Source organism: Eretmochelys imbricata, chromosome 1 (assembly GCF_965152235.1).
Source record: "Eretmochelys imbricata isolate rEreImb1 chromosome 1, rEreImb1.hap1, whole genome shotgun sequence".
NCBI classification, from domain to species: domain Eukaryota; kingdom Metazoa; phylum Chordata; order Testudines; family Cheloniidae; genus Eretmochelys; species Eretmochelys imbricata.
In genome coordinates, this window is record NC_135572.1 from 3,313,000 (window position 1) to 3,457,178 (window position 144,179).

Consider the following 144,179-nt stretch of genomic DNA (forward strand, 5'->3'; position numbering starts at 1 on the left):
TCCTCTCCCTGGATTCATCCCCGCCTGTTCACCTGGTGGGGTTTCAGAGGGTTGGCGAGACCTAAAACCAAGGGGCTGGACACTTGTGGCTATCAAAGTTCCTTTGGCACTTTATGAAGGATTTAGGAGCATTAGATCTGGTGGTCTGGTCCAATTTCAACCTGAGGAATTGCTTTGCATCTCCTGAAAGATTTCCTTGTAGATTCACCTGGCTGTGCATTTCTTTTCCACTTCATGCCCTTAACTCTTGCTGTGCTGTGCTGGACAGACAGGCAGAGAGAGGGCTGTGTGGAAAGAGAGATGGATGGAGTAGATAGGTGGAAGCAACTTGCCTGTTTCACCCTACAGCTGTCTGCATTTATGCAATGGGTGAAGTGACACCATAAACATGCTGCAACTTCCTATATAACCTGTCCTAACACAGCTTGCTATAGAAACACTAGTTATGAACAATGCAGAGCAGTGAGTGGACAGCAAGGGGACATAGCACATCACACACTCAGACAGCATCGAGACCTATGGGGGCCCAATCTGGACATATTTTGGCAGCCTTCATGGGATACATAGAATATTAGGGTTGGAAGAGACCTCAGGAGGTCACCTAAGTCCAATGCCCTGCTCTTCAGAGCTCTTCAGGGGGAAGATGGTGTGTGGAGTGTTTGTTTTGATAGGGTTTGGGGGTTTCTGATGCCCACACAGCCAGTGCTTATACCAGAGACGGCTGGTTGAAGAAGTGCACTTTGCACTTGGAGCGGAAGGTGGGGAGGATTGGGAGTGGTCCTTAGTTCTCATGGGAGAGGTCCTTTTGTTCCACAGCCTGGGCTTGGCCCCTGGGAAAGGTCTAAATGAGCTTTTCACTCCTGATAGAAAGTTCCACTGAGACTGAGGAACATGGGGGTCAGATCTTCATCCTTGGGATTTAGGTCCTTTTAGATATGCTGGGGCCAGGCCACTCAAAGATAGGTCAGTGACCTTGAACGTGCCTTGATTAGAAGGTTAATTCAAAGGGTCCCAGCCTAGTGACATGACTAACATCTAGGGAGACAAAGTAATACCTTTTATTAGGAAATGTAACAAGCTTCCAAGCTTACACAGAGCTCTTCATGGGGAGAACAGTGTATGGAGTTTCAGAGTAGCAGCCGTGTTAATCTGTATTCGCAAAAAAGAAAAGGAGGACTTGTGGCACCTTAGAGACGAACAAATTTATTTGACCATAAGGATTCATGAGCTACAGCTCACTTCCTCGGATGCATACTGTGGAAAGTACAGAAGATCTTTTTAAACACACAAACCATGAAAAAATGGGTGTTTACCACTACGAAAGGTTTTCTCTTCCCCCACCCCACTCTCCTGCTGGTAATAGCTTATCTAAAGTGATCACTCTCCTTACACCTCTCTAAGGTGCCACAAGTACTCCTTTTCTTTTTGCGAATACAGACTAACACGGCTGGTACTCTGAAAACTGTAAGGAGAGTGATCACTTAAGATGAGCTAATACCAGCAGGAGAGCAGGGGGTGGGGGTGGGGGTGAGAAGAAAATCTTTTGTAGTGATAATCAAGCTGGGACATTTCCAGCAGTTGACAAGAATGTCTGAGCAACAGTGGGGGGTGGAGGGAGAAATAAACAAGGGGAAATAGTTTTACTTTGGGTAATGACCCATCCAGTCCCAGTCTCTATTCAAGCCTAAGTGAATTGTATCCAGAGCATGGAGTGTTTGTTTTCAAAGGGTTTGGGGATTTCCAGTGCCCAAACAGCCTATGCTCTTGCTAGAGACGGCTGGTTGAAGAAGTGCACTTTGCGCTTGGAGGGGAAGTTGGGGAGGTTTGGGAGTGGTCCTTAGTTCTCATGGGATTGTGCTCCACAGTCTAGGCCTGGCCCCTGGGAAAGATGTCTCTGATGTATAAATGAACTTTGCACCTGTCATGAATATAGGGGGAAGGGTAGCAACCTTTATGTATGCCAGCCCATTCAGTAGCATAAAGTCCCTCCTTGGCAGCTGTACTGGATTCCTTACCGGTAAAGGGTTAAGCAGTTCAAATCACCTAGCTGGCACCTGAACAGAAGGACCAATGAGGAAAGAAGATACTTTCAAATCTGCGGGGGAAGGTTTTGTTTTGTTGTTCTGTGTTCCCTCTCTGGACGAAGGAAGAAGCCAAGCAGGTACAACATCTCCTGAAAAATATACCTGGAATAATCCATCTAAAACCACAAAAACAGTGAGTAGGGCAAGAAAATGAGTTAAGTTATCTCTTGTTTTGTCTTGTGAATTTCCCTATGCTACAGAGGTAGTTTCATTCCTGTTTTTGTAACTATGAAGCTGAGCCCAGAGGAGAATCCTCTGTGTTTTAAATCTTTTCATTACCCTGTAAAGTTACCTTCCATCCTGATTTTGAAGGTGTGATGCTTTTACTTTTTTCTTTATAATAAAAGTTTTTCTTTTAAGAACCTGATTGATTTTGGTGTCCTTAAGACAAAGAGTCTGGTCTCTGCTTACATTGCTAAGGCAATGGTTGTTATTTTATCCCCAAGCCTCCCCAGGAAAGGTGTTGAAGGGGTTTGGTGGGATATTTTGGGGTGATAAGGATTCCAAGTGACCCTTCCCAGAATTTTTGTGTAAATCACTTGGTGGTGGCAGCATTATACCATCCAAAGACAAGGGAAGGAATTTGTACCTTAGAGAAGTTTTAACCTAAGTTGGTAGAATATAAGCTTAGAGGGTCTTTCATGTGGGTCCCCCCATCTGTACCCCAGAGTTCTGAGTGGGCGGAGTACCCTAACAGCACCCAATGAGCCTGAGAAGCGTGGGAGTCGGGTCTTCAACACAGGGATTTAGGTCCTTTTATAAATCCTAGGCCCAGGCCACTGGGTGCCTCAAAGATAGGCCAGAGACCTTGAACATGCCTTGACTGGAAGGTTGAGGTGAAGGAGCCCAACCTGGGATGCTCTCAGGGCAGTGGTTTGCAAATGGTGGCTTGTGCCATCAGCAGATGGGTCTGTGGTGATCCCTAGTGTGCGGAAAACACCATTTTGTTCCGCACAGCATCACCTTGCATATATGGTGCATGCAAGGTCATGATGCACGGAGTAGTCTATTTTGCTATACAAAGTGGCATCCTCTGCACAGTGTGATCTCACAGGCACCCTACGTACAAAGTCACGCTCTGTGGAACATGCCATTTTGCTGTCTGGGGTCCCAGGAGGAAACAGTTCATTAAAATGGGATTGTGCCAGCAAAAATTTTGGGAATCCCTGTCTCAGGGCTTGATTCAACTTTTAACTTACAATGACCATGGTTGTTCAATGAGGGGCAGATTTTCTGTCTTCTTCTGTGCATTCAGACAGTCCTATATCTGAATCCATTGGGACTTGTTGGGAGAACAATAGCTCAGTTTAAATGTCCCTGTCCCTTAGGCAGACCCTGCAGGTTTCCTAGCTCTCCTCTTTATGACAGAGGCACCTGCATGTTCTGTATGGGTCAGTGGAGGTGATAGAATACATGGACCTTTCAGTATCTGTTTACGAGGTTAAATTTGTGACATATTGGGCAAATTCTACCCTCTGATCCACACTGGGACCTTGGAAATGTGGACTTAGTTTGCTTTATTGCTTCTCATGATTGTAATTCAACCCTGGCCAGTAATGGCTATAGCCATGTTGCAGTCAGAACAGAATGGCTGGAATGGCTGAGATGTATAGTGGATTAGTTACGATTCAGTGCCCATGTGATGTTAGGGGTCTATTGGATGAGCTACTGCTGAGAAAATACCACCTTGTCATGTTCCCATGAGATGGTTACTGATTCTTTTAATGGTTAGTTACAGGGGCAGGAATCAGCCGTGCCATGGAACTGAACGCACCCAACTGGCCCGACCACGGCAGCTTCCAACTGGACCACACCCCATCCCTCCACCTTCATCCTCCTTGGCATCCCGGGGCTGGAGGCAGCGCACAACTTGATCTCCACCCACTTCTGCTCTGACTACATTCTGTCCCTCCTAGGGAACAGCCTCATCCTGCTTGTTATCAAGACTGAGTTGAGCCTTCACGAGCCCATGTATGTTTTCCTTTCCATCCTGGCACTTGCCAACCTGGTCATCTCCACCACCCCCCTGCCCAAAACACTCTGCATATTCTGGTTCAGGGACTGGGCCATTCACACCAGTGCCTCCCTCACACAGATGCACTGCCTTCATCCATGGTCAGTCATGGATTCTGGGTTCATGCCGGACATAGCCTTCGATTGCTACTTTGCTATTTGTAACCTGCTGTGACATTCGGCCGTCCTGGCCTATCGGGCCATAGCCAAGATAGGGCTGGGTGTTGTGATGAGGGGGGATGTGTTAGTGGGTCCACACCCATTCCTGCTGAAATGGCTCCCGTACTGCAAGACCAATGTCATTTCTCACACTCATTGTGAGTTAATGACACTGGTGAAACTGGCCTGTGCAGGCACAACAGTCATGAGAGCCTATGGTCTGGTTGTGGCATTTCTAACAGTGGGCTTAGATTTTATCCTTGTTGTCCTGTCCTACATCCAGATCCTCTGACCCATCTTCAAGCGTCCCTACAGCAGCCTGCTCCTTCCCAGCTCCCTCCTAGAGTCCCTACAGCAGCCTGCTCCTTCCCCAGCCTCTCCTGGCATCCCTACAGCAGCCTGATACTTCCCAGAATAGGTTCTGGAACTAGGGGTATGGGGGTGGGGGTGCCATTCCCCCTGGCTAGAAGTGGTTTCCATCATATGCACCGTTTACAGTTCGGTTCAATGGCTCTCAGCATCCCCACTATAAACACTGCTCCAGCACTTCTCCTTCCCAGACCCCTCCTAGCCTCCCTACAGGATCCTGCTCCATTCTAGGGCCTCTTGTAGTGTCCCTACCACAGCCTGCTCCTTCCCAGGGTCTCTCCTAACATCCGTACAGCAGCCTGCTTCTTTCCACGGCCTCTCATAGTATCCCTACTGCACCCTGCTCTTTCCCTGGATCTCTTCAGCACAGCTCTTGCTTCCTTCCTGGAATCTCCATCCTTGTGAAGACAAAAAGAAAAGGAGGACTTGTGGCACCTTAGAGATTAACCAATTTATCTGAGCATGAGCTTTCATGAAGTGAGCTGTAGCTCACAAAAGCTTATGCTCAAATAAATTGGTTAGTCTCTAAGGTGCCACAAGTACACATTTTCTTTTTGGGAATACAGACTAACATGGCTGCTACTCTGAAACTTGTGAAGACAGGGAGTTTATTTGGCTCCCAGCCTTTCCCAGTGTTTCTTGATGTAGTCTACAATTCCCATTGTCCCTCAGAGCATGATGCCACCCAGAATGCCTTGATTATGTAAGCAAGGTCTGAATGGAATTCTTCCCTGACAGCTAGCTGGGAGCAGGAGAGACTTCAGGAGCAAACTGTATTTACATGAAGATCCCTACTCTACTTAGATATCCAGCAGATACAACAGAGTTACTCAAACTAATCAGCTTTGGCTGTTGTTAGGTTACAAATCACTTTAGTACTGAATGCAGGGGTAGTGAAATTCGGTCATCAAGGTGGTTGTCATTACTGTATGAATAAAGGGGAGCAGAACTGTGCTTAACCTATCCCAAATGAAGGGGTCACCCTCAGCTGAAAGGACCTCATTAAGCCAGGGGCTCAAATAAGAGTGGTGGGAACAAGTGTCCCAACCAGGAGTTGTGGACCCTCCACAAAGGTCTCCCAGGTCTGGTTTAACCTATTTCTCCCCACTGTTCAAAGAAATATCTAAGTAGGCTTCATTAGAAGCCTTTTTGTTATTTCAACTGTTCAATCAGAACTAAAATCAGTTGTGGTGGGATTGTGTTTCTGCTCAACCTGCTAGGAGCTGAAAAATCACTCTAAGAGGCTGATCTGCCAAGATCACAGCAGAGAGGTAGGTTGTAGCAGATGGTCATTAATGGGTGCTCAGAGGTGGGACCAGAGAGAGCAGTGAGCCGTGGCTGGGGGGGTGGCCAGCCAGATCAAGTGCTCAGATGGCAGAGCAAGCAAGGTGCCTTCTTCCCGAGGTGGGAGGTGAACTCACACAGATGCATCTCTGAACCCTGGGTCCTCACTGACCAAGGACAATCACTGTGAGTGGGGTATGGTGAGGGAGCAGAAGGGGACACAGAAAAGGAACTCTTGGTTGTAGAACTCAAGAACATGAGGCAGAAGATCCTGCTTAAGCCGGTTCTATGTTATATTGTTGAAAAGGAACCCCTAGATACTGAAAACAGCCCTGGTTTCTGCTGCTCCACCTGGCAGAAGGTTTACACTTATGGCTGGAATTGGGCACAGGGGCATGCCAGCTCGCAGTCTGCATTTAAGGGCCAGCATAACAGGTTTTTCAAAAGCCTGCCCCTGAAAGGGGACACCTGGACTGCAGAAGTGACCGAGCGCTGAGGAAAGAAGTTTCTGCTCTGTATGACACGAGGGCTAGCACAGCAGAGAATGAGGGAATTGTGAACATGGCTAGAAAACTGACAGCTGGATCTGTGTCTAGACATACCCAAAAGCATGGGATGGGACGGGGTCAGGCCAGGACGACGGGAACCCTCTCCAGCTTCTTTAGTTACATGGGTAGCGGTGACGTTTTTACACTTTGCAGTGGATTTCAAAAATAGCAGCTGAACCCAGCACAGACAGGAGAGAAATGCTTCAGAAGTGGCCAGGGAAAGGGGGTGAGCTGCACCTCGCCTGGGAGTGACTGTATAGGAAGGCAGCCCCTTCTGGGCTCCCCCGTCCCCCATAATTTGGGCTCTATAACTGCTCTTAATGCTTAATACTATGCATACTTAAATGATTGGAATATATATTGCATGCGGTGTTAAAGCCGCGTCAGTCACAGGATATTAGATTACCTGGGTGAGATAATATCTTTTATTGGACCAGCTTCTGTTGGTGAGAGAGCTGTGGAAGCCCGAAAGCTTGTCTCTCTCACCAACCATCGCTCAGTGTCCTGAGGTTGGGACTGGATGTCTTTTGAAAAGTACATCCTCTTATTGAACCATAAGATATGGACTTATTGCTGGAACCGTTGTGGTGAAGGCCTCGGGCCTGTGCCAGGCAGGGGGTCAGATGAGATAGTCAGTGAAGCTCCTTCTGGCCTGGGAACCGAGGGAAGATTCTGAGAGGGGTGAGAGGCACCCGGCTGGGAGTGAAAGGGTGGGCTGCATGGGGAAGAGGGGCAGCCCACTGGGCACGAGAGGGAAGGTGACGGGGGGGAGGAGCAGTGGGCTGGGTGTGAGAGGGAGCATGGCAGGAGGAGAGAGGGGCAGTCAGCTGGGCAGCGGGTAAAGGGATGTTATACAAATAAATTAAAAAACAGCAGGATCTTATTAAAAGGACAAGGCAAAATACCACATTTATTGTGAATACAGAACAAATCATAGTAAGCAGTTAGTTATAGCTATAACATTCCATTCAATCTCATATTTATTCACACATTCATTCGTACAAACACACACACACACAGGTTCTGCAAGGTTGTTATCGTAGTTACCAGCCTTAGAGTTGCTCATGCCACGCCACTGGCCAGGTGGCCTGGACATGAGGCGGGAGCAGGGCCTTGTCAGATGCTCATCTGATGCTCCTGGAAGTTGGTTTGCAGAATCAGACCCCGAAGTTCTCACTTTCTAGAGTCTATTTTTATAGGAATTTCTTCCTGTGCCAGTCTATGGGAATTGCTTCATCCTGCTGTTGCTGAATCAACCAGCAGATGTCACATTCCTGACGGCTCCGTGCTGCTAGATGTTATCTCGTTCTTTGGTTCTCCCATTCTTGAGTCTGTTGGGTGGATTCCAGGCTGCTCTCCGGGGGTCCTCTGGTTATTTCCACTTGATGCCTTCTTCAGCCCATGGACACTGGATTCTTAGGCTGGCACCTCCCTGATCATTCAGTTATTATCCACACCAAGCATCCATCCACATACATCCTCTATCTCTGTTTTAATCACAATCGTTTATTACAACAAAAGGGCGGGGAGTCTCTGGGTGCTGTTTCTGTTGTTACAGAGTATTGCTTTGAGTCTCTCTCTGTGTGAATTGCTTTGAGAACAGACTCTGTCTTAGAATGTACTAACACAATTAGCAGCTTGCAAGTTTCACACATAGAGGGAGAGAAACAGTACCAAAAACCAAGAGCCCTCTTAATTAGTAATACCCTGGAATTTAAACTATGGGGAATCAAACTCATTTGTGATTTTAATACAGAACTTCTTTAATATGATCCAACAGGGACACCTGGCTGGGTGTGAGAGGGTGCGTGGCGGGTGGTAGAGGCAGCCAGCTGGACATGAGAGGGTGCATGGCAGGGAGACAGGTAGTCGGCTGGGCATGAGTTAGCCATGTGGTAGATTGGGAGTCTGGTCTTGTGGTTCAGGCTCTGGACCAGGGCTCAGATCTGTGTTAAGTGGCTTAGGCCGGAGTCCGGCATAATCCAATCTCCTCCGTTTGACAATGACCAGATCAGGTTCAAACCCCGTGCATGGGGCAGCTGGTGGTAACCTACCCCCAGGGGACTATTTCTCCTCACGCCCAATCGGGAGAGCTTGGCTGGCTTTCTCTTAGACTCCCTGTGTGATGTTGGGCAAGTCCTTGGGCTCTCTCGGCCTCATTCCCCACCTGTGATCTGGCGTGACCACAGCGCTGCCTTGCCCACGGTTGGTCCGTCTTGTCTGTTTGGATTGAAGCCCATGGGGCAGGGATGGTCTCTAGCATTATGTCACAGAGCACCTCGCACAAGGAGGCCCTGATCTTGACTGGGCCAACATAAATGTCAAGTGATAACAATGTTCTGGAGCAGTGAAAAGTCAAAGCTCTGTTGTGCTGCAGACCCAGACAAGCCTGTTTATTAGCCCTGCTGCTCAGTAAGGCTGAGAAGGGGTTCCACAGTAGGAGGTGACTGAACCGTCTGGATCCCCGACCCTGCTGGCCCTGGCACCGATGTTGCTCCCCAGCCGCTGACCCGTCCTGTGAGCCTTCAGGCTGATTTGATGCCCAAGATGTGGAGCGCCCTCTGCCTGATCCCAGGGGTCCTCACCCCATAGATGATGGGGTTCATCATGGGAGGGAAGAGCAGGTAAATGTTGGCGCTGAGGATGTGAATGTGGGGAGCCACGTGGCCGAAGCGGTGGGAGAGGAAGTTGAAGAGCGTGGGGATGTAAAACACCAGCATGACACAAACATGGGAACTGCAGGTGCCAAGGGACTTCTGCCGTGCCTTCTTGGAGGGGAATCTGAAGACGGCCCGGAGGATCAGGATGTAGGACAGGACAATGAGGATAAAATCTGATCCCGCGGCAAGAAACGCTATTGCCAGACTATAGGCACTTATGACTGTTGTGTCTGCACAGGCCAGTTTCACCATCGCCATGAACTCACAATAGGTGTGAGAAATGACTTTGGTCCCGCAGTATGGGAGTCGCTGAAGCAGGAATGGGTGTGGGCCTAATAACACGCATCCCCTCATCACAACTCCCAACCCTATCTTGGTTATGGCCCGATTGGTCAGGATGGCCGAGTGTCGCAGTGGGTTACAGATAGCGACGTAGCGATCAAAGGCCATGGCCAACATGAACCCAGACTCCATGCAAGTAACTGAGTGAATCAAAAAAATCTGGGCCAGGCAACTGTTGATGTGAATAGCCTTGTCTCTGAACCAGAAAATGCAGAGGGTTTTGGGCAGGGTGGTGGTGGATACGACCAGGTCGGCGAGCGCCAGCATGGAAAGGAAAAGGTACATGGGCTCGTGGAGGCTTGGCTCGGTCTTGATAACAGCCAGGAGGAGGCCATTCCCCAGGAGGGACAGAAGGTAGACGGAGCAGAAAGGGATGGCGATCCAGATGTGCGCCGCCTCCAGCCCCGGGATGCCGAGGAGGATGAAGGTGGCAGCGTCGGTTGGGTACGTTCAGTTCCACGGCACGGCTACTTCCTGCCCCTGTAACTAACCATTAAAAGAATCAGTAACCGTCTGATGGGAACCCAACAAGATGGCGTTTTTTCAGCATTAGTTCTTCACCCGTCCTGTGCTAATGCCACATGAAGAGTGAGTCACAAATAACCTATTCCTGGCTCCTGCACTGCAGCCATTCCACCCTCATTACAGAGACAATAAGCGGTAAGTGAGGGCTCTGTAGCAGTTCAAAGCTCTGTTTCTTTTTCTCTACACTCCTCTCATTAGATGCACTATGAAGTGTCCATGAAAAACCTGCCTTAAAATAGATTCATCAGGCCCAGTCCTGATCTGGCATAAATGGGCAGAGAGCCATTAGAGTTGTACCCATGTACAGCAGCTGGAGATCTGGCCCATTGTGGGAAGCTGAAAGAGAGACCTGATTCAAACCATTTTTACAAATTGTGCACTGCCTCCTGAATATCTGCAGCAGGGGAGGGGAGGGAAAGTGATGTGAGCATTACCATTCACATGAGTAAAGGATTTGGATGGCTCAGCCCTGATTCTTGTGGGACAGAGGCAGCCTCTGTCAGTCAAAGATGAGGTCTATTGGAATGGCATGGGGGATTGTAGATTGGCTCCCCCAAAGCTTTCTCCAGGGCTGTCAAGCCAGCATCAATTCCAGCAATAAATTCACATGAGAGGAGAAAACCCTTCACCTGGACTGATTCTGTTGTGCCTAAAGTCTCTTTTTTCAGGATTCACAGCTAGGGAAAAGCTGCCATGATGGGATAGGAAGAGGCAGAGAGGGGTTAGACTCTAAGACCCAGGAGTGCCCCAGATTTTCGGGTGTCCTACACATATGCCTAAGGACGGCCCTGGTGCCAGGAGACACAGGGCTGAGCTCCGCATATTCCCGGGAGAGATGTGGCCTTTTTCACAGCCCTGCCTTTTGGAGGGAGGACCCAGGAGGTTCATATCAGGCATTTGACCACGGAGCTCTCTGAGCCCAGGTGTCCTATGGACATTGGAGGGAGCTTTGCACACAAAGCGCCCAAAGGATTGGGAACAAATGATTTCATGACGGGAACGCAGGGCACGCCTTGCCTACTTTTCCCCCAGTGATGTTCTCACGCCTCCGCCTAGGGTGTGGGGGTTCGTCTACACAGCAGCTGGAAACGTCGCTCCCAGCCCTGAGAGAGCCAGCATGCCAAACACAGCAGGGTAGCCGTGGTGGTGCAGGGGGCAGAATTCAAAGCCATGGGTACCCCTAGCTGTGTATTTGGGAGGCTGGCCTGTCCCACTACTCACACCATGGCAGCTGTAGCTCACGAAAGCTTATGCTCAAATAAATTGGTTAGTCTCTAAGGTGCCACAAGGACTCCTTTTCTTTTTGCGAATACAGACTAACACGGCTGTTACTCTGAAACCTGCACTTCTATTTGTAGTGAGAGAGCTGGGTCAGAACTAGCGTGGGTGCGTCAGCCCAAGCTGGGAACTACACCTACACATGTTTCAGAGTAACAGCCGTGTTAGTCTGTATTCGCAAAAAGAAAAGGAGTACTTGTGGCACCTTAGAGACTAACCAATTTATTTGAGCATAAGCTTTCGTGAGCTACAGCTCACTTCATCGGATGCATACCGTGGAAACTGCAGCAGACTTTATATATACACAGAGAATATGAAACAATACCTCCTCCCACCCCACTGTCCTGCTGGTAATAGCTTATCTAAAGTGAGCAACAGGTTAGGCCATTTCCAGCACAAATCCAGGTTTTCTCACCCTCCACCCCCCCACACAAATTCACTCTCCTGCTGGTGATAGCCCATCCAAAGTGACAACTCTTTACACAATGTGCATGATAATGAAGTTAGGCCATTTCCTGCACAAATCCAGGTTCTCTCACTCCCTCACCCCCCTCCAAAAACCCACCCCCATACACACACAGACTCACTCTCCTGCTGGTAATAGCTCATCCAAACTGACCACTCTCCAAGTTTAAAACCAAGTTAAACCAGAACATCTGGGGGGGGGGGTAGGAAAAAACAAGAGGAAATAGGCTACCTTGCATAATGACTTAGCCACTCCCAGTCTCTATTTAAGCCTAAATTAATAGTATCCAATTTGCAAATGAATTCCAATTCAGCAGTTTCTCGCTGGAGTCTGGATTTGAAGTTTCTCTGTTTTAAGATAGCGACCTTCATGTCTGTGATTGCGTGACCAGAGAGATTGAAGTGTTCTCCGACTGGTTTATGAATGTTATAATTCTTGACATCTGATTTGTGTCCATTTATTCTTTCCTGAAAAAGCACAAGATCAAATCCGCACAGACACACCCCTGGAACCCCGACCTGGGATATTCTATCTACTACCCAAGATCCATAAACCTGGAAATCCTGGGCGCCCCATCATCTCAGGCATTGGCACCCTGACAGCAGGATTGTCTGGCTGTGTAGACTCCCTCCTCAGGCCCTATGCTACCAGCACTCCCAGCTACCTTCGAGACACCACTGACTTCCTGAGGAAACTTCAATCCATCGGTGATCTTCCTGATAACACCATCCTGGCCACTATGGATGTAGAAGCCCTCTACACCAACATTCCACACAAAGATGGACTACAAGCCGTCAGGAACACTATCCCCGATAATGTCACGGCTAACCTGGTGGCTGAACTTTGTGACTTTGTCCTTACCCATAACTATTTCACATTTGGGGACAATGTATACCTTCAGATCAGCGGCACTGCTATGGGTACCCGCATGGCCCCACAGTATGCCAACATTTTTATGGCTGATTTAGAACAACGCTTCCTCAGCTCTCGTCCCCTAAAGCCCCTACTCTACTTGCGCTATATTGATGACATCTTCATCATCTGGACCCATGGAAAAGAAGCCCTTGAAGAATTCCACCATGATTTCAACAATTTCCATCCCACCACCAACCTCAGCCTGGTCCAGTCCACACAAGAGATCCACTTCCTGGACACTACAGTGCTAATAAACAATGGTCACATAAACACCACCCTATACCGGAAACCTACTAACCGCTATTCCTACCTGCATGCCTCCAGCTTTCACCCTGACCACACCACATGATCCATCGTCTACAGCCAAGCTCTGCGATACAACCGCATTTGCTCCAACCCCTCAGACAGAGACAAATACCTACAAGATCTCTGTCAAGCTTTCTTACAACTACAATACCCACCTGCGGAAGTAAAGAAACAGATTGATGGAGCCAGAAGAGTTCCCAGAAGTTACCTACTACAGGACAGGCCTAACAAAGAAAATAACAGAACTCCACTAGCCGTCACCTTCAGCCCCCAACTAAAACCCCTCCAACGCATTATTAAGGATCTACAACCTATCCTAAAGGATGACCCAACACTCTCACAAATCTTGGGAGACAGGCCAGTCCTTGCCTACAGACAGCCCCGCAACCTGAAGCAAATACTCACCAACAACCACATACCACACAACAGAACCACTAACCCAGGAACTTATTCTTGCAACAAAGCCCGTTGCCAACTGTGCCCACATATCTATTCAGGGGACACCATCACAGGGCCTAATAACATCAGCCACACTATCAGAGGCTCGTTCACCTGCACATCCACCAATGTGATTTATGCCATCATGTGCCAGCAATGCCCCTCTGCCATGTACATTGGTCAAACTGGACAGTCTCTACGTAAAAGAATAAATGGACACAAATCAGATGTCAAGAATTATAACATTCATAAACCAGTCGGAGAACACTTCAATCTCTCTGGTCACGCAATCACAGACATGAAGGTCGCTATCTTAAAACAGAGAAACTTCAAATCCAGACTCCAGCGAGAAACTGCTGAATTGGAATTCATTTGCAAATTGGATACTATTAATTTAGGCTTAAATAGAGACTGGGAGTGGCTAAGTCATTATGCAAGGTAGCCTATTTCCTCTTGTTTTTTCCTACCCCCCCCCCCAGATGTTCTGGTTTAACTTGGTTTTAAACTTGGAGAGTGGTCAGTTTGGATGAGCTATTACCAGCAGGAGAGTGAGTCTGTGTGTGTATGGGGGTGGGTTTTTGGAGGGGGGTGAGGGAGTGAGAGAACCTGGATTTGTGCAGGAAATGGCCTAACTTCATTATCATGCACATTGTGTAAAGAGTTGTCACTTTGGATGGGCTATCACCAGCAGGAGAGTGAATTTGTGTGGGGGGGTGGAGGGTGAGAAAACCTGGATTTGTGCTGGAAATGGCCTAACCTGTTGCTCACTTTAGATAAGCTATTACCAGCAGGACAGTGGGGTGGGAGGAGGTATTGTTTCATATTCTCTGTGTATATATAAAGTCTGCTGCAGTTTCCACGGTATGCATCCGATGAAGTGAGCTGTAGCTCACGAAAGCTCATGCTCAAATAAATTGGTTAGTCTCTAAGGTGCCACAAGGACTCCTTTTCTTTTTACACCTACACATGTAGCCCGCCTTCCTCTAATGAACCCTTTTGGAGGAGAAGTGGGGGGTGAGGGGAACTTGGCTGCTGGTGGAGTCAGCACCTATGGCGGGCTGCAGGAAATAACTCCAAAGGCCGTGTGTTTTAGATCCGTGATCTAACTGCAGCATACTAGTGGCTTCGTGCAAGCTAGGAGAACTTCGACCAGCTCCTGGCCTGGGTTTTCCGGGGTCACTGGATGCAAAGTAGAGGTTGGGGCTCGTGTATACATGGGGTTGTTCTGGTTTAACATAGGGTACAATTTTATACTCATTCAGTTAAATTGGTGCAAAAGACTTTGTGGACATTTTGATTTCAGACTAAGAATGGCTTATTGCAATTAAGTTTAAGAAGATTAGGGAGAAATTTAAACCAAAATAAAAGTGCCCACACAAGGGTTTGCATCTGTTTAACTAAACTAGCTTCATTGAAACTATAATGCATTACCAGTTGTTCATTCCCACACTGATGTTTACTTTGTCTAAGTCCAAGCCTTTCAGCTTTATCATAGTGGGAGAGTGTCCATCCGGGGGGGTCTATAAGAGTAAGTTGTTTCCCCAGGATATTGAAGCCAGTAGTGATGTCAAGGGTATTGTTCACTCTTCATTTTGCAGTTATTTATGGGAAGTCTTCCCTTGCCTCAAATACAACAGCTTTTGGATTTATACATTTAAAGAAGCACCCCTGGAGTTGCAATTCCAGCAAACACACCACCCAGGAGTGCCTTATCTTTTTAAATTTTTGAACATTCACCACTTGATCTGAAACACAAAACAAATCTTTTATTTTATATAGAGGGAGGTTACATAATAATACAAACTAAACATATTAATTTGTACTTAGACCAGCTGGCTGAGCTTCCCCGCCTCCCCCCCCACCTTTCTCGGGAGTGGGTTCTTAATTATTTTTTATTGTGCTCCAAACGCCATTTTGGGGTCTAGCATGTGCAGTAATTTTAATTTGTTTGGGGCTGATTAGGATTTCTTTTTTTCACTGTTTTATCTGTGAGGAGTGGAATCATTTTAGTGTTGCTGGGGTTTTTGGTACAGATTTCTAACTGATAATCAATGGGACTTGCCTTATTGCAAATTTTTACAGGCCTGCCCAGACTGGACTTAGAGCATGGGGTTTTTTTTTAATTAGTCGCTACATAAACATATTCCCCATCTGCCACTCCTGGGGTTCTGGATTGGACCCATTTTTTATTTTTTCCCCCAATATTAACTCTAGGGCCCCAGCAACCTGCCTACGAGTACTCGTGACAACTTTTAACACCTGCTGCATCCATTGGTCTGTAAGGACTCGAGGTTGCAGGTTATCGGGTGGTGTCCCATCTACACATCTTTGTTCTGGAAAGAACACATCCTTTCCAGTCATTGCCTTGAATGCGGTAACTTCATGGGGACCACAGCTGATGTCCCAGTCTTCACCCAGCAGGTTCACTACTTTCTTTAGAGCTGTTTTAAGAGTGTGGTTATTTTTTTTTTTCTATTTGGCCTGACCTTTGAGAGTGCCCTGCTATGTGCAGTCCCTGCTTAATTTCTAATGTTTGACAAATTTCTTTGGTGATATTCCCAATGAAGGGAATTCCCCTTGATCTGAATTAATTTTGGGGGGGATTCCTCACCATGTTATTACCTACTTAATGAGCACCTGGGCTGTTATTTGGGCTGTATTATTTTCGGTTGTGATTACTTCAATCCATTTAATAAATGGATCAACAATCACTAAACAATACAGATTAACCCTGGCCGTTCTTGGCAAAGGGCCAATGTAATCAATCTCTAAATGGGCCCAAGGTCCTTCAATCCTCTGGTTTCTTAGAGGTCCTTTGATTACTTTGGAATCAGCATTATTGGCTGCACAGGGCAGACAGTTATTTACAAACTGTCCCACATTACTGCTTACATTTGGCCACCAGCTGGTGGCTTGCAATCTAGCCAAGGTTGATTTTATTTTTTTTTACTTTCAAATGCCCCCTATGGGCTAAATAAATCATTTTTGTTCTTAATACTGTGGGTATCACCCAAACTACTCCTTCTTTCTTGCCAATCTTAGTGGCTAGAATTAATTTGGACTCATGTTGCCACACTTTCCATTCTCTGTATTATTTTCTTGCTACGATCTGTGCTAGACGGGGATCTTTGACTTTGACTTTGAAGGGTGAGTAAATCTATTTGTTCAGCATTTCCTTTCTCTCCTTCCCTTGCCCCTTGTTTTGCTTCCTGATCAGACCAGTTATTCCATTTTTCTTCCTCAGATTTTTTTAAGGAGCATTCCCCTTTTTTCAGATGTGTTAGCACATTCCATGCCTTTGCTAAAGACCACACGTACATTAACTAATCAGCATGCTCTGTGGGCTTCCTATCTACAGATTTCATGACTTTTTTTTTTTTTTTACTTGGGAACCCAGTGCAGTGGGGCACGGGGGACCCAATCCGAATCAGTAAAACGGCCACCCTCTGAGTGGTGGGGGTATGTTCAAGGGCTCCTGCGGTGGCCACAATCACAGCTGCCTGGGCAGAGTGCGGCAGGCACTGTCCTCTAAATACCCCATTAGTAGGAAATTGTACAGCACCATATCCTGCGTATGGCTTCCCTTTTCGTGAAAACAGGAGCCATATGCAAACCGTATCACATTCACCTTGTCCTGTATTTCATTTAACACAGCTCCTGCCTCAAAGGGCGAGGAGTCTAGGGGTACTGGCTCTGGTAAGGGACACTCATTCTCCTCACCCTCTATCATGAAACCATAGGGTACTGGGGGACACCACTGGAAGGGGGGGGTTATATTTACATTTGTATTTAACAAGGCTAGGGTCCACTTTTCTAGTCTGTGGATGGACACGTGGACATTCTTAATTTTTTTTTACTGAGCACATACTTTACTCGGGAGTGGGCAGTTTTTAATAACACTGGGGACAATCCCACCGGATATTCTTAATGCTTCTAAGGCCAAACTAATGCTAAAAAGCTTTATTTTTTTTACATGGAGTAAACCCACTTTCTATTTTATTTAAAATTTTGAAGGCATAAGCCACAGGACAGAGTCCTGTTCCATGATTCTGACTTAGCAGATCTTCTAATCCCTTTTCTGTAGTTGCCAGCTGTAACACAAAAAGGTTGTTCCACCTGAGGATATGCCAAAGATGGGGCCTCAACTAAAGCCTGTTTTAACTGGATCGTGGCTTCCTGCGGTGGGTGATCCCAGTTCCATTCATAGAATCATAGAATACCAGGGTTGGAAGGGACCTCTGGAGGTCATCTAGTCCAACCCCCTGCTCAAAGCAGGACCAATCCCCAATTAAATCATCCCAGCCAGGGCTTTGTCAAGCCTGATCTTAAAAACTTCTAAGGAAGGAGATTCCACCACCTCCCTAGGTAACGCATTCCAAAGTGTTTCACCACCCTCCTAGTGAAAAAGTTTTTCCTAATATCCAACCTAAATCTTCCCCACTGCAACTTGAGACCATTATTCCTTGTCCTGTCATCTGCTATCACTGAGAATAGTCTAGATCCATCCTCCTTGGATCCATCTTTCAGGTAGTTGAAAGCAGCTATCAAATCCCCCCTCATTCTTCTCTTCTGCAGACTAAAGAATCCCAGTTCCCTCAGCCTCTCCTCATAAGTCAAATGTTCCAGACTCCTAATAATTTTTGTTGTCCTTTGCTGGACTCTCTCCAATTTTTCCACATCCTTCTTGTAGTGTGGGGCCCAAAACTGGACACAGTACTCCAGATAAGGCCTCACCAATGTTGAACAGAGGGGAACGATCACGTCCGTCAAACTGCTGTTTAACAAATTTATATCACCCCCTTGTTTAACAAATTATGCAGTGGGGCTGCCTTTTATGAAAATCCCTTTATAAAATTTCAGGAGAAATTTACCATTCCTGATCTGAAAGCTGTAACATCTGTGGGAGCTGGTAATTTAAGAATCAGCTCCACTCTCTGCTGATCAGAGGAACTTCCCTCCTGTCCCAAAGTCACTGCAAGGTAAGTCACTTGCTGGGAACACAACTGGGCTTTCTTTGAGCTTACTTTGAACCCAGTTTTCTGAATTTTTGGTAACACCCTATCCAGTACTTCCAATTTATTTTTTGGTCTGGGTGCAAATCAGGATGTCATCCAAATAAGAAATCACACTTTCTCTTTTAGGCATTCCATTCTACATCTTAACTGCATGGGCATGGGAAATAATAGGGCTGTTAGTCCATCCCAGGGGAGTTTTGGCAAAACATATCTGTTTTTTTTTAAGGTAAAAGCAAATTTGTAATAGCTGTTCCCATGTAAAGGGATAGCAAAGAAAGCATTGGCTAGATCTAAAACTGAAAACCACTGAGTGCCCCCCCACACACACACACACTATGGAGGCCATCATCTCCCAATACTTAGCCACTATGGGGGCCATCAGGGATGTAACCAAATTAAGGGGACAAAAATCAACTTCCAGCCTCCAAGTCTTTCCATTGCGTTTTAGGACCGTCCAGAGAGCAGCATTATTGGGGCTTGACTGTTCCACTAAAACCCCTTGGCTTAAAGCCCATTAATTGTACTTTTAGTCTGGATTGTGCCTCTCTTGGAAACCTGTTTTGCTTCAGGGGTGGAGGATCAGGGTCTGTAACTCGGATATTTGTTTTAATTTGACCACATTTTATTTTGTTTTTGGCCCACACCTCCCGGTATTACTCTGCAATTGCCAGAAGTTCTGGAGCCCATTTGGGCCCCTCCAATTATTTAAATCCCTTAAGGGCTTATATCCAGTAGCTTGCTGAAATCTTTACTGGTTCCCAGGATTTGCCAAGAGGTGTTTCCCACAGAACCCTGTTAGCAAAATCAACTAAGACGTTTAATTCTCTTATGACAACAATTCCTAAAATCCCTTCTTCTCCCAGATCCATTAAGTCAAATTACCCTTTGTTATTTTATTCAATATAAAATACTTTTGCAAAAGGGAACAACACTCTGCACCTCATTTAATCCCTGTAAGGTCTTAACTCCAGCAGGAGGGCCAGACAGGTTCTTATTCTGGTTACTAGTCAGGGAGTAAGTGGCACCAGTATCTAGCCGCAGATTTTGTCCGCACGCCCCACCTTCAAACTCCACATGAACCATGAAGCTTCCCGCCCATCGGTGTCCAAATCTGCCATGACTGGGGGAGCTGGGGGTGCCCGGCCTCCCTACAGGGAGGCAACTGGCAGTGGTGGTGGTAGCAGGGGTGCACTCGGGGATTTCCCTTCATGCTCAGCCAGCTTTAACAACAAGTCAGAAGTGGGCAGTCCATTTTTTGGCTTGTACCTTAGGAGCCGTCTTTACATTGTCAGTTGCCAGGGATTAGGAGACTTGGTTTGACCCTTTAAGAGGTTTTATTTATTTATTTACTTATTTTTGTTCCTTTTTGGCCTCCTTGGGGCCAGCATCTGGGACAGTAACTGCAGCCAACTTGTCAACTTTCTTTTTAGGAGGGTAAATTTCTTTCTGGACCTGATAGGCTTCCTTAGCCTTTGCTTCGATGTCTCTTAAAAGAACCTCCTCTGGGTAATTGCCAGCCAGGTCCATTTGAATCATGCGGATAAAGCATTGACTCAAAGCCTGTTTAAATTCATGTGACTCATATACAGGATGCTGAGGAATAGTTAACCCAGAGTTCTTAAATGCTAATTTCTTCTTAGCCACATAGCTTTCTGGTTTCCCCCCCTTTGTTGCTTCTCCTGATGGAATATTACCACAAGACTTTCCCCTGGGGAAAGTGCCTCTAACACTTCCCCTTGTAAGTAAATGTGGTTTGGGGCATCATTATTTTCAGGAGGTGTCCATACCTGGGTGCTGTAAGAAAGCCCTGCAAAATCCTCGGGGGTTATACATTCACTTACCAAAGCAGCCATATCTGTTGGGGTAAGTCCAGGGGTGCCAGCTACCCAGGCCAGGCACCCCAAGGCTGTGCTCTGATGTAACAGACCAGATCATTTCCCTGCAGCTCTAACCTGATCAGGGGGAAAGGGTCTAACTTCCCCCTGCTTTTCTGTTCCTCCCCCCTCTGACAACCCTGTTTCCATACTGAGGTGGTCAATATGGAAGCCATGGGCTGGGGCTTCTGCAGCTTTTCCAGTGTTCCAAGCAGGGGACCATAAGGGGATTGCTTAGAAGTGCCCAAGGGAAAAGGAAGATCATGGGGATCACTTTTCTCATTATCATAATGAGAAGGACACAAGTCGATATCCTCATCTGACCCGTGCCCCCTTCCCAGGCTGTGACTACCTCGAATCACAGCCACTCTTCCCTTCTGCTCTCCCAACATAGTGCTAAGAGCACAGATTTGCCTCTTACATTCCCATGGTCAGCCTGAGCTCTACTATGGGATTCCTGTATTAAGGCTCTGACAGCCGATTCACTCTCCGTTTTCTGCTGTCTTAACACAGACACTTCCTGCTCCAGCCTGGTGGGTTTTTTTTACTATTACACACTCGCTTCTGCATAGCTACCAGCTGTGCTGCCTGTGTGAGAGGGGGGTGGCTCGGAGGGTTTCAGAATTTGCCGAGAAATTAGTTATATATATATTTTTCTTTTTTCTTTTTCTTTTAACCCTTAAATATTCTAACTCCTGTTTGTTGCACCATCCATAGCCCCTGTAATGCAGCTTTTTTTCTTTTCTTTAACATTAGGATCCCCCCCTTTTCCTGTTCGAGCCCAGGCATCCCATGGTTTACAGAGCTGCAAGAACTCTCCAGGGCCACTAAATGCTGGAGCCTTCCAAGGGCTGTTCCCACGTTTTTTTTTCTGTATAAAATTTGCCAAGCTGTTATTCAAAGCTATTTCTAGTTTCTTTTTTTCAGGTGTTTCCTGTCCTTCTGACATCTCTTTTTTCCTTAATCAGACGTTTTGGCCTGAGCCTGTAAACCAACAATGGAGTGTGACCGCAAATCAACACACAAGCCATGGTGTGAAGAATTACAGGTTGCTACCCAGTTCCACTGCCCCCCTCACCTATTGCAAATAACACAAACACACCACGTGCATTAATCGTTCCTGTCCTTACACCACTCCTGGCTCGGCTCACCAGTATCTGTTGCTGGGGTTTGTCAGAACCCCCAAGAGGGGCAATTTAACTATTTCACTTCAGGCAGTGTAAGAAGTAAATCAAGAGGAACTTAGTGATTCTGTCTGATCAAGGAGTAACGCAAGTCAGCATGCTCTTGTCTATCACTGCAGTACACTAGATTTAAGCACACTCAGAAATAAGCAACAGGTTAAGAACACCCCAGATATTTACCTGTGTTCTGAGACTGTATTGAGTAATCAATGAAAGGTCAATGCTGGCCAAACACCTCCCTGCCGGGGAGTAAAGGTGTCAGGAAAACGTCTATTCAGGACAGCCACCGAGGACTGCTCCCAAGTATGCTTTATTATTTAATTTTTTATAACTAACTTCTATAAAACATATAAGTCACAATGAGCCCTATTAAGTTGTTATCTTTTTTAATGTTTAATAGACTTTTATTTTTAGAGGTGTCTAGACTTACGGCTGTTTATTTACATATTTTTTTTATTTGTAGTTATTCACTTTTCTTATACTAATTAGCAAAACTGCCAGTGCTTATGACCTTGCTCCTGAAAGCCCATCTCCAAATTAACCATTAACTATGTGGTGTTCTACTTTATCAATTCATTCTGGAGGAATGCACATAGTATGGTTGCAATTAGCTTGATCGTATTCTGGGATATATACACCGCTTATTTACTGTGTGGGAGAGGGAAATTCACGCTGAATTCACATTTCCCAGCCAAGCCCCACTGAATAACCCTGCCCCTGCTGGGCAGTTAAAGGGAGATAAAGCTAAGAGGGTCACCCAGGCTAAGCTCCTTTCCTGCAGAGTAATCTTCCAGACAAGTGGCTCTCAGAGCTCTCTCCCCAGACCCTCAGCCTGCCCCTATCTGAGCTTCCCTGGCCTGGCACAATCTGCAGGATGCACCCTCACCTGTCTCAGCTATGCTTTCTCTGGGCTATTATGTGGGGCAGGTGCTGCTAACCAGAGCCATTTCCGGGGTCCAGAGCTCTGCACTCACCCAGCTCCAGCTCAGCAGAGGGGCTGCCCCGAGCAGCGGGAGGTGTCCAGAGAGTCTCTGAGAAGTGCCGGAGGAGTACTGGGCAGGGAGGTTTATAGCCATCGCTGGGGGATCCCAGCAGGGTTCTGCCTCACCTCAACAGTCGCAGGTCAGCAGAGAGTCTGAGACTGAGGAAACAGTCCCCTGCTTCCCCCTGCTTGGGCATACGGCACTCCGGGTGGCTGGGCAGGTCGATGCACCAGGGACAAGTAGAAACATAGGGGAAAGCTCATTATTATCAAACAAATTAAAAGCCATGCAGGGTTTGCCAAGGCTCATGAACTCTAGGAGCCATTTCAAGTGCTATACGTTCCTGGAGTCATTCATAGATCCGGCTGCCAGAAAATCCCTGGCTGCCCATTGGTTGCAGGAATCACAAAGCTGCTGTGAATTTGAGTGTCATTGCAACCCCATAGGCCAGGTCACAAGGCCACTCGCTCACACTGGGTTTGGCCATCTCTGCCTGTGGATGTGGGCTGGCCCGCCCCCTCAGCCGCATGGCTCCTGCATGACCTTGAGGACTTCACAGGCCGTGGCTGCCTAGCCACATCAGAGGCTTGGCTCAGGAAGACTCCAGCGAGTGGGGCAAGGCAGGGCTTGTGCTGGGACTGGGGAGACACCCATAGGGACTCCATGGGTCTCTGAGCTGGGGCCAGTTCTAGAGTGCTGGGGTCAGGCCTGCCCCCCCCCCCCGCCCTGGGATTGGGGCAATGTGGGGAGCATGTAGCCCCTGTTGGAGGGTAAAGGACCCTGCTGCCAACTCAGTGTCTGGTCAGTTACAAAACAAGAGTTTAGCTCCCACGCCTGACCCAAGTTTTAAGACTCCATCAGAGGCAGTGTAGCCCTTCTGGCAAACCCTCCTCCTGTAGACGCGTCTTAAACCAGCAGTAAGTAAAATAAGCTACACCAGCAAAAGCGCTTTTATGCCGGCATAACTGTGTCTACACTAGAGCTTTTGCCTGGTTAGAAATGTTGCAAAAAATCACCTGGTTGCCAATGTTGCTATCCCAGCAAAAGTGACTCGTGTAGCCCTGGCCTAAAACAGCTTTAATTAAGAAGCTCATTAAAAAACTGTCTCCAGTGCTGCCTGAAAGCTACAGCATCCTGGCTCTCTCTCAGTCATGGCTCAGGCCAGGGCCTGGTGCTGAGTCAATATTTCTCCATTAGCTGGTTTAGGAATGGGAGGTCAGACACTGGATGGTAGTTGGTGAGATCACTTGTATTTCTACAGAGCTGGTTGGACTATTGCACATTTTTTGGGTGTGCTAGGTTATGATCTGAACCCTTTCCAAATTATCAACATGCTTTCTGAAGTGTGGCCAGCAGAACTGGGGACATTATTCCACTAATAGGCTCACAGTAATTGCCCTATACAGAGGTCGTGCCACGTCCCTATTCCTACTCGACTTTCCTCTTCTTGTGCATCTGAGGATTGTCTTTTTTTGCTATAGCATTGAACTTGGAACTGACATTCATTTGGCTAGCTACTGTGACTCCCAAGTCCTGTTCAGACTCACTCCTTCCCAGGACACAGTCTACCTTCTTATTAATGTAACATAAAGTTTTTTTTCCTAGATGAAGGATTTCACATTTGTGTTAAAACACATTTTGACGGTCACAGAGACCCCCTTGGGACTGTCACTTGACATGTTCGAATTACCTCTGAGCCCATTTTCCCTGCCAGCTTGGGATTCCAGAACCCTGTCTTGTTGAGCGAGACACGTTAACCTGCTGCAACTCAGCACCCAGGGTCTGGTCCATGCCCTCAAAGCTTCAGACTTTAACCAAAAACTGCTCAGCAAGTCACCTACTTCCAGCGCCCAGCTCCCAATGGGATCCAAACCCCAAATAAATCTGTTTTACTCTGTATAAAGCTTATACCATCCACCAGGGCTCAGTGAGAGGTTACGCCCCGACCAGGTCTGTGGGGGGGCACTCTTCCTCAATACAGAGTGGAAGATAATGAAGAGAACAGGTCACTGATACAGTGTGATTTCATTGCTCGGTAAACTGGGTGCAAGAAAACATATGTGTTGTAATATAGCTAAATGTAAATGCATAATCTAGGGACAGAGAATGCAGGCCATATTTACAGGATGGGGGATGCTGTCCTGGGAAGCAGTGACTCTGAAGAAAAATTGAGTGTCATGGTGAATAATCAGCTGAACATGAGCTCCCAGTGCAAGTGTAGTCCTTGAATGCATGAACAGGGGAATCTCAAGCAGGTGTAGAGAGGTTATTTTACCTCTGTATTTGGCACTGACGTGACTACTGCTGGAATCCTGTGTCCAGTTCTGGAGTCCACAATTCAGGAAGGTGGTTAATAAGTCGGAGAGGGTTCAGAGAAAAGCCACGAGAATGATTAAATGATTAGAAAACATATGTTTTAATGATAGATTCAAGGAGCTCAATCTATTTAGTTTATCAAAGAGATGAGCCATCAGCCTGGGCTCCCTCTCACACTATGCTGCTGTGACAAGTTGCTAAGCTCTCCACGCTTGCTCTTTCACCAGCATACACACAGGTAGGGACACCCAGCTGCAGCTTCTGAAATCAGCTCTGTATGGGAAGGCTCAGCTAAGGGACTGCCCAGTTACTCAAGTGCACACCCCTCTTTGAAGAGTAAACGCAAAATTGTACCGTCTTGTGCTGCACAGAGAACTGTACAGGGTAAGCTCATGAAATTCACTCCCTCTCTCAACATGGAGGAAGATATGCAACAGCTTCCCACCTAAGTATGATTTCCACACACTGGTTTTAGGCAAGATAAAAACAAGTTTATTAACTACAAAAGACAGATTTTAAGTGATTATAAGTGATAGCAAACAGATCAAAGAAGATTACCTAGTAAATAAACAGAAACCACAAACTAAACTTAATATATTAGACAGGTAGGATATGAATTATTAAATTCTCACCCTGAGTGAAAAGGCTGGCAGATTCTTAGGGCACAAGACGTCTTGGCTTTTCAAAGTTTTCATACACAGGCTAGCAATCCCTTAGCCTGGGACCATCGCTTCCCACAGTTCAGCCCTTGTTTCTCAGGTGTTTACAGATTTGTGGTTGTAGGGAGAGTGAGGTACCATCATGATGTAATTCTCCCCCTTTTATATCTTCTTCCCACTTGCTGGAAAGCTCTTTTGCTGTGACATGGGTCAAACAGTTCCTGTTATGTAGTGATATCTCTGAGAGGTTTCTATTGTACACAGCTCCTGGGGTAATTGTTGTGCTTGTGTGCATTTCCTCAATTAGCCATAAACATTCTTTGGCCTTTTTACTGTTGTATCTGAAAGGCTGCTTGTCGGTGGTTTCAGCCTCAGAACATGTTTCAGTAACACATACATAGTCAAACTTCATAACTTCACATACAAAGATAGCACATACAATCCAATGAGATATTAGTGTCTAGCAGATCAAGGCTTTCAGAATGATATCTCACAAGGCATACTTTGTACAAAACGTATCCTAATTACATGACAGTGGTAAATATAGGGATGCCAGGGTGTCACAAAGGTTAAGGGGGGACTTGATTAGTCTATAAATACCTGCATGAGGAACAAATATGTAATAATGGTCTCTTCCATCTAGCAGAAAAAGGTAATGGCTGAAAGTTTAAGCTAGACAAATTCAGGCTGAAAATAAAGTGTACATTTTTAACAGAGAGGGTAATTAACCACTGGAACAATTTGCTAAGGGTTGTGGTGGATTCTCCATCACTGACATTTTTTAATTCAAGGTTGGACGTTTTTCTAAAAGATCTGCCCCAAACAATATTTTGGGGAAGTTCTCTGGCCTGTGTTAGGGAGGTGAGACTAGGTGATTACAGTGGTCATTTCTGGTCTTGGAATCTATGAATCCAGGAAACACGTTTTCACAGACCTTATTGTCACAAGAGATCACTGAGTCCAAGAGCTTAGTAGGTGATTCACATGTTCCTGTGATACTGTCCTTTATAAGAAAAACCCACCACTTCTCACTGTCAATGAATACGACCAATTTTTTAAAAAAATCCTATTATTTATGTGGGACCTTTGTATTGCATTTGGCTACAGTTAACCGAGTGCAATACCATGCACCTTTGACAACACTATGAGTTTTACATTAAAGACAGATAGACAGGTTAGACAGAACCCATCCAAGAAATGCTCCTCCCCAGAGCTATGATCCCATTGTCAAAGATGCTAGTGCAAACTGGGCACTGGCGCAATCCAACAGAAAGGGAGAAAACTAAAATTCACTTCAATCTCCTTTTATTTGTTCTCTTGCATTTTACAGGAGTTGGTGTCTCATTAACAGACAGGGGAGGGTTATTTTTTTCCTGACACCATTCACCTCTGGGTGTATATTTAGGCTCACTCAGCTGTGACAGTGGTCCAAAGAGAGAGACTCCAGCTGCTGAGGAAGCCCCATAGGGACACCCACCAGCTGTATATAAAGCTATTCCCGCTCTCTTTCCTCTGCAGCTAGGAGTCTCGTGCCATTGAAGCCAGGTTCATCCTCCTCTGAGATGGTGATCTGAATTCGCATTTTCTTATTGCAAGAGGGATTGCTGGTGAGTCAGGGGTTTGGGGGAAACTGACTTCTTAATGGCTAAATGTCAAGGTTCCTTCCCCACTCTGAACTCTAGGGTACAGATGTGGGGACCTGCATGAAAACCTCCTAAGCTTACTTTCACCAGCTTAGGTTAAAACTTCCCCAAGGTACAAATTAATTTTATCCTTTGCCCCTGGATTTCCACTGCCACCACCAAACTTTAACTGGGTTTACTGGGAAACATAGTTTGGACATGTCTTTCCCCAAAAAATCCTCCCAGCCCTTGCACCCCACTTCCTGGGGAAGGTTTGGTAAAAATCCTCACCAATTTGCATAGGTGACCACAGACCCAAACCCTTGGATCTCAGAACAATGAAAAAGCATTCAGTTTTCTTACAAGAAGACTTTTAATAGAAGTAAAGGAATCCCCCCTGTAAAATCAGGATGGTAGATGACTTACACGGTAATTAGATTCAAAACATAGAGAATCCCTCTAGGCAAAACCTCAAGTTACAAAAAGGACACACAGACAGGGATAGTCATTCTATTCAGCACAGTTCTTTTCTCAGCCATTTAAAGAAATCATAATCTAACACGTACCTAGCTAGATTACTTACTAAAAGTTCTAAAACTCCATTCCTGTTCTGTCCCTGGCAAAAGCAGCATACAAACAGACCTAGACCCTTTGTTTTTCTCCCTCCTCCCAGCTTTTGAAAGTATCTTGTCTCCTCATTGGTCATTTTGGTCAGGGGCCAATGAGGTTACCTTTAGCTTCTTAACCCTTTACAGGTGAGAGGGTTTTTCCTCTGGCCAGAAGGGATTTTAAAGGGGTTTACCCTTCCCTTTATATTCATGACACTAAGTCTCTTTAGCCGTCCTGCAGGGGGGGCTCTGCTGGCTTACAGGAGCATATAAGGGAAAAGATCAGCCCGTGTAGTGGGGAGAGGGGTTCACTCCCGTGGCAAAATTCACAGATAGGCTGAGATTCGAGAAGTTAAAGTTTTATAATGGTTAAAACACAAATTGTCAACATCATATGTCAAAATATACGAAGTCTTAAATCAAACGCGCATATGGTTTCAAGCAGCCTGTCTGTGAATTTTGATTATCAGTTTTTGTCTGTGTGGGACTGTTCTCAGGACACCCAGGTATGTGATTCACCTTATTAGCCCCTGCCTCAGTGAGAGGGAATCTCTTTTGTGGTGGCTGGTAGTCAGCTCCCGGACACCACCTTCCCTTCAGCCACTCAAGTACTCTTCTCTGGGTAGGCCAACCCTGACTTTGCCTTGCAGGTTAACAATAGGGGCACCCCAGTCCCCAAGTCCCTTTGAATCAGTCCCCTCTGATATACATCCCCTGACACTGGCTACTCACAGACATCCCAGATTCCCTGCCCCCGAAGGAGCAGTGTGCCCCTGTTTACCTGTTTTATCTCAAACCACCGCTCCTGTATTACACGTGGCATGTGTGAGCTCTTGTAATAAAAGAAATGTCAGTTTATTTAAGAAAGAATAAGGAAGATTTAACAACAAACAGGAGAGAGTCGCAGAAACAAATGGTGACAATGCAAAAGAAAATCATGAAATGCAAAATTGGGTCTACACTTATCATTAATTATCTTTCCTATCTAATAAAGTGGATTCTTCCTCACACCCTCAAAGTTCAGTTGGTTGCAGAGCTGGCTGGTTTTACAAGAACCAGGTTCCAAATGTTAATGAAGACACTCTTACTCAGCAAGGCATTTCCTCAGTGGATGGATACAGAGTGCTTTTCCTTCTCTGTGCTAGACTGAAAACAGCCTTTTGTTTCTAGTCACAGACAGGGTGAATCCCTGTCTAGCTGTAAAGGTTTTGGTTTTTTTCACCTTTAAATGGTTTCTAATGTTTGTTATTGCCTCTGATGATTTTACATTCAAAGTCCTAGTTTTGTACAAGGTGAAATAATTGACCCTTGCTTTGCATCACTCATCAAACAGGATGGGGTAATAATTCTCCCTTGTCTGAGACACATTACTGTATCTCACGGTGACTTATTTCTACTCCAAGCCCATAAAACACATTGTCAATATAAATACATTATTCCTTAAATATTACCTGTACATACATCTCACAATGATGACAAATCTTGACAAGTTATGAGCTTCTGTAGATAATTTACATATTACTTTTATGGATAAATATCCTACAAGACTTGTGCTTGGTGTAGTTAGTTTGTCAGGGTTGTGGTGAGAATTGTTTTCAAAGAACAGGGGACCCCCCTTGCCGGGGGGGTCACAGTGTATATGGTGAAATTGACATTTATCAACATTTACTGATAAAAATCTAGATTCTCCAAGCCTATCTGTGTCCTAGTACAGGTACTTTCATGGACAACCAGTTTGGAATGTAGCATCAAAAACAGAGGTAAGGTAAGGTACAGAACAACAATTTAAGGAACTGGTTGGTTGGATCTTTGGTGACATATAAAATGCTTTCTAGAATATAAGCAGTTGTGCTATAAATAGAAATGATTTGGGGGGCACATTTTGAAGCACACCTACTGTATAAGATGGACATGCTGTAATAGTAGAATTGCTTTCCAATAGGAGGGGTATGTATGGCAACCTTTCATATTGTACTGCTTTGTCTTAGACAATACAATGCGCTATGTTTTGGTTATTTGGTCTCTTGACCATTTTTCAAAATGAACCAGAAGCATAGTCAATTAATTGGCGATCCTTATCACTCAGCGGGCTAGATATAATGTAGTCCCAAGAGCGAAGGCAGTGCTATGAAAATGGGCTGTGCAGAAACATTTCCAGCTGTAACTGCATTTCTTTTGTGGAAAATGCTCTGAGCTGGAACCCTAAAGATGTTTGTCACTTCAGATAAACCCCAGAGCTCTACCTACCCAGGGTCCCATCCTGAGTGTGGAACCCCTTTCTCATGCCCTTATCCCATACCCAGGGAAGCAATGCCATTAAAGACAATGGGGCTGTCTGTGTGTTGGACTTCAGGATTGGACCCCTAGCGCTGAACTGTCTGTCACTCTTGATGCCTCTCCTATAAATCTAGCTAGAACACGTACTGCATTCTCATTGTCATTGTTGATGGTGATCCTGACCCCTTTGTAAATTGCTTTGAGCTCTGCTGATGAAATGTGCCATCAAGGAGCGAGGTATTCATTATTATTATTTTATCACTATAGTTACTGATGTGTCCCAAAGGGCTCCATTCTCAGAAGATGGATGCTCAGCATTTTCTGAAAATTAGATCCCATCAAGGAGTCTAAAGTTGGTCACACGTAAACAAATCACTTTTGAAATGCTGGGTTGCAGATTTTAAGGCCAGAAGGGACCAGTCTGATCATCTAGCCCAGCATCTAGGCCCTAGAATTCCATCCAGTGATTCCTGCCTCCAGCCTTCCTGGGCTCTAGTTTAATCTTGATTTAAGACTCTGAAGTGATGGAGAATACACTGCATCCATTGATCATTTGTTTCAATGGTCAATTACCCTCACTGTTAAAAATGTGGGCTTATTTCCCGATTGTTTTGGTTCAGCTTCCAGTCTTTGGATCTTTTATGTCTTTGTCTGCTACATTAAAGAGCCACCTTGCATAAGGGATCTTCTCCCCATGGAGGGACTTCCAGACTGGGATCAAGTCAATTGACTCTACACAGATTAAGAGCATGATGACTCTGACAGTAAAGCATTCTTTTCAGACCTGGAATCATTCTTGCAGCTCTTCCCTGATCTTTCGGTGAAGGCCCTGGACCATGGGCAAACCACTTCATCTCTCTGTGCCTCAGTTCTCCATCTGTAAAATGGGGAAAACGACATTTCTCTCTCTCTCAGGGGTGCTGTGTTGATATATTAATTAACGACCAGGAGATGCAAAGACACTGCAGTGATGGGAGCTATATAAATAACTTCATAGATCACATGCCTATTGTTGTTCCATTAAGTGAAAAATAACATGGACATAAGAACATAAGAATGGCCATCCTGGGTCAGACCAAGGGTCCATCTAGCCCAGTATCTTGTCTGCCGACAGTGGCCAATGCCAGGTGATTCAGAGGGAATGAGCAGAACAGATAATAAGCAAGTGATCCATCCCCTGTCACCCATTCACAGCTTCTGGCAAACAGAGTCTAGGGACACCTGTTTTAAACCTGTTGCCTATTAATTTAATTTGGTGGCCCCTAGTTCTTGTGTTATGAGAAGGAGTAACTAACACTTCCTTTTTTACTTTCTCCACACCAGTCATGATTTTATACCCCTCTAACATATCCCCCCTTAGTTGTTTGTTTTCCAAGTCGAAAACTCCAATCTTATTAAGGTCTCCTCATATGGAAGCTGTTCCGTATCCCTAATCATTTTTGTTGCCCTTTTCTGAACCTTTTGCAAGTACAGTATATATTTTTTGAGATGGGGCGACCACATCTTCATGAAGTATTCCAGATGTGGGCGTACCATGGATTTATATAGAAGCAATATAATATTTTCTGTCTTATTATCTATCCCTTTCTTAATGATTCCCAACATTCTCTTTGCTTTTTTGACTGCTGCTGCATATTGAGTGGATGTTTTCAGAGAACTATCCACAGTGACTCCAAGATTCATAGATTCATAGATATTTAGGTCAGAAGGGACCATTATGATCATCTAGTCTGACCTCCTGCATAATGCAGGCCACAGAATTTCACCAACCACTCCTGTGAAAAACCTCTCACCTATGTCTGAGCTATTGAAGTCCTCAAATTGTGGTTTAAAGACTTCAAGGAGCAGAGAATCCTCCAGCAAGTGACCCGTGCCCCATGCTACAGAGGAAGGCGAAAAACCTCCAGGGCCTCTTCCAATCTGCCCTGGAGGAAAATTCCTTCCCGACCTCAAATATGGCGATCAGCTAAACCCTGAGCATATGGGCAAGATTCACCAGCCAGATACTACAGAAAATTCTTTCCTGGGTAACTCAGATCCCACCCCATCGAATACCCCATCACAGGCCATTGGGCCTATTTACCATGAATATTTAATTACCAAAACCATGTTATCCCATCATACAATCTCCTCCATAAACTTATCGAGTTTAATTTTAAAGCCAGATAGATCTTTTGCCGCCACTGCTTCCCTTGGAAGGCTATTCCAAAACTTCACTCCTCTGATGGTTAGAAACCTTCGTCTAATTTCAAGTCTAAACTTCCTGGTGGCCAGTTTATATCCATTTGTTCTTGTGTCCACATTGGTACTGAGCTTAAATAATTCCTTTAAATAATAGATCTCTTTCTTGAGTGGTGACAGCTAATTTAGACCCCCTTATTTTATATGTATAGTTGGGATTATGCTTTCTAATGTGCATTACTTTGAATTTATCAACATTGAATTTGATCTGTCATTTTGTTGCCCAGTGACCCAGTTTTGAGAGATCCTTTTGCAGCTCTTCACAGTCTGCCTGGGACTTAACTATCTTGAATAGTTTAGTATCATCTGCAAATTTTGTCACCTTACTGTTTATCCCTTTTTCCAGATCATTTATGAATATGTTAAATAGGGCTGGGCCCAGTACAGACTCCTGAGGGAGACAACTATTTACCTCCCTCCATTCTGAAAACTGACCGTTCCCACCCTTTGTTTCTTATCTTTTAACCAGTTATCAGAGAACCTTCCCTCTTATCCCATGACTGCTTACTTTGCTTAAGAGCCTTTGGTGAGAGACCTTTTCAAAGGCTTTCTGGAAATCTAAATACACTATATCCACTGGATCCCCATGGTCCACGTATTTGTTGACTCCCCCAAAGAATTCTGGTAGTTTGGTGAGGCATGATTTCCCTTTACTAAAACCATGTTGACTCTTCCTCAACAAGTTATGTTCATCCATATGTCTTTATTATAGTTTCAAGCAGTTTGCCCAGTACTGAAGTCAGGCTTTCAGGCCTGTAATTTCCGGGGTCACCTCTGGAGCCCTTTTTAAAAAATGGGACCACATTAGCTATCCTCCAGTCATTTGGTACAGAAGATGATTTAAATGATAGGTTATAGACAACAATTAGTAAACCTACAATTACACATTTGAATTCCTTCAGAATTCTTTGGCGACTACCATCTGGTGCTGTTGACTTATTACTGTTTAGTTTATCAATTTGTTCCAAAACCACCTCTAATGACACCTCAGTCTGGGACAGTTCCTCAGATCTGTCACCTAAAATGAATGGAATCTCCCTTACATCCTCAACCATGAAGATCAATGCAAAGAATTCATTTAGTTTCTCTGCAATAGCCTTATTGTCCTTGAGTGCTCCTTTAGTATCTTGATTGTCCAGTGGCCCCATTGGTTCTTTTGCAGGCTTCCTGCTTCTGTTGTATTTAAATTTTTTTTTTTGCTAATACGTTTTGAGTCTTTGGCTAGATGTACTTCAAATTCCTACTTATATTTTTACACTTCTTTTGCCAGAGTTTCTGTTCCTTTCTATTTTCCACAATAGGATCTAACTTCCACTTTTCAAACAATGACTTTTTGCCTCTCACTGCTTCTTTTATTTTGTTGTTTAGCCATGGTGGCTCTTTTTTGGCTCTCTTACCATGTTTTTTTTTTAAATTTGGGGTATACGTTTAAGCTGAGTCTCCATTATGGTGTCTTTTAAAAGTTTCCAAGCAGCTTCCAGGGATTTTTCTTCTGGTGCTGTACCTTTTAATTTCTGTTTAACTAACCTCCTCATTTTTGTGTAGTTCTCCTTTCTGAAACTAAATGATACATTGTTGGGCCACTGTGGTGTTTTCCCCACCACAGGGATGTTAAATTTTATTATATAATGGTCACTATTATCATGTGGTCCAGCTATATTCACCTCTTGGACCTGTTCCTGTGCTCCACTTAGGACTAAATCAAGAACTGCCTCTCCTCTTGTGGGTTCCAGGACTAGCTTCTCCAAGAATCAGTCACTGATGGTATCAAGAAACTTTCTCTCTGCATCCCATCCTGAGGTGACATGTACCCGGTCAATATTGGGATAGTTGAAATCCCCCATTATTATTGAGGTTTTTTTAATTATTATTTTAATAGCCTCACTAATCTCCTTGACCATTTCACAGTCACTATCACCATCCTGGTCAAGTGGACTGTAATATATCCCTACTGCTATATTCTTATTATTCTTATTATTCATTATTCAGGCCATTGATGGACCTACCCTCCTGAAACTTATCAAATTATTTCTTTGAACCCGGTTATAGTTTTGACCAGCATCCCCTGGCAATGAGAATAGAGTATTCTGGTTTTTTTTCCTTTTTTGGTCCATTCCCACAGAGGGAATGGAGATATATTTAAGTAACTAGAACTAGGAGCACTGAGATAGAATTAAGACAAGGAAAAGTTAAGATAAACAGCAGGAACAGTTTCCTGACAGTGAGATCTGTAGGTATTGAACTTGCCTTCCAGAAAAACAAACTGGTGGAAGATCCGTCAACTGAGTCATTGAAAACTAGACTAGACAAGTCTTATGAAAATATACCAGAGGGAACAAGCGTGCACTGGCCAAGGGATATGGACGGGTGGGGAATGCTATCTCTTCATAGATTGCAAGGACAGAAAGGACAACTGTGAACATGTAGTCTGATCTCCTGTATAAGTCAGGTCATAGAGCTAATTCCCTGAGTCAATTCCTATTGGACCCAAAGCAGATCTTTTAGAAAAAAGAGATTGCCTGGAGCACTGATCATAGCAGCATCTAGCCATAGTGTCTAAGATCCAGCACCTGAAAGCCTTTTCCATCTTTGTCATAGCGAATAAGCAGCTGGGTTGAGATGCAGCATGGTCTAGCGGCTAAGGTACGGGACTGGAGATGCGAGCTCTATTCCTGACTCTTCCACTGACTTGCTCTGTGACCTTCAGCAAGTCATCGCTCTGTGCCTCTGTTTCTCCTCCCACCTTGTCTCTGTCTTTGCTATTTCAACAGCAAGCTCTTCAGGTCAGGGACTGGACAGTGCCCTAGCACAATGGGGTCTCCGTCTCAGGTGGGGCTTCTAGCCATGACCGCAGTAGAAAAATACGTCCGATTGTAAAGAAAAGACACCCAGCCACTGCTACAAGAAACAACACTACAAAGACTACAGCCTACGCTGATGAGAGACTCACTAACCAGCTCTGAAGCAGAACTTCTCTGACTAGCCCCCTTCTCCTGAGGCTTCCGGGGTTTGAATCCTGTTTTCTCCAGCTGGGGCTGGTTTTGCTAAATGGCAGCGCCTGCGTCTCCAGCAAGGCTTGGCTAATGTGGCCCGTTCAGGCGTTAGTAGTCCAGCAGCCACACTGATTTTTTTCACCCAGGTTTATGCATTTGCCTATTTGTCTTTCCTTTCCCTAGTTTTCTGGGACGGATCGAAAGGGGGAGACGGAATGCTGCACTGATTAACAAAGAAGAGAGGACACAAGGAAGAGTGTACTCCTCCCCATCACACTTTGGTCTTCTCACCCTCACGCCCCACAGAAAGCCAGAACAGGAAAGGGAACTGAATCTCAAAGTCGGGAAACAAACAAACCAGAAACCTCTCAACCAGTCTCCTGAGGAGACAGACCACGCTGCCGCAACCCCTAACTCCAGTGATTCTGGGCAAGTTGCTGTCCTGGGACTGGAGCTGGTATTTGGAACAGAGGAACTGGATCCAATATTCAGTAACTCACTAGCACCCCTGTTTCCGAGGAATTGAACCAGCCCTCATGGGTTCTTTGCAGCTTCTTTACAGGGTGAAAGCTCTCCCAGCTCAGGTAGGAGAAGAGCAACATGCTATGTTATGTCTGAACACCAGCACCCACTCCCACCCTGCCACCTTCCTCCTGGTCGGCATCCCAGGACTGCAGGAGGCCCAGTACTGGATAGCCTTTTCTTTCTTCATCATGTATGTCATTGCTGTCCTGGGAAATGTCATTGTTCTCTTCATTATATACAATGATCTGAGCCTGCATGAGCCTATGTACCTCTTCCTGGCCATGCTGGCAGTCACTGACCTGGTCCTGTCCACATCCACCCTGCCCAAAATGCTGAGCATCTTCTGGCTGGGCTCCAGGGAGATTGGGTTCCACGCCTGCCTCACCCAGATGTTCTTTGTCCACACCTTCTTGTCAGTGGAGTCGGGCATAGTCATGGCCATGTCCTTGGATCGGTATGTGGCCATCTGCTGCCCCCTCCGGCACTCCAGCATCCTGTCCATCCCAGCCATAGTGACAATGGGGAGCCTGGTGCTGGCACGTGGGGTCCTTCTGGTGAGCCCCTTCTCCCTCCTTGTCCGCAGGCTGCCCTTCTGCCAGCGCTGCCTCATCTCCCACTCATACTGCGAGCACATGGCCGTGGTGAAGCTGGTGTGTGGGGATGCTACAGTCAGTGTCATTTACGGCCTGTTCGTGGCTTTTATGGTGGGGGGGGTTGACCTGTTTGTCATCACTGTGTCCTATGCTATGATCCTCCAGGCCATACTGAGACTCCCGTGCACAGATACCCGTCTCAAGGCCTTCAGCACCTGTGCGTCCCACTTGTGTGTCATTCTGTCATTATACATCCCTGGCCTCTTTACGTTCCTCACCCACCGCTTTGGCCACAATGTCCCCGACCATGTCCACATCCTGGCAGCCAATCTCTACCTGCTGATGCCCCCCATGCTAAACCCTGTTGTGTATGGGGTGAAAAACAAACAGATCCGGGAAAGGGTTCTCCATATCTTCAATCAGAAAGGAATCTGAGCAGTGTGTGCCTGTCTAATTTAATCGAGGAATATAAAACATTCATCATCATGGCCTCTGACCCATTCATGATCTGCCATCACTCACAGTGGTATGTGATCATAGAGATGTCACTATGGACTCTGGGTAGGCTCCACTTTCCGTTCCTGCCCAAAGAAAGCATCTGGTCAGATCACCTCAGTAGTACCTCTGTAGTACTGGAATGTTATGGTAATAATGTGGCAGTATTAAATGTATTAATGTATGATATAATTATATGATTTGACCATATTCTGCCAGCCACCCTTTCTAAAAGGAGAAAGGAATGGCCTAGTGTGTCATTGGCAAAGATGAATCAGCCAGAATCATGTGTCTGAAGTTGATTTCAAGGCAGTAATAGACATTTAGGGTCACCACTTTGTTGTAGGTTTAAAATTAGCATTTTGAAATAAGTAAAAAAATGCAATGATTGTTTTCTCCTGCGTTGCAATTTGATGCTCTTGTTCAAATGTTCTGTGGAAATCAATCCTGTTTTGTGTATGAATGAGAAATGTGTGTGTTAGAAGATAAGTGTTAAGACCATCACTGGACCAGATGTTCTAGGAAAAAAACAAAACCAGACGTAAAGGTACCAGGAGATTGCAACACACCCCTATTGATATGTCAAGAAGAGCAGATTGTCTATTCTAAAAATAAGGCAAGCACCTATCAATCGGGACAAAATGGCTGTGATCAAAACCACCATGGGGTAACTCCCCGAGATACTAATAAAAAGATAAAATAAAGAATAAAAAATACAATTTAAGAAAACAAGCACTCGTCAAACAGCAATTGATTACAGTATGACAGTGCAAAACTCATTGGTCCCAATGAAGGAAGATCACTATATAAACAGGGTGCTTTGTCACGAAACTTTGGGTTTGTACTGCCAAAACTTCCCTGGAGCATTGTGTTGCGACCGACAGAACCCGGGTCCTCCCTACCCGTGATCATAGAATCATAGAATCATAGAATCATAGAATATCAGGGTTGGAAGGGACCCCTGAAGGTCATCTAGTCCAACCCCCTACGTGGCCACTATGTTGCTCCGGACTCTGGACTGGTAACTATAACATCGACTGGTGGGACAGTGTGCTTGTGTGTGTGTGTGTGATTGAATGCATATGTTAATTGTTGTATCTCCAATAAACGCGGTGTATTGCCTTTTCCCCTGAAAAAGATCCCATGTACTTCTTATAAGCATAAAATTTTTGGTGGAGAATTGCGAAAGGGGGAAGGCATGCACTGTGATTGTTGAAAATACTGCTAAATATTGCTAAAAGGTATACCATACGTATAAACTGATCAATCATTCAGGTGTGCACACTCCCGCTTGTAGAGATACTGGGCAATAGTGGGAGGATTAGAGTCCTTGGTGCTCCTACCCATCTGTCAGGGAAAACTATAGAGATATATAGATACATATAGATATAAACTGTTCGTACAAACTGTCTAGGTATATACACTCGTGGTTGTAGAGATACTGGGCCATTAAGGGGAGGATTAGAATCCTCGCTGCTCCTACCTGTCTGTCGGGAACAAAAAAGTTGCATAGGTGAATATACCCTCAGTCATTACAGGATTGAGCCCCAAAGGTGGGGGCTTAGCGTTCCCTCCCTTCTGCTCTGTCAGTCAAGGTTTTTAGTCGGTATAGACTGTTTGTGTTGTGTAAGTCCCAGAAGAAGCATGGGTATGGAAAAGTTATAAGAGTAAAATAAATTCATAAAGTAAATATGTTCAGGCGAAAAGAGTCCCCTAAAAAGAAAGCTGAAAAAAATTACCATTCATACAGAAAAATACTCCTTTTAAGAAAATTTTGCAAAAGTTTGGGCACGGCCCATGGACTGAACAAGCATTACCTGACGTCCTTACTGTAGCTGATTTGGAAGATAGATTGGAAAAAAATATCTGTTGGTCTACAGGCCTCAACCCCAATAAAAAGGGACTCGGCTGCAATTTGGCTATTGTGGGAAGCATGCAATGAGGCATTCCTCTGCTTGGCTAGCTGCCGAGAGGCGAACATCACACTGCATGAGAAACTTGGTGTATCTGAGCGAGAAACTGACAGATAGAAAATACTGGCCACCAGAGTCCAAAGCCAGTTGGACATTCTCAAAAATACCCTAAAAGAAGTTAAAATTAAAGAAAATGAGTTATCTGAACAAATAAAAAAAAATACAAAAAGAAAACTAGGTTTTGCAGGGAATGGTAAGGAAACAAATGTTGGAACAAGGTAGAGCCCCTGCCAATCACAACTGCTGTGAATCTAGTATTAAAATATCTCAAAACAAGGTTGGGGTTTGCCACCTGCCAAGTAGAGGTTGTGACGGCAGGAGAATGGGGCCAAGCCCAATATGGTGAGATCGCCAAATGGGAGGGAGAATGGGATCCTGGTGAAACTTGGCATGGAGATATATGGAATGAGCCCCAGGGATTGGAATCTATTGAACAAAACCCTATCACAGCCATATGACAAACTACAGTAACACCACCCACAGAGGGTAATGGAAATACAACTGTCACCACTGTCCTTGTATCAGCCACTGAGCTAGAAGCAATGGCTGATAATTTGGGGCCTCCTAAAGAGAAACAATTTCTCCAGATGGTGTTCTAATGTGTTTGTGCTCTCAGTAAGGGAAGAGCTGAATGCAATTGAAGTCCGCCACTTGATGAGTGTCTGTGCGGCTTCAGAGATTCGAGGGTCCTAGATAGGATTAGAGTCAACGAGAACAGTCACAATTTTGTAGCACAAGCCGTAGCCACAACCCAAGATCCCAATGAGCACCCCGAGAATTATTTAACCTGATGGGGTTTGATACAGGTAATGGCCGGCTTACCACCAGTGGGCAGCGTCACCACGCTGGATACAGTGGCATTCAGAGTACAATCCTAAAGAGACTGTGCTGCTTCCCTAACCCCTACTACTCCGGGAGACTTGGAATTTGGCAAGAGGGTCACCCAGCAACCTATGGGGAACTAAGAGGTTTGGTCCAACAAATAACTACCCATTGTGGACCGCAGCCCACTATAAAAAAGGAAAGAGATTCCTATGTAGCTGCATTAGAACCAGCTGTTGCATACACCAATGAGAGTGGCACAAAGGGAATCCCGGGACCCTGGGGAGGATACTCAAGGGGCCGTTCCCATGGAGAGGGAAACTGGGGGCGATGAGGAGATCAGTTATACCCAGACTTCTGGCAATATCAAATTGCCTCCTCCCAGCAATCAAATGAAGGAGGTGGGTTTACGGAAAATGAGGCTTGCCGGTTAGCCTGGCGAACACTAATGCAGCACGGGGCAAACCGAGAACAGTGGAATGGGGCCCCCACACAAGAACTAGTCAGGGAAGCCATGAGGTTGCAAACCCCACCTAAAGAGGTGGCTAACTTAACTCCGAGTGCACCACCCTCTTCTTCCTCACTGCAATGCCTCCTGGACCCGATCCCTTTTCTGGGGCAGGAATAGAGGGGCCCACTGAACGGGGAACCCCCACCACCAGTAGGGGCTCAGAGATGGCGGTTCATAGGCAGAGTCTTCTGGGATCCTGGGGGATGGCCTTGTGTGTACGTTCAGCAGGGTAGATATACCACTCCACTAGCTTTAATAGATACAGGAGCCACTGTATCTTTAATCAAAACAGCCCCAAAAGCAGAAAAAAAAATAAACAAGTAGCTTTAAAATCCTTTCAAGGGAAACCTCGTCTCGGGTGGGAATGGACCCAAGTCCCCTTTTTGGTACAAGGGTTTAAGACATTAGGTGGTTTGATCCACACTCCCGATATGCTTGATGAAATTATTCTGGGATCCAACTGGTTATTCAAAAACAATGTGGTAATTGATATGCCTAGAGGTACCCTTTGGAAGTTAGAAATTCACCCTCCCCATTCAGGAAAAGTTGGGCAGGATGCTATGTTAACAAAAGGGAGAGAGAGACCAGTAGCTGCACTTACCGCCCAACAAGCTGAAAAGCAGCGCTTGAACTAAACAAAAACCAGAATTGTGGTAAAAATAATGCTTGTGTTAAGATGGCTGGGGAATTTGTGCCTCCCCCAGATACAATATTCTTACCCGAGAGAGGCAGAGGCCCAATTGGTGCAAAGCATCCAGGAATTAGAGCAACAAGGGGTCATTCGAAAACCAGGTTCACCCTTTCACCCCCGTGTGACCAGCGCTGAAGGCAGAAGGACAATCCTGGTGTCTAACAATTCATTATAAAAGAATCAACAAGGGCACAATCCCTATGGCCCCTGTGGTGGCCGATATGACACATACAAAAAGTGCAAGTCACATCTAAATATTTCTGTTATTGATTTGGACAGCTGTTTCTTTGCCATTCCCCTACACCCGGACTCACAAGATCTGTTTGCCTTTACAATAAAGGATCAACAATGGACCTTTTGTTGGTTACCCCAGGGATATCACAAGAGCCTGGCTATTGCTCATTCAGTATGTTGTGGATATGGCAGATCAGTTGAGTCCACAAGAAAGGCCTTTTGTGTTTTCATATGTGGATGACACTTTGATATTTGGGGAAACTGAGGCACAAACTCAAACAGCAACGGAAAAAGTTTGGGCACTAATTCAGGAAACAGGGTTCAAAGTAGACTTAGACAAGGCTCAGCTGGTGCTACCTCAGGTTACATACCAGGGCATAGTCGTTGGACCAGAAGGGAGACACGTAGATCAAAGGAAGGGAAGGGCACCAGTAGAAATGCCGGCCCCTACCGACGCCCACGCTTTAAGAGTCCTGCTAGGAAGATTCAGTTTTCTCAGACCACACATTTGTACATACGCTGAAATCACTCACCCATTGTGGAAACTGCGAAAGAAAAAGAGGGAATGGGAATGGGGAAAAGAGCAGGACTCCACTTGAACCCTATTCAAAGAGAAGGCTCTCACAGCCCCAGCCCTGCATTTCCCTGATGAACCACAGCTTTGTGTTATTCATTTGGCGGCCAATAACACGGCCTTGGCTGCCACACTATCACAAAGCAATGAAGAGGGAAAGCTAGTGCCAGCAGCACAAAATTACAAGGAGCAAAAATGAATGTTAATCCCTGTGAACGTGAGTGCCTAGCAGCCGCCTGGGAGTACAATTTTTGAGCCACTCACAGGAACAGCCCCTATTACTATTCAAAGCACCCACAGTCCCCTCAAGTACATATTGTCAGGGAAATTAATGGCAGGTAAAGTCTCAAACACCCGAATGGCTCAATGGATGCTAATCTTAGTCAACAGAGGGGTGACCACAGAAATGGTGTCCAAGCCGGATATGCTCACACATGCCCTGATTAAGAAAGGAAAGTGACATGAATGTTCAGATGTCACTCTGATGGGCAGGATCCCCTGGGAGGCTAATATGACGGGGAAAGGAGTCCAGGAGAGCTGGCTGTATTTTAAAGAAGCATTACTGAGGGTGCAGGAACAAACCATCCCCAGGTGCAGAAAGCATAGCAAATATGGCAGGTGACCAGCTTGGCTTAACAGTGAAATCTTTGGTGAGATTAACACAAAAAGGAAGCTTACAAGAAGTGGAAACTTGGACAGATGACTAGGGAGGAGTTTAAAAATACTGCTTGAGCATGCAGGGGTATAAACAGGAAGGTCAAAACTCAACTGGAGCTACAGCTAGTAAGGGAGGAGAAGGGTAACAAGAAGAGTTTCTACAGGTATGTTACCAACAAGAAAAAGGTCAGGGAAGTGTGGGACCCTGCATGAATGGGAGGCAACCTAGTGACAGATGATGTGGAAAAAGCTGAAGTACTCAAGGTTTTTTTTGGTTCGATCTTCACAGACAAGGTCAGCCCCCAGACTGCTGCACTGCGCAACACAGTATGGGGAGGAGGTGAGCAGCCCTCAGTGGTGAAAGAACAGGTTAAGGACTATTTACAAAAAAATCAACATGCACAAATCCATGGGTCCAGATCTAATGCATCTGAAGGTGCAGAAGAAATTGGCTGATGTGATTGCAGAGCCATTGGCCATTATTTCTGAAAAATTGTGGTGACTGGGGGAGGTCCCGGACTATTGTAAAAAGTCAAATATAGTGCCCCTCTTTGAAAAAGGGAAGAAGAAGAACCCCGGAAAATACAGATCATTCAACCTCACCTCAGTCAGGGTAACAAGAAGCGTTTCTTCCGGTATGTTATCAACATTACTGAATGAGGGAGGCAACCTAGTAACAGAGGATGTGGAAAAAGCTAATGTACTCAATGATTTTTTTGCCTCTGTCTTCACGGACAAGGTCAGCTCCCAGACTACTGCACTGGGCAACACAGCATGGGAAGGAGGTGACCAGCCCTCTGTGGAGAGAGAAGTGGTTCGGGACTATTTAGAAAAGCTGGTTGAGCACAAGTCCACGGGGCCGGATGCGCTGCATCCGAGAGTGCTGAAGGAATTGGCGGACGCGATTGCAGAATCATTGGCCATTATCTTTGAAAACTCATTGGGATCGTGAGAGATCCCGGATGACTAGAAAAAGGCTAATGTAGTGTCCATCTTTAAAAAAGGGAAAAAGGAGGATCTGGGAACTACAGGCCAGTCAGCCTGACCTCAGTCCCCGGAAAAATCATGGAGCAGGTCCTCAAGGAATCAATTCGGAAGCACTTGGAGGAGAGGAAAGTGATCAGGAACAGTCAGCATGGATTCACCAAGGGCAAGTCATGCCTGACTAATCTAATTGACTTCTATGATGAGATAACTTGTTCTGTGGATGAGGGGGAAGCAGTGGACGTGTTATTCCTTGACTTTAGCAAAGCTTTTGACACAGTCTCCCACAGTATTTTTGCCAGCAAGTTAAAGAAGTATGGGCTGGATGAGTGGACTGTAAGGTGGATAGAAAGCTGGCTAGATTGTCGGGCTCAACGGGTAGTGATCAATGGCTCCATGTCTAGTTGGCAGCTGGTATCTAGTGGAGTGCCCCAAGGGTCGGTCCTGGGGCCAGTTTTGTTCAATTTCTTTATTAATGATCTGGAGGATGGCATGGATTGCACCCTCAGCAAGTCTGCAGATGACACTAAACTGGGAGGAGTGGTAGATACGCTGGAGGGTAGGGATAGGAGACGGGGGGGACGTAGACAAATTAGAGGATTGGGCCAAAAGAAATCTGATGAGGTTCAACAAGGACAAATGAAGAGTCCTGCACTTAGGACAGAAGAATCCCATGTAACGCTACAGACTAGGGACCGAATGGCTAGGCAGCAGTTCTGCAGAAAAGGACCTGGGGGTGACAGTGGACGAGAAGCTGGATATGAGTCAGCAGTGTGCCCTTGTTGCCAAGAAGTCTAACAGCATTTTGGCCTGTATAAGTAGGGACATTGCCAGCAGATTGAGGGATGTGATCGTTCCCCTCTATTCGACATTGGTGAGGCCACATCTGGAGTACTGCATCCAGTTTTTAGCAGGGGTGCAGGCTCTGGGCTGGGTTAGGGGGTTGAGGTGTGTTCGGGGTCAGGATCATAGAATCATAGAATATCAGGGCTGGAAGGGACCTCAGGAGGTCATCTAGTCCAACCCCCTGCTCAAAGCAGGACAAATCCCCAACTAAATCATCCCAGCCAGGGCTTTGTCAAGCCTGACCTTAAAAATATCTAAGGGAGGAGATTCCACCACCTCCCTAGGAAATGCATTCCAGTGTCTCACCACCCTCCTAGTGAAAAAGTTTTTCCTAATATCCAACCTAAACCTCCTCCACTGCAACTTGAGACCATTACTCCTTGTCCTGTCATCCGCTACCACTGAGAATAGTCTAGATCCATCCTCCTTGGAACCCCCTTTCAGGTAGTTGAAAGCAGCTATCAAATCCCCCCTCATTCTTCTCTTCCGCAGACTAAACAATCCCAGTTCTCTCAGCCTCTCCTCATAAGTCATGTGTTCCAGTCCCCTAATCATTTCTGTTGCCCTCCGCTGGACTCTTTCCAATTTTTTCACATCCTTCTTGTAGTGTGGGGCCCAAAACTGGATAAGGCCTTACCAGTGTCGAATAGAGGGGAACGATCACGTCCCTCGATCTGCTGGCAATGCCCCTACTTATACATCCCAAAATGCCATTGGCCTTCTTGGGAAAAAGGGCCCACTGTTGACTCATATCCAGCTTCTCGTCCACTGTAACCCCTAGGTCCTTTTCCGCAGAACTGCTGCCGAGCCATTCGGCCCCTAGTCTGTAGCGGTGCATTGGATTCTTCCGTCCTAAGTGCAGGACTCTGCACTTGTCCTTGTTGAACCTCATCAGATTTCTTTTGGCCCAACCCTCTCATTTGTCTAGGGCCCTCTGTATCCTGTCCCTACCCTCCAGCGTATCTTCCTCTCCTCCCAGTTTAGGAATGGTGGTGCTTACTTCAGCTGGCTCCCAAAAGCGACTGGCACATCCCTCTGGCAACAGCCCCTAGGTGGAGGTGTAAGGGGGTTTCTGCGCCCTGCCCTTTCTGGCAGACACCACCCCCACAGCTCCCATTGGCCTCAATTCCCAGCCAATGGGAGCTGCACCATTGATGCTCGGGGTGGGGGCAGTGTGTGGAGACCCTCTGAGGCCCCCTGGAGGCTGCAGGGATGAATCCACTGCTTCTGGAAGTGGAACTGAGCCAGGGCAGGTAGGGAGCCTGCCTTAGCCCTGCTGTGCCGCCGGAATTTTAGTGCCTAGAATCTCCCAGTTTGGCTGCAGTAGCCTCCAGGAGACAGAGCCTTTTACTGGGAGACTCCCGGTGAAACCGGGGTGGTTGACAACCCGAGTTTGCATTGAGGTCCCTGGGGAAAGGACGGTCTGCAGCTGTATGTCTCACAGCACCTCACACAAGGAGGCCCTGATCTTGGCTGGGCCCGTGTAAATGACAAGTGACAACAATGTTCTGGAGCAGTGAAAAGTTGAAGCCGTGTTGTTCTGCAGACCCAGACAAGTGTGTTTATTAGCCCTGCTGCTCAGCAAGGCTGAGGTGGGTTTCCACAGTGGCAGGTGACTGACCTGTTTGGATCCTGGGCCCTGTGGCCCTGGCATTGCGTGCATGGCCCTTGCTCCCCAGACACTGACCTGGCCTGTGGGCCTTCATGCTGGTTCATGGAGGTGGTTCATGGAGGTTCATGGAGGTGGAGCACCCTCTGCCGGATCCCCTCGGTTCTCACCGCAGCCTGCAGTTCCCCGCACTGAACATGTAGGGGACCTCTGCTGTCCCCGGCCACACCCGCAGCTTTATTCAAGGTTGGCAGCACCTCCGCAAAGAACAGGTTCCCACAGGCCATGGCCACGGAGTCCCTTAAGGCCAGGTCTGCCCCTTCTGCCCCACCCAATGGGCCTGAGGCTTTAAAGATGAGCCGCAGGAGGGCAGAAGGGCAAGTCCTGCATGGGGCATGTGAGCGCAGACAGAGGGTTCACCTGGGCACCGGCTGCGTGAGGCGCAGCTAGCTGGGGGCTCTGCTTTGAAAGGGAACCAGCTGCTCACGGGAGGGGAAAGCTCTGCACAGCAGGAGAGCGGCTCTGTGTGTGGCTTCCTCTAGCGGAGAAGGCCTGGTCTGGGAAGCTGGTCTGGCTCTGAGGACAGAGGCAGATTCTCCGGGGGCTTGGATCTCTCCCTGCCTGTTTGACGTTTGCACTGGGCCTTGGGGTGTTGCCTTCTCCCCACTGGGGCTATTCCTGTTCTCGTTAAGCTCCTGCGAGCAAGACTCATCAGGGGAGCTCAGGCAGAGAAGTATAATCACACACACACCCCAAGGAGGAAGGCAGGCAGGGAATGGCTTGGGCAGCTGAGTCCCAGTCCCCTGCTGAGGTGCCTGTCTCTGATCTGTCCCAGCACCAATGAGGTGGGTGGCCTGACTAGTGAGGACACTAGCTAATGCAAAGGGCACCCCCCCTTGGCTCTCCCCTTGTCCTCCCTGCCTCTCCCCCTGCATCTCCCCTGGGTCCGTTCATCTCCATCTCTCGTGTCTGTCCCAGTCCTGGCTTGGGAGCTCTCTGGGCAGGGACTGTTTGGGCGTTGCTGTCTAGTACAGCACCCTGAGCAATGCATCCGGCTGCCCAGCACAGGAACAGCAGCAAGCAGAGCCCTGGTGCCCAAACTCCCAGCAGGAAATTCCCAGCTGCCCACGCACCAAATAGCAGCTCTCAACAAGAGCATGTCGGGTGGGGAAGCTACCAGAGGGAGCTATCCCCTGCACGGCTGCTCCTACCCTCACTGAACAAGCCACCTGCTTCAGCACGGTGAGCTCCTGCAACTACAGCTCTGTACCAAAACCATCCTGGAACTGGCCCCTCATCTCCCCTCACCACCACCACCAATCAAGGATTGGGGAGGGACATAAGAACCACATGCCGGCAGATCATTGCCCCGGCATAAGCTCCCAGTGCAAGGCTGTGGCAAAACAGGGCACATGCCACCCTTGGGTGTACAAATGGGGACTATCAATTAGAAGTCAGGAAATGGTCTCACCTTTGTGCACAGCCCTGGGAAGAAAGCTACTAGCATACTGCGTCCTCTTCTGGTGTCTGCGCTTCACTAAGGATGAGGAAACACTGGAGAGAGGTCCAAGGAGCGGGCCCCAAAAAGGATCCCAGGGCTGGAAGCCTGACGCTGAGAGGTTAGAAGAGCTGGTTACTCCGCTTGCTGAAAAGAAGCGTGAGAAGTGGTTTGATCCCTGGATATAGGTATGGACACGTGGACAAGAGATCTTAGCGTGGGGCGCTCCTCAGCCAGGCTGACAAAGGCAGAACAAGATCCTAGGGCTGGAAGTTAAAGTTAAATAAATTCAACCTTGAAAAAAAAAATGCAAGTACCTAGCAGTGAGGGGGGTTAGACATTGTCCAGCTCACCCGGGACAGGGGCCACTCACCATAGCTTGGAGTCTTTCAGCTGAGATTTGATAGTTTTCTATATAAAGTCTAAAACTCAGATGCTTTAATGCAGCATCTGGGAGTAATTCTATGGCCTGTGTGTGTGTGCGGGGGGTGCGGCTGGAAGGTCATGGGGGTCCCTTGGAATCTGTGAGCCCCCCGGTTCATCCCCTCCCTCCCTGGGCTGAGGGGAGAACAGGAAGCCCTTCATTGCCCTCGCCATGTTCCTAACGCAGCTCTGCATTAAGACAATGGCTATAATCAAATCTCAGGTTTCAAATCTTCAGACAAGTGCCTGCTTGGGGTCAGGACAGAATGTTTTCCCCCACAGACAATTGGACATATGTATTCTGGGGTAGTTGTTTTTATATCTTCCTCTAAAACATCAGGGATTGGCCACTGCTGGAGAAGGGACACTGGACGGGGCGACCCAGTGCTGTAGGGTGGAACAGAGAATCCATTTACTTAGATGCCTGGCTGGTGGGTCTGGTAACGTGCTCAGGGTCTAATTGGTTGCCAGATTTGTGCCGTTAAAGGGTCTGACAAGGTCAAGATGGTACAGCTCTGGAGTCCTAGGTGGGGGGATCTGGGGGGAACTGGCTGGAGCCTCTGTATTGTTAGTTCTGGATAGTGAAAGCTTTCACATAACTGCACCTGGGTGTGTCCCTCCTGTGTATGGCTGTGTAAGTGCAAGACCTGGAGAGGACTGCAGAGTGTCACAGCCTCACAATCTGAGAGGGGGCCGAGAATAGTATGCCAAAAGGGCTTGGCCGTACCTCAGTTTCAGTTTGCATCCCAGGGAAGTCCATCACACCCACCCAACGAAGAGGCCCTGTTAGAGCGTGAGTCCATTTCCCTCTTGTCATGTGGTCCATTATTAACAGAGAAAGCTTCCTTATGGTGGTTATGGCAGGAAAGTCAGGACTTCTTGGTTCTGTCTGTCTGGCTTTGCTCAAGTCTCCAATTCCCATGTCTCAGTTTACCTATCTGTATAATGGGGATATGTTCATAGAGACTTTCCCTTCCTAGGTGTTTTGAAAATCCTTCAATGAAGGTGATACTGAGTATGATGATAATTACTGTTAAGAATTACTTATCTCTGATTCCTTAGCGACAGTGCAGTATGCCTGCAGAAAGTGTTCTTATCTCCCGTAAGTCATCTGTCTATTGATCTGTCTGTCTACTATTAACTGATCCACCCTGGGCATTTTCAGGGTACCAAACCCGATGGAGACCTGGGCATTATCCCTAGTTTTCTTAATAATGAAATAAAATTTTTAAATATGCATAAATGCATGGAGCATCTAATTGCTCTTTGATTCAGCAGAGATCCCAAGAGTTCTCATCTCCCTTTGGGGAGGTCCCTTAATTACTCTTTACTATTAAAGATGGATAAATAGCAGAGAAGCACAGACATGGGAAGAGAGACATTGGCTAAAATGTCCCCAAACCCCAGCCTGTTTGCATCCAGATGACGCTTCTCCGCTAGAGGCTGAGCGAACCCCACTGGGATTTCACAGAGCTATATTATAAATTGTGCACACCCCTGTCAGCTCTCAGTGTAGGATGTTGCTGCAGATGCCAGGGTGAGAGAAGTGCGGCACACGGATACCTGAGGGGGATTCCCAGGGAAGAGGCTTCCATCTCAGAAATCACAGGTACGCATCTCTTTCTGTTCAACAAACCAAGTGCAACACAAACATGATGGGACAGACAATAGGTCTGTATTCATTTCTGCTCCGCACAGCCATGAAACATCCCAGGGCCCTTGCCACAGGTGCTGAATTTGCTCTAGTATCATGGCCAAAATGTCCCTCTTAACTGTGCCCCTCCCCCCCCCGGCTGATGGCCGCCAGCCCCAAACTGCCTGCATTGAAGTGGCACAGTGCATATTTCAGGATGAAAGGTGTGTGACTCAGGCCCAGTCTACACTAGGATTTTATATCAAGGAATCATGGAGCCACAGGGTGAGAAGGGATCACAGGGGTCATCTAGTCTAACCCCCTGCCAAGATGCACGATTTGTTGTGTCTAAACCATCCCATAGAGATGGCTATTTAGCATCTTTTTGAAAATCTCCAACAAAGGATCTTCCACAAGCTCCTGAGGCATCTGTTCCATTGTCCTCCTGTTCTCAGAGTTTGGCAGTTTATCTGAGATTTAACCTAAATCTGCTCTGCTGTAGTTTGAACCCATTGTCTCTTCTCCTGCCTCTGTAGTAAGACAGAACAACTTTCCTCCATCTTTTTATGGCAGGCTTTCAAGTATCTGAAGACTGCTGCCATGTCCCCCCTCGATCTCCTCCTTTCCAAGCTAAACATACCGAGTTCCTTCAGCCTTTGTTCATATGACTTGAATTATATCCCTTGGAACCTCTTTGTCTCTCACCTCTGGATCCTTTCCAGTTTCTCTACATCCTTCCAATACATTGAAGACCTAAACTGGGCACTGAACTCCAGCTGAGGCCTGACCAGCACTGAGTAGAGCGGTATTATCACCTCCCGTGACTCGCATGCTATGCCTCTGCTAATGCAAACAAAAATTCAGTTTGCTTCTTCTGCAATAGCAGAAAAATTGACACCCCTGAGAGATGTAGCTATATCAACCTAACCCCCGTGTAGACAGCATGAGGTTCTACTGAAGAATTCAGTTACCATCTCGGACAGGTGGATTACCTATGATGACAGGAGAACCCCTGCTGTCCGTATAAGAATTGTCTAGATTGAAGTGCTATGGCAGCACCGCGGATCTGCAGACAGGAGGAGCTGGAGATTCCACCATTTCCCGTCGCAGTTTGTTTCCATGGTTAATCACCCTCAGTGCTAATCATTGGGCCCTTATTTCCAGCTGGAATTTGCCTGGATTCAACTTCCCACCACTTGGCCTTGCTCTGCCTTTCTCCGCTAAATTACAGAGTCTGTTAGTATGCAGGGTTTTCTCCCCATGAAAGTAACCGCTTGATGGTATTTTTGGTAAGATAAATAGATGAAGTTCTTCATGTCTCTCTCTCTCTGCCAGGCATTTTCTGCAGCCTGAAATCATTTTTGTGGCTCGTTATGACACCGTCTCCAATTTTTCAACATCCTTTTGGAAATGTGAACCGCAGAACTGGACGCAGTCGGTTTCACCAATGCCATGTACAGAGGTAAAATCCTCCCCCTGCTCCAACTCACCACTCCTTCTTTTATGCATCCAAGGATCGCATCAGTCCTTTTGGCCACAGCATCGCACTGGGACCTCATTGACAACTGCTTTCTGAGATCTGTCAGTTACCCAGATTTTTGTGCATTTGACATGTGCACTACTGAAACTGTATAGTATTAATCCTTTTAATCAGAATATTTTCCCTACTTAAGCAAATGCCACAGAGAAATCAAAGTCTGTTGGATCTGTGCAGTTCCCTTGATCAACCAAACGTACTCTCATTAAAGGATGAAATGTAATTTATTTGAACAGACTTGTTTTCCACACACCCTGTTGTTGTGTGACATTAATTATATTCCTGGACTTTTAATTAATCCCATACCAGCTTTTCCATTGTTTCCTAACCTTGTCAAATTTTTTTTAAACTTTTCCTTTTTTTAATTGCTTACATTTAACACAGAACTGTCCTGTATTTGCCTTTTTTTGTTGTTGTTTTTTTGTTTGGCTTTCCTGCTGCCTGATTGTGTACTTCTGGTTTTGAATGAGGTGTGTGGTTGATGGGTCAATTAGTAACTCTGGTGTTTGTCACTCTAAGGTTCTACTGTAGATGCCTTTAACATCCTCCTTGACAGCTAATGGACTGGAAAGTATTTCATCACCTCTTGTGATATGAGTACCTCATACTGCTTCTTTCCAAATGCAGAACAAAAGCATTTCTTTAATACATTTTCCTTTTCTGCAACATTAAGAAGTTTCCTTGCTACCTCTAGGAATTGAAACCTAAACCGTTTCTAGGGTTTCTTTTGTTATTAATAGACTTAATAACCTCGTTTTTAGGATCCTTAGTTTTGCAAGCAGGAATTTTTCCCTCATGTCTTCAACATCCCCTCACAATTTTAATAACTTCTGATTTGTATTGCTTTTCCCTTTCTCCCATTTGTTATATATTGCTCCCCTCCACCCTCTGCCACAATAGTTCCTCTCTTCACTTTACCACTGATAAATGATCAAACTGCTTGTTTGTTTCCTGCTGCCATCTGCTATCATAACTTGCATGGAAAGGAATAAAGAGTACTTATTAAAAAAAAACCCATAACAACATGCACGCACACAGAGACACATGTACATTTCTGGGTGCGGGGGAGAGACACTTACAAGGGGAGGGCTGAATTTTACAGAGGAGTGTAAGTCCAGCTGTCATTTGAAGAGCTGTCTGCAGCGGTGGAATGTAGGGGAAAGCGTGAAGTCCCAGAAATCAGAAATGGATGTACGGGTAGTCTGGGGAGGGCATGGGAAAGAGCTCTGAATGTGCCGAAGGGGCAGGCAGACACACAATCTGCTCATTTTGGAGGGTTACAAGGAACTGCAGCATGTTCGTTTGCTGCTCCAAAACTTTTATCAGCCTCTCTGTTGTGTCCTGAGTTTATGCCATTTTTTTCTTTTCTTTTGCTGCTTGTCGCTTTCCCTCCATGCCCTGCGTTCCCTCTTGTCTGTATCAGAGAACTGTTGCACCTCCCAGAAGATATCTGCCAAGCTCCATCTTGGGTGCTTTTTTATCTGGCAGAAATGCTCAGCTGGAGTGGGGGGGGGTACCTCCATTCCAGGTCATATCTGGTGAATCACAAGTAACAACATACAGAAGCATTATTGTTAACTGTACGCACAGCACTGAAAACGCTACATTAAAATACACCGCTGGTAACACACCAATCACTTTCTGGTTGTCACTTGACAAGCACACATGCCAGCGAACACTGCAAGGAAGGTGAATGTTCCCAGGGCTGAAGGACATTGTGCATGGGAGAAAAGCATTGTGAAAGGGGACACAGAGCACTTCTCAGGGGACAACACTCGGCCGGAGTCATTGTGGCAGGTATCTCCCTCCTGAGGGGAAGCAAGGAAGCAACGGTGCATCTACTACATGCTTGCGGCTTTCGCCCTAATCCCTATGCTGCTCTTCTGTGTGCCGCTTTAGTCCTTCCCAATAAATTGTAGAATGGGGCTGGAAAGTGTCCCTCAATGGGGGAAGGAACAAAGCAGCTCTGCTAAGGACCCTCTGGCACAGTATTGTGGAGTAACCAGCAGGAAAGTTTGCTGGAGAACTCTTTGGAGGAATCCTGTGAAATCTCAGTGTGCATCAACACCCTGTTCCACCGTGCTCCTTCGCTGCACAGGGAAATGACCAGCACACAGAAACAAAGCCAGCCTTGTACATTTCTCTTCCCTCAACCCACCTCCACACTTCACAAAGCAAATCCACTTACCAGGGAATCTCTTCTCCTGCTTCTGGCTCACCTAATTGTAACTGCTGAGACTGTCTGGACACCTCCAGAATGGAGAAGAGCTCCTGACTGGACACAGAACTGGGCAAAGCCGGCATGGGCTCCACATCTTCTAATGCCTCACCTCCTTCCCCTTTGCTGTGCGCTGCAGTGTGTCCTGAATACAGCTCTTTTCCCACAAGCTGCATGAAATCTCCCATAGGTATCGACATCCTACAGCTGGAACACAGCTGGGACTGCACGGCCTCCTCTCCGCACATACTGAGCAGATCCAGCCGATCCACATAGCCCAAGGTGGTGAGAATTTGCTGTGTGGAGCCACCAAGGCCACCTAGGAAGATGTGATGTAAGCTCTCCATGTTGAGCAAACAGGACAGGGGAATTGCTAAATTCCCTGGCCTTTAAAGGGGGAGGGGTGGAAAGTTTTTACCTTGATACAGGACAGAGGAGTTATAACTGCTTACCAGAGTGGTCAGGAGGAGCATTGTGGGACAACTTCCAGAGCCCAATTACAGCAATAAAATCAAGCCCAAGGGTCTACACTGGAGCTTCAGTGACAAAAGTTTTGCATAAAAAGCCTTACAACTCGCATCAGGGTGGTTTTATTATCTCACTGAATCTGAGAAGTTCCATCATTAAAAGTGGCTTTGCAGTGTGTACAGGGCCACTGTTTCTTCTCCAAAAGATACTTTTTGGGAGGAAAAACTTGGCAGTGTAGACAAGGCCTAAGGAACAATGATGAATAACGAGTATCCACAATTGTGTTTCCTGCTGGTGTCTATTAAGGTTTCCCAGACCACGATGTGTTGAAGTTACTGACACACTGAGCACCAGAACACATGGAATTGGCATTTGTAGCATCATGTGTTCATAATTCATTTCTCTGAATCATAAAAATGTCGTTTTTCAGTGTGTGAAGGGCGACCGATCTGCTTCACCCATGAGAACAGTCTACAGTTGTGCATATTGTGTCTCATATTCACATTTTCTCTCCATCCAGGCATTTGTACTGCGACCATCAGCCTAGAGCCTGGGCACATAGAGGAAGTCAGTGGGACATACGGTACATGCAGGAGACACCGTTCTGCCTCAGAGTTGGACAACTTCTTCCCTACTCCATGTCAGATTCCAACACAACTGACTTCACCAACCCCTCCACCTTCATCCTGCTGGGCATTCCTGGCCTGGAGGCCGTCCATGTCTGGATCTCCATCCCCTTCTGCACCATGTACGTCATAGCCATCTTGGGGAACTTCACCGTCCTGTTCATCGTGAAGATGGAACCTAGCCTCCATAGGCCCATGTACTATTTCCTCTGCATGCTGGCCGTCACCGACCTGGGCCTGTCTACATCAATCCTACCCAAAATGTTGAGCATCTTCTGGTTCAATTCCAGAGAGATCGATTTCAGTGCCTGCCTCACCCAGATGTACTTTATTCACTGCTTCTCAGTGATGCAGTCTGGGATCTTTGCAGCCATGGCTCTGGATCGCTACGTGGCCATCTGCCATCCCCTGAGACATTCCACCATCCTGACAAACCCCACTGTGGCCACGATTGGCCTGGCCATGGTGCTACGCTGTGGCATTTTCTCACTGCCCTATCCCTTCCTGGCGAGGCAATGGCCATATTGCAGAACCAACATCATCCCACAGACATTATGTGTGCACATGGCCGTGGTGAATCTGGCCTGTGCCGACACCCACGTCAGTAGTTACTACGGACTCTTTCTGCAATTCAGTGTGATGGGTCTGGATGTGATTTTTATTGTTGTGTCCTATATCCAGATCCTCAGGGCCATCTTCAGCCTCCCCACAAAGGATGCCCGGATCAAGACTTTTGGGACCTGCAGCTCCCACCTCTTTGTCATTTTAGCCTTTTACATTCCACGTCTCTTCATCTCTCTCCTCTATCGGTTTGGCCAGAATGTGGCTCTGAATTTCCATGTTCTCATTTCCAACGTTTACCTCTTGATGCCCCCCATGCTAAACCCTATCATCTACGCGGTAAGGACCAAACAGATCTGGGACAGGCTGCTCCGTCTCTTTACTCATGAAGGGCCCTAATGGTTTCTCCTCAGGTTCTGACTCTCAGATTGAGCGATGTGCAGACCTGGCTGGTTATATGGTGCTGGACTCTCTTCCCTGAATCACTGACGGGACAGACAAAGTGACTTTAATCTTTTCATGGCCTTACTGTGCTGTGTCAGTGTGAGAAACTGAGGAAGCAGTCTGTGTACAATTTCTTAATTCATAGGTTTCCAACCTTACTAATTGCTGATAACTGGACCCCTGAGGCCCGGTGCCCTGCCCTACCTGTACCCCCAAGCCCCATCCTCCTGTCTCACCTCTTCCCCCAAGGCCCCACCTCTGTTCCTATCTCCTCTTATCCCCAGCCCTATCCACTCCTGGTTCATTTCCACCTCCCTCCCCATGCCCCCAGCTGGTTTCAATTTGTTCCAGGCTGGGACAGAAACTGCTTCAGCCTGACAAGGAGCCTTCAGTGAGCGCAGCAAGGACTCAGTGCTGGGGCCACGGGGACAATGAGAAGTGGAGGGGAAAGCCAGGAATCCTTATAAAAGCAGCTGAGGTTGGGAGCAGTGTTGCCGTGCAGGTGGGCTTAGACTGTGCATCTTACAGCTTGTGGGCACTAAAGCTCAGCCACAGACTCCTGAGGGAAGAGACCATTGTGTGGCTTATTTCTTTAGCTTTCAGCTTCCTGTTGTTTCTAATCCCCAGCGCCCTCCAATGTGGATGGGCTGGGAGTCCTTTGCCCTGAGCCAGGGCTTAGGGTCAGGGCAAGGGATCAGCCTTGAAGCTAGGTGGACAACATCTGTGAGTGGTGGAAGGAGAAGCCCCTGTGTTAGTTGGGAAGGTAGGATGCCCAGAAGAGACCAGGATGGCTTCGGTAGCTCAAGGGAGGCAGATAAACAGCAAACCTTCCATTAGCCAAGTATTTACACATTTACACGCTACCTTCTCTGGAACTACAGGGCACCCGTTGCCCAGGGGCTGAAATTGAGTCTAACATTAGCTCTGCAGGATGCTTTTAATCACTACATCTAGAAACTCTTTAACTAGGCAGCATTATCCCCATGTCATGGATAGATTGAGCCACACAGCGATAAACTGATTTATACAAGGCCACACAGTGAGACGGTGGCAGAGCGGGAATAGGAACTGAGAGTCCTGAGCCTCCCTCCCCAGCACCATTCCTCTGGCCATGAACTGGCATTGCTCTTCTGGGTTATATTAGACGCAGTGACACGATTTGTGTGGCGTGATCAGTGGAGTTGCCGTCCTTCTTAAACAGGAGGAATTTATTAAAGAAACAGCTAAAAACTACATCCACAAAAACAGGTTTCCACACAGCTCAGTTTTAAACCTCGGCTTGCTTGTTTACCAGGGGCCACACGCTTCCTGGAATGCTGCACGGTTCATTGAGTCCACTGATGTACTGCAAGGAACCAAATCAGTGCAGCGTGTGACTCGTAGGCCCTGATTAGGACATTTTGATAGCAACTGACTAGGAATAATAAATAATAATTTCCATTTAATGCGTGGAGAGGCTGTGTTGAAGGTCACCCAACGTATTCGTGACAGAGCTTTGACTCTTCGCTCCTAACTCACTGGTCTCTGTTGATGCTTTATCTCTAGTTAATTGTCTTGGGCCAAATCCTCAGCTAGTGTAAATGGGAGCAGCCCCACTGAAATCTGGGGAGATCCCCTCAGCAGAGAAACCAATGGAGAGAGAGCGCCAGGCCTCTGTGCTCCTGCAGAGACTTCACAGGCTGGGTCTGAGAGAGACTAAGCAAGGGATTGGCAGCTAGGGACTTATGGCCTATGCTCCTGTCTCAAGACACTTCCCTTCATGCTGCCTCAATTTCCCCATCTGTAAAAGGGGGATACCTCCTGGGACTAGTGAGCAATAGTCTGTGTATCAGCCATGAACAGTGATCTCTCTGTCCATGTCTTACCACGCTTCAGTGGGACACAGCTGTGGAAGCCAAATTCAGGAAAAATTGCCAAGAAATGGGGCAGACTCACCCCAGACTGATTATAGATTATATTATTAGATTATAACAAGACAGTAAGAAATGTAAATTTCTGTCTCACCAAACTGGTTAATAAAGAGCCAAAAATACAGTCTCCTGAGGCATCCCAGCCTTTGCCTCACCACTTGGACACGGGACTCCATGATGAGTGCTCAGTGAAACCCAATTTCACCACATATAGGGTCCTTCTAATCTCAAGAGACCAGCCACTTAGCCAGGTCAATATATAACTCAGAATTTACCCAGTGATCACGCTGCTGCCAGTCCTTCAGCAATTAAAAACTAAAGGTTTAATAATAAAAGAAAAAGAAGAGTTATTAATTGTTTGTCGATGAGCTATATACAAGTGATTTTTCAGTGTTCAGACTTTAGGATCACATCAGTGAAGAAAGAAACTGCTAACTTGCAAAAGTCTCTCTGGAAATTACCCAAGCAGCTGGGGGTTCATCAGTCTTTCTTCAGAGTTTCTGTGTTAGAAACCCAGCCCAGAGAACCGAAGACAAGACGGAGATGTTTCAGGGGTTCTTTTGTGTTCTCTGCCCTGTGCATGGAATTTTACTGTCCCAAAGAAAGCTCACAGTCCAGGGGCCTGTCACGGGTCTTTACATGTGTTGATGACTCACAAGGGCAGCCGTTGCCCATATTCTTGAAGAGCTGTGATTCTTCTATGGCCCATTGTCAGAGCTAGGAGTCCTTGGTGGGCTAATAACACACAGCTGTCTGGCCCTCATGCAAATTCCACCTGAGGGGTGCTACCCAGTAGGAAAACAGGTGTAAGATACCAGTACATCGCCAGTGTTCAGAGCTTCAGAGACAGGGATGATACAGGCACCTAAATAGGATAGTCGTACTGAGCAAATCATGACTTTCCCACTGACACCTGACAGGACACACTTCGTACAAGCTTTGTAGCAGTTGTATAACCGTGGTAGCAACAATGACAAAAATGGTCATTGTTCAATCATACAGCATCACACCCTGTTCTCGTCCCATGATGGGTGCTACAGCTGGTAGCCACGTAAGGAAGGGGCATTGCCGGGTTCGAGCAGGGCAAGCAGCTGGGACACAACAGCCACTGGAAGACGGGAAGAGCACATTAAAACCTGTTTTCCTGCACGGAGCCTTGTCCTCGTTCAAAGAAAGGAGGAAAGAGTTCTTGAAAAGTGAGAGGTGGACGTCCAGGAACTCGGCTTTTTCCTCCAAGCGTCGCCAGCCAGCCCCCTTGGCTTCGAAGAACCTGCTCAAAGAGGGGATCTTGTGAGAGTCCTTGTGTTTTCTGGGACTAGCCCAAGGACAGAACTCCTATGATGGGATCCCCGGGGTGCAACCTGGACTGTGGGACAGCTGAGCCCTCTGTCCCACCAACCTGGGGTATCCCTCTCACACTGTGTTACTGAGTGAAGCCACTAACCTCTGGCAGGTCCTGGGCTTACACACACATACACAGGCAGGGACACACCCAGCTGAGTTATATGAATAAACTCCCAGTCGCTCATAAGAAACGCTCGATAGGCTCAAGACAATTCCGCCCAGCTCCCCAGCCTTGCACCCCAGAACTGCACCATACTGCCCTGATCCGAAGCTTGGCCCTTAGTTTGATCCCTTAGCGACAGACCAGTGTGCCTGGAGAAAGTGTTCTATCTCTCATAAAGAAAAGGAGTACTTGTGGCACCTTAGAGACTAACCAATTTATTTGAGCATGAGCTTTCGTGAGCTACAGCTCACTTCATCAGATGCATACCGTGGAAACTGCAGCAGACTTTATATATACACAGAGAATATGAAACAATACCTCCTCCCACCCCACTGTCCTGCTGGTAATAGCTTATCTAAAGTAATCATCAGGTTAGGCCATTTCCAGCACAAATCCAGGTTTTCTCACCCTCCACCCCCCCACACAAATTCACTCTCCGCACCAGCAGGAGAGTGAATTTGTGTGGGGGGGTGGAGGGTGAGAAAACCTGGATTTGTGCTGGAAATGGCCTAACCTGATGATTACTTTAGATAAGCTATTACCAGCAGGACAGTGGGGTGGGAGGAGGTATTGTTTCATATTCTCTGTGTATATATAAAGTCTGCTGCAGTTTCCATGGTATGCATCTGATGAAGTGAGCTGTAGCTCACGAAAGCTCATGCTCAAATAAATTTGTTAGTCTCTAAGGTGCCATAAGTACTCCTTTTCTTTTTGCGAATACAGACTAACACGGCTGTTACTCTGAAACCTATCTCCCGTAAGTCATCTGTCTCCTGATCTGTCTGTCTACCATCTACCCATCCATCCCGGGCATTTACAGGGTATCAGACCCTAGAGAGACCTGGGCATTATCACTCATTTTCTTCCTAATCAACTACATTTTTTCAAATATGCATAAATGTGCAGAGCAGCTAATTCCTCTTTGACTCAGCGGAGAGCCCAGGAGTTCTCATCTCCCATTGGGAAGGTCCCTTAATTGCTGTTTACTCCCAAAGCTGGATAAATAGCAGAGAAGCGCAGATATGGAAAGAGAGAAATTGGCTAGAGTGTCTCTGGGCTCCAGCCTGTTTGCATCTAGATGCTGCTTCTCCCCTAGAGGCTGAGCGAACCCCCTGGGATTGCACAGAGCTATATTATAAGCAATGCACACCACTGTCAGCTCTCGGTGTGGGATGTTGCTGCAGATGCTGGGGTGAGAGAAGTGTGGGACACGGCTACCTGAGGGGGATTCCCAGGGAAGACGCTTCCATCTAAAAAATCACAGGTACCATCTCTCTCTTTTTGACAAACCCAGTGCAACCTGGATGTGATGGGATAGGGAATAGGGTTGTGGTCCTTTCCAATCTGTAAATCCATTAAAAATCCTAGGGCCCTTGGCACAAAGGACGAGTTTGATCCATTATCATGGGCCAAAATGTCCCTCTTTACTATGCCGTCCCACCCACCCCGGATGACGGCCTCCAGCCCCAAACTGGTTACATTTCACTGGCACGGTGGATCCTTTAGGATGAAAAGTGTTACTAGGTGTCCAATACAAGGCCAAATTCGGAGGCTGTGGCTGGAAGTTCACTTAGGCCTCAATGCAGCAAAATTCCCCTTGGAGAAAGAACTGAGTAAAGACTTTGGGATCCAGCTGTGTGTTAATGCACAGGCACGGTTACATCCTCCTCCTGCAATGTGGGGCTCTGGCTATTATAGGGGGCAGTGAGGACTGTTACCTGACTTTAATGTGCTGGAAAGCACGGAGGTGGTAAGGCTCCTCACTAGAATAAGTACAAGAATTTTTCAACATGGGCAAGACATAATGTCTCCTAGCATCATTTGAGAATTTGGCTGAATCGTTATGCCTGAAGCTTTCAAAATGCAATTCATCCAGAAGCAGACACCCAGCATGGGAAATTTCAGTCCAAGTGGTTAATGTTTGGCAAACTTATAAGCAACTGAAAAATAGGTCTTCTAATTGAAGGAATGAGACACCCTTAACTAACGGTGGTGCCACAAAACCATCTACAATGACCAATCCATGTGTGAATGCCATTCAGCGAAGCTCTTTGCTCCAACAGTGTCTGTGGCAAGGAGTTCCACAGGCCAAATATGTATTATGTAAACAGCTTTCTTTTAGCAGTTCAAACTTTCAATGTACTTGAATGTTTCCAGGTTCATGTGTTATGAAACACAGTGAATAGAAATGACAGATCAAATTTGTTTTCAATAGGTTCATAGGGTTTAAGGCTATTTGATCATCCAGCCTGACCTCCTGTATAACACAGGCCATTCAATTTCACCCATTTACCTGTGAACTGAGATCCATGTCTTCTATGTGACTAAGGCCTGGTCTAGACTTGGATTTTATTTCAAGGAATCCTGGAGGCACAGGTTGAGAAGGTATCGCAGGGGTCATCTCCTCTAACCCCCTGCCAACATGCAGGGTTGGTTGTGTCTAAACCAACCCATAGAGATGGCTATTTAGCCTCCTTTTCAAAACCTCCCCCAAAGGAGCTTACACAATCTCCTGAGGCATCTGTTCCAATGTCCTCCTGTTCTTAGAATTTGGCACTTTATCTGAGATTTAACTAAATCTGCTATGCTCTACTTTGAACCCACTGTCTCTTCTCCTGCCCTCTGCGGTAAGACAGAACAACCTTTCTCCATCTTTTTTATGAAGGCCTTTCAAGGATCTGAAGACCACTGCCATGTCCCCCTTCAATCTCCTCTTCCGCAAGCTAAATGTACCCAGTTCCTTCAGCCTTTGCTCAAAAGACTTGAATTCCATCCCTTGGATCCTCTTTGTCTCTCACCTGTGGATCCTTTCCAGTATCTCTACATCCTTCCTATACATTGGAGACCCAAACTGGACACCGTACTCCAGCTGAGGCCTGGCCAGCGTGGAGTAGAGAGGTTCTATCACCTCCCGTGACTCGCCTGCTATGCCTCTGCTAATGCAACCTAACATTGCATTTGCTTCTTTTGCAAAAGCAAAGAAATTGACACCCCTGAGAGATGTAGCTATATCAACCTAACCCCGGTGTAGATAGCAGGAGCTCTACTGAAGAATTCTTCATTGACTTAGTTACCGAGAGGTGGATTACCTACGATGACAGGAGATTCTCTGGTGTTGGTGTGAGAATTGTCTAGATTGAAGTGCTATGGCAGCACCGCTGTTCTGCAGACACGAGGAGCTGGAGATTCCACCACTTCCCTCTGCAGTTTGTTTTTATGGTTAATCACCCTCAGTGATAAACACTGGTTCCTTATTTCCAACTGGAATTTGTTTGGATTCAGCTTCCAACCACCGGGCCTTGCTGTGCCTTCTCCGCTAGATTACAGAGCCCATTGGTGTGCAGGGTTTTCTCCCCATGAAAGTATCCACTTGATGGTCTTTTTGGTAAGATAAATATCTGAAGTTTTTTTACGTCCCTCTCTCTCTGTCAGGCATTTTCTGCAGCCTGAAATAATTTTTGTGACTCCTTTAGCATAGTCTCCAATTATTCAACATCCTTTTTGAAATGTGAACCCAAGAACTGGACACAGTTGTTTTCACCAAAATCATGTGCAGAGGTAGAATCCTTCCAATGATCCAACTTACCACTCCTTCATTTATGCATCCAAGGATCACATCAGCCCTTTTGGCCAATGCATCGCACTGGGAGCTCACAATGATCTGGTTGTCCACAGTGACCCCTAAAACCTTGTCAGGTTTCCTTCATTTGATAATACGGTGCCCTAGTCTGTGGGTCTAGCCTACATTCCCCGTTCTGAGAGGATCACTTTGCATTTGATTGTATTAAAATATTTTGTTTGTTTGTTTGTTCGGTCCCAGCTCACCAAACGCAGTGATTTTCTAATTGCTTCCAGATCCTTGATGAAAATATTGAATAGTACTTGGCTTAAAACTGCTCCCTGAAGAACCACACTAGAAATCGCCCGATTCACTGACAATGACAAATTGAAAACTGCTTTCTGAGATCTGTCAGTTACCCAGATTTTTGTGCATTTGACATGTGCTCTACTGATATTGTATTGTATCTATATTTTTAATCAGAATATTTTCCCTACTGAAGCAAATACCTCAGAGAAATCAGAGTCTATTGGATCTGTACAGTTCCCTTGATCAACCAAACGTACTCTCATTAAAGGATGAAATGTAATTTATTTGAACAGACTTGTTTTGCACACACCCTGTTGTTGTGTGGCATTAGTTATATTCCTGGACTTGAACTAATCCCACACCAGCTTTTCCATTGTTTCCCAGCTTTGTCAAATCTTTTTTTTTAAACTTTCCCTTTTTTTAATAGTTTACATTTAACACAGAACTGTCCTGTATATGCCTTTTTTTTTTGTTTGTTTGGTTTTGCTGCTGTCTGATTGCGTACTTCTGGTTTTGAATGAGGTGTGTGGTTGATCGGTCAATTAGTAACTCTGGTGTTTGTCACTCTAAGGTTCTACTCTAGATGTGTTTAACAACGTCCTTGACAGCTAATGGACTGGAAAGTATTTTGTCAACTCTTTTGATTTAAGTACTTCATACTGCTTCTTTCCAAATTCAGAACAAAAATATTTCTTCAACACATTTTCCTTTTCGGCAACATTAAATAGATGCCTTGCTACCTCTAGGAATTGGCCTATAGCTTTCCTAGGATTTATTTTTTCCTTAATATTCTTAAAAAGCTCCTTTTTGTGATCCTTAGCCCTTTTTTTTCCTTTTCTCACTTTTGCTATATATTGCTACCTCCACCCTCACCACCGCAATTGCTCCCTTCGCTTTGCCACTGGACTGGATTTTTAGCCAAAATTGTCAACTTTCTTGATTGTAAAATGGTGGTTTTCTGTCTCTCTAATAAACTCTTCTTAAAGAAATCTCAATTTTCCTTCCCATTTCTCTGTCTAAATTTTTCCTCCCTTTGGGGAATCAGCACCTTTGAAGCCCTAAGTGTCTATAGATATTACTGGCTGGGAACTGGTCTATGTTTGTCCATTTGATTGTAATCAGTTACATTCATAGCATCATAGCATCATAGAATCATAGAATATCAGAGTTGGAAAGGACCTCTGGAGGTCATCTAGTCCAACCTCCAACCCAGAGCAGGACCAATCCCAACTAAATCATCCCAGCCAGGGCTTGGTCAAGCCTGACCTTAAAAACTTCTAAGGAAGGGGATTCCACCACCTCCCTAGGTAACGCATTCCAGTGTTTCACCACCCTCCTAGTTAAAAAGTTTTTCCTAATATCCAACCTAAATCTCCCACACTGCAACTTGAGACCATTACTCCTTGTCCTGTCCTCTTCCACCACTGAGAATAGTCTAGATCCAACCTCTTTGGATCCACCTTTCATGTAGTTAAAAGCAGCTATCAAGTCCCCCCTCATTCTTCTCTTCCGTAGACTAAACAAGCCCAGTTCCCTCAGCCTCTCCTCATAAGTCATGTGTTCCAGACCCCTAATCATTTTTGTTGCCCTTCGCTGGACTCTCTCCAATTTCTCCACATCCTTCTTGTAGTGTGGAGCCCAAAACTGGACACAGTACTCCAGATGAGGCCTCACCAATGTCAAATGGAGGGGAATGATCACATCCCTCGATCTGCTGGCAATGCCCTTATATATATATCCCAAAATGCCATTGGCCTTCTTGGCAACAAGGGCACACTGTTGACTCATATCCAGCTTCTCATCCATTGTCACCCCTAGGTCCTTTTCTGCACAACTGCTGCCGAGCCATTCGGTCCCTAGTCTGTAACGGTGCATGGGATTCTTCCATCCTAAGGTCAGGACTCTGCACTTGTCCTTGTTGAACCTCATCAGATTTCTTTTGGCCCAATTCTCCAATTTTTCTAGGTCCCTCTGTATCCTATCCCTACCATCCAGTGTATCTACCACTCCTCCCAGTTTAGTGTCATCCGCAAATTTCCTGAGGGTGCATTCCTTTATTTTGTTCTCCTCTATCATATACCCTCTTTTTTGTCTCTTCTCTAAACTGACCAGGCCCGGATTTTTTTATCTGCCTGCATAGGGTAGTCTCCCCCATTCTTATAGCCTGTCTCAGAAATCCCCTTTCTATCTGCTATATCCTTTATACGGACTGGGTGTCCAAAAATGAGCGCTTGGCCAGATCAGGTTATACTGCATCCCATTCTCTAGGCATCCGAACATTCTCTTGTTTTGACTACTGCTGTGAATAAGCAGGTTTTTCCGTGGAGCTGTAATCAGTGACACCCAGGTCTTTCCTCTGAGGTGTGTTCTAGTTACGATGTGTTCGCCTGGCACATGTCTTTGCATATCTTTGGGGTTTTTTTCCACTCTCAGATTTTGAGCAAGCAGGGGAACTCCCTACAGCATGGACTCTCTAGCCTGGCTTTCATTGAATTAAGGTTACATTTACACTGGCAGAGTTTTTTTGCAAAAAGTTTGATTTTTCCATCTCCATTTCTGCTCAGCTCGCCATCTCTGTCGTCAGGAATGGATCCCGCACTGCTCTCCACTGCTCTGCTAGCTCTCAGGAGCACACCACGAATGGCAGTGGAATCAATCTTGAAGTTGCGAAGGCAATAGGAGTCACAATTGCCTGACATGCTCCCCGAAATGGATAGCAGCAGTGTTAGATTGCTTTTGCCATTCACAGAAGAGCTGAATATTATGGAATGTTTCTTTTTGGCTTGGGAAATTAGCACTCAGTGGTGGGATCTCATCGTTATGCAGGTCAGGGATGATGAGCAGTGGCTTCAGAAATTTAGGATGCAGAAAGCCACTTTCCTGGAACTGTGTACTGAGCTGACACCAGCCTTGTTGTGTTAGGATACCAAAATGAGAGCTGCCCTCTGGGTGGAGAATCACGTAGCGATTGCAGTGTGGAACCTAGTGACTCCAGGCTGCTACCACTGGGTCATATATCAGTTTGGAGATGGAAATTCAACGATAGGGGCTGTGTTACAGCAAGTGTGTGGGGCCATTTATCACATCCTACTACGAAGGACTGCTACTTTTGGCAATGTGCATAAAATTGTGGATTGCTTTTCAGAAATGGGTTTCCCTAATGGTGGATGGGAGAGAGATGGTATGTACATTCCAATTTTGGAACCAGACCACCTTGTGATGGAGTACATCAGTCGGAAAGGGTGATTCTCCATGTTCTTCCAAGTGCTCGTTGATCACCACAGGTGTTCACTGACTTCAATGCGGGGTGGTCGGGAAAAGTGTGTGACACACAAATGTTCAGGCAGACTGGGCCTTAGAGAAATCTGGAAGTGGGGACTTTCTTCCCTGACCAGAAGATCCCTGTAGGGCTTTTAAAAATCCCATAGTTATCTTGGAGGCCTGACGTACCGCTTCATGCCATGGCTCATGAAGCCATACATGGAAAACCTGGATCACAGCAATAAGCATTTCAACAATTGGCTGAGTAGGGATAGGATGACCATGGAATGTGCATTTGGCAGATTAAAGGCATGCTGGTGATGCCTTTACGGCAGCTTAGACCTCCATGTGGATAATATTTCCATGGTCATAGCCACGTGTTGCACATCACATAATATTTGTGAAGTAAACGGTAAAAAGTTTGCATGGGAGTGGACTACTGAGGCAGAACATTTTGCTGCTGATTTTGAGCATTCAGATACAAAGGCTGTTAGAGGGAAACACTGGGGGGGGGAGCAATTTGGGAGGCTTTGAGGCAGCATTTTGAAGGTTAGTACCAGTAATGTTTGTTGCTGTGATTGGGATTGTAATGCATTATGTAGTCCAGTTTTGGTAGGGTAAGAAGCAGTTGTGGTTCTTCAGACTCAAGATTCAATGTAAGGAAATGATAAAACTGCTTGTTTGTTTCCTGATGCCATCTGCTATCATAACTTGCATGGAAACAGATAAAGAGTGCTTATATTCCAAAGAACTTTGTTTTATTGCCAAAAAACCCACAAGAATACGTACACACAGAGAGACACCTGTACATTTCTGGGTGCAGGGGAGAGACACGTACCCGGAGAGAGTTGACTCTTGGAGGTGAGCATAATTCCAGCTGTCATTTGAAGAGCTCTCTGCAGGGGTGAAGTGTGGGGCAAAGCCTGAAGTCCCAGAAATCAGAAAGGGATGTGTGGGTAAAGTCTGGGGAAGGTATGGGAAAGAGCTCTGAATGTGCCGAAGGGGCGGGCAGACACACAATCTGCTCATTTTGGAGGGTTACAAGGGACTGCAGCATGTTGGTTTGGTGCTCCAAAACTTTTATCAGCCTCTCTGTTGCGTCCTGACTGTATGCCTCATTTTCTTTTCTTTCCTGCTTGTCGCTTTCCCTCCACGCCCTGCTTTTCCCTCTTGTCTGTATCAAAGAACTACTGCATCTCCCAGAAGATTTCCCCCTTGTGCCGTCTTGGGTGCTTTCTTATCTGGCAGAAATGCTCAGCTGGAGTGGAGGGGGTGCCTCCTTTCCAGGTCATATCTGGTGAGTCACAAGTAACAACAAACTGAAGCATTATTGTTAACTCTACGTACAGCACTGAAACACTCCATTAAAATACACCATTGGTAACACACCAATCACTTTCTGATTGTCCCTTGACAAGCACACATGCCAGGAAACACTGAAAGGATGGTGAGTGTACCCAGGACTGGAAGGCATTGTGCGTGGGAGAAAAGCATTGTGAAAGGGGACAGAGGGCACTTCTCATGGGATAACACTCAAAAGTTTCCCAAGCATTTCCACAGGCAAGAGTCATTGTGGCAGATATCTCTTTCCTGAGGGGAAGTAGGGAAGCAAGGATGCATCTACTCCATGCTTGCGGCTTCCACCCCGATCTCTGTGCTGCTCATCTGTGTGCTGCTTTAGTCCTTGCCCAAGTAATTGCAGAACGGGGTGGGAAAGTGTCCCTCCAAGGGGACAGGAATAAAGGAGCTCTGCTAGGGACCCTCTGGCACAGTATTCTGGAGTACCTGCAGAAAGTTTGCTGGAGAACTCTTTGGAGGAATCCTGTGAAATCTCAGTGTGCATCAACACCCTGTTCCACCGTGCTCCTTCGCTGCACAGGGAAATGCCCAGCACACAGAAACACAGCCAGCCTTGTACATTTCTCCTGTACACACTTCCACACTTCACAAAGCAAATCCATTTACCAGGGAGTCTGTTCTCCTGCTTCTGGCTCACCTAACTATAACAGCTGATACTGTCTGGACACCTCCAGAGTGGAGAAGAGCTCCTGACTGTGTACGGGGAGACTCTGGCAAACCAGTAAAGTGCCTGAAACCACTATGGCTTATTGCTAAAAGCAGCCAAGTCAGCAAGCTGTAAATTAGCCAAGTCAGCAGGCTTAGCTTAACCAAGGCAGGAGTGGAGGGGGAGGGGGGTTTGGGTGCCAGAGAGAGGGCAGCTTGACCCCGCATCCTTCCTGACAAGAATTGTTTTGAAGTGGCTGATACATGCATTTTAGAAGAGCAGGATGTGCCCCAGGAATGTCTATTACAGCCTCAAGGCTGAAAACTCTGGAAAAAGCCACACCTGGTTCATGGATAATCAGAAGGAACCTTTCGCTTGACCATTGACACTGCTTACTTAACAAGTATGTAGTTGGGATGATTTGATTGGGGATTGGTCCTGCTTTGAGCAGGGGGTTGGTCTAGATGATCTCCTGAGGTCCCTTCCAACCCTGATATTCTATGATTCTATGGTTCTAAGTTTGCTTTAAGGGACCTGTCATTCTATTACTAATGTATAAAGAAGGGGAAAATGTTTGAGGTGCGGGGATTCTTCAGGACTGGACTCTCTCTCTGGATGCATCTTGTGCTTCCCACTGGCAGAAGGGCTGCCGCTGTGCCACACGAGAGCCACCCTCATTGTCACGGAGTCCCTGGGCGATGCTCTGGAGCTGCTCCCCATGAAGCCAGTCAGGATTCTGGGGCAGTCACCTTTCTGGGAGCAGCCTGTCTGCAGGACACACAGCTCACACAGCTTCCACCTTCCTGGGTCTGACCTGGGAGCATTCAGCATCCTCTGCCCCTCCGTGTGCTTCCCCCAGCGAGTCCGCTCAGGCGGGGCTCCTGGGGAAGCCAGAGGGTCCTGCAGCCCAACTTCGCAGTCAGACGTGACTCTCAGCCAGCCAGTAAAACAGAAGGTTTATTAGACGACAGGAACATGGTCTAAAACAGAGCTTGTAGGTGCAGAGAACCAGACCCCTCAGCTGGGTCCATTTTGGGGGGCAGTGAGCCAGACAACCACGTCTGCCCTTCACTCCATGTCCCAGCCAGCCCCAAACTGAAACTCCCTCCAGCCCCTCCTCCTCTGGGCTTTGTTCCTTTCCTGGGCCAGGTGGTCACCTGATTCCTTTGTTCTCCAACCCTTTAGCTCTCACCTTGCAGGGGGGAAGGGCCCAGGCCATCAGTTGCCAGGAAACAGGGTGTTGGCCATTCTCTGTGTCCAGACCCCTGCACACACCTGCCCTCTAGGGTTCTGCAATGATCATACACCCTTACCCCACCACCTAGATACTTAAGAACTGCCTGGGGGAAACTGAGGCACCCCCACACTATTCGGAGGAAACATTAAGAACAGTCCCACTTTGTCACATCTCTCCCCCCTTCGAGATCGAACTGAGCGGTGTCACTTTAGCTGGTGACCTGGGGAAGTTCGAAGCCACCAACGTTCCCATGGATGCCCCAGCATCTCTCCCATTCCTTGGTAGGAGTTAACCAGGCCCTTCCAGTTTCACGCCCTCCCTTAGGTCGGGGGTGGTCGATAGCACTCGCAGGCCGCATGTGGGAAGGTTTATGCGGCCCATGCCCTTTGGCCACCCCAAAACCCCAGGGGATCAAACTGGGATTGGGTCTTCTCTCCAACAAGCTGGCCAAACACAGCCACTTGGTTATAGGACTGTTTAACTTTCTTAACAGCTTTCACTTCATCTGAGACCTTCTCAAAGCTCTCCACACTGGGTCTTTCAACAGGACAGTCAGTGGATCCATTCACAACAGAAAATTTCTGGCTGTTAGGAACTGAAACTTTCTTGATTAAATCACTTTCACACCCTTCAGTTGCAGTAAACTGCTTGCAAAGACTCCATGAGGATTCCTTTCCCAAGGGCTTTTCTATGCAACAATTCACCCCTCCCAGAAATTCTGCTCTTACCCCCTTTACCTAGGGCTTGCTCTAGAGGAACACTTTCCTGAGCAACAAGAGACTCTTTCTGGGTCTCCCTTACATCCAGAATCAACTCTGGCCCATCAGGCGGATTCCTACACAATCCCCTTTCAGGCAAACTTACAGACTTCCTAGATAAAAGGTTAGAAGCCTTCTCCTTCCCTTTGCCACACACAAGTTCAGGAATCTTTTCCTTCTTGCTACAGGTTTCCACACCCTCAGTAGGTAACACAATCACACACCCTTCCGAGGTCCCTTCCAACCCTGATATTCTATGATTCTATGATTCAGGTTTGGTAATTATCAAGGGTTGGGGGTGTTTTAGTAACCTGTTGTGGACGTGTGTATAGGTGCTTGACACGAAGTAAAGTTTAGCTTTAAGTGAAAGCGCTCTCGTGTTGTCCTGTTTGTGCCAGCCATCTATCGGTCGGACGGCCGTGTCTCCCCTGATTTATTTCCTGACACCACCTCGCACAGAGTAAAAGTTACCAAGAGCTTTGGGTTCCAAGAACCCCTGGTAACAACTGGACAAAGAACTGGGCAATGCTGGCACGGGCTCCACATCTTCTAATGCCTCCAGATCTTCATCGATGACTTTCTCTTCTGGGTTAAGTCCAGTTTGAATCGGATCCAGCCCCGCTGAAGTATCCACGGGGGTCTTGGTTGTGGAGGTGGGGTCGCTGCCAAGAATAACGTCCAACTCCTTATAAAATGGCAGGTTTGGGGCACAGCACTGGACTGACCATTTGCCTCCCTGGCGTTCTGCCTCAGCTCCTTCCCCTTTGCTGTGCACTGCAGTGTGTCCTGAACACAGATCTTTCCCCACAAGCTGCATGAAATCTGCCCATCGGTATGAACGTCCCTACAGCTGGAGCACAGCTGGGAGTGCACGGCCTCCTCTCCCCAAGTACTGAGCAGATCCAGCAGATCCACAGTGCCCCAAACTGGAGAGGATTTGCTGTGTGGAGCCACCATGGCCACCTAGGAAGCTGTGATGTAAGCTCTCCATGTTGAGTAAACAGGACATGGGATTTCTAAATTCCCCGGCCTCTAAAGGGGGAAGGGTAGAAGGTGTTCACCTCGATGCAGGACAGGGCAGTTGAAAGTGCTTACCAGAGTGGTCAGGATGGGCATTGTGGGACACCTTCCAGAGGCCAATTACAGCAATAAAATCAAGCCCAAGGGTCTACACTGGAGCCTCAGTGACAAAAGTTTTGCATAAAAAGCCTTAAAGCTCGCATCAAGGTGGTTTTATTATCTCACTGAAACTGAGGATTTCCATCATTAAAAGTGGCTTTGCAGTGTGTACAGGGCCACTGTTTCTTCTCCAAAAGATACTTTTTGGGAGGAAAAACTTGGCAGTGTAGACAAGGCCTAAGGAACAATGATGAATAACGTGTATCCACAGTTGTGTTAACTGCTGGTGTCTATTAAGGTTTCCCAGACCATGATGTGTTGGAGTTACTGACACACTGAGCACCAGAACACATGGAATTGGCATTTGTAGCATCATGTGTTCATAATTCATTTCTCTGAATCATAAAAATGTCATTTTTCAGTGTGTGAAGGGCGACCAATCTGCTTCACCCATGAGAACAGCCTCCAGTTGTGCATATAGTGTCTCATATTCACATTGTCTCTCCATCCAGGCATTTGTACTGCGACCATCCCCCTAGAGCCTGGGCACATACAGGAAGTCAGTGGGACACGTGGTTCATGCAGGAGACACCGTTCTGCCTCAGAGTTGGACAACTTCTCCCCTACTCCATGTCAGATTCCAACACAAACAACTTCACCAATCCCTCCACCTTCATTCTGCTGGGCATTCCTGGCCTAGAGGCAGCCCATGTCTGGATCTCCATCCCCTTCTGCACCATGTATGCTATAGCCATCTTGGGGAACGTCACCATCCTGTTCATTGTGAAGACAGAGCCAAGCCTCCATGGGCCCATGTACTATTTCCTCTGCATGCTGGCTGTCACTGACCTGGTCCTCTCTACGACCATCTTCCCCAAAATGTTGAGCATCTTCTGGTTCAATTCCAGAGAGATCGATTTCAGTGCCTGCCTCACCCAGATGTACTTCATTCACAGCTTCTCAGCGATGGAGTCTGGGATCTTTGCGGCCATGGCTCTGGATCGCTACGTGGCCATCTGCCATCCCCTGAGACATTCTACCATCCTGACAAACCCCATGGTGGCCAAGATTGGCCTGGCCATGGTGCTACGCTGTGGCATTTTCTCACTGCCCTATCCCTTCCTGGCGAGGCAATGGCCATATTGCAGAACCAACATCATCCCACAGACATTATGTGTGCACATGGCCGTGGTGAATCTGGCCTGCGCCGACATCCGCATCAGTAGTTACTACGGACTCTTTGTGCAATTCAGTGTGATGGGTCTGGATGTGATTTTTATTGTTGTGTCCTATATCCAGATCCTTAGGGCCATCTTCAGCCTCCCCACAAAGGAAGCTCGGCTCAAGACTTTTCGGACCTGCGGCTCCCACCTCTTTGTCATTTTAACCTTTTACGTCCCACGTCTCTTCATTTCCCTCCTGTACCGGTTTGGCCAGAATGTGGCTCTGAATTTCCATGTTCTCGTTTCCAGAGTTTACTTCTTGATGCCCCCCATGCTAAACCCCATCATCTATGGGGTAAGGACCAAACAGATCTGGGACAGGCTGCTCCAGCTCTTTACTCATGAAGGAGCCTAATGGTTTCTCCTCAGGCTCTGACTCTCAGATTGAGATTTGTTCTGACCTGGTTGGTTTTATGGTGCTGGACCCTCTTCCCTGAATCACTGACTGGACAGTGAAAACAATATTTATTCCTTTCATGGCCTTATAGTGCTGTGTGAGCGTGAAAAATGGAGGAATCGGTCTGTGTACAATTTATTAATTCATAGGGTTCCCACCTTACTAATTGCTGATAACTGGACCCCTGAGGCCCCGTGTAAGAAACTAGTACATTGGCAATATTCATAGCTTCAGACACAACGATGATACATGGACATAAATAGTTAGTCATACTGAACAAATCGTAACTTTTCCACTGACACCTGACAGGACACACTTGGTACAAGCTTTGTAGCAGTTGTATAACCGCGGTAGCAACAATGAAAAAATGGTCATTGTTCAATCATACAGCATCACACCCTGTTCTCGTCCCATGATGGGTGCTACAGCTGGTAGCCATGTAAGGAAGGGGCATTGCCAGGTTCTAGCAGGGCAAGCAGCTGGGACACAACAGCCACTGGAAGATGGGAAGAGCACATAAAAACCTGTTTTTCTGCAGGGAGCCTTGTCCTCGTTCTAAGAAAGAAGGAAAGAGTTCTTGAAAAGTGAGAGGTGGATGTCTGGGAAATCGGCTCTTTCCTCCAAGCGTCGCCAGCCAGCCCCCTTGGCTTCGAAGAACCTGCTCAAAGAGGGGATCTTGTGAGAGTCCTTGTGTTTTCTGGGACTAGCCCAAGGACAGAACTCCTATGATGGGATCCCCGGGGTGCAACCTGGACTGTGGGACAGCTGAGCCCACTGTCCCACCAACTGGGCTTACACACACAGACACAGGCAGGGACACACCCAGCTGAGTTACATGAATAAACTCCCAGTAGCTCATAAGTAATGCTCGATAGGCTCAAGCCAATTTCCCCCAGCTCCCCAAACTTGCACCCCAGAATTGCACCATCCTACACTGATCCAAAGCCTGGCCCTTAGCTTGATCCCTTAGCCACAGCCCAGTGTGCCTGGAGAAAGTGTTCTTATCTCCTGTCATAAATATATAGGGAAGGGTAAACCCCTTTAAAATCCCTCCTGGCCAGAGGGAAAATCCTCTCACCTGTAAAGGGTTAAGAAGCTAAAGGTAACCTCACTGGCTCCTGACCAAAATGACCAATGAGGAGACAAGATACTTTCAAAAGCTGGGAGGAGGGGAAAAAAAAAAGGTCTGTGTCTGTCTGTATGCTGCTTTTGCTGGGGACAGAACAGGAATGGAGTCTTAGAACTTTTAGTAAGTAATCTAGCTAGGTATGTGTTAGATTATGATTTCTTTAAATGGCTGAGAAAAGAACTGTGCTGAACAGAATGACTATTCCTGTCTGTGTGTCTTTTTTGTAACTTAAGGTTTTACCTAGAGGGATTCTCTATGTTTTGAATCTAATTACCCTGTAAGGTATTCACCATCCTGATTATACAGAGGGGATTCTTTTCTTTTTACTTCTATTAAAAGTCTTCTTGTAAGAAAACTGAATGCTTTTTCATTGTTCTAAGATCCAAGGGATTGGGTCTGTGGTCACCTATGCAAATTGCTGAGGATTTTTACCAAACCTTCCCCAGGAAGTGGTATGCAAGGGTTGGGAGGATTTTGGGGGGAAAGATGTGTCCAAACTATGTTTCCCAGTAAACCCAGATAAAGTTTGGTGGTGGCAATGGAAATCCAAGGGCAAACGGTAAAATTAATTTGTACCTTGGGGAATTTTTAACCTAAGCTGGTAAAAGTAATCTTAGGAGGTTTTCATGCAGGTCCCCACATCTGTACCCTCGAGTTCAGAGTGGGGAAGGAACCTTGACATGGTGGCAGAGTGGTGGGATTAACCTGAAATCCTTCTGAGATCAGTTTGAGATTTTTTGAACCAGAAAAACAGATTTTAAAAAGGATTTTTTTTTCCTTTGGGGCTGCTGGAAAGGAGGTCCAACTGATAGCAGCTTTTTTTTCTCGGCTTTGGGGTCAGAGCAGAGACAAAAGGGGATTATCTTTGTGAATTACACATTTTCTTTGCCTGGAGGCAGAGTAGTTAATCTCCTGCAGGGAAATTCACAGTCTTCAGAAAGCAGAGGGTTTTGTTTTCCCCTAAAAGTAAATAGGGCGGTGTTCTACCCAGTTGCCTGGAGACAAAACTGGCAGGTTTTTTTTTTTTTTTTTTTTTAGGATTTTGATTATTTTTACAGGAGCACAGGTTTGAAAAGGATTTTTTTTTCCTTTGGGCTGCTAGTAAGTAGGTTTCCAAGTAGTTGGAGGTTTTTTGCTTTGATTTGGGGCCAGAGCAGAGACAAAGGGAATTGTCTTTTTCTGTAGGCTGACAATCACTATCAGAGAATAGGTATCCTATTCCAGCACAGCAAAATTTTACAGTCAAGTTTTGTTTGTTTATTTCTAAACCTCGGGTGTAAAGTTAGTTAAAAACAGAGAGGTTAGCATGACAGAATCCAAGGCTCAAGAAAAGCTGGAATTAGCCAGATTTCAGGCTGAGGAAAAACAAAAGGAACGTGAAAGACAGATAGAACTCATGCGGCTGGAGGAGGTGGTACAGGAGGCTGGTCACAGGAGGGAAATGGAGGCAAGGAAGCATGTGGAGGAGGAGAAGGAAAAAGAGAGGAAGCATGGACTGGAGATGGAGAAGGTAAAGGCTCAGCAGAATATACCAACAAACCCCAGCAATCCTTCTCCAGGTACCACTTCCCATCCCAGAAAGTTCCCCACCTACAAGGCAGGCGATGATATGGAGGCCTTCTTAGAAAACTTTGAAACAGTCTGCCTTGGGTACAGCATCTCTACTGACCAATACATGGTAGAGCTGAGGCTGCAGCTCAGTGGACCCTTAGCTGAGGTGGCAGCTGAAATGCCTAAAGAACACATGAACAAGTATGAACTGTTTAAATCCAAGGCGAGAGTCAGAATGGGGATAACACCCGAGCATTCCCGTCGGCAATTCAGAGCCCTAAGGTGGAAACCAGACGTGTCATTTACCCGACATGCCGACCACATTATGAAACATTGGGATGCCTGGATATCAGGAGCAAGTGTTGAATCTCCAGTAAATTTGCCCTTCCTAATGCAAATGGAACAATTCTTAGAGGGGGTTCCTGAGGAAATAGAAAGATAGAAAGAAGCCCAAAACTGTAATTGAGGCGGGAGAGATTGGAGCCAGATGGGTGGAGGTGGCCAAGAAGAAGAAAACTGGTCGCAGTTGGAGCGGAGACCAGAAGGGACAACCCCAAACCACACCCTATTACCGGGGTTGCCCAAGGCCCAACCTACCTCCCAAAGAACCCTCCAGACCCCTTATCGTCCCACCACCCCATTCTCCAGCAACCCACCTCACCCCAGTGACCCGTCAGCTGGACGGTGTTTTAAATGTAACGAGCTGGGGCATGTAAAGGCCAACTGCCCCAAGAACCCCAACAGATTACAGTTCATTGCACTGGAATCACACCAAAGATCCGCAGGCCCAGATACCTCCCAGATACCCTTGGAGCGGAGGAAAACTGTGAGTGAGGGCAGGAAGAAGGTCACCACGTGGAGGGACACCGGAGCACAAGTATCAGCTATCCATGCTTCCTTAGTGGACCCCAGTTTAATCAATCCAAAGATCCAAGTGATGATTCAACCCTTCAAGTCCAACTCTTTCAATTTGCCTACAGCCAAGTTGCCTGTCCAGTACCAGGGCTGGTCAGGAACATGGACTTTTGCAGTCTATGATGATTATCCCATCCCCATGCTGTTGGGGGAAGACTTGACCAATCATGTGAAGCGGGCCAAGAGGGTGGGAACCCACATCCAGGCTAAACAAGCCGTGAGGCCTAGCTCTGTTCCGGAAACTTCTATCAGGACCCGGTCAGAGGTGGTGGACCAGGACCCCAGGCCAATGTCTGCAACAGCAGTAGTGGATCCAGTCCCAGAGACCCAGATGGAACCAGTCCTGGAAGCGGCGGAACAACCAGCACCAGACCCATTGCCAGCACTGAATCCAGTACTTGCAACCTCAACACCAGAGGGCCCCACCAAACCTGAACTGGCAGCAGCCCATAACCCTACACAAGAGGCTCAGCCAGAGCCTGAACCCCAACATAGTGTCCCAGCGGAGAGCGGTTCACAGTCAATGGAAACAGCCCAACCCCCTACATCGTTTCCAGAGGGACCAAGCATAGGTACACAATCCAATGAGGAACTGATGTCTCCAGCATCAAGGGAACAGTTCCAGACCGAACACGAAGCAGATGAAAGCCTCCAGAGAGCTTGGACGGTGGCACGGAGCAACCCACCACCTCTCAGCTCTTCTATTCGATCCAGGTTTGTTGTCGAAAGAGGACTTTTATACAAGGAAACTCTTTCTGGGGGACACCAGGAAGACTGGCATCCTCAGAGACAGTTGGTAGTTCCAACTAAATACCGGGCCAAGCTCTTGAGCTTAGCCCACGATCACCCTAATGGCCATGCTGGGGTGAACAGGACCAAAGACCGTTTGGGGGGGTCATTCCACTGGGAGGGAATGGGCAAGGATGTTTCTACCTCTATCCGGTCTTGTGAAGGATGCCAAAGAGTGGGAAAACAGCAAGACCAGGTCAAAGCCCCTCTCCAGCCACTCCACATCATCAAAGTTCCATTTCAGCGAGTAGCTGTTGATATTCTGGGTCCTTTTCTGAAAAAGACACCCAGAGGTAAGCAGTACATACTGACTTTCATGGATTTTGCCACCCGATGGCCGGAAGCAGTAGCTTTAAGTAACACCAGGGCTAAATGTGTGTGCCAGGCACTAGTAGACATTTTTGCCAGGGTAGGTTGGCCCTCCAACATCCTCACAGATGCAGGGACTAATTTCCTGGCAGAAACTATGGAAAACCTCTGGGAAGCTCATGGGGTAAATCATTTGGTTGCCACTCCTTACCACCATCAAACAAATGGCCTGGTGGAGAAGTTTAATGGAACTTTGGGGGCCATGATACGTAAATTCGTAAATGAGCACTCCAATGATTGGGACCTAGTGTTGCAGCAGTTGCTCTTTGCCTACAGAGCTGTACCACACCCCATTTTAGGGATTTCCCCATTTGAACTTGTATATGGCCATGAGTTTAAGGGCCCATTACAGTTGGTGAAGTGGGAGTGGTTTACACCTTCTCCAGGAACTAACATTCTGGACTTTGTAACTAACCTACAAAACATCTTCCGAACCTCTTTAGCCCTTGCTAAAGAAAACTTACAGGATGCTCAAAAAGAGCAAAAAGCCTGGTATGATAAACATGCCAGGGAGCGTTCCTTCAAAGTAGGAGACCAGGTCATGGTCTTAAAGGCACTCCAGGCCCATAAAATGGAAGCATCGTGGGAAGGGCCATTCACGGTCCAGGAGTGCCTGGGAGCTGTTAATTATCTCATAGCATTCCACACCTCCAACCGAAAGCCTAAGGTGTACCATATTAAGTCTCTAAAGCCCATTTATTCCAGAGAATGAAAGGTTTGTCAGTTTACAGCCCAGGGACGATATGACACTGAGTGGCCTGAAGGTGTCTACTACGAAGGGAAAAGTGCTGGTGGTGTGGAAGAGGTGAACCTCTCCATGACCCTTGGGCGTATGCAGCGACAGCAGATCAAGGAGCTGTGCACTAGCTACATGCCAACGTTCTCAGCCACCCCAGGACTGACTGAACGGGCATGCCACTCCATTGACATGGGTAATGCTCACCCAATTAGGGTCCAACCTTACCGGGTGTCTCCTCAAGCTAAAACTGCTATAGACCGGGAGATCCAGGATATGTTACAGATGGATGTAATCCACCCCTCTGGAAGTGCATGGGCATCTCCAGTGGTTCTAGTTCCCAAACCAGATGGGGAGATACGTTTTTGCATGGACTACCGTAAGCTAAATGCTGTAATTCAGACAACTATCCAATGCCATGACAACTATCCAATGCCACGCTCAGATGAACTATTAGAGAAACTGGGGCGGGACCAGTTCATCTCTACCTTAGACTTAACCAAGGGGTACTGGCAGGTACCGCTAGATGAATCCACCAAGGAAAGGTCAGCCTTCACCACACATCTCGGGCTGTATGAATTTAATGTCCTCCCTTTCGGGCTGCGAAATGCCCCCGCCACCTTCCAAAGACTTGTAGATGGTCTCCTAGCGGGATTAGGAGAATATGCAGTCGCCTACCTTGATGATGTGGCCATATTTTTGGATTCTTGGGCAGAACACCTGGAATATATACAAAAAGTCCTTGAGCACATAAGGGAGGCAGGACTAACTGTTAAGGCTAAGAAGTGTCAAATAGGCCTAAAAAGAGTGACTTACCTTGGACACCAGGTGGGTCAAGGAACTATCAGCTCCCTACAGGCCAAAGTGGATGCTATCCAAAAGTGGCCTGTCCCAAAGTCAAAGAAACAGGTTCAATCCTTCTTAGGCTTGGCCGGTTATTACAGACGATTTGTACCGCAATACAGCCAAATCGCTGCCCCACTGACAGACCTAACCAAAAAGAAACTGCCAAATGCCGTTCAGTGGACCGAAGAGTGACAGAAGGCCTTTAACCAGCTTAAAGCGACACTCATGTCTGACCCTGTACTAAGGGCCCCATACTTTGACAAACCGCTCCTAGTAACCACAGATGTGTCCAAGTGGGGTGTGGGAGCAGTTTTAATGCAGAAAGGACCGGATCAAGAATTCCACCCTGTAGTGTTTCTCAGCAAAACAATGTCTGAAAGGGAAAGCCACTGGTCCGTCAGTGAAAAAGAATGTTACGCCATTGTCTACGCCCTGGAAAAGCTACGCCCATATGTTTGGGGATGGCGTTTCCACCTGCAAACCGACCATGCTGCACTGTAGTGGCTTCACACCGTCAAAGAAACTAACAAAAAACTTCTTCGGTGGAGTTTAGCTCTCCAAGATTTTGATTTCGACATCCAACACATCTCAGGAGCTTCTAACAATGTGGCTGAAGCACTCTCCCGTGAAAGCTTCCCAGAATCAACTGGTTAAAATTGTCCTTGAGATGCGGAAAATATTGTTAGTCTTTATGTACATGGTAGTATATTTAGAGGTGCATGTGTCTGATTAACTCTGTTTGTCCTAGAGCTCCAGGAAGAAATCCCAGCCAGCGTTTCACCCTAGCTGAGATTTGGGGTGTGTGTAATAAATATAAAGGGAAGGGTAAACCCCTTTAAAATCCCTCCTGGCCAGAGGAAAAATCCTCTCACCTGTAAAGGGTTAAGAAGCTAAAGGTAACCTCGCTGGCACCTGACCAAAATGACCAATGAGGAGACAAGATACTTTCAAAAGCTGGGAGGAGGGAAAAAAAAACAAAGGGTCTGTGTCTGTCTGTATGCTGCTTTTGCAGGGGACAGAACAGGAATGGAGTCTTAGAACTTTTAGTAAGTAATCTAGCTAGGTATGTGTTAGATTATGATTTCTTTAAATGGCTGAGAAAAGAACTGTGCTGAATAGAATGACTATTCCTATCTGTGTGTCTTCTTTGTAACTTAAGGTTTTGCCGAGAGGGATTCTCTTTGTTTTGAATCTAATTACCCTGTAAGGTATTCACCATCCTGATTTTACAGAGGTGATTCTTTTCTTTTTACTTCTATTAAAAGTCTTCTTGTAAGAAAACTGAATGATTTTTCATTGTTCTGAGATCTAAGGGTTTGGGTCTGTGGTCACCTATGCAAATTGGTGAGGATTTTTACCAAACCTTCCCCAGGAAGTGGTGTGCAAGGGTTGGGAGGATTTTGGGGGGAAAGATGTGTCCAAACTGTTTCCCAGTAAACCCAGATAAAGTTTGGTGGTGGCAGTGGAAATCCCCAAGGTACAAATTAATTTTACCCTTTGCCCTTGAAGTTTTAACCTAAGCTGGTAAAAGTAAGCTTAGGAGGTTTTCACGCAGGTCCCCACATCTGTACCCTAGAGTTCAGAGTGGGGAAGGAACCTTGACATCTCCCATAAGTCATCTGTCTCCTGATCAGTCTGTCTACCATCTACCCGTCCATCCTGGGCATTTACAGGGTATCAGACACTACAGAAACCGGGGCATTATCCCTAGTTTTCTTCCTAATCAACTATATTTCTTCAAATATGCATAAATGCACAGAGCAGCTAATTCCTCTTTGACTCAGCGGAGAGCCCAAGAGTTCTCATCTCCCTTTGGGAAGGTCCCTTAATTACTGTTTACTTCCAAAGCTGGATAAATAGCAGAGAAGCGCAGACATGGAAAGAGAGAAATTGGCTAGAGTGTCTCCGGTCTCCAGCCTGTTTGCATCCAGATGCTGGTTCTCCCCTAGAACCTGAGCGACCCCCCTGGGATTGCACAGATCTCTATTATAAACAATGCACACCACTGTCAGTTCTTGCTGTGGGATGTTGCCACAGATGCGGGGGTGAGAGAAGTGTGGGACACGGTACCTGAGGGGGACTCCCAGGTAAGAGACTTCGATCTAAAAATTCAGAGGTACCCATCTGTTATTGACAACCCAGTGCAGCCTGGACGTGACAGGATCGAGAATAGGTGTGTGGTCCTTTCCGATCTGCACATCCATTAAATATCCCAGGGGCCTTGCCATGAAGGATGAGTTTGATCCATTATCATGGGCCAAAATGTCCCTCTTTGCTATGCCCCCCCACCCCAGCTGATGGACGCCAGCACCTAACTGGCTGCATTTCACTGGCACAGATCATACTTCAGGATGAAAGCTGTTAGTAGGTGTCCAATACAAGGCCAAATTTGGAGGTTCTGTCTGGAAGTTTACTAAGGCCTCAATGAAGCAAAATTCCCCTTGGAGAAAAAACTGAGTAAAGACGTTGGGATCCAGCTGTGGGTTAATGCACAGGCACGGTTACATCCTCCTCCTGCAATGTGGGGCTCTGACTATAAACGGGGGCAGTGAGGACTGTTACCTGACTTTAATGTGCTGGAAAGCATGAAGGTGGTAGGGCACCTCACTAGGATGAGAATATTTCAACATGGGCAAGACATCGTCTCTCCTAGCATTATTTGAGAATTTGGCTGAATCGTTATGCCTGAAGCTTTCAAAATGCAATTCATCCAGAAGCAGACACCCAGCATGGGAAATTTCAGTCCAAATGGTTTGTTTGGCAAACTTATAAGCAACTGAAAATCAGGTCTTCTAATTGAAGGAATGAGACACCCTTAACTAACCGTGGTGCCACCAGCACCACCTACAATGGCCAATCCGTGTGTGAATGCCATTCAGCGAAGCTCTTCGCTCCAACAGTGTCTGTGGCAAGGAGTTCCACAGGCCAAATATGTATTATGTAAAGAGTTTTCTTTTTTCAGTGTTATATGTTCAGACTTTCAATGTAATTTAATGTTTCCAGGTTCATGTGTTATGAAACACAGTGAGTATAAATTCCAGATCTTCTTTTTTTAATCGGTAGATTCATCGGGTATAAGACCATTTGATTATCCAGCCTGACCTCCTTTATAACACAGGCCATTCAATTTCACCAAGTTACCTGTGAACTGAGATTTGTATGTTCTGTGTGACTAAGGTCTTGTCTACACTTGGATTTTACATGAAGGAATCATGAAGCCACAAGTTGAAAGGGATCGCAGGGGTCATCTAGTCTAACCCCCTGTCTCCAGACCATCCCAAAGAGATGGCTATTTAGCCTCCTTTTCAAAACCTCCCCCAAAGGAGCTTACACAACCTCCCGAGACGTCTGTTCCAATGTCCTCCTGTTCTTAGTGTCTGGCAGTTTATCTGAGATTTAACTTAAATCTCCTCTGCTGCAGTGTGAACCCATTGTCTCTTCTCCTGCCTCTGCAGTAATACAGAACAACTTTTCTCCATCTCTTTTATGGAGGCCTTTCCTGGATCTGAAGACCGCTGCCATGTCCTCCTTCAATCTCCTCTTCCGCAAGCTAAATGTACCCAGTTCCTTCAGCCTTTGCTCAAAAGACTTGAATTCCATCCGTTGGATCCTCTTTGTCTCTCACCTGTGGATCCTTTCCAGTACCTCTACATCCTTCCTATACATTGGAGACCCAAACTGGACACCGTACTCCAGCTGAGGCCTGGCCAGCGTGGAGTAGAGCGGTTCTATCACCTCCCGTGACTCGCCTGCTATGCCTCTGCTAATGCAACCTAACATTGCATTTGCTTCTTTTGCAAAAGCAAAGAAATTGACACCCCTGAGAGATGTAGCTATATCAACCTTACCCTAGATAGCAGGAGCTCTACTGAAGAATTCTTCATTGACCTAGTTACCGAGAGGTGGATTACCTACGATGACAGGAGATTCTCTGGTGTTGGTGTGAGAATTGTCTAGATTGAAGTGCTATGGCAGCACCGCTGTTCTGCAGACACGAGGAGCTGGAGATTCCACCACTTCCCTCTGCAGTTTGTTTTTATGGTTAATCACCCTCAGTGATAAACACTGGTTCCTTATTTCCAACTGGAATTTGTTTGGATTCAGCTTCCAGCCACTGGGCCTTGCTGTGCCTTTCTCCGCTAGATTACAGAGCCCATTGGTGTGCAGGGTTTTCTCCCCATGAAAGTATCCACTTGATGGTCTTTTTGGTAAGATAAATATCTGAAGTTTTTTTACGTCCCTCTCTCTCTGTCAGGCATTTTCTGCAGCCTGAAATAATTTTTGTGACTCCTTTAGCATAGTCTCCAATTATTCAACATCCTTTTTGAAATGTGAACCCAAGAACTGGACACAGTTGTTTTCACCAAAATCATGTGCAGAGGTAAAATCCTTCCAATGATCCAACTTACCACTCCTTCATTTATTAATCCAAGGATCACATCAGCCCATTTGGCCAATGCATCGCACTGGGAGCTCACAATGATCTGGTTGTCCACAGTGACCCCTAAAACCTTGTCAGGTTTCCTTCATTCGATAATACAGTGCCCTAGTCTGTGGGTCTAGCCTACATTCCCCGTTCTGAGAGGATCACTTTGCATTTGACTGTATTAAAATATTTTGTTTGTTTTTTGTTCGGTCCCAACTCACCAAACGCAGTGATTTTCTAATTGCTTCCAGATCCTTGATGAAAATATTGAATAGTACTTGGCTTAGAACTGCTCCCTGAAGAACCACACTAGAAATCGCCCGATTCACTGACAATGACAAATTGAAAACTGCTTTCTGAGATCTGTCAGTTACCCAGATTTTTGTGCATTTGACATGTGCTCTACTGATATTGTATTGTATCTATATTTTTAATCAGAATATTTTCCCTACTGAAGCAAATACCTCAGAGAAATCAGAGTCTATTGGATCTGTACAGTTCCCTTGATCAACCAAACATGTATTCTCATTAAAGGATGAAATTCAATTTATTTGAACAGACTTGTTTTGCACACACCCTGTTGTTGTGTGGCATTAGTTATATTCCTGGACTTGAACTAATCCCACACCAGCTTTTCCATTGTTTCCCAGCTTTGTCAAATTTTTTTTTAAACTTTCCCTTTTTTTTCATAGTTTACATTTAACACAGAACTGTCCTGTATTTGCCTTTTTTGTTTTTTTGTTTGGCTTTGCTGCTGTCTAATTGCATACTTCTGGTTTTGAATGAGGTGTGTGGTTGATCGGTCAATTAGTAACTCTGGTGTTTGTCACTCTAAGGTTCTACTCTAGATGCGTTTAACAACCTCCTTGACAGCTAATGGACTGGAAAGTATTTTGTCAACTCTTGTGATTTAAGTACTTCATACTGCTTCTTTCCAAATTCAGAACAAAAATATTTCTTCAACACATTTTCCTTTTCGACAACATTAAATAGATTCCTTGCTACCTCTAGGAATCGGCCTATAGCTTTCCTAGGATTTATTTTTTCCTTAATATTCTTAATAAGTTCCTTTTTGTGATCCTTAGCCCTTTTTTTTCCTTTTCTCACTTTTGCTATATATTGCTACCTCCACCCTCGCCACCGCAGGCTCCCTTCGCTTTGCCACTGGACTGGATTTTTAGCCAAAATTGTCAACTTTCTTGATTGTAAAATCATGGTTTTCTGTCTCTCTAATAAACTCTTCTTAAAGAAATCTCAATTTTCCTTCCCATTTCGATGTCTAAATTTTTCCTCCCAATCAGTTTTGCTGGTTATTTTCCTTAGCTTTGGAGAATTAGCACCTTTGAAGCCCTAAGTGTCTATAGATATTACTGGCTGGGAACTGGTCTATGTTTGTCCATTTGATTGTAATCAGTTCCATTCATAGCATCATAGAATCATAGAATATCATAGTTGGAAGGGACATCTGGAGCTCATCTAGTACACCCCCCTGCCCAGAGCAGGACCAATCCCAACTAAATCATTCCAGCCAGGGCTTGGTCAAGCCTGACCTTAAAAACTTCCCTAGGTAACGCATTCCAGTGTTTCACCACCCTCCTAGTGAAAAAGTTTTTCCTAATATCCAACCTAAATCTCCCACACTGCAACTTGAGACCATTACTCCTTGTCCTGTCATCTGCTCGCTGATAATAGTCTAGATCCATCCTCTTTGAATCCACCTTTCATGTAGTTAAAAGCAGCTATCAAATTCCCCCCATTCTTCTCTTCCATAGACAAAACAAGCCCAGTTCCCTCAGCCTCTCCTCATAACTCATGTGTTCCAGACCCCTAATCATTTTTGTTGCCCTTCGCTGGACTCTCTCCAATTTATCCATATCCTTCTTGTAGTGTGGGGCCCAAAACTGGACACAGTACTCCAGATGAGGCCTCACCAATGTCGAATAGAGGGGAATGATCACGTCCCTCGATCTGCTGGCAATGTCCCTACTTATACATCCCAAAATGTCATTGGACTTCTTGGCATGAAGGGCACACTGTTGACTCATATCCAGCTTCTTGTCCACTGTCACCCCTAGGTCCTTTTCTGCACAACTGCTGCCTAGCCATTCGGTCCCTAGTCTGTAGCGGTGCATTGGATTCTTCCATCCTAAGTGCAGGACTCTGCACTTGTCCTTGTTGAACCTCATCAGATTTCTTTTGGCCCAATCCTCAAATTTCTCTAGGTCCCTCTGTATCCTATCCCTACCCTCCAGTGTATCTACCACTCCTCCCAGTTTAGTGTCATCCGCAAACTTGCTGAGGGTGCATTCCTTTATTTTGTTCTCCTCTATCATATGCCCTCTTTTTTGTCTCTTCTCTAAACTGACCAGGCCTGGATTTTTTTATCTGCCCGCATAAGGTAGTCTCCCCCATTCTTATAGCCTATCTCAGAAATCCCCTTTCTATCTGCTGCATCTTTTATACGGACTGGGTGTCCAAAAATGAGCGCATGGCCAGATCAGGTTATATTGCATCCCATTCCCTAGGCATCCAAACATTCTCTTGCTTTGACTATTGCTGTGAATAAGCAGATTTTTCCGTGGAGCTGTAATCAGTGACACCCAGGTCTTTCCTCTGAGGTGTGTTCTAGTTACGATGTGTTCCCCTGGCACATGTCTTTGCATATCTTTGGGTTTTTTTTCCACTCTCAGATTTTGAGCAAGCAGGGGAACTCCCTACAGCATGGACTCTCTAGCCTGGCTTTCATTGAATTAAGGCTACATTTACACTGGCAGAGTTTTTTTTGCCAAAAGTTTGATTTTTCCATCTCCATTTCTGCTCAGCTCGCCATCTCTGTCGTCAGGAATGGATCCCGCGCTGCTCTCCACTGCTCTGCTAGCTCTCAGGAGCACACCATGAATGGTAATAGAATCAATCTTGAAGTTGCGAAGGCAATCGGAGTCACAATTGCCTGACGTTGCCTGACATGCTCCCCGAAATGGATAGCAGCAGTGTTAGATTGCTTTTGCCACTCACGGAAGAGCTGAACATTGTTGAATGTTTCTTTTTGGCTTGGGAAATTAGCCCTCATTGGTGGGATTTCATTGTTATGCAGGTCAGGGATGATGAGCAGTGGCTTCAGAAATTTAGGATGCAGAAAGGCACTTTCCTGGAACTGTGTACTGAGCTGACACCAGCCTTGTTGTGTTAGGATACCGAAATGAGAGCTGCCTTCTGGGTGGAGAATCACGTAGCGATTGCAGTGCGGTTAGTCTCTAAGGTGCCACAAGTACTCCATTTCTTTTTGCGAATACAGACTAACACGGCTGTTACTCTGAAACCAGTGCGGAACCTAGTGACTCCAGGCTGCTACCACTGGGTCACATATCAGTTTGAAGATGGAAATTCAACCATAGGGGCTGTGTTACTGCAAGTGTGTGGGGCCATTTATCACATCCTACTACGAAGGACTGCGACTTTTGGCAATGTGCATAAAATTGTGGATTGCTTTTCAGAAATGGGTTTCCCTAATGGTGGATGGGAGAGAGATGGCATGTGCATTCCAATTTTGGAACCAGACCACCTTGTGACGGAGTACATCAATCGGAAGGGGTGCTTCTCTAGGGTCTTCCAAGTGCTCGTTGATCACCACAAGTGGTCACTGACTTCAATGCGGGGTGGTCGGGAAAAGGGTGTGACGCACAAATGTTCAGGCAGACCGGGCCTTAGAGAAATCTGGAAGTGGGGACTTTCTTCCCTGACCAGAAGATCCCTGTAGGGCTTTTAAAAATCCCATAGTTATCTTGGAGGCCTGATGTACCGCTTCATGCCATGGCTCATGAAGCCATACATGGAAAACCTGGATCACAGCAATAAGCATTTCAACAATTGGCTGAGTAGGGATAGGATGACCATGGAATGTGCATTTGGCAGATTAAAGGCATGCTGGTGATGCTTTAGGGCAGGTTAGACCTCCATGTGGATAATATTTCCATGGTCATAGCCACGTGTTGCACATCACATAATATTTGTGAAGTAAACGGTAAAAAGTTTGACCAGGCGTGGACTATTAAGGCAGAACATTTTGCTGCTGATTTTGAGCATCCAGATACCAAGGCTATTAGAGGGAAACACTGGGGAGCAATTTGGGAGGCTTTGAGGCAGCATTTGGAAGATGAGTACCAGTAATATTTGTTGCTGTGATTGGGATTGTAATGCATTATGTAGTCCAGTTTTGGTAGGGTAAGAAGCAGTTGTGATTCTTCAGACTCAAGATTCAATGTAAGGAAATGATAAAACTGCTTGTTTGTTTCCTGATGCCATCTGCTATCATAACTTGCATGGAAACAAACAAAGAGTGCTTATTTTCCAAAGAACTTTGTTTTATTGCCAAAAAACCCACGAGAACACGTACACACAGAGAGACACCTGTACATTTCTGGGTGGAGGGGAGAGACACATACCCAGGGAGAGCTGACGCTTACAGGTGAGCATAATTCCAGCTGTCATTTGAAGAGCTCTCTGCAGGGGTGAAGTGTGGGGGAAAGCCTGAAATCCCAGAAATCAGAAAGGGATGTGTGGGTAAAGTCTGGGGAAGGTATGGGAAAGAGCTCTGAATGTGCCGAAGGGGCGGGCAGACACACAATCTGCTCGTTTTGGAGGGTTACAAGGGACTGCAGCATGTTGGTTTGGTGCTCCAAAACTTTTATCAGCCTCTCTGTTGCATCCCGACTGTATGCCTCATTTTCTTTTCTTTCCTGCTTGTCGCTTCCCCTCCACGCCCTGCTTTTCCCTCTTGTCTATATCAAAGAACTACTGCATCTCCCAGAAGATATCTCCCTTGTGCCGTCTTGGGTGCTTTCTTATCTGGCAGAAATGCTCAGCTGGAGTGGAGGGGGTGCCTCCTTTCCAGGTCATATCTGGTGAGTCACAAGTAACAACAAACTGAAGCATTATTGTTAACTCTACGTACAGCACTGGAACACTCCATTAAAATACACCATTGGTAACACACCAATCACTTTCTGATTGTCCCTTGACAAGCACACATGCCAGAAAACACTGAAAGGATGGTGAGTGTCCCCAGTACTGGAGGGCATTGTGCGTGGGAGAAAAGCATTGTGCAAGTAATTGCAGAATGGGGTGGGAAAGTGTCCCTCCAAGGGGACAGGAATAAAGGAGCTCTGCTAGGGACCCTCTGGCACAGGATTCTGGAGTACCTGCAGAAAGTTTGCTGGAGAACTCTTTGGAGGAATCCTGTGAAATCTCAGTGTGCATCAACACCCTGTTCCACCGTGCTCCTTCGCTGCACAGGGAAATGCCCAGCACACAGAAACACAGCCAGCCTTGTACATTTCTCTTGTACACACTTCCACACTTCACAAAGCAAATCCATTTACCAGGGAGTCTGTTCTCCTGCTTCTGGCTCACCTAACTGTAACTGCTGATACTGTCTGGACACCTCCAGAGTGGAGAAGAGCTCCTGACTGTTTACGGGGAGACTTTGGCAAACCAGTAAAGTGCCTGAAACCACTTTGACTTATTGCTAAAAGCAACCAAGTCAGCAGGCTTAGCTTAACCAAGGCAGGAGTGGAGGGGGAGGGGGGTTTGGGTGCCAGAGAGAGGGCAGCTTGACCCCGTATCCTTCCTGACAAGAACTGTGCTGAAGTGGCTGATACATGCATTTTAGAAGAGCAGGATGTGCCCCAGGAATGTCTATTACGGCCTCAAGGCTGCAAACTCTGGAAAAAGCCACACCTGGTTCATGGATAATCAGAAGGAACCTCTCGCTTGACCATTGACACTGCTTACTTAACAAGTAAGCAGTTGGGATGATTTGATTGGGGATTGGTCCTGCTTTGAGCAGGGGGTTGGACTAGATGACCTCCTGAGGTCCCTTCCAACCCTGATATTCTATGATTCTGTGGTTCTAAGTTTTCTTTAAGGGACCTGTCATTCTATTAATAATGTATAAAGAAGGGGAAAATGTTTGAGGTGCGGGGACTCTTCAGGACTGGACTCTCTCTCTGGATGCATCTTGTGCTTCCCACCAGCAGAAGGGCTGCCGCTGTGCCACACGAGAGCCACACTCAGGTTTGGCAATTATCAAGGGTTGTGGGTGTTTTAGTAACCTGTTGTGGACGTGTGTATAGGTGCTTGACACGAAGTAAAGTTTAGCTTTAAGTGAAAGCGCTCTTGTGTTGTCCTGTTTGTGCCAGCCATCTATCGGTCGGACAGCCGTGTCTCCCCTGATTTAATTCCTAACACCACCTCGCACAGAGTAAAAGTTACCAAGAGCTTTGGGTTCCAAGAACCCCTGGTAACAACTGTACAAAGAACTGAGAAATGCTGGCACGGGCTGCACATCTTCTAATGCCTCCAGATCTTCATCGATGACTTTCTCTTCTGGGTTAACTCCAGTTTGAATCGGATCCAGCCCCGCTGAAGTATCCACGGGGGTCTTGGTTGTGGAGGTGGGGTCGCTGCCAAGAATAGCATCTAACTCCTTATAAAATGGCAGGTTTGGGGCACAGCACTGGACTGACCATTTGCCTCCCTGGCATTCTGGTACGCGTGCCTCAGCTCCTGCCCCTTTGCTGTGCACTGCAGTGTGTCCTGAACACAGATCTTTCCCCACAAGCTGCATGAAATCTGCCCATCGGTATGAACGTCCCTACAGCTGGAGCACAGCTGGGAGTGCACGGCCTCCTCTCCCCAAGTACTGAGCAGATCCAGCCGATCCACAGTGGCCCAAACTGGAGAGGATTTGCTGTGTGGAGCCACCATGGCCACCTAGGAAGCTGTGATGTAAGCTCTCCACGTTGAGTAAACAGGACAGGGGATTTCTAAATTCCCCGGCCTCTAAAGGGGGAAGGGTGGAAGGTGTTCACCTCGATGCAGGACAGGGCATTTGAAAGTGCTTACCAGAGTGGTCAGGAGGAGCATTGTGGGACACCTTCCAGAGGCCAATTACAGCAATAAAATCAAGCCCAAGGGTCTACACTGGAGCCTCAGTGACAAAAGTTTTGCATAAAAAGCCTTAAAGCTCGCATCAAGGTGGTTTTATTATCTCACTGAAACTGAGGATTTCCATCATTAAAAGTGGCTTTGCAGTGTGTACAGGGCCACTGTTTCTTCTCCAAAAGATACTTTTTGGGAGGAAAAACTTGGCAGTGTAGACAAGGCCTAAGGAACAATGATGAATAACGAGTATCCACAGTTGTGTTAACTGCTGGTGTCTATTAAGGTTTCCCAGACCATGATGTGTTGGAGTTACTGACACACTGAGCACCAGAACACATGGAATTGGCATTTGTAGCATCATGTGTTCATAATTCATTTCTCTGAATCATAAAAATGTCATTTTTCAGTGTGTGAAGGGCGACCAATCTGCTTCACCCATGAGAACAGCCTCCAGTTGTGCATATAGTGTCTCATATTCACATTGTCTCTCCATCCAGGCATTTGTACTGCGACCATCCCCCTAGAGCCTGGGCACATACAGGAAGTCAGTGGGACACGTGGTTCATGCAGGAGACACCGTTCTGCCTCAGAGTTGGACAACTTCTCCCCTACTCCATGTCAGATTCCAACACAAACAACTTCACCAATCCCTCCACCTTCATTCTGCTGGGCATTCCTGGCCTAGAGGCAGCCCATGTCTGGATCTCCATCCCCTTCTGCACCATGTATGCTATAGCCATCTTGGGGAACTTCACCATCCTGTTCATTGTGAAGACAGAGCCAAGCCTCCATGGGCCCATGTACTATTTCCTCTGCATGCTGGCTGTCACTGACCTTGTCCTCTCTACGACCATCTTCCCCAAAATGTTGAGCATCTTCTGGTTCAATTCCAGAGAGATCGATTTCAGTGCCTGCCTCACCCAGATGTACTTCATTCACAGCTTCTCAGCGATGGAGTCTGGGATCTTTGCAGCCATGGCTCTGGATCGCTACGTGGCCATCTGCCATCCCCTGAGACATTCTACCATCCTGACAAACCCCATGGTGGCCAAGATTGGCCTGGCCATGGTGCTACGCTGTGGGATGCTCGCACTGCCCTATCCCTTCCTGGCGAGGCAATGGCCATATTGCAGAACCAACATCATCCCACAGACGTTATGCTTGCACATGGCCGTGGTGAATCTGGCCTGCGCCGACATCCGCATCAGTAGTTACTACGGACTCTTTGTGCAATTCAGTGTGATGGGTCTGGATGTGATTTTTATTGTTGTGTCCTATATCCAGATCCTTAGGGCCATCTTCAGCCTCCCCACAAAGGAAGCTCGGCTCAAGACTTTTCGGACCTGCAGCTCCCACCTCTTTGTCATTTTAACCTTTTACGTCCCACGTCTCTTCATTTCCCTCCTGTACCGGTTTGGCCAGAATGTGGCTCTGAATTTCCACGTTCTCGTTTCCAGAGTTTACCTCTTGATGCCCCCCATGCTAAACCCCATCATCTATGGGGTAAGGACCAAACAGATCTGGGACAGGCTGATCCAGCTCTTTACTCATGAAGGGGCCTAATGGTTTCTCCTCAGGCACTGACTCTCAGATTGAGCTACGTTCAGACCTGGTTGGTTTTATGGTGCTGGACCCTCTTCCCTGAATCACTGACTGGACAGTGAAAACAATATTTATTCCTTTCATGGCCTTATAGTGCTGTGTGAGCGTGAAAAATGGAGGAATCGGTCTGTGTACAATTTATTAATTCATAGGGTTCCCACCTTACTAATTGCTGATAACTGGACCCCTGAGGCCCCGTGTAAGAAACTAGTACATTGGCAATATTCATAGCTTCAGACACAACGATGATGCATGCACATAAATAGGTTAGTCATACCGAACAAATCGTAACTTTTCCACTGACACCTGACAGGACACACTTCGTACAAGCTTTGTAGCAGTTGTATAACCGTGGTAGCAACAATGAAAAAATGGTCATTGTTCAATCATACAGCATCACACCCTGTTCTCGTCCCATGATGGGTGCTACAGCTGGTAGCCACGTAAGGAAGGGGCATTGCCAGGTTCTAGCAGGGCAAGCAGCTGGGACACAACAGCCACTGGAAGATGGGAAGAGCACATAAAAACCTGTTTTTCTGCAGGAAGCCTTGTCCTCGTTCTAAGAAAGAAGGAAAGAGTTCTTGAAAAGTGAGAGGTGGATGTCTGGGAAATCGGCTCTTTCCTCCAAGCGTCGCCAGCCAGCCCCCTTGGCTTCGAAGAACCTGCTCAAAGAGGGGATCTTGTGAGAGTCCTTGTGTTTTCTGGGACTAGCCCAAGGACAGAACTCCTATGATGGGATCCCCGGGGTGCAACCTGGACTGTGGGACAGCTGAGCCCTCTGTCCCACCAAGTGGGCTTACACACACAGACACAGGCAGGGACACACCCAGCTGAGTTACATGAATAAACTCCCAGTCGCTCATAAGTAATGCTCAATAGGCTCAAGCCAATTTCCCCCAGCTCCCCAAACTTGCACCCCAGAATTGCACCATCCTACACTGATCCAAAGCCTGGCCCTTAGCTTGATCCCTTAGCCAGAGCCCAGTGTGCCTGGAGAAAGTGTTCTTATCTCCTGTCATAAATATATAGGGAAGGGTAAACCCCTTTAAAATCCCTCCTGGCCAGAGGGAAAATCCTCTCACCTGTAAAGGGTTAAGAAGCTAAAGGTAACCTCACTGGCTCCTGACCAAAATGACCAATGAGGAGACAAGATACTTTCAAAAGCTGGGAGGAGGGAAAAAGAAAAAAGGTCTGTGTCTGTCTGTATGCTGCTTTTGCTGGGGACAGAACAGGAATGGAGTCTTAGAACTTTTAGTAAGTAATCTAGCTAGGTATGTGTTAGATTATGATTTCTTTAAATGGCTGCGAAAAGAACTGTGCTGAACAGAATGACTATTCCTGTCTGTGTGTCTTTTTTGTAACTTAAGGTTTTACCTAGAGGGATTCTCTATGTTTTGAATCTAATTACCCTGTAAGGTATTCACCATCCTGATTATACAGAGGGGATTCTTTTCTTTTTACTTCTATTAAAAGCCTTCTTGTAAGAAAACTGAATGCTTTTTCATTGTTCTAAGATCCAAGGGATTGGGTCTGTGGTCACCTATGCAAATTGGTGAGGATTTTTACCAAACCTTCCCCAGGAAGTGGTATGCAAGGGTTGGGAGGATTTTGGGGGGAAAGATGTGTCCAAACTATGTTTCCCAGTAAACCCAGATAAAGTTTGGTGGTGGCAATGGAAATCCAAGGGCAAACGGTAAAATTAATTTGTACCTTGGGGAAGTTTTAACCTAAGCTGGTAAAAGTAAGCTTAGAAGGTTTTCATGCAGGTCCCCACATCTGTACCCTCGAGTTCAGAGTGGGGAAGGAACCTTGACATGGTGGCAGAGTGGTGGGATTAACCTGAAATCCTTCTGAGATCAGTTTGAGATTTTTTGAACCAGAAAAACAGATTTTAAAAAGGATTTTTTTTTCCTTTGGGGCTGCTGGAAAGGAGGTCCAACTGATAGCAGCTTTTTTTTCTCGTCTTTGGGGTCAGAGCAGAGACAAAAGGGGATTATCTTTGTGAATTACAGGTTTTCTTTGCCTGGAGGCAGAGTAGTTAATCTCCTGCAGGGAAATTCACAGTCTTCAGAAAGCAGAGGGTTTTGTTTTCCCCTAAAAGTAAATAGGGCGGTGTTCTACCCAGTTGCCTGGAGACAAAAGTGGCAGGGTTTTTTTTTTTTTTTTTTTTTAGGATTTTGATTATTTTTACAGGAGCACAGGTTTGAAAAGGATTTTTTTTTCCTTTGGGCTGCTAGTAAGTAGGTTTCCAAGTAGTTGGAGGTTTTTTGCTTTGATTTGGGGCCAGAGCAGAGACAAAGGGAATTGTCTTTTTCTATAGGCTGACAATCACTATCAGAGAATAGGTATCCTATTCCAGCACAGCAAAATTTTACAGTCAAGTTTTGCTTGTTTATTTCTAAACCTCGGGTGTAAAGTTAGTTAAAAACAGAGAGGTTAGCATGACAGAATCCAAGGCTCAAGAAAAGCTGGAATTAGCCAGATTTCAGGCTGAGGAAAAACAAAAGGAACGTGAAAGACAGATAGAACTCATGCGGCTGGAGGAGGTGGTACAGGAGGCTGGTCACAGGAGGGAAATGGAGGAAAGGAAGCATGTGGAGGAGGAGAAGGAAAAAGAGAGGAAGCATGAACTGGAGATGGAGAAGGTAAAGGCTCAGCAGAATATACCAACAAACCCCAGCAATCCTTCTCCAGGTACCACTTCCCATCCCAGAAAGTTCCCCACCTACAAGGCAGGCGATGATATGGAGGCCTTCTTAGAAAACTTTGAAACAGTCTGCCTTGGGTACAGCATCTCTACTGACCAATACATGGTAGAGCTGAGGCTGCAGCTCAGTGGACCCTTAGCTGAGGTGGCAGCTGAAATGCCTAAAGAACACATGAACAAGTATGAACTGTTTAAATCCAAGGCGAGAGTCAGAATGGGGATAACACCCGAGCATTCCCGTCGGCAATTCAGAGCCCTAAGGTGGAAACCAGACATGTCATTTACCCGACATGCCGACCACATTGTGAAACATTGGGATGCCTGGATATCAGGAGCAAGTGTTGAATCTCCAGTAAATTTGCCCTTCCTAATGCAAATGGAACAATTCTTAGAGGGGGTTCCTGAGGAAATAGAAAGATAGAAAGAAGCCCAAAACTGTAATTGAGGCGGGAGAGATTGGAGCCAGATGGGTGGAGGTGGCCAAGAAGAAGAAAACTGGTTGCAGTTGGAGCGGAGACCAGAAGGGACAACCCCAAACCACACCCTATTACCGGGGTCGCCCAAGGTCCAACCTACCTCCCAAAGAACCCTCCAGACCCCTTATCGTCCCACCACCCCATTCTCCAGCAACCCACCTCACCCCAGTGACCCGTCAGCTGGACGGTGTTTTAAACGTAACGAGCTGGGGCATGTAAAGGCCAACTGCCCCAAGAACCCCAACAGATTACAGTTCATTGCACTGGAATCACACCAAAGATCCGCAGGCCCAGATACCTCCCAGATACCCTTGGAGCGGAGGGAAACTGTGAGTGAGGGCAGGAAGAAGGTCACCACGTGGAGGGACACCGGAGCACAAGTATCAGCTATCCATGCTTCCTTAGTGGACCCCAGTTTAATCAATCCAAAGATCCAAGTGATGATTCAACCCTTCAAGTCCAACTCTTTCGATTTGCCTACAGCCAAGTTGCCTGTCCAGTACCAGGGCTGGTCAGGAACATGGACTTTTGCAGTCTATGATGATTATCCCATCCCCATGCTGTTGGGGGAAGACTTGACCAATCATGTGAAGCGGGCCAAGAGGGTGGGAACCCACATCCAGGCTAAACAAGCCATGAGGCCTTGCTCTGTTCCGGAAACTTCTATCAGGTCCCGGTCAGAGGTGGTGGACCAGGACCCCAGGCCAATGTCTGCAACAGCAGTAGTGGATCCAGTCCCAGAGACCCAGATGGAACCAGTTCTGGAACCGGCGGAACAACCAGCACCAGACCCATTGCCAGCACTGAATCCAGTACTTGCAACCTCAACACCAGAGGGCCCCACCAAACCTGAACTGGCAGCAGCCCATAACCCTACACAAGAGGCTCAGCCAGAGCCTGAACCCCAACATAGTGTCCCAGCGGAGAGCGGTTCACAGTCAATGGAAACAGCCCAACCCCCTACATCGTTTCCAGAGGGACCAAGCATAGGTACACAATCCAATGAGGAACTGATGTCTCCAGCATCAAGGGAACAGTTCCAGACCGAACACGAAGCAGATGAAAGCCTCCAGAGAGCTTGGACGGCGGCACGGAGCAACCCACCACCTCTCAGCTCTTCTATTCCATCCAGGTTTGTTGTCGAAAGAGGACTTTTATACAAGGAAACTCTTCCTGGGGGACACCAGGAAGACTGGCATCCTCAGAGACAGTTGGTAGTTCCAACTAAATACCGGGCCAAGCTCTTGAGCTTAGCCCACGATTACCCTAATGGCCATGCTGGGGAGAACAGGACCAAAGACCGTTTGGCGGGGTCATTCCACTGGGAGGGAATGGGCAAGGATGTTTCTACCTCTATCCGGTCTGTGAAGGATGCCAAAGAGTGGGAAAACAGCAAGACCAGGTCAAAGCCCCTCTCCAGCCACTCCACATCATCAAAGTTCCATTTCAGCGAGTAGCTGTTGATATTCTGGGTCCTTTTCTGAAAAAGACACCCAGAGGTAAGCAGTACATACTGACTTTCATGGATTTTGCCACCCGATGGCCGGAAGCAGTAGCTTTAAGTAACACCAGGGCTAAAAGTGTGTGCCAGGCACTAGTAGACATTTTTGCCAGGGTAGGTTGGCCCTCCAACATCCTCACAGATGCAGGGACTAATTTCCTGGCAGAAACTATGGAAAACCTCTGGGAAGCTCATGGGGTAAATCATTTGGTTGCCACTCCTTACCACCATCAAACAAATGGCCTGGTGGAGAAGTTTAATGGAACTTTGGGGGCCATGATACGTAAATTCGTAAATGAGCACTCCAATGATTGGGACCTAGTGTTGCAGCAGTTGCTCTTTGCCTACAGAGCTGTACCACATCCCAGTTTAGGGTTTTCCCCATTTGAACTTGTATATGGCCGTGAGGTTAAGGGCCCATTACAGTTGGTGAAGTGGGAGTGGTTTACACCTTCTCCAGGAACTAAAATTCTGGACTTTGTAACTAACCTACAAAACACCTTCCGAACCTCTTTAGCCCTTGCTAAAGAAAACTTACAGGATGCTCAAAAAGAGCAAAAAGCCTGGTATGATAAACATGCCAGGGAGCGTTCCTTCAAAGTAGGAGACCAGGTCATGGTCTTAAAGGCGCTCCAGGCCCATAAAATGGAAGCATCGTGGGAAGGGCCATTCACGGTCCAGGAGTGCCTGGGAGCTGTTAATTATCTCATAGCATTCCACACCTCCAACCGAAAGCCTAAGGTGTACCATATTAAGTCTCTAAAGCCCGTTTATTCCAGAGAATGAAAGGTTTGTCAGTTTACAGCCCAGGGACGATATGACACTGAGTGGCCTGAAGGTGTCTACTACGAAGGGAAAAGTGCTGGTGGTGTGGAAGAGGTGAACCTCTCCATGACCCTTGGGCGTATGCAGCGACAGCAGATCAAGGAGCTGTGCACTAGCTACATGCCAACGTTCTCAGCCACCCCAGGACTGACTGAACGGGCATACCACTCCATTGACATGGGTAATGCTCACCCAATTAGGGTCCAAGCTTACCGGGTGTCTCCTCAAGCTAAAAGTGCTATAGACCGGGAGATTCAGGATATGTTACAGATGGATGAAATCCACCCCTCTGGAAGTGCATGGGCATCTCCAGTGGTTCTAGTTCCCAAACCAGATGGGGAGATACGTTTTTGCATGGACTACCGTAAGCTAAATGCTGTAATTCAGACAACTATCCAATGCCATGACAACTATCCAATGCCACGCTCAGATGAACTATTAGAGAAACTGGGGCGGGACCAGTTCATCTCTACCTTAGACTTAACCAAGGGGTACTGGCAGGTACCGCTAGATGAATCCACCAAGGAAAGGTCAGCCTTCACCACACATCTCAGGCTGTATGAATTTAATGTCCTCCCTTTCGGGCTGCGAAATGCCCCCGCCACCTTCCAAAGACTTGTAGATGGTCTCCTAGCGGGATTAGGAGAATATGCAGTCGCCTACCTTGATGATGTGGCCATATTTTTGGATTCTTGGGCAGAACACCTGGAATATATACAAAAAGTCCTTGAGCACATAAGGGAGGCAGGACTAACTGTTAAGGCTAAGAAGTGTCAAATAGGCCTAAAAAGAGTGACTTACCTTGGACACCAGGTGGGTCAAGGAACTATCAGCTCCCTACAGGCCAAAGTGGATGCTATCCAAAAGTGGCCTGTCCCAAAGTCAAAGAAACAGGTTCAATCCTTCTTAGGCTTGGCCGGTTATTACAGACGATTTGTACCGCATGTTACGAATTACACCTTGTAGGACACGCACACAAGTGCTACGAATTACACCTGGTAGGACACGCACACAATTGCTGCGAATTATACCTGATAGGACACGCACACCAGTGCTGCAAATTATACCTGATAGGTCACGCACAGTTCGAATCTAGGCTGAGGCACAGAAACAAAGTCCACAACTGCAGAGTTCCCAAAAGACACTAAGTTTATTACGCTCGAGCGTGGTGCCCCCCTGCTAGCCAGGAGGGGACCCTGAATGCAGATTATACAAAGGTTATATACCTTTTAGCAAAGCATGTTGCCCTCGTGCATCGGAAACCTTAGCCAATAAACAAACCCTTGTCTTATCTACCACCTATCCCTGCTTGGTGCATTCCTCGTGCTATACCAGTATGTTAATTACACAGCATGGTCCTAAAGCCATGCATCAGTAACTTTTATTATCAGGATGAGAGGCCTCACATCAAGGCCAAGAGACAGGGAGTTAGAGACTGACAAAAACCAGATACTGGGAGTCAAGGCAGGCTGGAGACAAGGAGGAGGATTTTCACAGGGATTCAATATCTAAGGATTACTCCTCCTGGTGTATGATGTGCTGGCATTTAAACAATGGTGGGCCCCAAACCAAAATGGAGTCACATGTGCTAACTTTTCCTTAAGAGTCCTCCCTTTTTTTTTTTTTGTACGTCAGTAAGCTATATTGGGGCTGAGTAACCGTGCTGCAGGGTTAGCAACTGCCGACAGCACATACTGCAGCATTATAGGCATACAAAAAATAACGCAAATACAATAACAGTAAAAAAAAGTAAATACAAAATACGCCGTCCCCAAGTCTCCACATCCGGTAGCCATGAGGTGAGCCAGTCCCAGACCTTCTGGAATCTGGCGTTGGTAGTGTCGAGGCTGATGTGGTGGAATAGGGCTGCCTGTTGCTTGAGGATGTGGATGTCAGTTTCCATCCTATGGTGCTGATTTACAAATACACAACAGCTTGAATTGACCAGAGCACAAACCCCGCCCTGATTTGCAAGGAGATAATCCAGGGCTAGGCGGTTTTGCAATGTAGTTTGGGATAGCTGGGTGACTTCAATTTGAAGGGCAGAGAGAGCATCTGCAGTAGCATTTGCCATTAGTTCCAAAGCAGCTGAAATGTTAACTATAGCTTTTTCCAGCTCGCTTACTCCCAACCATGGCAGAAACCAACGCACAAAGGAGTGAAAGCCTTTGGGCCATTGAGAAAGGGGGTTTAAAGGAATACTTCGTCGGTCCCTCCATACTAGATTGCGGATCTCTTCCCGGGTCAGGTTCTGGTGTACTATCATGGCGGGTACTATAGCCCCTCAGGTACATGTACCACACCATCCTTCTGGGAGAACCTTATAGGCTGTGGGATTACATAACCAATACCAGCCAGACTCCTCGGGGACCGTCCACGGGGTCCTGGAGTAGGTAGAGGGGCCTCCCGCACCAGAGCTGATTTGGATGGTGTCCTTGCACCCTACAAAATTCCCTACAAAAACTGTATTTTCTATGCCCTTACGTCGTGACACACATAAAGCATAATTACTCTGGGCCACCATATCAATAGACCATATTTGGATTGTAACATTCCAGTTAAATGTAGTGTTTGCCCATAGCTTAGCTTGCAGTGTTCGATTAAGGGGGATAGGTACCCCTACCAACGGGATGCCCTGACCTAAATATGTGGGGGTACGAATACAAATCCAACACTGCGTTCGATTTACACCCTGTTTGATAGCACGGGTTAAATTCAAGAAGCTATTGCCCTCCCATCCTTGTACTGGACTTGGGAATAGGGAGAGAACCCCTCCCAGGCAAACCATACCAATGTTGACATCCTCCCCTGTACTATACAAAAAACACTACCCCCAATGTAAGTCCAATAAACAGGAACACAAAAAGTCCTGGTGGGCTGTGAAGGTCCCAGTAGCTGGAAAGCTCAGTCCATGGGTTGGTCGTGGTGTTCATTCGTGAAGTGGCTTATCTAATGGCTTGTCAGGGTCAGGTGGGGGTCCCAGCGCCAACTTAACATAGCTATGATGGATCCAGGAACCTTTACCTGCAAAGGAGTGGTGGCAGATGGTGGGAGTAATGTTCATGGCTGTAAGGCGTTTTTGGTATTTATACTTGCCTACAAGCACAGTTCCAGCCTCTGGAATAAACCCACCCCACCACTTTACTTCACATTCCCAAGAATACATTCCGCAACTTTCTCCCTGCCAATGTACAATGCTCTGTCTTTGCCGTCAAGGCCAATTCTCAGTGTCTTTTGCAGTCAGGAATTTTTGGATTTTGGTGGTTTTAGCAGAGCAGGCGTTCCTTCTCTCTTGGAACAGTCATGGTTTTGCATTATACAGGGGAGAGGTTACTAGCACGTCACCCTGTAGTGCTTTGGTTTCTTTAGCAAATACTGAATGCAGGTTAGCTTTGTCAGTGGACAAGGGAGAGGTTACTAGCACTTCACCTTGTTGTTTTTTTTGTTTGTTTGTTTGTTTGTTTTTGCTGTTTAAAAGGAGGAAAGAAAAAAAAAAAACCCAGAAGGAGGGACAGGCTGATCAGTAGTCGAAGTGAAGTCACCTCGAGGTGGAGGGGTCTTTTTGCAGTAAGAAGCATGGGTCTAGGCAGTCAGTCCTTGGCACTTCACAGCGGTGTTGGTAGTTAGCAGGACTTAATAAGGGCCTTTTTAACATGGGGCCAGAGTAGTATTTTGTCGAGGGACCTTTATGTAGACCCAGTCACCTGGTTTTAACAAATGGCAGGTTTGCTCAGGATTCTTGAAGCAGGACTTCTTTTACCTGTAAATACAGAGACCTAACACATTTCATTAATGTCTGGCAGTGTGTTGCAGATTTCACAGCTGTTTGGGCACATTTAAGCCCCCCTCTTTCTTGGCTGTTAGCCAAATCCTAGCTGTGAGTAGTGTCCTTGGGCAGGCCAGTGTCTTATCTTTGGACCGAGCCTGCCAAGCCTGCCAGCTACAGCGCTGAATTAGCTCGTCCTCCGTTTTATTTTATTTTTTTTCCCCTTCTTGGCTTTTATTAACCTGCAAAGGAAACTTTCACTTTTTACTTATACATTTTTGTTTAAAAAGGAACACATGTACATTGCCCATTATACAGCACTTTAGTCTTATTGTATAATGTATGCCACATATACCATTCTAGGAAAATGACTTTATTACAGAGCTTTGGAGCAACAAGCCAGGACAAGCACACCCACTTTTGAGGAGTCCACTTGGTATAATTTCTGGTGCCCAATAGCCTTTTTTCCCTCCCCAGCCCTCTGGCTAGAAATGTGAGGTAGCCAGAAGGATCTCATGTATAATATGGGGAGTGGGTTAACCTTTGATGTCCTTGCTTCCAAAGACTGTTGGTGTGCAAATTTTAACAACAATTTTTTAATTAAAAGATCTGGCCAATGAATTTTTTTTTATTATTTTTTTTTTTACTTAAGCAAATGTATTAAACTTTAGTATATCACATTTTTTTTATATTATCCAAACACTTTGTATTGCAAGTTGAATAAAACAAGTATCTGCATTTTGATTTAACCCTTCTATTTAGTTTTAAACTAAACTGTCCTATGAAAAATTAAACACAGCAATTCTGGCCACAAGACAAACACCACAAGACAGGACATAGAACACAGAACAGAATTCCTATTGTGCCAGTAAATTCATGAGATGTTGAATTGCTTTTCAGCTGGCATCAGTTTTCTCTGATTTTCTGAAAGACAAAAATAAAACACAGATCTACCCCTTTTGGGCAGTCAGTCATTGCTTAAAATATTTCCTTTTTATACAAATACCCTTGTTAATTGCAGGCAAAACAGAGGAATTACCCATATTTTCTTGTATTTGTTTTATAGGCAGCCCAGGTTTCAGTGGCCTCTCCCTTATCAGTTAGGTAACTTACATTAAAACAAATGCTTTCCGGCTTGCTTTTGGATCCGCAGGTTAAAGATTCTTACTTTAAAAAAGGCACAATAAACTTTACCAGACTTTTGATTGCCTTTTACTTTTAACTCCTGCTGTCAAACACACAGCGACCTGAAAAGGAAGACACCACCTATTGTAGCCTCTTGGAACCTAATACGATATTAATTAAGTAGCACTGTATAATTGCATTTCTTTGGAAAAGGGCCCATTTTTTTTCCAAAATGGCTGCAAAGAAACCAAGCATTTTTTTTTTCTTTTCAGTATTTTACAAAGTTTAACTGTTTAATTCTTTCCAGCAACTAAAGAGTTAACTTTTTACTTTTTTTTTTAAAATTACTTGCTTATTTTTCAAAACGACACCCAATTACTTAGATTTTACCATTTTAAGTATTATTCCGGGATTTACGTTTTCCATTCCTGTAATTATTTACTTTTCTTTTTCACTATGACCTTTAAGTTTTCAACCTGTTTTCCAATCTCTCTATCTGTTGCCTGCCCGCTTGGGCCCGATCCTTTTTTTTTCCTCTGAACTGTCCCTTCCATGAGCACCAGCTTTGTTTCACTACCAAATTAACAAGGAGGGTGGGCTTCTTAACTAGCCCCCAGCCCTCCTGGTCTCTTTTTTAAAATATTTTTACTTACAAGGGCTACCCGAGTCCTCCCCACATGAGGCTTGTCACCTGGACAGAAAGCACAGCTAATTGGCAAGCAAGGAGGTGATGGGCATAAGTCAGAAAGCCGAGGGTAAGCCGGAGGAGGGGCAGAAGCAGGCATAGCACAGAGCGGGGCTGGAGACCCCTGAGATGAATAAGAAAAGGAGGAGAAAAGAGGATGTCCTTTTGCATGCGCATAAGCCCAGTTGTCCCATACATACCAATAATCCATCTGGGCTGGAGCTTTGTCCTCCAGCCTCCTTTTAAGCACTGTTAATGTATCCCCAGCAAAGGACCCATCCGGTGGCCATTCAACAGATGTTTGAGTTGTTAGTGCTGGCCACTCAACCTTACATAAAATAACAGCTTTTTTTCTGCCTAACCCATGGGTGCCAGAAATATTCCCCCAGTTCTTGAGAATTTCAGCCAAAGGGGTCCCCTTACTTACACTCTGCCCAGAACCTATAACGGGCTACCAAAAGAACACAAAATGTGCCACCTTATCGCCTAAGCGACGGCTCACCCCCCCCCCCCCCCTCGGAGTTCTCAAAGGTGAACTCACCCTGTGCCGGCTGGAGCTGTCCGAGAGGAGAAGTGTAGTCTCACTTGTTGGGGCGAGCCTAGAGTCCCTTCGTGGTCACCAAAACTGTTACGAATTACACCTTGTAGGACACGCACACAAGTGCTACGAATTACACCTTGTAGGACACGCACACAAGTGCTACGAATTACACCTGGTAGGACACGCACACAAGTGCTACGAATTACACCTTGTAGGACACGCACACAAGTGCTACGAATTACACCTGATAGGACACGCACACCAGTGCTGCAAATTATACCTGATAGGTCACGCACAGTTCGAATCTAGGCTGAGGCACAGAAACAAAGTCCACAACTGCAGAGTTCCCAAAAGACACTAAGTTTATTACGCTCGAGCGTGGTGCCCCCCTGCTAGCCAGGAGGGGACCCTGAATGCAGATTATACAAAGGTTATATACCTTTTAGCAAAGCATGTTGCCCTCGTGCATCGGAAACCTTAGCCAATAAACAAACCCTTGTCTTATCTACCACCTATCCCTGCTTGGTGCATTCCTCGTGCTATACCAGTATGTTAATTACACAGCATGGTCCTAAAGCCATGCATCAGTAACTTTTATTATCAGGATGGGAGGCCTCACATCAAGGCCAAGAGACAGGGAGTTAGAGACTGACAAAAACCAGATACTGGGAGTCAAGGCAGGCTGGAGACAAGGAGGAGGATTTTCACAGGGATTCAATATCTAAGGATTACTCCTCCTGGTGTATGATGTGCTGGCATTTAAACAATGGTGGGCCCCAAACCAAAATGGAGTCACATGTGCTAACTTTTCCTTAACACGCAATACAGCCAAATCGCCGCCCCACTGACAGACCTAACCAAAAAGAAACTGCCAAATGCCGTTCAGTGGACCGAAGAGTGACAGAAGGCCTTTAACCAGCTTAAAGCGACACTCATGTCTGACCCTGTACTAAGGGCCCCATACTTTGACAAACCGTTCCTAGTAACCACAGATGCGTCCAAGTGGGGTGTGGGAGCAGTTTTAATGCAGAAAGGACCGGATCAAGAATTCCACCCTGTAGTGTTTCTCAGCAAAACAATGTCTGAAAGGGAAAGCCACTGGTCAGTCAGTGAAAAAGAATGTTATGCCATTGTCTACGCTCTGGAAAAGCTACAACCATATGTTTGGGGACGGCGTTTCCACCTGCAAACCGACCATGCTGCGCTACAGTGGCTTCATACCGCTATGGGAAATAACAAAAAACTTCTTCGGTGGAGTTTAGCTCTCCAAGATTTTGATTTCGACATCCAACACATCTCAGGAGCTTCTAACAATGTGGCTGAAGCACTCTCCCGTGAAAGCTTCCCAGAATCAACTGGTTAAAATTGTCCTTGAGATGCGGAAAATATTGTTAGTCTTTATGTACATGGTAGTATATTTAGAGGTGCATGTGTCTGATTAACTCTGTTTGTCCTAGAGCTCCAGGAAGAAATCCCAGCCAGCGTTTCACCCTAGCTGAGATTTGGGGTGTGTGTCATAAATATAAAGGGAAGGGTAAACCCCTTTAAAATCCCTCCTGGCCAGAGGAAAAATCCTCTCACCTGTAAAGGGTTAAGAAGCTAAAGGTAACCTCGCTGGCACCTGACCAAAATGACCAATGAGGAGACAAGATAGTTTCAAAAGCTGGGAGGAGGGAAAAAAAAACAAAGGGTCTGTGTCTGTCTGTATGCTGCTTTTGCTGGGGACAGAACAGGAATGGAGTCTTAGAACTTTTAGTAAGTAATCTAGCTAGGTATGTGTTAGATTATGATTTCTTTAAATGGCTGAGAAAAGAACTGTGCTGAATAGAATAACTATTTCTGTCTGTGTGTCTTCTTTGTAACTTAAGGTTTTGCCTAGAGGGATTCTCTTTGTTTTGAATCTAATTACCCTGTAAGGTATTCACCATCCTGATTTTACAGAGGTGATTCTTTTCTTTTTACTTCTATTAAAAGTCTTCTTGTAAGAAAACTGAATGATTTTTCATTGTTCTGAGATCCAAGGGTTTGGGTCTGTGGTCACCTATGCAAATTGGTGAGGATTTTTACCAAACCTTCCCCAGGAAGTGGTGTGCAAGGGTTGGGAGGATTTTGGGGGGAAAGATGTGTCCAAACTGTTTCCCAGTAAACCCAGATAAAGTTTGGTGGTGGCAGTGGAAATCCCCAAGGTACAAATTAATTTTACCCTTTGCCCTTGAAGTTTTAACCTAAGCTGGTAAAAGTAAGCTTAGGAGGTTTTCACGCAGGTCCCCACATCTGTACCCTAGAGTTCAGAGTGGGGAAGGAACCTTGACATCTCCCATAAGTCATCTGTCTCCTGATCAGTCTGTCTACCATCTACCCGTCCATCCTGGGCATTTACAGGGTATCAGACCCTACAGAAACTGGGGCATTATCCCTAGTTTTCTTCCTAATCAACTATATTTCTTCAAATATGCATAAATGCACAGAGCAGCTAATTCCTCTTTGACTCAGCGGAGAGCCCAAGAGTTCTCATCTCCCTTTGGGAAGGTCCCTTAATTGCTGTTTACTTCCAAAGCTGGATAAATAGCAGAGAAGCGCAGACATGGAAAGAGAGAAATTGGCTAGAGTGTCTCCGGTCTCCAGCCTGTTTGCATCCAGATGCTGCTTCTCCCCTAGAACCTGAGCGACCCCCCTGGGATTGCACAGATCTCTATTATAAACAATGCACACCACTGTCAGTTCTCGCTGTGGGATGTTGCCACAGATGCGGGGGTGAGAGAAGTGTGGGACACGGTACCTGAGGGGGACTCCCAGGTAAGAGACTTCGATCTAAAAATTCAGAGGTACCCATCTGTTATTGACAACCCAGTGCAGCCTGGACGTGACAGGATCGAGAATAGGTGTGTGGTCCTTTCCGATCTGCACATCCATTAAATATCCCAGGGGCCTTGCCATGAAGGATGAGTTTGATCCATTATCATGGGCCAAAATGTCCCTCTTTGCTATGCCCCCCCACCCCCCCCACCCCAGCTGATGGACGCCAGCACCTAACTGGCTGCATTTCACTGGCACAGATCATACTTCAGGATGAAAGCTGTTAGTAGGTGTCCAATACAAGGCCAAATTTGGAGGTTCTGGCTGGAAGTTTACTAAGGCCTCAATGAAGCAAAATTCCCCTTGGAGAAAAAACTGAGTAAAGACTTTGGGATCCAGCTGTGGGTTAATGCACAGGCACGGTTACATCCTCCTCCTGCAATGTGGGGCTCTGACTATAAACGGGGGCAGTGAGGACTGTTACCTGACTTTAATGTGCTGGAAAGCATGAAGGTGGTAGGGCACCTCACTAGGATGAGAATATTTAAACATGGTGTTAGCCGACGGCCAAGGATGTTTGGTGAGGTGCCAGCTATGCCCGTTTATACCATCCGTGACTTTAACCGCTAGGACGCACTGTCCCTTCGCGGCGGGCAGCCCGGGCTAGGCTGACGGATGCCCCAAGGTCCTAACCACCCGTGACTTTAACTGCTAGAGCTCAGAGCTCCTTTGCAGCGGGCAGTCAATACTGACTGACAGGTGCCCCAATGGCAGCACTAAGAGCCTCTCCACACCCGTGACTTTAACTGCTAGAGCTCACAGCTCCTTCGCAGCGGGCAGCCAGGATTGACTGACAGGTGCCCCAAGAGTTTGCCCCGTGGAGGCGGCACAACTCAACGCTAGGCTCTTAGTACTCTCACCTAATGGCCAGGTTTTAGAGCCAAAACGGCTGAGGTTCTTTAATTGTGTTGGCTGCTTTACAGTAAACCAGAGAAAACAAGTCAGGCTTATGCACAAATGGTTACCAAAATTTATTAAGCTAGATTCTAATCATGTGGTTACAAAATTGCTAGTGCCTACTTATTTAAATGTAGAGATGTTACACACACAAACAAGTTACAAAACTGAAGCCACAATCCCAAAGAAAGAAAACAAAGTATAGAGCTCTATTTCAAAATATGTGTACACTAAAGATAGGAGATCAGGTGTGGGTGCTTCTTACCCTCCTTGCATCTCTCGATTCCAGCGGTGCCAAGCCAGGATCGGTCACTCAATTCCGCGGAAAGACGAATAAGGGACAAGGCGTAGGGACCCTCTTAGCTGCAGAAGCCTTGGGAGGCTGTCACTTATCTGACCAGCAGATAGATAGTGAAAAGCACTCAAAAATCATGGTGCTGTAGGTCCCCTACTTATACCTCTGTACGCCTTTATTCTCTTTCTCCTTTCTTATGCCAAATTGAGGCTGGTCTGTCTGGGTGACGCCAGCTTTCGCAAGAGTAGTTTACACTTGCAAGGGAGAGAAACAATAAGTGTTGACTACTGGACATTTCTTTTATCAGGGTAAATATTTTCCCAACTAGGATGTTGGTGTGTGTGCATCACGCTAGTTAGTAGGGGCTAAGAGCCATGTCTGTCACAGGGCCTCTGCCTGCTGTGAGCTTAATCGTTGTATCTGCCCCCAGAGGCACATTGTAGCAGCACACCTGTGCTTTCACAGCTTCAAAGGCTGTGCTGGAATATATGTTAAGTGCCCTGTTCCGGCTTCCTCCTGTGTTTCCAGCAATGCTGGTCTGAGGGGGGGGGGCTGGCTGTCTGGCTACATTCCACCCCCTGATGCACCACACTACATCCCAGATTGCAAGGTGGCGGTGATGCCAGCACCTCTTGCCCTCCTTGGGGAAATCTAGAAATACCCAACAACCAAATTAGAGGATGAGGGTTCGCGGAATTGGTTAGGATCCCTTTTTAGCTCTAGGTATCTGATTTGCGTGGAGGAAAGAGCAGTTTGAATCAAACGCTTCATAATACATAAAGTTACACAAAAAACAATTACAATAATTAAAATGGTTAAAACAGTATTCACAACCGAATGTAAAAACGGGGAGAGGGAAAATCCCAAGTGTTGAGCTAACCATTGCATCCATGAGGTTTGTCCATTCTCAGCCACTGCATGTAGTGGTACAAATTCAATTCCCAGTCCATTGGTTGAATCTAGCAAGGTGCACATCAAGCAATTTGTAGCACCAGCAGCTGAGGCGATGGTTTGGATTGCTCCCCGAAGAGGATGTTCTGGTATTGCCAAGGTGACTGGAGCCAACAGAAGGATCATGAGGGCTTGCAGGAACATATCTCTGGTGGGTCGTGTTCTAACTAAAAAAACTTATTTTAACACTAAAAGCAAAAATTACACCCGCTATTATAAGTAATGGCAAATATATCAACAGTCCATAGTAGTCTCTAGTGATCAAACAGGTCTGCTGCATGGTCCATTTTGCTGACAGGTTAGCTGGCAGGTTGCTCGGAACCATGGGACCATTCCTGCAATAAATCACATGGTCAGCCGGTCTTGGATGCGATCCAAGCCTCTGTAATGGTTATTAGCCTTTTATCAGCATTTAAAGCACTCCATACACCTTTCTTTTTATAGGTGTGCAAAACGCAGGTAAAGGTTCCCAGGGCTGGGTGTTTAATCACAACAGTGTCTCCGGGAGCATACTAGGAACTGTGCAGTGGTGTTCTGGCAGGGGAGATAGCTTTCCCTGTAGGGAAGAATCCCCTGCTGATTGGACTTCCTGTAGGAGTCTGTCTGTTGTTTAATCTCTGCACCACTTCGTCCAGTCTGTCTCCCCATGTGCCCTCAGTAGGCTTCAAGTGATTCTTTAGCAACCCATTCCAGCGCTCGACCATGCCATTAGATTGAGGTCGATATGGAAGGTGGAAGGTCCATTGGACTCCATGTTTAAGGGTCCATTCCCTTACAAGTTTATTCTTAAAATGCGAACCATTATCTGATTGGATTTCTTGAGGCATTGGGACAATTGCTGTTAAGCGGTTTAGTCCCATAATTGTGGACAACCCTGTTGCCAATCGGGTTGGATATGCAAAACCAATCCCTGAAACAATTTCTACCCCAGTCAAGATGTATTTCCACCTCTGCCTTGTAGTGGGCAGTGGTCCGACATAGTCGACCTGCCAGGTTGCCCATAGTGTTTTTCCATCTCTTAGCCTGGCAAACCGTTGTCCTTCTGCTATATGTTTTCTAGTCTCAGCACAAATAGTGCAGGCTTGCACCAGGTCTCTAGCCTGTCTGTGGGTGATAGGCCACCCCCTGATATGTGCTTGCCGCACTAACTCATCACTTCCTGTGTGTCCTAAATTATCATGTAACCATGAATATAAGCGTTCCCATTCGACTTGTGCGGTAAAGAGCTGGGCAGCTGCATCGGCTAAATTGTTTAACTGTGCAGCTGGGGTATTATTCCTCTGATGAGCTGAGACATGTCCTATAGACAGGGGTTGTTGCAGGGCATGCTGACATAACCACTTCCAGTATTCCAGTCCCCAGACTGGTTTACCTCCTATTTCCCAGTGGTTATTTTTCCAGTTAGTGATCCACTGAGTGGCACCTGCCCAGACCGCATAGGAGTCCGTATACACTGCGGTGGCTCCTGCTTCACAGGCCAGTTTAATTGCAGCCAATTCTGCAAGTTGTGCTGACCCATCAATTCCAGCAGTTAGGGGTGCTGCAGAGGTGTCTGCAGGCACTGCTGCAGCTTTTCCCTTCCATTTTCCTTTGACCAGCCTGGCACTGCCATCAGTGAACCATACTCCCTCAGGCTTAGAAGGATCAAATGGGGCAGCATCCTTAATGGGAGACTGCTGTGGAGGTAGGCGGTATTCATCAGGCATTCCTACCTTCCATAGGGATTCCTGAATCATAGTGGGGTTTTGTGCAGTGTCTGCACTCCCTACCCTGTGGTGTATGTAAAGTGCCCATCTTTGGATAGTCATCTTTTGTGCTACACCAGGTGGTAACTCTTTCCCTTCCAATATAGGTTTAATGATTGGAAGAGGAGTGTGAATTGTGATGTCCTTATCCTGAGTTAATTCCTCAGTTTCTCTCAAGGCTGTGTAAGCTGCCAGAAGCACCTTCTCATAAGGCGTGTAGTTAGCCTGTGACCCTTGCCATGACTTGGAACCAAACTGAATTGGTCGTCTGGGAGCAGTGTCACTTTCTTGCCAGAGAGCATAAGACATTCCAGTGGCTCCCACAGTTAGGTACAAATGGAATGGGGCTTCAGGATGTATGGGACCCAGAGCCTGATAGGTGTGTATCTCCCCTATCAGTTGCCTGAGGGCTTCCTCATGGGCAGGAGCCCATTCCCAGGCAGCACTTTTCTTTAACAAATTGTACAATGGTCTGGCTATAATGGCAAAGCCAGGTACATGTTTTCTCCAAAACCCCAGGGTTCCCAAAATCTGTCTCAATTGATCTTTACTTTCAGGGGAGGGTGCCTGATTTAGCTCTTGCACAGTGTCATTAGGCACAGACCTCCTACCTCCCATCCATACAGTACCTAAGAATTTTATCTCTTGGGAGGGACCTTGGCATTTCTCAGCTGGTAACTCTAAATTAAGGGCTTCTAGTGCTCCTTTGATTTGATTCATAGTCTCCTGTACCTCTTCTGAGGTTTTCCCACCTATTAAGATGTCATCAATGTATTGCACAGTTTGTACATTGGGTGGCAATATAAGGTCATCTAGGACCTTTGCCAGTGCCCCATGGCAAATAGTGGGTGAGTGTTTAAACCCTTGTGGCATTCGGGTAAAAGTGTATTGTACACCTTTCCAAGTAAAAGCAAATCTTTCCTGGTCAGCTGGTTGCAAAGGGACCATGAAGAACATGTCCTTTACATCTAATACTGCTAGCCAGGGTTTATCCCAGGTTTGTATGGTGTTTACAATATCTGTTATGCTAGGGACTGCTGCAGTTAATGGTCCAGTGTTACTGTTTAGCTTTCTATAATCTATAGTGAGTCTCCATTTGCCATTTGGTTTCTTGATGGGCCACACAGGAGAATTAAAGCGAGAGTGGGTACGAATTAAAATTCCTCGCTGTTCCAAATCTTTGATCAGGTCAGTAACAGGGCTTATGGCCTCAGCTGGGACATTATACTGCTTTATGTTTGTTACTGTTGAGGGCAGGAGAGCAGGCGCGCTGCTAAGTAAGTTTACAGAATAGTGGGGAAGGCTTTCCTCTTCCAGGTGGGTGGCATGAGGAAAAGAACTGACTCCAAAAGCCCATCTTTCCCCATTAATCCTTCCCTTCTTTCCTCTTAAAACGTCCATGCCCAGTATGTTGGCATTGCCTAAAATCACCTCATATTTTCGGGGCTGATGGTGGGGTTGCAAGGGGATATCCAGTTTTATCTTAACTAATGGGTAAGTTATGGTACTGCCATTTACTCCTGTAACAAGTACCTGTTTTCCGCCAGTAGGTGGCGAGGCCTGAAAACTTTCTCGCTTAATCATGGACCTTTGAGCCCCTGTGTCCATTAAGAAAGGAATAATGTGTTTGTCATTTACAGTTACATGTATCCGGGGGTCTTTTGCTGTTGTTTTCTCCTCTTTGGATTTAAGCTGGTTTATTAGGAGAGGAGATTGACCCCCGCAAGCTAGTTTCCCTGCTCTGGTAACTCTTGCAGTTGCCGCAGCAATGGAGTATACCGGGTGTCTGCAGGTGGGGAAAGAGGAGAGAGCTGCAGAGGTGCACTGGGAGTAGCATTAGTTGTCTCCCAGTCAGCTCTTTTAAAGGTGGTGAATAATTTTAGCCGCTCTGTGGGCAGTCCATTTATCACATCTCTGGGATAACCTAAAGCCAGACATTGTCTCCACAACTTGGCTCTAAGCTCCTTTTCCTCTTGGGTTGGCTCTCGCTTGTTTTTATGTCCTTTAGATGGTGCCCCCTTGTTTCCCTGAAGGGAACGTATCTTAGCTTTGCCTGTCAGTGCTCTGATGTCTCCGAATTCTCTAAAGTATGACACCAGAAGGTTTAGCAGTGCCCGAAAGGTACTGTTATGTGCTGCAGCTTCTGATTTAAGGGACAGTGCCATAGCCCTGTGGTTACTCGGAACTCCCTTAAGCAGGGGTCTGAGATCATCTACATCTACCTGACCCTCCCATGGGCTTTCATAGGCTAACTCTTGAGGGTTTTGGCCAAGCATGCTAATAACAGCCACAGTTAATAGAGCTGTTTTTACCTCATCTATGTTGGTCCAGTGCATTACTGTGGGTTCATCTCGGTCTGCTGGGTAAATTCCTCTTGCCCATCGACAAGCCAGAGACCAAAGTGTTTTAGGGGTGTTCCCCTCTGAATGTTCCAGGAATATTCCTGCACCTAAGTTAAGGCGCTCAGTTTCTTGGGCTGTCAGGCGTATATATCCACCCCCAGTGTCCCAGAGGCGGACCAGCCACTCTATTATACCTTCCTCAGGCTTTTTAGCAAAATCTCCCTGGATTGTTTTTAACTCCAAGGGAGTATATTGGCGGGTGGTAATTTTGGTAAAGTGTGTTGGAGCTTTACTCCCTTTTCCCTTTTTACCTCCCTTCTTTGTTTTTGAAGAGGTGGATGGATAATTGTCATCCCCTTCTTCATCCAGCTCTGCCCCACTCAAATTTTCCTCATGTTCTTCTGATTTGTGATGTGTGATAGCTGGTCTTAATTTTACAGAGGGACCTTCCTCCTCAGAGGAGGGGGACTCATCTGCTGAATCCCAAATGTCTCCATCCCATTCCTCAGGGTCTAGCCAGAGAGCAGTCTCAACTTTAGCCCGGTTGATACTGCGTGTTTTAGTCTCCAGCTTTTCCCTTCGTTCTATCCCTTCTTTCTCAATTAAGGGAAGTAATCTTTTCTGAAGTTGTTCCATATCCCTATTCAGTGCTCTTACTCTGGTATCTAAATTCTGGCATTCCTTGTGCAGTGTGTCCCTTTCCTGTTGTAGCCTATTAAATTCTATTGCCAGACTATGATAATCCTTACAGGCAGCTTGCCAAATGTTAGTAAGCAGCCATATACAAGCACCTTTTCCTTTCCCTTTCTTCATCTTGCAGGCAGTTCTCCAGTTACAGAAATGCTGCCAGATCTCTGCTGGTTTTCCCCAATATTTCTCCAGCAGTTCTTTGCTCCACAGAGGATTTCCCCATCCCTCTTGGGTCAAACTTTTCTCTAGCTCAGGGAATTCTGTGGTGTTTATCATGACTGGTTTCACTGTGTTACTGTAGTGCAGCCTATATCACAATCCTGTTCGTGACGCCAATTTCTGTTAGCCGACGGCCAAGGATGTTTGGTGAGGTGCCAGCTATGCCCGTTTATACCATCCGTGACTTTAACCGCTAGGACGCACTGTCCCTTCGCGGCGGGCAGCCCGGGCTAGGCTGACGGATGCCCCAAGGTCCTAACCACCCGTGACTTTAACTGCTAGAGCTCAGAGCTCCTTTGCAGCGGGCAGTCAATACTGACTGACAGGTGCCCCAATGGCAGCACTAAGAGCCTCTCCACACCCGTGACTTTAACTGCTAGAGCTCACAGCTCCTTCGCAGCGGGCAGCCAGGATTGACTGACAGGTGCCCCAAGAGTTTGCCCCGTGGAGGCGGCACAACTCAACGCTAGGCTCTTAGTACTCTCACCTCATGGCCAGGCTTTAGAGCCAAAACGGCTGAGGTTCTTTAATTGTGTTGGCTGCTTTACAGTAAACCAGAGAAAACAAGTCAGGCTTATGCATAAATGGTTACCAAAATTTATTAAGCTAGATTCTAATCATGTGGTTACAAAATTGCTAGTGCCTACTTATTTAAATGTAGAGATGTTACACACACAAACAAGTTACAAAACTGAAGCCACAATCCCAAAGAAAGAAAACAAAGTATAGAGCTCTATTTCAAAATATGTGTACACTAAAGATAGGAGATCAGGTGTGGGTGCTTCTTACCCTCCTTGCATCTCTCGATTCCAGCGGTGCCAAGCCAGGATCGGTCACTCAATTCCGCGGAAAGACGAATAAGGGACAAGGCGTAGGGACCCTCTTAGCTGCAGAAGCCTTGGGAGGCTGTCACTTATCTGACCAGCAGATAGATAGTGAAAAGCACTCAAAAATCATGGTGCTGTAGGTCCCCTACTTATACCTCTGTACTCCTTTATTCTCTTTCTCCTTTCTTATGCCAAATTGAGGCTGGTCTGTCTGGGTGACGCCAGCTTTCGCAAGAGTAGTTTACACTTGCAAGGGAGAGAAACAATAAGTGTTGACTACTGGACATTTCTTTTATCAGGGTAAATATTTTCCCAACTAGGATGTTGGTGTGTGTGCATCACGCTATTTAGTAGGGGCTAAAAGCCATGTCTGTCACAGGGCCTCTGCCTGCTGTGAGCTTAATCGTTGTATCTGCCCCCAGAGGCACATTGTAGCAGCACACCTGTGCTTTCACAGCTTCAAAGGCTGTGCTGGAATATATGTTAAGTGCCCTGTTCCGGCTTCCTCCTGTGTTTCCAGCAATGCTGGTCTGAGGGGGGGGGGGGGGCTGGCTGTCTGGCTACACATGGGCAAGACATCGTCTCTCCTAGCATTATTTGAGAATTTGGCTGAATCGTTATGCCTGAAGCTTTCAAAATGCAATTCATCCAGAAGCAGACACCCAGCATGGGAAATTTCAGTCCAAATGGTTTGTTTGGCAAACTTATAAGCAACTGAAAATCAGGTCTTCTAATTGAAGGAATGAGACACCCTTAACTAACCGTGGTGCCACCAGCACCACCTACAATGGCCAATCCGTGTGTGAATGCCATTCAGCGAAGCTCTTCGCTCCAACAGTGTCTGTGGCAAGGAGTTCCACAGGCCAAATATGTATTATGTAAAGAGTTTTCTTTTTTCAGTGTTATATGTTCAGACTTTCGATGTAATTTAATGTTTCCAGGTTCATGTGTTATGAAACACAGTGAGTATAAATTCCAGATCTTCTTTTTTTAATCGGTAGATTCATCGGGTATAAGACCATTTGATTATCCAGCCTGACCTCCTTTATAACACAGGCCATTCAATTTCACCAAGTTACCTGTGAACTGAGATTTGTATGTTCTGTGTGACTAAGGTCTTGTCTACACTTGGATTTTACATGAAGGAATCATGAAGCCACAAGTTGAAAGGGATCGCAGGGGTCATCTAGTCTAACCCCCTGCCAAGGTGCAGTGTTTTTTGTCTCCAGACCATCCCAAAGAGATGGCTATTTAGCCTCCTTTTCAAAACCTCCCCCAAAGGAGCTTACACAACCTCCCGAGACATCTGTTCCAATGTCCTCCTGTTCTTAGTGTCTGGCAGTTTATCTGAGATTTAACTTAAATCTCCTCTGCTGCAGTGTGAACCCATTGTCTCTTCTCCTGCCTCTGCAGTAATACAGAACAGCTTTTCTCCATCTCTTTTATGGAGGCCTTTCCTGGATCTGAAGACCGCTGCCATGTCCCCCTTCAATCTCCTCTTTCGCAAGCTAAATGTACCCAGTTCCTTCAGCCTTTGCTCAAAAGACTTGAATTCCATCCCTTGGATCCTCTTTGTCTCTCACCTCTGGATCCTTTCCAGTATCTCTACATCCTTCCTATACATTGGAGACCCAATCTGGACACTGTACTCCAGCTGAGGCCTGGCCACCGTGGAGTAGAGCGGTTCTATCACCTCCCGTGACTCGCCTGCTATGCCTCTGCTAATGCAACCTAACATTGCATTTGCTTCTTTTGCAAAAGCAAAGAAATTGACACCCCTGAGAGATGTAGCTATATCAACCTAACCCCGGTGTAGATAGCAGGAGCTCTACTGAAGAATTCTTCATTGACTTTGTCAAGGTTCCTCCCCCACTCTGAACTCTAGGGTACAGATGTGGGGACCTGCATGAAAAACCTCCTAAGCTTATCTTTACCAGCTTAGGTCAAAACTTCCCCAAGGTACAAAGTATTCCACCCGTGGTCCTTGGAATGGCCGCTACCACCACCAAACTAATACTGGTTACTGGGGAAGAGCTGTTTGGACGCGTCTTTCCCCCCAAAATACTTCCCAAAACCCTGCACCCCACTTCCTGGACAAGGTTTGGTAAAAAGCCTCACCAATTTGCCTAGGTGACTACAGACCCAGACCCTTGGATCTTAAGAACAATGAACAATCCTCCCAACACTTGCACCTCCCCTTTCCTGGGAAATGTTGGATAAAAAGCCTCACCAATTTGCATAGGTGACCACAGACCCAAACCCTTGGATCTGAGAACAATGAAAAAGCATTCAGTTTTTTACAAGAAAACTTTTAATAGAAAATAGAAGTAAATAGAAATAAAGAAATCCCCCCTGTAAAATCAGGATGGTAGATATCTTACAGGGTAATTAGATTCAAAAACATAGAGAACCCCTCTAGGCAAAACCTTAAGTTACAAAAAAGATACACAGACAGAAATAGTTATTCTATTCAGCACAATTCTTTTCTCAGCCATTTAAAGAAACCATAATCTAACACATACCTAGCTAGATTACTTACTAAAAGTTCTAAGACTCCATTCCTGTTCTGTCCCTGGCAAAAGCAGCATACAGACAGACACAGACCCTTTGTTTCTCTCCCTCCTCCCAGCTTTTGAAAGTATCTTGTCTCCTCATTGGTCATTTTGGTCAGGTGCCAGCGAGGTTACCTTTAGCTTCTTAACCCTTTACAGGTGAGAGGAGCTTTCCCCTGGCCAGGAGGGATTTCAAAGGGGTTTACCCTTCCCTTTATATTTATGACACGCCCCCCAAATCTCAGCTAGGGTGAAACACTGGCTGGGATTTCTTCCTGGAGCTCTAGGAAAAACAGAGTTAATAAGACACATGCATCTCTAAATATACTACCAAGTACATAAAGACTAACAATATTTTCCACATCTTAAGGACGATTTTAACCAGTTGATTCTGGGAAACTTTCACGGGAGAGTGCATCAGCCACTTTGTTAGAAGCTCCTGAGATGTGTTGGATGTCGAAATCAAAATCTTGGAGAGCTAAACTCCACCGAAGATGTTTTTTGTTAGTTTCTTTGACTGTGTGAAGCCACTTCAGTGCAGCATGGTCGGTTTGCAGGTGGAAACGCCGTCCCCAAACATATGGGCGTAGCTTTTCCAGAGCGTAGACAATGGCATAACATTCTTTTTCAGTGACTGACCAGTTGCTTTCCCTCTCAGACAGTTTTTTGCTGAGAAACACTACAGGGTGGAATTCTTGATCAGGTCCTTTTTGCATTAAAACTGCTCCCACACCACGCTCGGATGCATCTGTGGTTACTAGGAACGGTTTGTCAAAGTCTGGGGCCCTTAGTACAGGGTCAGACATGAGTGTCGCTTTAAGCTTGTTAAAGGCCTTCTGACACTTTCCGGTCCACTGAACAGCATTTGGCTGTTTCTTTTTGGTTAGGTCTGTCAGTGGGGCAGCGATTTGGCTGTAGTGCGGTACAAATCGTCTGTAATAACCGGCCAAGCCTAAGAAGGATTGAACCTGTTTCTTTGACTTTGGGACAGGCCACTTTTGGATAGCATCCACTTTGGCCTGTAGGGGGCTGATAGTTCCTTGACCCACCTGGTGTCCAAGGTAAGTCACTCTGTTTAGGCCTATTTGACACTTCTTAGCCTTAACAGTTAGTCCTGCCTCCCTTATGCGCTCAAGGACTTTTTGTAGATGTTCCAGGTGGTCTGCCCAGGAATCCGAAAATATGGCCACATCGTCAAGGTAGGCGACTGCATATTCTCCTAATCCCGCTAGGAGACCATCTACAAGTCTTTGGAAAGTGGCGGGTGCATTTCGCAGCCCGAAAGGGAGTACATTAAATTCATACAGCCCGAGATGTGTGGTGAAGGCTGACCTTTCCTTGGCAGATTCATCTAGCGGTACCTGCCAGTACCCCTTGGTTAAGTCCAAGGTAGAGATGAACTGGGCCCGTCCCAGTTTCTCTAACAGTTCATCTGTGCGTGGCATTGGATAGTTGTCTGGGCGAGTTACAGCATTTAGCTTACGGTAGTCCACGCAAAAACGTATTTCCCCATCTGGTTTGGGAACTAGAACCACTGGAGATGCCCATGCACTTTCAGAGGGGCGGATTACACCCATCTGTAACATATCCTGGATCTCCCGTTCTATAGCAGTTTTAGCTTGAGGAGACACCCGGTAAGGTTGGACCCTAATTGGGTGAGCATTACCTGTGTCAATGGAGTGGTATGCCCGTTCAGTCAGTCCTGGGGTGGCTGAGAACGTTGGCGCGTAGCTAGTGCACAGCTCCTGGATCTGCTGTCGCTGCATACGCCCAAGGGTCATGGAGAGGTTCACCTCTTCCACACCACCAGCACATTTCCCTTCGTAGTAGACACCTTCAGGCCACTCAGCATCATCTTCTCCCTGGGCTGTAAACTGACAAACCTTTAATTCTCTGGAATAAAAGGGCTTTAGAGAATTAATATGGTACACCTTAGGCTTTCGGTTGGAGGTGGGGAATGCTATGAGATAATTAACAGCTCCCAGGCGCTCCTGGACCGTGAATGGCCCTTCCCACGATGCTTCCATTTTATGGGCCTGGAGCGCCCTTAAGACCATGACCTGGTCTCCTACTTTGAAGGAACGCTCTCTGGCATGTTTATCATACCAGGCTTTTTGCTCTTTTTGAGCATCCTGTAAGTTTTCTTTAGCAAGGGCTAAAGAGGTTCGGAGGGTGTTTTGTAGGTTGGTTACAAAGTCCAGAATGTTAGTTCCTGGAGAAGGTGTAAATCCCTCCCATTGCTGCTTCACCAACTGCAATGGCCCCTTAACCTCACGGCCATATACAAGTTCAAATGGGGAAAACCCTAAACTGGGATGTGGTACAGCTCTGTAGGCAAAGAGCAACTGCTGCAACACTAGGTCCCAATCATTGGAGTGCTCATTTACGAATTTACGTATCATGGCCCCCAAAGTTCCATTAAACTTCTCCACCATGCCATTTGTTTGATGGTGGTAAGGAGTGGCAACCAAGTGATTTACCCCATGAGCTTCCCAAAGGTTTTTCATAGTTCCTGCCAGGAAATTAGTCCCTGCATCTGTGAGGATGTCGGAGGGCCAACCTACCCTGGCAAAAATGTCTGCTAGTGCCTGGCATACACTTTTAGCCCTGGTGTTGCTTAGAGCTACTGCTTCCGGCCATCGGGTGGCAAAATCCATGAAAGTCAGTATGTACTGCTTTCCTCTGGCTGTCTTTTTCGGAAAAGGACCCAGAATATCCACAGCTACTCGCTGAAATGGAACTTCAATGATGGGGAGTGGTTGTAGAGGGGCTTTGACCTGGTCTTGGGGTTTTCCCACTCTTTGGCACACCTCACAAGACTGGACATAGGTAGAAACATCCTTGCCCATTCCCTCCCAGTGGAATGACCCCCCCAAACGGTCTTTGGTCCTGTTCACCCCAGCATGGCCACTAGGGTGATCGTGGGCTAAGCTCAAGAGCTTGGCCCGGTATTTAGTTGGAACTACCAACTGTCTCTGAGGATGCCAGTCTTCCTGGTGTCCACCAGAAAGAGTTTCCTTGTATAAAAGTCCTCTTTCTACAACAAACCTGGATCGATTAGAAGAGCTGAGAGGCGGTGGGTTGCTCCGTGCCGCTGTCCAAGCTCTCTGGAGGCTTTCATCTGCTTCCTGTTCGGTCTGGAACTGTTCCCTTGATGCTGGAGACATCAGTCCCTCATTGGATTGTGGACCTAGGCTTGGTCCCTCTGGAAGCAATATAGGGGATGGAGCTGTTTCTGTTGACTGTGAACCGCTCTCCGCTGGTGCACTATGTTGGGATTCAGGCTCCGGCTGAGCCTCTTGTGTAGGGTTATCGGCTGCTGCCAGTTCAGGTTCAGTGGGGCCCTCTGGTGTTGAGGTTGCAAGTACTGGATTCAGTGCTGACACAGGGTCTGGTGTTGGTTGTTCGGCTGGTTCCGGTTCTGGGACTGGTTCCGTCTGGGTCTCTGGGACTGGATCCACTACTGCTGTTGCAGACATTGGCCTAAGGTCCAGGTCCATCACCTCTGACTGGGTCCTGATAGCAGTTTCCGGAACAGAGCTAGGCCTCACGGCTTGTTTAGCCTGGCTGCGGGTGACCGTTCCCACCCTCTTGGCCTGCTTCACATGATTGGCCAAGTCTTCCCCCAACAGCATGGGGATGGGATAATCATCATAGACTGCAAAAGTCCACATTCCTGACCAGCCCTTGTACTGGACAGGCAACTTGGCTGTAGGCAAATTGAAAGAGTTGGACTTGAAGGGTTGAATCGTCACTTGGATCTCTGGGTTGATTAAATTGGGGTCCACTAAGGAAGCATGGATAGCTGACACTTGTGCTCCGGTGTCCCTCCACGCGGTGACCTTCTTCCCGCCCACACTCACAGTTTCCCTCCGCTCCAAGGGTATCTGGGAAGTATCTGGGCCTGTGGACCTCTGGTGTGATTCCGGTGCAATGAACTGTAATCTGTTGGGGTTCTTGGGGCAGTTGGCCTTTACATGCCCCAGCTCGTTACATTTAAAACATCGTCCAGCTGACGGGTCACTGGGGTGAGGAGGGTTGCTGGAGAACGGGGTGGCAGGACGATAAGGGGTCTGGAGGGTTCTTTGGGAGGTAGGTGGGGCCTTGGGCGGCCCCCGGTAATAGGGTGTGGTCTGGGGTGGTCCCTTCTGGTCTCCGCTCCAACTGCGACCAGTTTTCTTCTTCTCTGCCACCTCCACCCATCTGGCTCCAATCTCTCCTGCCTCGATTACAGTTTTGGGTTTCCCATCTAGGATGTATCTTTCTATTTCCTCAGGAACACCCTCTAAGAACTGTTCCATTTGCATTATGAAGGGCAAATTTACTGGAGATTCAACACTTGCTCCTGATATCCAGGCATCCCAATGTTTCACAATGTGGTAGGCATGTCGGGTAAATGACATGTCTGGTTTCCACCTTAGGGCTCTGAACCTCCGACGAGACTGCTCGGGTGTTATCCCCATTCTGACTCTCGCCTTGGATTTAAACAGTTCATACTTGTTCATGTGTTCTTTAGGCATTTCAGCTGCCACCTCAGCTAAGGGTCCACTGAGCTGCGGCCTCAGCTCTACCATGTACTGGTCAGTAGAGAGGTTGTATCCAAGGCAGGCCCTTTCGAAGTTTTCTAGGAAGGCCTCAGTATCATCGCCTGCCTTGTAGGTGGGGAACTTTCTGGGATGGGAAGTGGTACTTGGAGAAGGATTACTAGGGTTTGTTGGGATATTCTGCTGAGCCTTTATCTTCTCCATCTCCTCCACATACTTCCTCTCTTTTTCCTTCTCCTCCAGTTCTTTGTCCCTCGCTTCCATAGCTCTCCTGTGAGCAGCCGCTTGGTGTTGTTCTGCCTCCCTTTCTTGTTCCTTCTTCAGCCGCATGAGTTCTATCTGTCTTTCATGTTCCCTTTGTCTTTCCTCAGCCTGAAATTTGGCTAATTCCAGCTGTAGTCGAGCTGAGGATTTGGTCATTCTAACCTCTCTGTTTTTAACTAACTTTACACCCGAGGTTTAGAAATAAACAAACAAAACTTGGCTGTAAAATTTTGCTGTGCTGGAATAGAATACCTATTCTCTGATAGTGATTGTCAGCCTACAGAAAAAGACAATTCCCTTGTCTCTGTTCTGGGCCCAACTTAAAGCAAAAAACCTCCAAACTACTTGGAAACCTGCTTACCCAGCCCAAAGAAAAAGCAAATGGGTAGAACACACACCCCCTATTTACTTTTAGGAAGAAAAGAAAAAAAAAAACCTCTGGGTTGGAAGACTGTGAATTTCCCTGCAGGAGTTAAGTACCCTGCCTCCAGGCAAAGAAAACCTGCAATTCACAAGATAATCCCCTTTTGTCTCTGCTTGGCCACAAAGCAGGGAAAACCCAAGATGCTTTCAGTTTCAAAGCTGCTTCAAAGCCACAGGAAAAAAAAATTCCTTTTTAAAATCTGTATTTCTAGTTCAAAAAATCTCAACTGGATCTCAAAATGATTTCAGGTTAATCCCACCACTATGCCACCATGTCAAGGTTCCTCCCCCACTCTGAACTCTAGGGTACAGATGTGGGGACCTGCATGAAAAACCTCCTAAGCTTATCTTTACCAGCTTAGGTCAAAACTTCCCCAAGGTACAAAGTATTCCACCCGTGGTCCTTGGAATGGCCGCTACCACCACCAAACTAATACTGGTTACTGGGGAAGAGCTGTTTGGACGCGTCTTTCCCCCCAAAATACTTCCCAAAACCCTGCACCCCACTTCCTGGACAAGGTTTGGTAAAAAGCCTCACCAATTTGCCTAGGTGACTACAGACCCAGACCCTTGGATCTTAAGAACAATGAACAATCCTCCCAACACTTGCACCTCCCCTTTCCTGGGAAATGTTGGATAAAAAGCCTCACCAATTTGCATAGGTGACCACAGACCCAAACCCTTGGATCTGAGAACAATGAAAAAGCATTCAGTTTTTTACAAGAAAACTTTTAATAGAAAATAGAAGTAAATAGAAATAAAGAAATCCCCCCTGTAAAATCAGGATGGTAGATATCTTACAGGGTAATTAGATTCAAAAACATAGAGAACCCCTCTAGGCAAAACCTTAAGTTACAAAAAAGATACACAGACAGAAATAGTTATTCTATTCAGCACAATTCTTTTCTCAGCCATTTAAAGAAACCATAATCTAACACATACCTAGCTAGATTACTTACTAAAAGTTCTAAGACTCCATTCCTGTTCTGTCCCTGGCAAAAGCAGCATACAGACAGACACAGACCCTTTGTTTCTCTCCCTCCTCCCAGCTTTTGAAAGTATCTTGTCTCCTCATTGGTCATTTTGGTCAGGTGCCAGCGAGGTTACCTTTAGCTTCTTAACCCTTTACAGGTGAGAGGAGCTTTCCCCTGGCCAGGAGGGATTTCAAAGGGGTTTACCCTTCCCTTTATATTTATGACAGACTTAGTTACCGAGAGGTGGATTACCTACGATGACAGGAGATTCTCTGGTGTTGGTGTGAGAATTGTCTAGATTGAAGTGCTATGGCAGCACCGCTGTTCTGCAGACACGAGGAGCTGGAGATTCCACCACTTCCCTCTGCAGTTTGTTTTTATGGTTAATCACCCTCAGTGATAAACACTGGTTCCTTATTTCCAACTGGAATTTGTTTGGATTCAGCTTCCAGCCACTGGGCCTTGCTGTGCCTTTCTCCGCTAGATTACAGAGCCCATTGGTGTGCAGGGTTTTCTCCCCATGAAAGTATCCACTTGATGGTCTTTTTGGTAAGATAAATATCTGAAGTTTTTTTACGTCCCTCTCTCTCTGTCAGGCATTTTCTGCAGCCTGAAATAATTTTTGTGACTTCTTTAGCATAATCTCCAATTATTCAACATCCTTTTTGAAATGTGAACCCAAGAACTGGACACAGTTGTTTTCACCAAAATCATGTGCAGAGGTAGAATCCTTCCAATGATCCAACTCACCACTCCTTCATTTATGCATCCAAGGATCACATCAGCCCTTTTGGCCAATGCATCGCACTGGGAGCTCACAATGATCTGGTTGTCCACAGTGACCCCTAAAACCTTGTCAGGTTTCCTTCATTCGATAATACAGTGCCCTAGTCTGTGGGTCTAGCCTACTTTCCCCGTTCTGAGAGGATCACTTTGCATTTGACTGTATTAAAATATTTTGTTTGTTTGTTTGTTCAGTCCCAGCTCACCAAACGCAGTGATTTTCTAATTGCTTCCAGATCCTTGATGAAAATATTGAATAGTACTTGGCTTAGAACTGCTCCCTGAAGAACCACACTAGAAATCGCCCGATTCACTGACAATGACAAATTGAAAATTGCTTTCTGAGATCTGTCAGTTACCCAGATTTTTGTGCATTTGACATGTGCTCTACTGATATTGTATTGTATCTATATTTTTAATCAGAATATTTTCCCTACTGAAGCAAATACCTCAGAGAAATCAGAGTCTATTGGATCTGTACAGTTCCCTTGATCAACCAAACATGTATTCTCATTAAAGGATGAAATTCAATTTATTTGAACAGACTTGTTTTGCACACACCCTGTTGTTGTGTGGCATTAGTTATATTCCTCGACTTGAACTAATCCCACACCAGCTTTTCCATTGTTTCCCAGCTTTGTCAAATCTTTTTTTTTAAACTTTCCCTTTTTTTAATAGTTTACATTTAACACAGAACTGTCCTGTATTTGCCTTTTTTGTTTTTTTTGTTTGGCTTTGCTGCTGTCTAATTGCATACTTCTGTTTTTGAATGAGGTGTGTGGTTGATCGGTCAATTAGTAACTCTGGTGTTTGTCACTCTAAGGTTCTACTCTAGATGCGTTTAACAACCTCCTTGACAGCTAATGGACTGAAAAGTATTTTGTCAACTCTTGTGATTTAAGTACTTCATACTGCTTCTTTCCAAATTCAGAACAAAAATATTTCTTCAACACATTTTCCTTTTCGACAACATTAAATAGATTCCTTGTTATCTCTAGGAATCGGCCTATAGCTTTCCTAGGATTTATTTTTTCCTTAATATTCTTAATAAGTTCCTTTTTGTGATCCTTAGCCCTTTTTTTTCCTTTTCTCACTTTTGCTATATATTGCTACCTCCACCCTCGCCACCGCAGGCTCCCTTCGCTTTGCCACTGGACTGGATTTTTAGCCAAAATTGTCAACTTTCTTGATTGTAAAATCATGGTTTTCTGTCTCTCTAATAAACTCTTCTTAAAGAAATCTCAATTTTCCTTCCCATTTCTCTGTCTAAATTTTTCCTCCCAATCAGTTTTGCTGATTATTTTCCTTAGCTTTGGAGAATTAGCACCTTTGAAGCCCTAAGTGTCTATGGATATTACTGGCTGGGAGCTGGTCTATGTTTGTCCATTTGATTGTAATCAGTTCCATTCATAGCATCATAGCATCATAGAATCATAGAATATCAGAGTTGGAAGGGACCTCTGGAGCTCATCTAGTACAACCCCTGCCCAGAGCAGGACCAATCCCAACTAAATCATCCCAGCCAGGGCTTGGTCAAGCCTGACCTTAAAAACTTCCCTAGGTAACGCATTCCAGTGTTTCACCACCCTCCTAGTGAAAAAGTTTTTCCAAATATCCAACCTAAATCTCCCACACTGCAACTTGAGACCATTACTCCTTGTTCTGTCATCTGCTATCGCTGATAATAGTCTAGATCCATCATCTTTGAATCCACCTTTCATGTAGTTAAAAGCAGCTATCTAATTCCCCCCATTCTTCTCTTCCGTAGACTAAACAAGCCCAGTTCCCTCAGCCTCTCCTCATAAGTCATGTGTTCCAGACCCCTAATCATTTTTGTTGCCCTTCGCTGGACTCTCTCCAAATTCTCCACAACCTTCTTGTAATGTGGAGCCCAAAACGGGACACAGTATTCCAGATGAGGCCTCACCAATGTCGAATAGAGGGGAACGATCACGTCCCTCGATCTGCTGGCAATGTCCCTACTTATACATCCCAAAATGTCATTGGACTTCTTGGCATGAAGGGCACACTGTTGACTCATATCCAGCTTCTTGTCCACTGTCACCCCTAGGTCCTTTTCTGCACAACTGCTGCCTAGCCATTTGGTCCCTAGTCTGTAGCGGTGCATTGGATTCTTCCATCCTAAGTGCAGGACTCTGCACTTGTCCTTGTTGAACCTCATCAGATTGCTTTTGGCCCAATCCTCCAATTTCTCTAGGTCCCTCTGTATCCTATCCCTACCCTCCAGCGTATCTACCACTCCTCCCAGTTTAGTGTCATCCGCAAACTTGCTGAGGGTGCATTCCTTTATTTTGTTCTCCTCTATCATATGCCCTCTTTTTTGTCTCTTCTCTAAACAGACCAGGCCTGGATTTTTTTATCTGCCCGCATAAGGTAGTCTCCCCCATTCTTATAGCCTATCTCAGAAATCCCCTTTCTATCTGCTGTATCTTTTATATGGACTAGGTGTCCAAAAATGAGCGCATGGCCAGATCAGGTTATATTGCATCCCATTCCCTAGGCATCCAAACATTCTCTTGCTTTGACTATTGCTGTGAATAAGCAGATTTTTCCGTGGAGCTGTAATCAGTGACACCCAGGTCTTTCCTCTGAGGTGTGTTCTAGTTACGATGTGTTCCCCTGGCACATGTCTTTGCATATCTTTGGTTTTTTTTTCCACTCTCAGATTTTGAGCAAGCAGGGGAACTCCCTACAGCATGGACTCTCTAGCCTGGCTTTCATTGAATTAAGGCTACATTTACACTGGCAGAGTTTTTTTTTTGCCAAAAGTTTGATTTTTCCATCTCCATTTCTGCTCAGCTCGCCATCTCTGTCGTCAGGAATGGATCCCGCGCTGCTCTCCACTGCTCTGCTAGCTCTCAGGAGCACACCATGAATGGTAATAGAATCAATCTTGAAGTTGCGAAGGCAATCGGAGTCACAATTGCCTGACATTGCCTGACATGCTCCCCGAAATGGATAGCAGCAGTGTTAGATTGCTTTTGCCACTCACGGAAGAGCTGAATATTGCTGAATGTTTCTTTTTGACTTGGGAAATTAGCCCTCATTGGTGGGATTTCATTGTTATGCAGGTCAGGGATGATGAGCAGTGGCTTCAGAAATTTAGGATGCAGAAAGCCACTTTCCTCAAACTGTTTCAGAGTAACAGCCGTGTTAGTATGTATTCTCAAAAAGAAAAGGAGTACTTGTGGCACCTTAGAGACTAACCAATTTATTTGAGCATGAGCTTTCGTGAGCTACAGCTCACTTCATCGGATGCATACCGTGGAAACTGCAGCAGACTTTATATATACACAGAGAATATGAAACAATATCTCCTCCCACCCAGTGGGAGTAAAAGTATAAAAGTCTGCTGCAGTTTCCACGGTATGCATCCGATGAAGTGAGCTGTAGCTCACGAAAGCTCATGCTCAAATAAATTGGTTAGTCTCTAAGGTGCCACAAGTACTCCTTTTCTTTTTCCTGGAACTGTGTACTGAGCTGACACCAGCCTTGTGTTAGGATACCGAAATGAGAGCTGCCTTCTGGGTGGAGAATCACGTAGCGATTGCAGTATGGAACCTAGTGACTCCAGGCTGCTACCACTGGGTCACATATCAGTTTGAAGATGGAAATTCAACCATAGGGGCTGTGTTACTGCAAGTGTGTGGGGCCATTTATCACATCCTACTACGAAGGACTGCGACTTTTGGCAATGTGCATAAAATTGTGGATTGCTTTTCAGAAATGGGTTTCCCTAATGGTGGATGGGAGAGAGATGGCATGTGCATTCCAATTTTGGAACCAGACCACCTTGTGACGGAGTACATCAATCGGAAGGGGTGCTTCTCTAGGGTCTTCCAAGTGCTCGTTGATCACCACAAGTGGTCACTGACTTCAATGCGGGGTGGTCGGGAAAAGGGTGTGATGCACAAATGTTCAGGCAGACCGGGCCTTAGAGAAATCTGGAAGTGGGGACTTTCTTCCCTGACCAGAAGATCCCTGTAGGGCTTTTAAAAATCCCATAGTTATCTTGGAGGCCTGACGTACCGCTTCATGCCATGGCTCATGAAGCCATACATGGAAAACCTGGATCACAGCAATAAGCATTTCAACAATTGGCTGAGTAGGGATAGGATGACTATGGAATGTACATTTGGCAGATTAAAGGCATGCTGGTGATGCCTTTACGGCAGGTTAGACCTCCATGTGGATAATATTTCCATGGTCATAGCCACGTGTTGCACATCACATAATATTTGTGAAGTAAACGGTAAAAAGTTTGACCAGGCGTGGACTATTAAGGCAGAACATTTTGCTGCTGATTTTGAGCATCCAGATACCAAGGCTATTAGAGGGAAACACTGGGGGGCAATTTGGGAGGCTTTGAGGCAGCATTTGGAAGATGAGTACCAGTAATGTTTGTTGCTGTGATTGGGATTGTAATGTATTATGTAGTCCAGTTTTGGTAGGGTAAGAAGCAGTTGTGATTCTTCAGACTCAAGATTCAATGTAAGGAAATGATAAAACTGCTTGTTTGTTTCCTGATGCCATCTGCTATCATAACTTGCATGGAAACAAACAAAGAGTGCTTATTTTCCAAAGAACTTTGTTTTATTGCCAAAAAACCTACAAGAACACGTACGCACCCAGAGACACCTGTACATTTCTGGGTGCAGGGGAGAGACACGTACCCGGAGAGAGTTGACTCTTGGAGGTGAGCATAATTCCAGCTGTCATTTGAAGAGCTCTCTGCAGGGGTGAAGTGTGGGGGAAAGCCTGAAGTCCCAGAAATCAGAAAGGGATGTGTGGGTAAAGTCTGGGGAAGGTATGGGAAAGAGCTCTGAATGTGCCGAAGGGGTGGGCAGACACGCAATCTGCTCGTTTTGGAGTCTTACAAGGGACTGCAGCATGTTGGTTTGGTGCTCCAAAACTTTTATCAGCCTCTCTGTTGCGTCCCGACTGTATGCCTCATTTTCTTTTCTTTCCTGCTTGTCGCTTCCCCTCCACGCCCTGCTTTTCCCTCTTGTCTATGTCAAAGAACTACTGCATCTCCCAGAAGATATCTCACTTGTGCCGTCTTGGGTGCTTTCTTATCTGGCAGAAATGCTCAGCTGGAGTGGAGGGGGTGCCTCCTTTCCAGGTCATATCTGGTGAGTCACAAGTAACAACAAACTGAAGCATTATTGTTAACTCTACGTACAGCACTGAAACACTCCATTAAAATACACCATTGGTAACACACCAATCACTTTCTGATTGTCCCTTGACAAGCACACATGCCGGGAAACACTGAAAGGATGGTGAGTGTACCCAGGACTGGAGGGCATTGTGCGTGGGAGAAAAGCATTGTGAAAGGGGACAGAGGGCACTTCTCATGGGATAACACTCAAAAGTTTCCCAAGCATTTCCACAGGCAAGAGTCATTGTGGCAGATATCTCTCTCCTGAGGGGAAGCAAAGAAGCAAGGATGCATCTGCTACATGCTTGCGGCTTCCACCCCGATCCCTATGCTGCTCATCTGTGTGCTGCTTTAGTCCTTGCCCAAGTAATTGCAGAACGGGGTGGGAAAGTGTCCCTCCAAGGGGACAGGAATAAAGGAGCTCTGCTAGGGACCCTCTGGCACAGGATTCTGGAGTACCTGCAGAAAGTTTGCTGGAGAACTCTTTGGAGGAATCCTGTGAAATCTCAGTGTGCATCAACACCCTGTTCCACCGTGCTCCTTCGCTGCACAGGGAAATGCCCCGCACACAGAAACACAGCCAGCCTTGTACATTTCTCCTGTACACACTTCCACACTTCACAAAGCAAATCCATTTACCAGGGAGTCTGTTCTCCTGCTTCTGGCTCACCTAACTGTAACTGCTGATACTGTCTGGACACCTCCAGAGTGGAGAAGAGCTCCTGACTGTGTACGGGGAGACTCTGGCAAACCAGTAAAGTGCCTGAAACCACTATGGCTTATTGCTAAAAGCAGCCAAGTCAGCAAGCTGTAAATTAGCCAAGTCAGCAGGCTAAGCTTAACCAAGGCAGGAGTGGAGGGGGAGGGGGGTTTGGGTGCCAGAGAGAGGGCAGCTTGACCCCGCATCCTTCCTGACAAGAATTGTTTTGAAGTGGCTGATACATGCATTTTAGAAGAGCAGGATGTGCCCCAGGAATGTCTATTACAGCCTCAAGGCTGAAAACTCTGGAAAAAAGCCACACCTGGTTCATGGATAATCAGAAGGAACCTTTCGCTTGACCATTGACACTGCTTACTTAACAAGTAAGCAGTTGGGATGATTTGATTGGGGATTGGTCCTGCTTTGAGCAGGGGGTTGGTCTAGATGACCTCCTGAGGTCCCTTCCAACCCTGATATTCTATGATTCTATGGTTCTAAGTTTGCTTTAAGGGACCTGTCATTCTATTAGTAATGTATAAAGAAGGGGAAAATGTTTGAGGTGCGGGGATTCTTCAGGACTGGACTCTCTCTCTGGATGCATCTTGTGCTTCCCACTGGCAGAAGGGCTGCCGCTGTGCCACACAAGAGCCACCCTCGTTGTCACGGAGTCCCTGGGCGATGCTCTGGAACTGCTCCCCATGAAGCCAGTCAGGACTCTGGGGCAGTCGCCTTTCTGTGAGCAGCCTGTCTGCAGGACACACAGCTCACACAGCTTCCACCTTCCTGGGTCTGACCTGGGAGCATTCAGCCTCCTCTGCCCCTCCGTGCGCTTCCCACAGCGAGTCCGCTCAGGCGGGGCTCCTGGGGAAGCCAGAGGGTCCTGCAGCCCAACTTTGCAGTCAGACGTGACTCTCAGCCAGCCAGTAACACAGAAGGTTTATTAGATGACAGGAACATGGTCTAAAACAGAGCTTGCAGGTGCAGAGAACAGGACCCCTCAGCTGGGTCCTTTTTGGGGGGCAGTGAGCCAGACAACCCCGTCTGCCCTTCACTCCATGTCCCAGCCAGCCCCAAACTGAAACTCCCTCCAGCCCCTCCTCCTCTGGGCTTTGTTCCTTTCCCGGGCCAGGTGGTCACCTGATTCCTTTGTTCTCCAACCCTTCAGCTTTCACCTTGCAGGGGGGGAAGGGCCCAGGCCATCAGTTGCCAGGAAACAGGGTGTTGGCCATTCTCTGTGTCCAGACCCCTGCACACACCTGCCCTCTAGGGCTCTGCAATGATCATACACCCTTACCCCACCACCTAGATACTTAAGAACTGCCTGGGGGAAACTGAGGCACCCCCACACTATTCGGAGGAAACATTAAGAACAGTCCCACTTCGTCACATCTCTCCCCCCTTCGAGATCGAACTGAGCAGGGTCACTTTAGCTGGTGACCTGGGGAAGTTCGAAGCCACCAACGTTCCCATGGATGCCCCAGCATCTCTCCCATTCCTTGGTAGGAGTTAACCAGGCCCTTCCAGTTTCACGCCCTCCCTTAGGTCGGGGGTGGTCGATAGCACTCGCAGGCCGCATGTGGGAAGGTTTATGCGGCCCATGCCCTTTGGTCACCCCAAAACCCCAGGGGGTCAGACTGGGATTGGGTCTTCTCTCCAACAAGCTGGACAAACACAGCCACTTGGTTATAGGACTGTTCAACTTAACAGCTTTCACTTCATCTGAGACCTTCTCAAAGCTCTCCACACTGGGTCTTTCAACAGGACAGTCAGTGGATCCATTCACAACAGAAAATTTCTGGCTGTTAGGAACTGAAACTTTCTTGATTAAATCACTTTCACACCCTTCAGTTGCAGTAAACTGCTTGCAAAGACTCCATGAGGATTCCTTTCCCAAGGGCTTTTCTATGCAACAATTCACCCCTCCCAGAAATTCTGCTCTTACCCCCTTTACCTAGGGCTTGCTCTAGAGGAACACTTTCCTGAGCAACAAGAGACTCTTTCTGGGTCTCCCTTACATCCAGAATCAACTCTGGCCCATCAGGCGGATTCCTACACAATCCCCTTTTAGGCAAACTTACAGACTTCCTAGATAAAAGGTTAGAAGCCTTCTCCTTCCCTTTGCCACACACAAGTTCAGGAATCTTTTCCTTCTTGCTACAGGTTTCCACACCCTCAGTAGGTAACACAATCACACACCCTCCTGAGGTCCCTTCCAACCCTGATATTCTATGATTCTATGATTCAGGTTTGGTAATTATCAAGGGTTGGGGGTGTTTTAGTAACCTGTTGTGGACGTGTGTATAGGTGCTTGACACTAAGTAAAGTTTAGCTTTAAGTGAAAGCGCTCTCGTGTTGTCCTGTTTGTGCCAGCCATCTATCGGTCGGACGGCCGTGTCTCCCCTGATTTATTTCCTGACACCACCTCGCACAGAGTAAAAGTTACCAAGAGCTTTGGGTTCCAAGAACCCCTGGTAACAACTGGACAAAGAACTGGGCAATGCTGGCACGGGCTCCACATCTTCTAATGCCTCCAGATCTTCATTGATGACTTTCTCTTCTGGGTTAAGTCCAGTTTGAATCGGATCCAGCCCCGCTGAAGTATCCACGGGGGTCTTGGTTGTGGAGGTGGGGTCGCTGCCAAGAATAACGTCCAACTCCTTATAAAATGGCAGGTTTGGGGCACAGCACTGGACTGACCATTTGCCTCCCTGGCATTCTGGTACGCGTGCCTCAGCTCCTTCCCCTTTGCTGTGCACTGCAGTGTGTCCTGAACACAGATCTTTCCCCACAAGCTGCATGAAATCTGCCCATCGGTATGAACGTCCCTACAGCTGGAGCACAGCTGGGAGTGCACGGCCTCCTCTCCCCAAGTACTGAGCAGATCCAGCAGATCCACAGTGGCCCAAACTGGAGAGGATTTGCTGTGTGGAGCCACCATTGCCACCTAGGAAGCTGTGATGTAAGCTCTCCATGTTGAGCAAACAGGACAGGGGATTTCTAAATTCCCCGGCCTCTAAAGGGGGAGGGGTGGAAGGTGTTCACCTCGATGCAGGACAGGGCATTTGAAAGTGCTTAGCAGAGTGGTCAGGATGGGCATTGTGGGACACCTTCCAGAGGCCAATTACAGCAATAAAATCAAGCCCAAGGGTCTACACTGGAGCCTCAGTGACAAAAGTTTTGCATAAAAAGCCTTAAAACTTGCATCAAGGTGGTTTTATTATCTCACTGAAACTGAGGATTTCCATCATTAAAAGTGGCTTTGCAGTGTGTACAGGGCCACTGTTTCTTCTCCAACAGATATTTTTGGGTGGAAAAACTTGGCAGTGTAGACAAGGTCTAAGGAACAATGATGAATAACGTTTATCCACAATTGTGTTAACTGCTGGTGTCTATTAAGGTTTCCCAGACCATGATGTGTTGGAGTTACTGACACACTGAGCACCAGAACACATGGAATTGGCATTTGTAGCATCATGTGTTCATAATTCATTTCTCTGAATCATAAAAATGTCGTTTTTCAGTGTGTGAAGGGCGACCGATCTGCTTCACCCATGAGAACAGCCTCCAGTTGTGCATATAGTGTCTCATATTCACATTGTCTCTCCATCCAGGCATTTGTACTGCGACCATCACCCTAGAGGCTGGGCACATACAGGAAGTCAGTGGGACACGTGGTTCATGCAGGAGACACCGTTCTGCCTCAGAGTTGGACAACTTCTCCCCTACTCCATGTCAGATTCCAACACAACCCACCTCACCAACCCCTCCACCTTCATCCTGCTGGGCATTCCTGGGCTGGAGGCAGCCCATGTCTGGATCTCCATCCCCTTCTGTGCCATGTATGCCATAGCTGTCTTGGGGAACTTCACCATCCTGTTCATTGTGAAGACAGAGCCAAGCCTCCATGGGCCCATGTACTATTTCCTCTGCATGCTGGCTGTCACTGACCTGGTCCTCTCTACATCCATCTTCCCCAAAATGTTGAGCATCTTCTGGTTCAATTCCAGAGAGATCGATTTCAGTGCCTGCCTCACCCAGATGTACTTCATTCACAGCTTCTCAGCGATGGAGTCTGGGATCTTTGCGGCCATGGCTCTGGATCGCTACGTGGCCATCTGCCATCCCCTGAGACATTCTACCATCCTGACAAACCCCATGGTGGCCAAGATTGGCCTGGCCATGGTGCTACGCTGTGGGATACTCGCACTGCCCTATCCCTTCCTGGCGAGGCAATGGCCATATTGCAGAACCAACATCATCCCTCGGCACTTATGTTTGCAGATGGCCGTGGTTAATCTGGCCTGCGCCGACATCCGCATCAGTAGTTACTATGGACTCTTTGTGCAATTCAGTGTGATGGGTCTGGATGTGATTTTTATTGCCGCGTCCTATATCCAGATCCTTAGGGCCATCTTCAGCCTCCCCACAAAGGATGCCCAGATCAAGACTTTTGGGACCTGCAGCTCCCACCTCTTTGTCATTTTAGCCTTTTATGTCCCACGTTTCTTCACCTCCCTCCTGTACCGGTTTGGCCAGAATGTGGCTCTGAATGTCCACGTTCTCATTTCCAGCATTTACGTCTTCATGCCCCCCATGCTAAACCCCATCATCTACGGGGTAAGGACCACACAGATCTGGGACAGGCTGCTCCGCCTCTTTATTCATGAAGGGTCCTAATGGTTTCTCCTCAGGCTCTGACTCTGAGATTGAGCTACGTGCAGACCCGGCTGCTTATAAGGTGCTGGACTCTCTTCTCTGAATCACTGAGTGGACAGTCAAAGCAACATGTAATCCTTTTGTGGCCTTACTGTGCTGTGTGTGAGTGTGAGAAATTGAGAAATTGGTCCGTGTACAATTTAATAATTCATAGGGTTTTCACCTTTCTAATTGCTGATAACTGGATCCCTGAGGCCCACTGCCCTGCCCTGCCTGTACCTGCAAAGACCTGCCCCACTTCTTCCAAAATGCCCCTCTCCCATCCCAGCTCTTCTCCCAAGGCCCCACCTCTGTTCCTATCTCCTCTTATCCCCAACCCCATCCACTCCTTATTCATATCCACCTCCCTCCTCACCCCCGCAGCTGGGCTCGCTCTGCTCCGTTGCAGGGACAGAAACTGCTTCAGCCTGACAAGGAGCCTTCAATGAGCGCAGCGAGGACACAATGCTGGGGCCAAGGGGACAGTGAGAAGTGGAGGGGGAAGCCAGGAATCCTCATAAAAGCAGCTGAGGTTGGGAGCAGGTACTCAAAGAATCAATCCTGAAGCACTTACATGAGAGGAAAGTGATCAGGAACAGTTAGCATGGATTCACCAAGGGAAGGTCATGCCTGACTAATCTAATCGCCTTCTATGATGAGATTACTGGTTCTGTGGATGAAGGGAAAGCAGTGGATGTATTGTTTCTTGACTTTAGCAAAGCTTTTGACACGGTCTCCCACAGTATTCTTGTCAGCAAGGTAAAGAAGTATGGGCTGGATGAATGCACTATAAGGTGGGTAGAAAGTTGGCTAGATTGTCGGGCTCCACGGGTAGTGATCAATGGCTCCATGTCTAATTGGCAGCCTGTGTCAAGTGGAGTGCCCCAGGGGTCGGTCCTGGGGCCGGTTTTGTTCAATATCTTCATAAATGATCTGGAGGATGGTGTGGATTGCACTCTCAGCAAATTTGTGGATGATACTAAACTGGGAGGAGTGGTAGATACGCTGGAGGGCAGAGATAGGATACAGAGGGACCTAGACAAATTGGAGGATTGGGCCAAAAGAAATCTGATGAGGTTCAATAAGGATAAGTGCAGGGTCCTGCACTTAGGACGGAAGAACCCAATGCACAGCTACAGACTAGGGACTGAATGGCTAGGCAGCAGTTCTGCGGAAAAGGACCTAGGGGTGACAGTGGACGAGAAGCTGGATATGAGTCAGCAGTGTGCCCTTGTTGCCAAGAAGGCCAATGGCATTTTGGGATGTATAAGTAGGGGCATAGCCAGCAGATCGAGGGACGTGATCGTTCCCCTCTATTCGACAATGGTGAGGCCTCATCTGGAGTACTGTGTCCAGTTTTGGGCTCCACACTACAAGAAGGATGTGGATAAATTGGAGAGAGTCCAGCGAAGGGCAACAAAAATGATTAGGGGTCTGGAACACATGACTTATGAGGAGAGGCTGAGGGAACTGGGCTTGTTTAGTCTGCAGAAGAGAAGAATGAGGGGGGATTTGATAGCTGCTTTCAACTACCTGAGAGGTGGTTCCAGAGAGGATGGTTCTAGACTATTCTCAGTGGTAGCAGATGACAGGACAAGGAGTAATGGTCTCAAGTTGCAGTGGGGGAGGTTTAGGTTGCATATTAGGAAAAACTTTTTCACTAGGAGGGTGGTGAAACACTGGAATGCGTTACGTAGGGAGGTGGTAGAATCTCCTTCCTTAGAAGTTTTTAAGGTCAGGCTTGTCAAATTGGGGATTGGTCCTGCTTTGAGCAGGGGGTTGGACTAGATGACCTCCTGAGGTCCCTTCCACCCCTGATATTCTATGATTCTATGAATTCTCTTCGGAACTTCTGTTAAGTTAGTAAGTAATCTAGCTATAAATGTCTTAGATTTCCTTTTTGTTTAAATGGCTGGTAAATAAGCTGTGCTGAATGGAATGTAGATTCCTGTTTTTGTGTCTTTTTGTAACTTAAGGTTTTGCCTAGAGGGATTCTTTATGTTTTGGAACTGATTACCCCGTAAGGTATTTACCATCCTGATTTTACAGAGGTGATTCTTTTACCTTTTCTTCTATTAAAATGCTTCTTTTAAGATCCTGATTGCTTTTTCATTGTTCTTAAGATCCAAGGGTTTGGGTCTGTGTTCACCTATGCAAATTGGTGAGGATTTTTATCAAGCCTTCCCCAGGAAAGGGGGTGTAGAGCTTGGCAGGATTTTTTGTGGGGAAGACGTCTCCAAGTGGGCTCTTTCCCTGTTCTTTGTTTAAATCGCTTGGTGGTGGCAGCATACTGTTCAAGGACAAGGCAAAGTTTGTACGTTGAGGAATTTTTTTAATCTAAGCTGGTAAGAATAACCTTAGGGGATCTTTCATGCAGTTTCCCACATCTGTACCCTAGAGTTCAGAGTGGGGAAGGAACCTTGACAGGCCCCTTGTGCTGGGCCCTTTGCAAACACTGAAGGAGAAACAGACCCTGCCCCAAGGAGCTTATAAATCAAATTAAGATAAGACACATTTATGGTGTGTAACAAACCAGAAAGGGGGTAGGTGGTGAGATGGGGGAGGAACAGCACTCAGAATGGGTGTTTACATTGGCTGCTAGATGGGTGTGAGACAGCTGAAATGCACAGCTCTGCCCTGGCTGTTAGAAGTGTGTCCTGGGCCTTTAAGAGCAGATCACATGTTTAGGGGAACTATATTGGGACTAACGAGAATGGGCCATTGAGTGGCGGCTGCACCAGACACACAGCTGGGAGTGCACGGCTCTTCGTTAGCTTTTGTAACTATGCTTTAGTTCTAATCACACCTCCCTTCGGAGCATGCAGACTAAGCCTTCTATTCATGAATTCCCAAGACAACACCTGGTACCAGAAGGGAGACCAGAGGAGAGGGCAGAGGTAACAGGGCTGTGCTGAAGGAAGGAAGGAGCCATCCTGGAGATGGAACAACTGAAAGCCCACAAGGAGTTGAAACTCTCGGGTAACGCAGCAGACCCTGGGAAGAGATTCAGGCAGACTTCTGAGATAAATCTGTGCAAGCAGCTGGGTTTGATCAGAAAGACCAGCGGAAAATTGCAATCTTCTTAAACATTTCAAGACTTGGGACAGTGGATGTCTTTAGTAGCATGCAACTCAGGCTTTGTCTACCCCCGTGACTGATAAAAGTGCCAGTGAGGAAGCGCTATGTCAGCGGGAGACGCTCGCTGGGGGTGGTTTAACTATGCCTGCAGGAGAGCTCTCTCCCATCGGCATAGAGCGGCTACACAGGGGACCTTACAGCAGCACAGCTGGTAGTGTAGACACAGCCTCGGTCAGGCAGAGAGAGCCGGTTATTACACAGTTTTGTAGAAATTTGAAGAGCCTTGAGTACCGCAAAATAGTGAAATGTGTGAAGGGTTAAAGTTTCGCCGTAGAAGAGAGAAGTAAGGCAAGTCCCTTGAAGAATTTCTAACATGTAATCGGGGAACAGTCCTGCTCCTGTGGGGAACTTTCCTGGCTTATACGCTACCCTGGTGGAATGGACTAGAGAAAGGATCTGAGTCCTCGCTCCCACTCCCTTTACCCAGAGCCCTGCCTGACTTTGAGGGCTCCCCTTACACTCTCCGGGGTGTCAGAGTCCTCGTAACCCCACCAAGGGTGGGCCAGGATTCCTGGGGGGGGGGGGCTCAACCCCGAATCTTGTCATGGTCACTAGGACAGGGGCTAGGGTGTCCCCACTCTTGTGTACTGTCTCTGTTCTGGGCACTTCTCTGACCCACTGATCATCATGTATAGTTCAAGCAAATAGAATTTATTAAACAGCAATCATTTTTTCAAAAAGAAATAAGGAAAAATGGGAAAAGTTAAAGGAAAACGTCATCCTGCTCCGTGGCATGGGGGAACCCCAAACAGCCATCTCCAGAATATCAGGGCAGTTCACAGACTGTCCATCACACTTCCCAGACCTCCTGCCCAGGCTCTGGATGTGCTGCAGGGATGCCGAAGGTCAGAGACTTTCTCTGGCAGTTGCCACATGCCCTCAGGCTCTAGGTGGCAGGACCCTTCTTCCCAGCATAAGCCCCTCCATCAGGGTCACAGTTTGGCCTGCAGGGCCTCTTGGCTGGGGGTATCTGCCCAGGGTCCCTTCTTGCTCTCCCCAGCTGCTCAACACACCTGGCTCTGCACTGCTCCAGTTTCCGCTCCACTCTCCCCCGGCACTGCTGCTGCTGCTTTGCCTCCAGTGCAGGTCCCTGGGTTGCTTCTCTGGCCTCTCTGGTTCTTGTTGCTGAAGCTCTGCTCCCAGCACCACTCTGGTCCAGGCAGCCCCAGCTCACACTGTGGACGGGACCCCTGGCCTCTTGATTCCCTCATTAGCCTGACTGCACTGTCAATCAGGCTGACCTGGAGCATTGGCCTATTCCTATTGCCCCTGGGGACCGTCAGTCTTAGGGTCCTGATTTCCCATCGGCCCTTTCTTTTTGTACTGGGAAATGGCCAACCAAACCCTCACTAAGTTTTAGTAAGGGGCAACAGTCCCCTTACACATGGCTACAGTCCACACAGGAGGTGATGGAGACCAATATAACTGAGGCCAGGTCATCATCCACTAGGATGGGACAGAGCCTCCTAGTTAACTAGACATGGTAGAAAGCACTACTTATAGATGCTGGCATGAGAAAGCTCACCGTCAGCAAGGAATCCAAGAGCACTCCTCGACTGTGGACTGAATTGCCCAGGTGTGGGTGTGAACCTTAAGCCAAAGGAGGGTTCAGCATGGCTGTCAAACCTTCAAAATGCTTTGCTCTGCCCACCAGCATCACCTCTGTCTCGCTTGGCTTCAGCTTCAGCCAGTTGTTCAGTCCAAGAACTGGGCCATTCTCCTTGTACTGCTTTGGCCTATGGGAAGGATAGGAGGAGATCGGTGTCATCTGCATATTGCTGGCATTTGAGTCCATGTTGTGTGACCAGTTCCCATAGAGGCTGCATGGAGATGTTGAAAAGCCCCAGAGAAAGAACTGATGCATGTGGGATTCCACAAGGGAGGGGTCTAGTGCTGTAGGTGCAGTTTCCCATCATTACTACTTGGGTGCTCTGGAGGTGCACTCCTTAAGGCTTTATGGAAATATGCTTATGGATGTATATATGACATAACTGAAGTATGTTTTATGCTACATATGCCATGTAACATATCTCTGTAAAGGTTATGATCTACTTAATCTATTCATCCTATTTGTATGCATGTATCATTGTTGTAATAGAAGTTATGAATATTGGCTGTATACTTGTTTGATTTTAAATAGCCTTAGTAAGGCATTTGGTCAGCTTCTTTAGAAAGGAATTTGCAAGTTAAGTGCCCAATCAAGAAGCACTTAATGGACAGGTTTCAGAGTAACAGCCGTGTTAGTCTGTATTCGCAAAAAGAAATGGAGTACTTGTGGCACCTTAGAGACTAACCAATTTATTAGAGCATGAGCTTTCGTGAGCTACAGTGATGAAGTGAGCTGTAGCTCACGAAAGCTCATGCTCTAATAAATTGGTTAGTCTCTAAGGTGCCACAAGTACTCCATTTCTTTTTACTTAATGGACAATGGATCTTGGAAGGCTTCAATCCACATAAGAAGTCTGCTTGAGGACATTCAAGGTAGCATGTGAACCATGGCTGCTACCTGTAAGTTCTGAGTCATGCATGGATGTGTGACTTGCCCATGTGACTCCAAAACTCCATCTTGTAGCTGGGCTTCTACACAGGGGGAGGGAAGGGAATGAACCTACAAGAGAAAGTCTATTTAAACCCCTGGGAGGCCCCTCCATTTTGTCTTCAGCTGGCTCAAGAGATAGCCTCTCCACCCCCAAGAATACCTGAAAGAAACTGGAAAAAAAAGGACAGTAACCACAGGTGGTGTGAGTGATTGCTGGACCCGGACTAGAAGGAGACTAGTCTGTAAAAGGAAGCTTATTGGAACATGTCTCAGGGTGAGGTTTTATCTGCATTCAGTTTTCTTACTGTACTAGGCTTAGACTTGTGTGTTTTATTTTATTTTACTAGGTAATTCACTTTGTTCTGTCTGTTACTGCTTGGAACCACTTAAATCCTACTTTCTGTATTTAATAAAATCACTTTTTACTTATTAATTCACCCAGACTATGTATTAATACCTGGGCGCAGGGAGAGGGGGGGAAACAGCTGGTTTCCTTTGCAGTTAATGGTTACATTTCTTAATCTGTGCTGTTTGTAATTGCCTTACAATGGAATTTTCCTCACTCTCTTTTTATGCTTTATATACACAGTTAGTTTGATCAAAGTTTTAGGCCTACTTGGGTCCACTGATTATTTTCTCCACACCAAGTACCCAGTTTTCAACTGGAAATAGCTGTAGCCACTCAAGAAAGAGATCTGGGAGTAATTGTGAATAGTTTTCTGAAAACATCCCCTTAATGTGCAGGAGCAGTCAAAAAAGTGAACAGAATGTTGGGAATCATTAGGAAATGGATAGATAATGAGACATAAAAATATCATGTTGCCTCTACATAAATCCATGATACGCCCACATATTGAATATTGCATGCAGATGTGGTCGCCCCATCACAAAAAAAAATATATTGGAATTGGAAAAGGTACAGAAAAGTGAAACAAAAATGATTAGGGATATGGAACAGCTTAATTAAGATTAATAAGACTGTGAATTTTCAGCTTGGAAAAGAGAAGACTAAGGAGGGATATGATAGAGGTCTATAAAATAATGACGGGTGAAGGGAATGTAAATAAGGAAGTGTTACTTACTCCTTCTCATAACACAAGAACTAGAGGTCACCAAATGAAATTAATAGGCCGCAGGTTTAAAACAAACACAAGGAAGTATTTCTTCACATAACACACAGTCAATCTGTGGAACTCCTTGCCAGAGGATGTTGTGAAGGTCAAGAATATAACAGGGTTAAAAAAAATCACTACATAAATTCATGGAGTAGAGGTCCTTCGATGGCTAATAGATAGAATGGGCAGGCATTGTGTCTTTAGTGTCTGTTTGCCAGAAGCTGGAATTAGGTGAAAGGGGATGGATTGCTTGCTGATTACCTGTATTCTTCATTCCCTTTGTGGCACCTGGCACTGAACACTGTCAGAAGACAGGATATTGGGCTAGATGGACCTTTGGTCTGAACCAGTATGGCCGTTCTTATGTCTCTCTCAAGAAAGCGCTGACCTGTCCTAGGCACCTCGCTCCAGCAGGGGGCTCACAGCTGACAGTCCCACATGGAAATAGGCACCTCCCTCCAGCCCATCACTAGGCCCCTAGAGGCTCAAATCAGTGGGAGTTAGGTGTTTAAGGACCTTTGTGAACCACTAGAAAAAAACCCGTTGGATGATGATTCCCCATGGACATCTCCTTTCTGAGATCTATCAGTTGGCCAGTTCTCACACCATCTGATGTGTGCTCTAGTGATACTGTCTATCCCTAGTTACTTAATTTGAATGTCATGTGGTACCTGGTCAAACAACTTGCAATGGTCTAAATCTATTACAAGCTACTCAGCATTTAATACCCATGACACACTTTTATGAATACTGGCAAAATATAGGATATCTCTGGTCATCCAATATTTATTAAAATTTAACTTTGGTGGGGCAGAAATCTCCTCAGATAACTCTTTTAGAACTCTTTGGATGTGAGATATCTGGGGCTGCGGATTTAAAAATATTGATGCCTAGTAGGTGCTCTTTAGCATCCTCCATAGTTACCAGCGATCTGCAAAGTAGTTTGTGTGATCTGAGTGCATCATCCTGCTTCTTTCCAAATACAACACAGAAAGGTTTACTAACATTTTTGCCCTGTCTCCATCATTATTAACAATGTTACCATCTCCATATAGTAAAGGCCTATACCACTATTAGGATTTCCTTTGTTTCCAATATACTAAAAAAAAACAAAACAAAAAAAACACCTTATTATTTTCCTTAGCCCTGCTAGTCATGGATTTGTCTCTGGTATCCTTTGCTTCCCTAATCCATTCTCTATACTTTATATCTTCTCATTTCTATCAATTGCTATCCACTTCCCCTGCTTTAGCGGCATTGATGGACATTTATTACTTTATTAGCATATTGCTGGTGTTTGAGTCCATGTTGTGTGACCAGTTCCCACAGAGGCTGCATGGAGATATTGAAAATCCCTAGAGAGAGGATTGACCCTTGTAGGACTCTACCAGGGAGGGGGTCTAGTGCTGGAGGTGCAGTTTCCCATCACTGCTACTTGGGTGCGTCCCTCCAAGAAATATTCAGCCCATTTTAGTTCATCCCTCTGGAATGCTGCAGCCTCTTAGGTGAGACAGCAGTATCTCGTTGTCCACAGTGTCAAATAATGCCAAGACATCCAGGAGGATGATCATGGATGTCTGCCCCCCGTTCATTGATAGGAGGAGATTGCCCATCAATGGCTGATGTCTTCCCAGTAACTCAGCTCTTAGAACAGAATAAACTCTCCCCTCACAGCCCACCGGATATCTGTAAGCACTCATTCCTCCCACCACCCAACCAGCCTCTTTCCCCCGCAAGGTAGCCATAGATACTTAATGTAATTAGGATTACATCTATATGTACGCACTGTTCCTATTTTTACCTTTGTTCAGAGTTCTCTCTTGACTTGTAACAATGTCTGTCTCTGTATGTATGAATAAATGCAAATAAAATAATAAAAAGGGTATATAATTGGTCATTGTAGCATTATGCTTTAAAAGCTGTTTATCAGTCTTCCTGGTACCATGAATAAACCTCTTACAGTATTGTCTATGCCTGCCTGATTCTTGGGGAAAATAATCTTTTTACCTAACAAATGGCTGTGCAGAGTGGAAAAGACAACAGACCTATTCTCTATCCCATCACACGCACGTTTCACTGGGTTTGTCGACCATCAAGACATGGGTATCTGTGGATTCAGAGACGGAAGTGACTTTCCTGGGAATTGTTCTCGTGTAGCCATGTCCCACACCTTTCCCACCCCAGGATCTGCAGCAACATACCATACTGAGAGCTTACAAGGGTGTGCATTGTTTATAATATAGCTCTGTACAATCCCACTGGGGTTCACTCAGCCTCTAGGGGAGTAGCAGCATCTGGATGCAAACAGGCTGGAGACAATCTAGACAGTGTCTCTCTTTCCAAGTCTGGACTTCTGTGCTATTTGTCCAGCTTTAGGAGTAAACCAAAGAGACCTTAATTGCTCTGTGAATTTGTGTATATTTGAAAATTATAGTTGATTAGTAAGACAAATAGGGATAATTCCTAGATCTGCATTGGGTCTGATACCCTGTAAATGCCCAGGATGGCAGGGGAGATAGTAGACAGACAAATCGGGAGACAGATGACTGAGGGGAGGCACAAACACTTTCTGCAGGCACACAGGGCTGTCGCTAAGGGATCAGAGATCAGTAATTCTCATCAGTAACTATGATCATATCATGTAGCACCTTTCATGAAAGAATTTTCAACACACCTAGCCTATCCCCATTATACAGATAGGTAAATTGAGTCATGGGGAGAGGAGACTTGGGCAAAGTCACACAAAGAATAGCAGACAGAACCCAGGAGTCCGGACTTCTTTGCCATAACCACCATAAGCACTCTCTGTCCATCAGTAACTGAGTGTGACATTCTATACCTTGGGGGAGTGTACTGTTATGAAAATATGCTCATGAGTGTGAATATAATGTAACTGGAGTATGCTTCATGCAAAAGGTCTCTTATAAGGTATCATTATAAAACTTATTATCTGCTGAGTGTGGTCATCCTATTTGTAGAAATGTATCACTCTTGTATCTGAAACTAGAAATATGAAATATAACTCTGAGGTCCTATTGTAGTTATGCAAAGTGTGGGCCATTAATGGTGGCTTGGAATCTTGATGGCTCCCATGAACTAGGACAACTGGTTGTAAAGGGCTCTGTTTATTTGTAAGTCTTCCTGTATACCT

The 144,179-nt window shown here is 46.4% G+C and overlaps 6 protein-coding genes across 6 annotated transcripts; 5 read left to right on the plus strand and 1 right to left on the minus strand.

Moving 5' to 3' along the window:
* Positions 1-8,982: 8,982 nt before the first annotated feature.
* LOC144259496 (olfactory receptor 52D1-like) lies at positions 8,983-9,909 on the minus strand (the record flags this gene model as incomplete). The annotated part of the gene is made up of 1 exon (XM_077807746.1): positions 8,983-9,909. A coding segment is annotated over one exon (927 nt), but the record flags the coding sequence as incomplete, so codon positions are not given.
* Positions 9,910-35,764: 25,855 nt separating this feature from the next.
* On the plus strand, positions 35,765-36,712 carry LOC144278054 (olfactory receptor 52R1-like). The gene has a single exon (XM_077839195.1). The coding sequence runs from the start codon at positions 35,765-35,767 to the stop codon at positions 36,710-36,712; it is 948 nt and encodes a 315-aa protein (XP_077695321.1).
* A 17,325-nt stretch (positions 36,713-54,037) lies between these two features.
* On the plus strand, positions 54,038-55,036 carry LOC144259511 (olfactory receptor 52R1-like). Its single transcript, XM_077807762.1, has one exon. It carries the CDS (start codon positions 54,038-54,040, stop codon positions 55,034-55,036), a length of 999 nt encoding a protein of 332 aa, XP_077663888.1.
* Positions 55,037-71,325: 16,289 nt separating this feature from the next.
* Positions 71,326-72,324, plus strand: LOC144278061 (olfactory receptor 52R1-like). The gene has a single exon (XM_077839207.1). The coding sequence runs from the start codon at positions 71,326-71,328 to the stop codon at positions 72,322-72,324; it is 999 nt and encodes a 332-aa protein (XP_077695333.1).
* Positions 72,325-90,633: 18,309 nt separating this feature from the next.
* LOC144278069 (olfactory receptor 52R1-like) lies at positions 90,634-91,632 on the plus strand. The gene has a single exon (XM_077839220.1). It carries the CDS (start codon positions 90,634-90,636, stop codon positions 91,630-91,632), a length of 999 nt encoding a protein of 332 aa, XP_077695346.1.
* A 41,638-nt stretch (positions 91,633-133,270) lies between these two features.
* On the plus strand, positions 133,271-134,218 carry LOC144278076 (olfactory receptor 52R1-like). Its single transcript, XM_077839234.1, has one exon. It carries the CDS (start codon positions 133,271-133,273, stop codon positions 134,216-134,218), a length of 948 nt encoding a protein of 315 aa, XP_077695360.1.
* The last annotated feature ends 9,961 nt before the right edge of the window (positions 134,219-144,179 follow it).

Coding starts and splice junctions, on each gene's coding strand:
- LOC144278054 (XM_077839195.1), top strand. CDS start 35,765: ATGTTATGTCTGAACACCAGCACCCACTCCCACCCTGCCACCTTCCTC.
- LOC144259511 (XM_077807762.1), top strand. CDS start 54,038: ATGCAGGAGACACCGTTCTGCCTCAGAGTTGGACAACTTCTTCCCTAC.
- LOC144278061 (XM_077839207.1), top strand. CDS start 71,326: ATGCAGGAGACACCGTTCTGCCTCAGAGTTGGACAACTTCTCCCCTAC.
- LOC144278069 (XM_077839220.1), top strand. CDS start 90,634: ATGCAGGAGACACCGTTCTGCCTCAGAGTTGGACAACTTCTCCCCTAC.
- LOC144278076 (XM_077839234.1), top strand. CDS start 133,271: ATGTCAGATTCCAACACAACCCACCTCACCAACCCCTCCACCTTCATC.